Here is a 114,370-nt window from a genome sequence, read left to right on the forward strand (position 1 = left end):
CCTAATCCTAATCCTAATCCTAATCCTAATCCTAATCCTAATCCTAATCCTAATCCTAATCCTAATCCTAATCCTAATCCTAATCCTAATCCTAATCCTAATCCTAATCCTAATCCTAATCCTAATCCTAATCCTAATCCTAATCCTAATCCTAATCCTAATCCTAATCCTAATCCTAATCCTAATCCTAATCCTAATCCTAATCCTAATCCTAATCCTAATCCTAATCCTAATCCTAATCCTAATCCTAATCCTAATCCTAATCCTAATCCTAATCCTAATCCTAATCCTAATCCTAATCCTAATCCTAATCCTAATCCTAATCCTAATCCTAATCCTAATCCTAATCCTAATCCTAATCCTAAATCCGAAATGCATGCACCAAAATGAACATCGGATATTTCGGATCGAGTCCGACGGGTCACATGCACCATTACGTTATGATTTACGAAAGGCCCCGCATCCCCGCATCCCCCCGCAAACTCGCTACATCTCCTGTTCCATGTGTATATAAAGGCGAGTATTTAATACAGTACGGATACCAGTCGAAAGACAACCTTATGATCTATAATGTCAGCTTCTAACAAATCTTCCACGTTTCAACCCAGTAGGGCTCTCGCTGAAGGGAACAGCCTCATCGTTGGCGACAGACCATTCCCTGCCTTGGTCAATGACAATCAAATCAATGCCCATCTCAGAGTTTTGGCAGCATTTCGTAAATTGAAGGACCATGCCGAAAATCCTGAAGCACAAAGTACCGAGCCACTGCCTGCTTATCAGGAGAGTAGCTTGCCTTCTTATGCTGAAACGGTCGATAAAGCACCTGCTCCGGCACCCGCTAATCAATCAGGAGAAAGAGATCCTTACAAATCATGGACTATCTTCCTTACAAAGGCGCTAAGGCGCTTTGAAATATACATTCAAAAGATTGTCACCTCGGAAAGTACAGGTGCTCGTCCAGATCAGCAAACTGTTACCCTTGACGTCCCTCCATTGTTCACTCGAGAAGAGGCTGATCAGTACCGGACAGACCCTGTTATACTCAGGCCCCATCTACTTCCCCCTCTTGATGTATTGATGGTTTGGCACTCATACTTGCTGAACCCTTCGAGATACTACGAAGACCTAAAGTACAATACAACGAGAGCAAACCTGGCTGGAATTCAATTTCCGCTGGAAGACGTTGTATCACGGATTGACCCAGTCGATCTCCAATACCACGCTCCTGAAGCCGTACAGCATTGGGAAATGTCAACTGGAGAGCCTTTTGATCCATTCCGGTCTGGAAATACAGCTTGCCCGGTATCTTGCCACAACTGTAATGAGGTCAAGTTCATGCCGTGGGATGAAATGGTGACAGATTCCTGGAGTTTTAAATGCGAGAAATGTTCCTTTGTAACGACTAAATCAAGGCTCCTTGGTCGCCGATGGCTTGTTGCTGTCAAGCAATGGATGCAAGGCGATTCCAACACAAATTCATATCGCCTCCCAGGCGCTGCGATCTCCTCTGTAACAGGCTGTTACTTCTTGAGTGACCCGTATTCCCCTTTTCTTGCGAGGTTGTTTGACTCTCGTCGGACAGGGACTGGGTTGATGTTGAATCTAAGGGGTGATGTTCGATCCTCAACAGACGTTGATATTCATGGAAAGATTCACAAAGCTCACATCACACCTGAAGAGATTTATGAGTCGGCTTATCATGACATCGAACAGATTGGACAACTAGTCCATTCGAAGGTCAAGAATCTAACCAATGACAAATTTGCAAACTTAAATCACCTTTCTCAAGAGAATTTGTATCGTCGAGTGAGCCTTATGATGAGCTTTTTCTTGGAACAGAATGTGATCAGTACTGCAAGTTTAGATCTGGTCGCTGCCGTACAGCGTCAGTTCCGTTTCATTGAAAATATTGGAGATCTTGGATGGTTGCGTCCCAAAGAACCTTTGGATCATCATGTTACTATTGTACGGTATCATGCATGGTTGAATATTGTGTCCAAGCACACCAAAATGTTGTGCCCAACACTTGACATTGATTTAGCCTGGCACACTCACCAGTTGAGCCACGCATATTACATTGACTGTTTCTGGTCAGTGTTGCGTTTTCTCGACCACAATGACAAGGTTGAAAAAACCTTTTTGCGAGGCGCATTTGACGATACCGGTTCTCTATGGAAACAGGAATATAATCAACCCTATTCGGTATGCGCTTGCAAAGAACATTCTTCTCCTTTCAAGATAGCCAAGGAGAAGCTGAAGGAGTTGAAGGGCAAAAACAAGCAAACGTCGGACGATGTCAAGGTGACTGAGCCTCATCATACAAACCCAAGTACGCACAATGCGATAATCCGCCCGGAATCCAAAGAGAAACACAAGGACATTTTTGAGTGAGTCGATCGACTTTGTAAAAAAGAAACTAACCTTTCAGTGAACCAAAGGGCTATGAAGATTTGGAGCCATTCTACTTCACAGCCAAGCAGGACCGCAATTTACCTGGAAAAGGACCTGACAGTGCCTCGCGCAAGAACAAAGTGGGAAATGGAAGCGCCGCATGTGTATTGGGCATTCATACATACGGACCGCTGGACTTAAAGTCGCAAGTTACTCTTCGAGAAAGTGGCCAAAAGCCACCTGTCCACCCTACATTTGCGAGAAGCGAATGCTTGGGTAATGTGGGCCCAGCATATTCTTTTGGAGGATGTCCATTTACAGTTACACATGGCTACGGCTCAATCCCAAGAGGCCGGAGAGTGGCGGGCCCTGCACTCGCCTATGGCGCAATCGGTGGTATGGGAATCGGGTTTATGGGTTCTGGTGGCTGTGCTGGCGCTGGTTGTGGTGGTGGAGGTGGCTGTGGTGGTGGCGGTTGCGGCGGTGGCGGTGGCTGTTAGCTATGCTCGCCTTGGTGTATTAATTAGCGAGGCCTGTGCATGTCGCAGTTCGGGAGTGGCACTTGCGTAGACTACCATTTTAAATTCTTAAATGCGGACCCTGGCGCTGATCTAAGCGGACCTTTGCTTGTGCTACGATTGTGGAGGACGGATCCCTGTGGGAGCCTGGCTGCACAACAGTTCCTAGTTGGGAATTTCCTGCAGGGTGACAAAATGCGCGACCACTAGTACACTACCGCACGATAAACTTGGGGAACTGTGTATGACTCTGTACACATAGGCAGGAATGCACGACTTTGTCACATCGCGTTCCCTAACACCATGACCAAGGTTAACCTCACGTCGGAGCCCGAAGCACCTCGACAGTACAATGGTGAGCGTCCGTACCTTACCGAGGGTAATACGCTCTCGGACCTGAAGCCGATCAAGGTTACCACTGAACTCGGTGACGACTTTGGTGAGCAGCTGGACCTTGGCTCGTTGCTGGACGGTACGCCTGAGGCAGACGCAAAGTTGCGCGATCTGGCTATCCGCATCTCAGTGCGCGGCGTTGCCTTTTTCCGTAACCAGCAGAACCTGACCTATGACCAACAGAAAGACCTGGTTGTGAAGATGGCACATTTGACTGGTTCGCCGAAGGAGTCTGGCCTGCATGTCCATCCCGGCTCAAAGGCCGATGGCGGCAAGAAGATCGAATTTAAGGCCAAGGAGGTTGAGGCTGCGGGTAAGTATATCTTCCCCAACCTTTTTGCCAACCAATACTGGCATGTAGATTCCACCTTTGAGGTGGTGGGCCCGGCCTACTCATGTCTGAAGCTCGAGCGCGTGCCTGAAAATGGTGGAGGTGACACGCTGTGGTGCAGCCTCTTTGACTGCTGCGACAAGCTGTCGCCTTCGTTCCTGAGGTATCTCGAAACGCTAACAGCTACCCACGACTCTGGCTGGCTGAAGGCCTTTGGTACGCTCAGCAACATGGTGGAGAACCGCGGCCACCCCGACAACTCGACCCAGGATCTGGTCGCGGTCCACCCCGTCATTGCCACTCATCCGGTTACTGGGTGGAAGGTGCTCTACGTGAACCGCTCCTATACCAAGCACATCAATGGCGTGACCCAGGAAGAATCGGCGCACCTGCTCGAATACCTCTATCGCATTATCAGCGACAACCATGACGTCCAGGCGCGTTACCGCTGGGATCCTAATGGAGTTGCGATTTGGGACAACCGCAGCACGGCTCATTGTGCCACGAACGACTACAGTGGTAAGGACCGGTACGGAGTGCGCACGATGAGCATTGGTGAGAGGCTAGAGACGAACCCGAAGGGTCAGACTAAAGGCGAGGCGTTGCGCGCTCAGCAGAGCGTGGCGTAGACAGCACTGGGTACATTCAAGGTAGTAGGAATGCGTGCAGCATCCACTTCTCTACTCTACCGTATATCGCCGGAGTTATCGTCGGTCATTTCCATGACGTTCAAGCCCAAGGCACTCTCCCATACCTCTAGCAAAGACAGGTCACGGACAATCATTATGGAGCTCAGCAGTTTCTTTAAATTCCCCTGGGCCATCGGTGCTGACGTTCTCCGCCCCTCTACATGCTTCGAGGGTCGATACAGACTGTACACAGCGCCTAGGGAAAATATAGACTGTGCATTGAATTCAAAGGTACCAAGAAACATGGCTCTCCATTCCGGAATCAATCCCTGGCTCGCACAATGTCAGGCACCAGTGGTCCGTGTCATACATTGTGTATTAGGTGCGCCAATCGGATCAAATCAGACTGAGATTGCACGGTAAAACTGGGCCGTGATGTAGCTTGACTGTCGTAGCCGTACGATAATTCCTTATCCGAGCCCTAGTTTGCATTATCACCCGCTATTTCCTTCCTTCAAAATTGTATCCGAAGCCTCCAGGTGCATAACAAAAATTGTGTGGTCACTGAAGGAGCAAGATGATCGATTAGAAGCTTGGTAGATTTTCTGACACGACCATGTGCATGATCACGGAAATTGGACCAATTTTTACTATCGCTGTATTTCCATTACGTAAGACAGGTTGAACTATGTCTTCGGACCGAAACGCCTATTTATTCGAAGCGTATGCTTCTGTAACCCGCTGGGAACCGCCACGAAGAGCTCCAAGCAGCCTCAACAATAAAGATTAGAGGCCATGAGACACCCAAGAGCGCCCATAATATATCGGGGTAAGGTTGGTCCGTCGGACTCGATCTTGAAGCGTCAAGGACCACTCGTAATGGGCATTTGTTCCGGCCCACCTGCATATTATAATAGAGAGGACTCGCGCCCGTCGCTATAAGAATTCGTTCGCCACTCTTCTATCGCCATAAGTCATCGTAGAATATAGATTTACTTCTTTTTCATAAATAGTGTCTATACGAATTGAATATCAAAGCCTTATCTTGGTTGTAGATTTGTACTAGTCTTTTCACCATCTATACTACCACATCACCTTAATCCAAGCTCTATTACAAGCCAAGTAAGTACCGTTTAAACAATTTCGTATTGCCGTTTCAATTGCATATATACTCGGTAAGACGAGTGTGGTCATCATGCAGCATCAACAGGATCCAGATCCTTGACAATTGAGGAATCGTCTGATGCATCTGCCTTATCATCTGGTTGTTCCAGGTATCCCGCCCGTCGCGATGCTGCGCGCAGTTTGGGACCATAATAGTAGAATGCAGCCGTTACAGGTATCAGCAACACTGCTAGACCACCCAGAAGGCTGCATCCTCCCTGAAGCGTCAAGCGCTTAAACATTGGCGTTGCAAACAACGGAAATGCGCCGCCCACTGCAGCGCGGAACAAACCGTTGCTGGCATATGCCGATGCCAAATACCTCGGGAAATTCTCTCCGACATATGCCAAAAATCCTTGGAAGAGAAGGAATGCACTTGCCAAAAAGACACCAAAGGCAATAACTGGTGAAATCCAGTGCACTGATGAGAATGTGGTCCATCCGAACCAGAACAGGGAAGCAGGGAAAAACAAGCCTCCAATGAAGGCAGGTTCCATGCGATATTCAGGACGCCATCTGCTTTGCTTGAATCTTGGGATAACAATCTTGATGTTGTAAATACAGAAGAACAGAAACGTTATGCCAACTCCGATATAACCACTGACGTATGCGACTCCGAGCGCACCGGTCGAAAAACCGTGGTTTCCTTGCAGAGCCAAAGGGAACGCTTCGAAAAAACAGTACAGGATACCATACAAATACGCAATGTAGATGTTTGTGCATAGCAATACTGGCTCCATCACGGTAAGTTCAACTGGGCGACAGAGCGTTTCGTACAAAAGAGCTGGCAGCGAAAATTGTCGGTCTTTAATTTCGCCACGAGATCGGTACATTTGATTTCCAGTCCTCTTTCGAAGTTGAAGTGCACGCCGCGTTAAGATCGTCTCGCCGCTAGTTTCGGGGAATGTGAAAAACAGCAAGATCCAAACAAGCCCATTCAGACACAGCAATGGCCAAATTGACCAGCGCCAGCCAAGATTCTGAACCGCATACCCAGAGATGAGTGGTCCAAGCGTAGGTCCACCACAGGCGCCGAAACCCCAGAAGGCCAGGCCGTTAGGAAAGCCACCTTCGAAGGACCAGATATCACCGACGCTCGCACCTCCTGTAGCGAGCACCGGACTTCCAGCAAATCCAGCAAGAAAGCGAATAATCATATAGCCGGCAACATTATCCACGAGAGCATTTGGTACCTGCAAGATCGTGAACAAACCCAGTCCCACAATGTATGGGCCGTTGCGGCCCACCCATGAAATCTCAGTGATAGGAGATAATACACACGGTCCGATTCCGTACCCCCATACAAACAGCGACATAGAAAGCACGCCCACCACCTCGGGCACACCAAAGTACGTTGCCATTTCTGGGATAGCGGGCGACACAATACTGCTGCCCATGTACACTGCCATCGTCATAATAAACAGCAGAAAGTTCACCCAAATTTTGTATGAAAATGCCCAGTTATGGGGGTTATCGGGGTCGTCATCTCCATACCAGCCAACAAGGATTTCCCCTGTCTTTTTGTCGACGGTGAAGTACTGTTCGGGGATGACGAAGTCATCCTGTAGTGTTCGAGGCTTGAAGAAGCGCCCATTGGACGCTAAGTATATGAACTCCGCAAAAGAACTATTGCGGATGATAGCACTCATGTGGCGCTTTGTTGGAGGTTAAGAGCGAAGATTGGTAACAGCATCGTTATATACACGCTGTGGCGCGCCTCGATGTCAAAAAATCTCCGCACAGACCGCTTCCGCGGATATGTTCGGCCGAGAATTGCACTATCATCTCCGTCCATGTCCGTGTATATCCTTTCATATCCGTCCTTATCCGTCGACTGGAACCCCGGCGCTCCGCCGCTTTAGTCATTCGGATGATGTGCTTTACCAACCATTACGGGCATATCCATAGGTTCATCACCGACCACACATTGTCATCTTACTGAACGTGAGGGATAAAGTTTGTAAAAAGACGATGGAGTGTATTTCTATGTCTAACGCATTTATAAATAGCATCGTTTATATGGCAATGCACATCTACAAATGATTTTACAAGCGAGCCTGTGCGATCGGCTTGCTCCTGCGAGCCTCAGCTTTAGCCTTTTCAATACGCTCACGCCACAACGAGATGCGACGCTGATGTCCAGCTTCAAATGCTTTAACCCATTTAGGCTCGAATTTTGGCAATTTCCGCCCAGGACCATCGTTTCCCGCCAAGTTCCGAACAGTTTCGAAATATTCTTCGAAATGAGGAAAAAGAGCCGTAAATTTAGCCCCATTTCCCCTAACCTTGACACGATCTTGTTCCCATTTCCTCTGCTCTGCAACTGAGGGGAGTTTGGCCCTTCCTGCAAAGACGCGGCTAGCTAGCACAGCCTGCCATTCGAAAGCCTTGAATGTTAGACCCGCGGCAATCTGGTTTTGGCGTTAGAATGCGCTCATTTCAAGATTGATCCACTTACAGCTCCAATGAATACCAAGCTTGGATCGTCCATGTTAAACACATGCAAGTACAGGCCATTGACACGGTTCCCATCCAGTCGCAACCCTTCAAGGAAAGGATAGCTGTACTTGTACCCCGTCCCCAGGATGATTTTGTCAATGTTTTCAACTTGAGTGCCATCCTTGAAAAACACAGTTTTGTCTTTTGGAGAGATATGGCTAATCTCTGGACGGCGACTGATATGTGGGTGGGAGAACACAATATCACTGAAGTAGGGATGCGGGGGGCTTCTAACAACAGCCACAATTGGAGTGTTAGCCACATCCACCAAGTCGATAGCGAGATCCATCGCTGATACAGATCCTCCCACAACAACCACATTCTAATTTAGTCAACATTCACTCGAAACATACCTTGCCACGGTAGTTCTCACGCCCACGGAAATTTTTCGTGTGTTCAACGATCCCAGGATATTCTTTTTCAATTTCGCGAAGACCCTTAATATCAGGAACGATGGGTACATTGTAATGACCAGTGCTCACTACAATCGCATCGAAATGTTCCTTCCACCAGTAATCTCGCTTATCCCCGGATCGCCTCAAAGTAAGAACCCATTCACCATTGTTCTTCACGGCCTTTTCCACCGTAGTCCTAAACTCAATATGGTCAGAGTATCCATCACGATTACAGAGGTCTTGCAAATACTTTTGCATGACTGTGTGGTGTCGGAACGGAGTGGTGGGGCCATACATCGAGACGGATGCGTCCGAGCGCACATCAGGAATAACCTCCTGGGAAAATTCCATAACGTGGGCATCAATATTGGTTTCAAGGTAAGAGTATGTAGCAGTTTGATCATAACGTTCCCTCGAGCATTTTGGAGTATAAGTAGGAAGTTGCTGTGGTGCTGGGAGTGGTGGATCGACTTCGGCGGGGCTGGTAACATTCACTGGGACCGACTCTTTAGATGGCTTGTCATCGTACAACCTGAGCATTGCGTGTTAGGACGTTTCCAAAGAAAGTATTAGATACATACCACACACCCCCAGCCCTGTCTCGGCGCTCAAATACACGAACCACATCAAAGTGTTGCTCACGAAGTAGAGCATCCAGTGTGATAGCTCCAGAGGCTCCTGCACCAATGACTGCAACACGTTTAATTTCGTTTCCTTCAAACGACATGCTTGTTAGAGTGTAAAGGCTCATCCACAAATCTTCCTCAATCGGCGCCACGCCCAATTCGCCGGTCCCCGGTCTAGTACGAGCAGATGAACCTGGGGTTGAATCACGCTATACCTCCACATACCGAGCTTATTTTGCGTGATGTTAAATTGAGGTGAGGTGACAAAGACGTACAGTGAGGTGCTCAGGGTTGCAATGATGTAACCGAAAGGAATCGCTGAGCAACTCAAACCTAAGAGTGATCTTATTTCGAAATATAGTAGACCGGTGTGTAGCTGGACCGGTACGGGGATACATTACACACCACTACGCATTGTTGACGATGAGTCAAAAATCGGCGGACGAAAAGTATGACTTTGTACCATCGGTCAACCAAACAGAGTCCATTCTGAGTGCTGAAAGCAACCTAGCACTTTGGAGCCCAAAAGAAGAGCAATGTGCTAGACGGAAGTAAGTCGTTAAAGCAAATGGATTAACTAACACGATAGAGTCGACGCTACAGTGCTACCACTACTAACTTTGGGCTTGCTGGTTTTCCAGCTAGACAGGATGAACATTGCAAGCGCACTTACTGGAGGACTCAAAGAAGATATTAGAATTGATCAGTCAACTGTCAATGTTGGGAACTTCCTCATGTTCTTGGGGATTATCATTTTGGAAATCCCTTCTAATATTACATTGATCCACGTTGGCCCTCGTATATTTCTTCCTGCTCAAATTCTAGTTTTCGGTCTTATTGCAACCTTGCAAGTCCTGATACATAATCGCGGAGGATTCTTGGCTACGCGGTTGATACTTGGAATTTGTGAATCTGGCTACATCCCCGGCTCATTATACGTCCTATCCACATGGTACAAAGAGGCTGAGCTTGCACGAAGGATATCTTTTTTTTTTTGCGGCATGTTTGGAGGCTTTGCACTTAGTCCAGTCCTGGCGGCAGGGATTTTGCGTCTTCATGAGACAAATGGACTCTCAGGCTGGCAATGGATTTTCTTGATTGAAGGCGTGTTTACCATGTTTACCAGCTTTATCATATTATTCTTTTTACCTGGTTCCCCAGAGAAGCCCCGGTCTCTCTTCAAATATCCCCTCATCAGACTCAGCGACCGAGACCTGTTCATTTTGCAAGAAAGGCTCAAAGTGGACGGATGTACGGAGAGTGTTCCTATTACGTTGAATTTGGTCGTGAAGACCATGTCCTATTGGAAGCGCTGGCCTCATTTTTTGGCTACAGCACTTGTTTTTGGAACTTGGAGTCCGGTTACTACCTACACTCCCAGTATCTTTGTTAGTTTGGGATTCAATCGAATTGCAGCTTCGGCCTTAACTGCTGTTGGAGGTGGTCTCACTCTTCTTGTGGTCAATATCTTTGGTTGGCTAAGTGATGCAACTGGGCGGCGTGGCTTCTCTGTCGCATTCCCAATTTTTGTCTACCTCATCACGCTGATTATCCTGAGAGAAGTGCAGCCACATGCTGGTCGCTGGGGAAAATTTGGTCTTTGGACTCTCGTCAACGCATTTGCAGTGGGGTACCATCCAGTTCAAAATGCCTGGCTGCAGTTGAATTGCCGCTCCCTGGAAGAGAGAAGCATTTCTATTTCGTACGTGAAGAACTAGTCGTGAACGGCTACTAACAAATGAAAGAATGTGGGTGATGTCGGCTATGGTCGGGCTTATGTGTGGCACACAAATTTTTCAAGCCGAAGATTCCAAGAAGTACGTATCACACAAATGTGGAAAAAATAAAAAATGCTAACTACTGCTTAGGTTTTACCCTACTGGTCTACTGGCCATGATCATCATGGTAGCCGTGGGCCTTGCTGTCACGGTCTTACAAGGAACGATTTATGCTTTTCATAATCGAAGTGTGCAGCGACAACACACGGACACAATCCCGAATAAGGAGCAAAGCACCACAAAAATTGATAAGCATAACCTTCACGTATTGTAATATAGAACAAACTGCGTTAGTATAGATGGTCAAACTTAGTCCGGGAGATACACGAAAATCGTTTTCGTGATACTAATGTATAACCGAAAGTGCATTGCAAACGAGTTTGTCACGGTAAAGTATTATGGGCTGAGTCATCTATGCTACATTGAGGCCATCAAATTCATCTTCCGTAGAAGAGGCTCCTGAGTCAATAACACCCATGATTCGTACAGGTTCTCTACCCGTACGCTTCGACATTGCACGTAGCTTATCGCCATACATGTAGAAAACAATCGTAATAGGAACCAATATGGCGGCAACCCCGCCTAGAAGACTGCATCCGTCAGGCAATCCAAGTCGATTGAACAAAGGAGTTGCAAAGAGTGGGAAGGCGCCGCCAAGTGCGGCACGAAACAACCCATTACTGGCATAAGCTGAAGCCAAATAGCGAGGAAAGTTCTCTCCGATGTAAGACAAAAACCCTTGAAAAAGAAGAAATGTTCCTGCTAGAAAGACAGAGAACGCAATGACAGGTATTATCCAGTGCGTAGATGGGTATGCTGTCCAGCCAAACCAGAACATGGAAGCAGGAAAGAACAAGCCGCCAATGAAGGCAGGTTCCATACGATATTCTGGCCGCCATTTACCTTGCTTGAACCTTGGAATAACACTTTTCATGTTATAAATACAAAACAACGCAAATGTAATGATAACTCCAACAAAGCCACTGATATAGGCAACGCCCATGAGGCCAGTTGAAAAGTGATGGTTAGCTTTAAATGCCAGAGGAAAGGCCTCAAAGAAACAATATAAAATACCGTATAAATATGCGATATAAATGTTTGAGCATAAAAGCACCGGTTCAGTGATTGTGAGCTCCATCGGGCGATATAGCGTTTCAACAAGCAGTTTTGACATGGAAAACTGGCGATCTTTGATTTCTCCTCGGGAACGATAGAGTTCATTCCCTGTGTGTTTGCGCAGTTGGCTCGCTCGCCTGCTCAGAATGGTCTCGCTGCTTGTTTCAGGGAATGTAAAAAACAATAGAGTCCATACAATACCATTCAAACAGAACAGTGGCCAAATGGTCCATCGCCATCCTAGGTTCTGCGCAGCAAACCCTGCAATAAGTGGTCCAAGTGTAGGTCCACCATACGCTCCCAATCCCCAGAAAGCTAAACCGTTCATAAAGCCACCCTCAATACGCCAAATATCTCCAACTGTAGCACCTCCTGTAGCAAGAACAGGGCTACCTAGGAATCCATTAATAAACCGAAGGATCATATAGCCAGCGACATTATCGACCAACGCATTGGGGATCTGCATGATCGTAAATAGGCCCAATCCGATAATATAGGGTCCATTGCGGCCAACCCAAGATATCTCGGTAATGGGAGACAAAATACAAGGACCAATGCCATAGCCCCATATGAAGAGAGACATCGAAAGTATGCCAACCGTTTCGGGCACGCCAAAATAGTTTGCAAGATCAGGGATGCCCGGCGAAACAATGCTGCTGCCCATATACACAGATAGCATCATCACAAAGAGGAGGGTATTCACCCAGAGCTTGTATGTGAATGACCAATTATATGGATTTTCGGGGTCATTGTCACCATACCAACCCACAATAATCACTCCCGTTTTTTCATCGACAGTGAAGTATTGCTCATATATTTTAAAGTTGGTTCCCACCACAGGATGTGGTTTAAAAAAGCGCCCTTGCGATACGAAGTGTAATAGTCCGGCGAAGGTACTATTGCGAACCAAGCTGGCCATCGCACTTCTGTGTATCTTGTACTCCCAGCTTCCTTATATTACGGCCAGGAGCACACAGAAGGCCTGACTATAACTCTTCTTGAGGCCGTTGACTGCAACAGTACAACTCACGCCACAATGTCACAGTTACTTTATTCGCTCCACAGTGGCACGCGTTCTGGACGGACTCACGGCGATGTCCACGTAATCGGAGAGATAAGGGACTAGCGCCTCGAGATAATCCGGTCCACTGGAGGACCTCCACATAACTGCAGCCTCCACACTTGGATACCTCGGCGATTTGTGCCAAGGCTCGAGACTTTTTGGCTTACAAATCAAACCGAATCGAGTATGATGTAGTCTAGGCGCATTTCAGCCAATCAATTTCTTTACACGTCCTTCAAAGTCAGGGGCTCCTCCTTTCTCCCCTGTGCAGCTGAGGTCCAATCAAATGGTCAGTGGCTCAGGGCTTTGAGCGCCACCCACACAGCCTTTGCTACCGTTCCACAATATGTACCTCAAGCCGATAGTGGTGGCCGCGTTGGTGTCAGTTATGTGTGTCATGGCTGAGCCTCGTCGGCATGTGCGTCGTGATTCAGCACCGCCACCCCTCTCGCCTACGCTAGACCCCTTTTACGTTGCTCCGCAAGGCTGGGAGAAGACCAAACCAGGCACCATTCTTGGTTCTCGCACGATTCGTGCCGGTTTTACGACTACGCAGAAAATCAGCCTCCAATCTGCGTATCAAATTATGTACAGGACGTCGGGCACTGCTGATAACATTCCTTCGTATACGATCACGACTGTATTGGTTCCGAAGAATGCACGCTCTAACAAGCTTGTCATGATAATGCCATACGAAGATTCCAACTTTGTTGAATGTGCACCGAGTTACAAGATCCAGCTTGGTGCACCCCCTGAGGTGAATCCACTTCAGTCTATGGAAGAGCTTATGTGGACTTCGGTTCTGAATGACGGATGGATTTTGACGATTCCCGACCATGAAGGCCCGCTTTCCGCATTTTCCTCTGGTATCCTGGAAGGACATGCTTCTTTGGATGCGCTTCGTGCTACCTTGGCATTCCCTCCGCTAAAGATGGATTCCCAATCTGACATTGTGGGTATGGGCTATTCTGGCGGTGCTATTGCTGGTGGCTGGGCGGCTTCTCTGCAGTCTGCATATGCCCCCGAGCTTAATGTCAAAGGCTGGGCAATTGGTGGCACGCCGTCCAACCTTTCTGCAACCTTTTACGGTCTCGATGCAGGCCTCTTTGCCGGATTTGCCGCTGCTGGTTTGGCTGGCGTCGTTGATTCGTACCCCGAAGCTAACGATTATGTTGGCTCTGTTATCACTGAGGAAGGCAACAAGGCTCTTCAGTTTACGCGTGAACAATGTATGGGCGACATTATTCTTGGCCTGCGGAACGTGAATATTCTTAACCAGTCCTTTGTGTCCAACACAAACAATTTCCTACACGCGGATGCTATTCAAGGTCTACTCCAGACGCTGACAATGGGCGCTGATCCTAAGCTCACGCCCAAAGCGCCGGTGTACATGTACCATTCTGTTCATGACGAAGTCATTCCCTTTGCCATGGCCAACCGCACGGCGAAGTTGTGGTGCGACAACGGCGCCAATCTACAATTCCAAAGCTTTACCGGCTTGGAAATGGGACATGTATCTACGGAGGTATTGAATTCGCCTTTCGTGCTTAAGTTTATCCGCGATCGGATGAATGACCAACCATTTGTGAAGGGGTGCCAATGGCAAACCACCAGCAACCCCCTCTGGCAACCCGATATTCTTGGCGCGAAATTAACCGAAGTCTTTAATGCCGTGTCCAATCTATTCGGGACAGATGTCGGCCGAGGCGATCAGATTCTGAAGGAACACATCCAGGGCGGCAAATTTTAGCTGCCAGCTCCTATGCGTGATCATGCGTGACCTGGTGTTGATTGCTCTCTGATTCCAATTAACACATTCATTGGGAATGTTGCATCACTCCCGTGACTTTTGCTGCACGAGTCATGCACATACCTGCATGAATGCATCGGAATGCATTTTTCGTGGCTATTGTGCCGTAGATACCCTCAATTTGTCATCGGTTTGTAGAATTTCTTGAAATATGAGTGGCCCATTTATATTAGGTTTGATGGTATTAATGCATATTTAGCGAACTGAGAATAGGCGCAAAATGCCAGTGGGTGGAACAGATGGAGGGTACTGGCTGCGCGCTAGAAGATGTCTAAACACCAAGAAGCCTGTCAGCATTGGCCAAGCCAGTTGGCCCATACAAAAGCACTCGCGCGCGTTTCCAACTAACCCGCGTCCACGGCTTCAAGACTCTAGCTAGCCGCACACGATGTTCTGCCATCGGCTGTTTTTCATTGTAGTTGCGGTGCTCGCGCTCGCGTCTAACGCGTTCGCGCGCATGTCTGTGGCTCGCCACCTTGGCGTCCGTGCTGTGCAGACGCCAGACGATGACAGCTTCTATACGCCGGATGGCAACTGGCAGAACGAGGCCCCTGGTACGATCCTGAAGACGCGTGAGGTTACTATTGGCCAGTCCGGTCTTCTCAAGTACGGCGTTACGGGCTACCAGCTCCTCTACCGCACCAACGGTGTTGACCAAAACACCCCCAGCTACACCGTGACCACGGTCCTCGTCCCTGATAACTACGACAAGGACAAGCTTGTTGCGGCTAATGTGTACGAGGACTCGGCCTCGTCTTCCTGCGCGCCGAGCTACTCGCTCCAGAAGGGCTCGAAGGTCTTTGGCAACGTTGCCATTGCTTACCAGTCGCTCTTCTTCACTACTCTCCTGCACCAGGGCTGGATCGTGACGGTCCCCGACCACGAGGGCCCGCAAAGTGCTTTCACTTCGGGCCGTTTCGAGGGCCACATGGTTCTTGACGGTATCCGCGCTACGCTGAACTTTGACAAGCTTGGTCTTGAGAAGAAAGCCAAGGTTGTCGGTTACGGCTACTCGGGCGGTGCCCTTGCCACTGGCTGGGCTGCCAGCCTCCAGTCCCAGTACGCTCACGAGATCAACGTTGTTGGTTGGTCGATGGGCGGCACGGTCGCGAACCTGAACCAGTGGCTGAACTACATTGACAACACGACCGGCGCGGGCTTTGCCCTGGCCAGCCTGTGGGGTCTTACCTCGAGCTACCCCCAGCTTGCTTGGGTCCAGCAAGCCCTGACCGACAAGGGTCGTAAGCTCATTAACGCAGCTAAGCGCCATTGCATGTATGTCAACCTTTGGAGCGTTGGCAAGCAGCGCATCTTTGACGACTCCGTCTTCTCGGGTGGATCGAGCTTCCTCTCGAACCCCGATGTGACCAAGGTTCTGAACAAGCTCCAACTTGGTCGCTACAGCAAGTTTGTTCCCATTGCCCCCGTCTTCATGTTCCACGCTGTGCATGACGAGGTGGTGCCGTTCGACATGGCCATCGGCACGGCTGATGCTTGGTGCCAGCAGGGTGCCAAGGTCAAGTTCCTGTCGAACACTGGCGCGGAGATGGCGCACACCAACACGGAGCTCTTTAACCTTCCGAATGTCGTCTTCTTCATGCGTGATCGCTTCCAAGGCAAGAACTTTGGCGATGACTGCCAGTACCCCTCGGTGTCGAACCCCGAGTGGGACATCAACGTCCTTGGTGGCACGGTCTCGAACTTCCTCCAGCAGGTCCTGGACTTGATTGGCGGCCGCATCGGTTCGGGTGACAGCATTCTCAACTCGAAGCTGAAGCAGAAGGAGACTCCTTGATTGCACTGCATTCAAGTGTGACAGAACATGTCTATTTCCTTATTTCCCATTCCACCAGATACTCGCGGGTCCCCAACTATCCATGGGGAGCAACAAGACACCCAGCTGGCCTGTTTTTGTAGAGATCGTTGCTCCATAGCGTCATTCTTTCGAACGTTCTACTAGTCGTGCTCCGCTACACGCCTGCGGATCTCGTCCCAGGTATCTTTGTCGGCATAAGGAGCATCCACCGCGTCACCATCAGGGGGATGCATCCAGTAGTTTAGCGCCATATGCGGTCCATCGTCCGTGGCAGCAGACGTCACTTCATGGAACCAGGATGCAGGTAAGTAGAGCATTTCACCTGGTCGTAAATCGACCACAAGAGGCTTGGGGCATGCTGCGCCAGGAACGAGCGCATCGTGTTCCACCTCGGTGGGCGGAGGAATCGGTGGCTCGACGCCAAAGTACTTGTGAAGGATATGAGGCCTGATTAAGGAGAAGCTGGGCGGCTCCTTTGCATCGTCCTTGGCTTCTGTATTGTCTGCGGCTTCCTCGTCGTCCTCTTTGTCTTCCTCGACTCCTTCGTCATCGTCGCCGCCATCATCGTCGTCCTCTTCGTCGTCCTCTTCACCGTCGAGCGCCAGCCCATCCACGTCGCCCTCATCACCCCAGTCGACAGCGTCTGCATTGTCCCAATCCACGTCGTCGTCCCCCATGGCATAAGATTCACGGAGGGCCAAGTACGCTTCCTTGGCATTGTCGTATTCCCGCTGAGGGCCTGAAGCCTTTGCTTTTTTAGACTTTTTTGGTGCGGGCGCCTCATGGAGCCGTCGCGCACATGCTGCAACACGCCAGTGGGCCGCGTCCAATGCGTCCAGCCCATCTGCTCGGATCCTACCAGGATCTTCGTATACGAGTAGTCCGTTGGCATGCACTTTTTGGACGCTGCCCCGGAGGTGCAAGTATTCGTTCGCCGACGGCGGAAACAAGACGAACCGTTTTCTCCCCGAAAGCAAAAGGTACAGGTTATCATGAAAGTCGTGGTGTAATCCAGAGCTCTTGCGCTGCCTGCCGTTACCCAGCCACAAGTTGCACTGCTGCAGCACTAAATTGCCCAGCACGCGCGGGTTGCGAGGAAAGTCGGACGCAAGCTTATTCGTCGGTGCAGGAAGCAGCGTATCGAGCGGTGGCCCCTCATCCAAGTCGTCTTCGTCTTCGTCCTCGTCTTCCTCGTCCAGCTCATATTGCGTAGTGAGGTAATATTTCCCGGCGGCGTCTGTGTCTTGGATCATGTCCAAATACTCGCCAAACGACATAGTCGTACGTGGGGTCGATGTTCCAAAGCAGTCTTCCTCCGGATGGACGGGCTCGACGCGTACGACAGCCCCCCCCGCTTTTTTGCGCAGGTAGGCCAAGTCTGTCCAGCGCGAGCCCTTCCAGTCTGCGTCGTCCAGCAGGCCGTTGAGGATGCACGGGCGCCGCGGATGGATATATTCTTGCCACATGCGCTCTGCGCTGATACTAGCCGGCTCTCTCTCCACGACGTCGCCCTCGGACGGCACGTAGCCCGTGTAACCCCCCTGCGCTCGGTGCACCATCGTGGAGGATTTTGGCCACGTGGCGTTTCGGAACGGGCGCGGTGCTTCGTAGGCGCGATGATGCACGAAGGGGACCAAAGCGGCGGCGGCGCTGCCTCGTTTGCGCCGCAGCAGCTATTCCAGCAGGCATCGATGCTGCATATGCGTGCGCAGCATCTCATTGATAGCACGGCGCCCTTTACGCTGCAGCGCTGGGGCGCGACGGGCGCGTTGCTTTTCCTGTTCATGCTGCGCATTGTCCTTGCCGAGGGGTGGTATATCGGTATGTGCTCCAACTGACGCAGTGTGTTATGCACTGTTCATCTACTTGTTGAACTTGTTCCTGGCGTTCCTTACGCCCAAGTTTGACCCTGCGTTTGAGTCGGATCTCGCTGCGCAAGATGTCGAGGAAGGTGAGCCGGGTCTCCCTACCTCGTCGCGCACCAGCTCTTCGGGCCTGATGAGCAGCGTGTTCCATCCCTCTCAACAAAGTGACCAGGACGAGTTCCGTCCGTTTATCCGGCGCCTGCCCGAGTTCAAGGTACGCCTCCTGACTGACACAGTTCTGGCTGAACGCGACGCAAGCCATCGTCATCTCCATTTTCGCGACGCTCTTTGAGGCCTTTGACATTCCCGTGTTCTGGCCTGTGCTTGTAATCTACTTCATGGTGCTGTTTGTACTCACCATGCGCCGCCAGATCCAGCACATGATCCAGTACAAGTACCTGCCCTTTGACATTGGGCGCAAAGCGCGTTACGGCTCGTCGTAGCGTACATAGTAATCTAGGAAGCACTACGTGCATTTTCAAGGAGCCCTTGCTCCTGGACGTCGCTGCGGACGTAGACAACCAGGTACGATGTTGCGCCGGTGGGACTGCGTTAGAAGAAGGACGTACTCGCGCTGGACTTCGCCGAAAGGGATGGTATTCACACGGGCGTCGTTGTACGAGATCCACCCGTCGCTTGCAAAGTCGCGCTGGTCCAAGAAATAGTGGCCATGGGATGCCTCGCCTGGGTGAGTATGGCGACGTACCTCGATGCATAAAGACGGCCGCGAGGCGATACGAGACGCTGCGCTCGTCCGCCCAGCGCTCCTGCAGCTCGCGCCGCTTGGCATGCAGCACGGTGCGAATCTGCTCCGCCTCGCCACGCAGCGTTTCTGCGGTTGTGCGCAGCGCCTCGAGCTTGTCTTCGCCGAGGAGCGCCGGCAGCGAAGCGTACGATTCGACCGGAATGGAGGTGAGCGCCTTTTCGAGCGTCTCCATGTGGCCCGGCAGCAACTGGTCGTCGCCGAGGACGTGTGTGAGGCGCGTGCGCAGTCGGGCGATTTCCTGGCGGTCACTGCGTGCTGCCGATTGCACAGTGGCAAGTCGCTTGGCCTCGTCGGGAGGGTACGCTGCCAGGTCCATGTACCGATCGAGGTAGAGATGCTCCTCTAGCTCGATCCCCGCCTGGTTCTTCACGGCGCGGTGGCGCGCACGGTCGTACTGCACGCGCTGCACCTGCATTTGAAGCAGCGGCGGCGCATGCACCAGACTGACCGAGCGGCGCACGGGTTTTCCGTCCTCGCCGACGAGCTCCTCGTCGTCAAAGAACGTATCGAGCGCGTCGTACATCGAATCGGCTTCGGGGAGGAGCGTCACAGGAATGCTCTGAAACTCTTCCTCTTTGACGTGCATGCTCGCAGTTGCCTGCTGCAGCTGCTGTGCGGTGCGGCCGACAAACAGGCGATGGACATCGGACCCCTGCTGTGCGGCCCACGTTGCATCGGGATAGCACGTCATGGCTGCCTGGATCTGAAAGATCATATTGTCGAGGCACTCGCTCACGTCCTGCTGCGTGCCAACGTGGTTCAGGAGCGTGTCCGGCGCATCCTCGCCGCTCGCACGGTACGCCTGCTCCCACGCCAGTGGCACCAGCGCAAGGTACGCAAGCTCTTTGGCCGGCGTCACGGCCGCGCTCGGCGAAGACTGCATCTCGGAAAAGAGCTCGGCAAGAAGTCGGACGACTGGGTCAGCCTACACACGTACATCGGCAGGAGCGTTCGAGCTCTTCGAGCGATACTTGGCGCCCTCCAATCGTCGGCAGCGGCTGCGACGCGTCCATCGACTGCGCCGTGCGCCCCATTTCCAGGACGGTGGTGCGCAGGAGCGAGATGCGGAAAAAGTACTGCAGCACCGAGTTGAGGTAGCACGTATTCCCAATGTTTTGGAGGCCGCGCGGCGCGCTGAACGGTGGCCCAGCCTCCTCTTCCGCATCGCCAGCGAGGTAGCGGCGCAAGTAGCTGCTGCCGCGGCTCTCGGCGATGCAGTACAGCGCCGCACGCAGCAGCTCCTGGCGCGTGGTCGTCTCGGCGACGTATACCTCGTACGCAACGACCACCAGCCCGTCGTCGATGTCGTCGCTGACCTGGATCAGGCGGTAGGCCTGCGCCACGTCCGCCACAGGGCTCTTGGCAAGACGCGCCGCCAGTGCAGGCGTGTTGTGGTAGCGCGAGAGGATCGTGAGAGCGAGCGTCGCATCGCGCAGGCCATCATCCGTGCCATGGTCCAATACATCGCGGACACGGCGGTCGTACGCGGCAATGATGGCCGCGTCGTCCGATGCCGGCATCGGCGCGTCGTCCCAGAGGGGAAGCGACTCTGGCGCAGCCAGGATCGGGACAGCGATGCCGAGGTGCTCGTAGCTTGCACGCACATCGGCGTGCGTGTAGAGTCCCTTGCTCTTTTCCATCGCAAGGAGCACACCGAGCGCCTCGGTCTGGGGCCGTGCGTCGTGGACAGCCTCTAGTGCCAAAAACAATTCCTGGAGGCGGTGCGGAAATGCAGCCGCGTTGACACGGTAACCTTGCACGGTCGCCTCTGGCGTCGCGTCAGAGGGCACACCGAGGCGCGCGTACGCGCGGCGAAGCCCTTGGTCGTGGGGCGGCGTAGGCGGCAGTGCGCACGAGCCAAACGGCGTCAACGCGCTATGCTGCGCGACGTGCAGCGCGATGCCGGTTTCCGGCACAGGCGGTGTGCCGCCGAAGTGGACGCACCACGCGGCAAGCTCAAGATACACGCGGATCAGGCGGAGGACGTCGGCAGAGGGCGCTTCGCTCGGAGCCGGTGCCTCTGCGCGCGCGTCGCTTCGAGAAGCATCATCAGGCGGCGTCTCACTCGTCGCCTCCGCCTCACCCAACGCGTCGTCGCCGGGTGCGTCTACGTGCAGGTAAGCAGGCACCTGCAGTGCCTCGCGGCCGTCCTCGAGCGGCGCAGTGTGCCACCCGACAAACGTGAAAATCGCCTGGGAGCTCTCGTCCCAGCGCAGCTGCTGCGAAAATGCCTTTCCTTGCACCGGAACGGCCCTAGCGGTGCCTGCGAGTGCATCGCCAAAGATGCGCACCAAGAGCGCTACCGCGCGCGCCACTTCGGTACGGGGCGTTATACCCGGTGCCGGCGTCTGCTCGCGCGCCGTACGGAACGCGTCCCAGACATCGCGTGGGAGCGTTGCGGGAACCTGTCCAGGGACCGAAGTGAGCACGCCCCAGTCCCTGCCTAGGTCCGAGTGCCGGAGCATGTCGTGAAACGGCACTGGGCCGTGCACGGCGTCGGTCACGTAGTGCTCCTCTGCGCGCACATCTTCCTCTGCAAGGAGCGTGCGCACAGCAGACGTGTCCTGCGGCGCGTTTTCACCGGTCGCCGGCATATGCAGCACCCACTCTGCACGGTCCGGCACGAACACGGCGTCGGGATGCGGCCGTGCACCGCCGAGATGCTCGCCGAGCGCACTTCCCGGCGCCGCGTCCACCTGTAGACTATACACAGGGCACTCTACACTACCCAACAGGCCACATTCACCGAGTGCACGCGGCGTACGCACGACTTCGCGCGCGCGCGCCGGCCACCTCGACCCCTCGCCGCCCTCGTCGTGCATGGGAGCGCCCGATCGATGACGTAAGCCGTCCGACGTCCCCACGACGATGGGCGAGGAGATGACAGTGCCGCCGGACGAGCCTGCGGGCTGGGGCGACGCTCCTGCGAGCGCGGAACCGCCTGTGCAGGCGAGTGTTGAAGCCGAAGTCCAGGCGAGTGTCGACGCCGAAGTCCAGGCGGTCGACGCCGAGGTGCAGGCGACAGACGTTTCGTCGGTGGCCGCCGAGGCGGAAGCGCCGCCGGCTGCCGCGCCAATGCCGCCGGCGAGTGCGCCTGCCGGCGAGGCGCCCGCTACGACTACTCCCTATATCCCTGCGACGGCGCTTGATGCGGCGGCGCTTGCCGAGGCCGTGCGCAGTGACCAGGCCAGCATGTTCTTGTTGCAGTGGCTTACGCATGCCGAGTCGATCCTCGCCGCGGACCGTACCGGAAGTGCGGCATTTGTCGAGGCCGCGCTGTGCCTTTGTGGTGCGCGGCGGCCCCATGTCGAGACGCACAACGGTGCGCCGTCGGCGCTGGATAGCATTCCGACTGGGCGCAGTGCGCGGCAGCTCCTGAGCCGCTGCCTTGTGCACATCTACCAGGACGAGGACGCGGAGAAGCCGCCTCTGTACGACGCGATTACCTCGCTCAGCGATGCGGTGAGCAAAGAGGCCGTGCGCCCCGATACGCTGTCGCGCCATGTCGCTGCGCTCGATGTAAGCGCTTCGCTCCTGAGCGCCTTTCCCAATGCCGCGGCCATGTCGCACGGGGCGCTCGTTCCGATCTGCCTAAAGCTCGCGCGCACGTCGAGCGCTCCGGTGCTCGCGCGCTACCACGCGCTGTGCCTGCTCGAGGTTTTGCTGACCCACCACAGCGTCGGCACGCTGTCGGCGAGCGGCGTGAAGGATTTGTACAAGGCGCTGCGTGCTGCGCTCCTCGACAAGGCCGGGCCGATGGTGCGCGCGGCATGCGGATGCCTGCGTGCGCTCGTGGCGCAGCACGATGCGCTGCGTGCCAAGAGCGAGATTGAGGGCGTGGCGCTGCAGTGCTCCAAGGTGATGCACACCTCGGACGTGGCGACGCGCACGTCGCTCGCCGAGCTTGTCGCTGCGCTCCTTACGCAGACCGAGCTGCACGGCGGCAGTGACGGCGAGAATGCCAAAGGCCCCGTCGCCACGCCGCTCTATACGCCGCAAGAGATGCTGCAGACGCTCCAAGTGTACGTCGCGCGCGCGACGACGTGGCAAGGGCGAACAGGCGCGCTGCAGATGTACGCTGCGCTCTTTGCCAAGCTGGGTGCATCGTTCATCGAGGGCCACTACGAGCTCTTGCTCATGCACCTCGTCAACACCCTTGGGCAGCACACGGCGGCGATGCTGACGCCGGCCGAGGCGCTGCATCTGCGCAGCGGCCTGCGCATCGTGCTGCAAACTTACCTCTGTGCGCAGCTTACCGAGCCCGCGCAGGAGCGCGCCGCCGTCGAGCTCGGCACGCATATCCTCGGCGTGTGGCCGCCACGCACGCCGAATAGTCCCCCTCCTGGCGACGCGGCGTTGGCGCTGAGCCTCGATGCGTGCACGTCACTCATCGCGAGCCTCGGCGGCCTTGCTCGGCCGCTGCACGATGCGCTGTACGAGCCGGTGCTGACGCTCCTCGCGCACCCCTCGCGCCCGGTGCAAGTGCGTGCAGCGTGGTGGCTGCGTGTCGCCTGCGACGTCCATCCCGTGCTCCTTGCGCCAACGTACACGCGTCTGCTGCAGTACGTGCGCCGCGATGTTGCGGCGCTCAGCACCGCGCAGCACGATCGCGGTGTCTCGCTGCGTGCACGCCTGGCGGGGCACAGCAGTGCGCTTGCGGCGCTCGTCCCGATCGCCGCCGCACAACCCCTGTACGCGCTGAACGAGGACGCAGAGGACGTGTTTGCTCTTGCCACTGACCTCCTGCAGCAGGTCGCCGAGCACGGGCTGGGCGAGGCTGCGGCGGCGATCAGCGCTGCATGGACGCTCCTCGGCTCGCTCTTTGCGCTGGGGCCGCTGTTTGCGCGCCCCCACATTGCGCGCCTCTTGCAGCTGTGGCGCAACGCACTCGCGGCGCCCCCGAACCCCACGTCGCTCGACGAAGGTGCGTGGATGTTTCTGTTTGGCGTGCGCGAAGGCGCGCTGAGTGCGCTCCTGTCCTTCTTCTTGCACGGCGGCGCAAGCGTGCTCACGCAAGAGAGCGCGCGCCGCGTCGTCGGCATGCTGAGCAACGTGCTCGTGTTTCTCAATGGCTTTAGCGTCTACCGCCGCACGGCTGATGCGGACGCCATTGTGCTGCTGACGCGCGAGCGCGAGCCGCGCGTGCGCGCGCTCTTGCTGCGCTGCTGCACCCAGCTCGCGGACCGCCCTGCGCTCGAGCCGCTGCAGCCCACGCTGATGCGCCTCGCACTGCTGCTTGCCGCGCAGCCCGAGCGCTTTGTCGGCAGCGCGGCACAGGCGGCCATCTCGCAGAGCAGCGGCGCGTTCCAGATGTGGTCCGCCGCCGACCAGTACGCGTACGGCGTGACGAGCATGGTCGAAAAAGAGGGCGCAGCGCTGCGTGCCTGGTCGCAGCCCTTCTGCCCCAAAGCGTACGTCCCGCCGCACCTCGCGATGGACATTGCTATGGACGGCGTGCACGCCACGCTCGACCGCCTCGCACACACGCCGGTCGTCGGTGCGCTGGAGCACGAGCCGTTTGCACTGTACGTCGCGCCCTATCCCCCGCTGGACGAGTACCGCGTCAAGGTGCCCGAGGCGCCCGCCCCCCCGCCTGCGCCCACCGCCGAGGTGGACGCGGCGCTGGAGTTTATCGCCGCGACGCTCCCCTTCCGGGAGCGCGATGCGCAGATTGTTGCTGTCGAGTACCTCGCGCAGGCGATCCGTGCCCCGAGTCTCGAAAAGAATGCGGGGTGCCGCATCGCTGTGCTGGCAAACAGCACCGTTGCGCTTCTCGGTGCGCTGCGCACTGCGATGGACGCACACAATGCCGCGCGGCGCCCGTCCGGCTTTGCGAACGACCGCGTGACGCATGCGGTGCGTGCCGTGGCCCAGACGACGCTCCTGCACGGCGATGCGGTGCTGCGAGCAAGTGCTGCAGAGCTGTACGGCCGCCTTGCTGCCGTCGCAGGCTCGCAGGCGCTTGCGAGCCAGGTGCAGTTTCTGATCGAGCAGATCGTCGACAATCGCCACGCCGACTCGCGCGCGGGCTGTGCGCTCGCGGCCGGCGAGGTGTATGCGCGTGTCGGCGGCCTGAACGCCTCGCCGCTGACCAAGACCGTGAGCCGACTGCTGCTGTCGCTGGCGCGCGATCCTCACCCCGCCGTGCACTGTGCGGCGCTCGCTGCGCTGCAGAGCGTCATTGACGCGGCAAGCCTCGGCTACCAGCCGTTTGTCAGCAGCACGCTTGCGGTGATGAGCGAAGTGTACGCCATGCCGACGCACGAGCCGGAAGGCGGCAGTGCGGGCTCGAGCAATCTGCGTGTCGCGCTCCCCGCCTACCGCGGCGTGGCGTGCGTCGTGGACGCCGTCGTCGGCGTGCTGGGCGCGGATCTGCGCGAGAGCACGACGCGCCGCTGGCAGATGTACGCGCTGCTGAATGCGCTTGCGCACGACCAGCGCGCCGGCATGTATGCCGAGGCCGAGGCCGTGCATGGACTGCAGCGCCTTGGCCTGATTGTTCCGGAAATGCTCGAGACGCGGCAGTGGGCGGCGCTGCTCTATGCGACGCTGCAGCGCGAGCCGCTGCGTCTGCAGCGTGCGGCCGCCGCGGCGTACTACCAGATGGCGCAGCGCGGCACGCGCTGGCTCGCGCAGTACGGCGGCAGTCCCTTGCTGCACGCGCTGCTCATGCAGCTCGACCGCGCCGCGTCCCTCGACGAGATCCGTGCGCTGCTACTGAGCTGGCTGCGGCAGTCGGCGCCGCAGCGGCCGTGTGCGTGGATCGACCTGTGCGGCACGCTGCTGCTTGCTCCCGAGACGCTCGCCACCACGCCGCACACGGCCGCGGCCGTGGGCGACAGCGAGGAAGAGGCGGCGGCGCTCGCGATCGACGTCCCTACTGCCCCCCGTGCGATTACCGGGTGGCGTACGCGTCTGTTTGTGCTGCACTGCCTGCACGCGGTCTTTGTCGCGGTGCAGTCGAGTGCGACGCACATCGAGCACCTCGGTGCGACGGCCGATGCAGCGAACCCTGCGAGCCTTGCGAGCCGTGTCGGGGAGCTGATCAAGATGGCGTTTAGCGCGAGCACTGCGACGAACCGTGCCGTGCGTTTGCACGGCCTCCAAGTCCTGCGCGACGTGATGGAGTCGTTTACCGCGACGCGCGACCCCGCGTTCCCCGAGGCGCGCCTCCTCGAGCAGTTCCAAGCGCCGCTCGCCGCCGCGCTGACGCCCGCCTTTTCGGCGGAGAGTTTCCCCGAGGTCCTTGCGTCGGCGATTGCGGTGTGTGCGGTGTACGTCGGCGCCGGTGTGACGCATGCGGCGCCGCAGTCGAACCGCATCGTCAAGCTCCTCGTCCAGTCGCTGAACCAGACGGATGCGCAGCCGATGACGACGCTCGGCGAGATGACCAATCTCGGCCCGAATGCGGCGGCCTACCTGCAGATTGCCGTGCTGCACGCGTGGGCGCGCCTGGCGATTGCGAGCCGCGAGCATGCGTCGCTGAGCAGTGTGCTCGAGCCGCACCTCTCGCTCCTGACGCAGCGCTGGGGCACGGCGCTCGCCGAGTACGCCGTCCTGCGCGAGGACGGCAGCGCGCAGCGCACCACGGCGTTTTTGCCGCCGATGCGTGCGGAAAGCGCTCTGGGCGAGCTGGTGCAGGAGCAGATGTTGGGCCACTTTGCGCACGCATGGCCCGCGATGCTCCAGGCGATCACGGCGACGCTGCAGCGCGGCGCGGCGCCGAAAGACGTGTCGTTCTTGTCGCTGTACGCGCTCGCCTTTGAGACGCTCTGCCGCGAGCTCGAGCGTGGCGACGGCGCGGACCGCGGCACGCTCGCGATTGTCCTTGCGTCGCTGCCGGTGCTTGCCCAGGGCCCGTACGTCGGCGAGTTTATTGTGCAGCCCGCGCTCTTTGACGAGCTGCTGCGTGTGGCGCAGCGTGCGTTCCTCACGCACGACGTGCCGATCGCACTCGGTGTCCTGCACGTCCTCTCGGCGCTGGCGCAGAGCCTGCGTGAGCGCCTGCTGGAAGACAGTGACGGGATGGTGGATGATACGCACTTTGCAGACACGCCGCTGGGCTACATGGTGCGCCTGCTCTATGGCTACGTCGAGCGGATTCCCACGATGCACGGCGTGCGTGCCGACAAGGCCGCGCTGCTCGCCGGCGCCTGGAGCACGCTCACCGAGCTGATCCACGTGTGCACAGCCGGCGTGCAGGCGCCGCTGCTCGCCTCGGCGCTGCACGTCTTTGCCGAGATGGCCAAGCGCGAGGACGACACGGCCCACGTGCTCGCACCTGCGCTGCCGGTGCTGCGTACGCTTGCGCACGCCGCGTGCAAGGTCGCCGACGCGCCGCTGCGCACGGCCGTGCACGGCTTCCTCTGCGCGCTGCTAGACACGGCGAACGCGATGCGCACGCGCTCCGGCGACGTCGCCGAGCTCAAGAGCCGCAATGCGCTGGTCGCTGTGAGCCTCGTCGTGGCGTCGGTCGACAGCCGCATCCCGGTGAGCAGCGAGGTGATTGACGACTTTACGCACCTCCTCGCCTACAAGCTGCAAGGCGACGCACGCGACGCACAGATCGCGCTGCAGTGCATTGCGCCAATGGTCCAGGCGCCGCAGCGGCGGCACGCGCTGCGCCTCGCAGTCGGCCGCCTCCTGCCGCACCTCGTCGCGTACGTCCTGGCGAGCGCCAAGGCGCCCGACGCACAGACGGTCCTCGCGCTCGACCAGCTCGTCGGCATCCTCGCGACACTCGACGACAAGGCAGCGGCCCTCTGCATCGTCCTCCCGGTGCTCGCCGCAGCGGTCGAGCGCCCGCCGGCCGAGGCGGCGCTCCGCGAGCAGGCGTGTGCACACCTCGTGCGCCTCGCGCAGAGCTACCCCACGCACCTCAAGACGGCGCTCGCCTCGCTCCCCGCCCACACACGCACCCTGCTCCACGACGCACTGCGGCAGGCGATGGGCCTCGCGCACGGCCCGCCCCGTGCCGCGCCGAAAAGCGAAGCGCGCATTGCGCTCAAGACCTTTGGTTCGTAGAGGAATTAAGCCTGTAGTCCACCACGACGAGCATGGCCGACGCGAGCGCGCATGCTGGGCGCGCGGACGTGGGGCCCAGCGGCAGGGAGCCGGACGGTGTCGACGCGCACGGCAGTGCGTCGCCGACGGCGGCGGCGCACGGCGCAAACGGCGCGTGCAAAGCGCCGCCGCTCGCCGCGTCGCGCACCCGCCAGCCCCCGGCGCGCGGCATTTTGCGAGCGCCGCCGCCGGGGAGCAGCAGTGCGCTGTGGCTCGGAAAGGAGCTTGTCTACAACCTCAACAGCCGCCTCGCGCAGCAGAATCTGCCGTCGCTCCCGGTCAAGGTGCCCAACACCGGCGCCGTGTCGATGCTCACCGGCGTCTTTCGGCGGTGGGGCAGCGCGGCCGGCGCCGCGGCGGAGGCACCGCACGAGGCACCGCCAGCAGACGCGCCAGCGCCGGCCCACGCCGGCCGCCGGCGGCACGTCCACTTTCGGGTCGAGGACCTCGCCCACACCTATCCGATTGCAACGGCGGATGCGCCCGGTGCCGAACGTGCGACGCGCGACCGGATCGAGGAGGAGTATGAGATGCGTATGAACCGCCTGCTTGGCCGTGCATGGACGCCGGGCGAGCTGCAGGGTCTGTACCGCATGTGCTGCCGCGCGCGCGAACAGGCGCCGTGCGGCCCCATCCTCCGGGCGCTCGACCAGGCGGCGTCGTGGCCGCGGGGCCAGCACACGCTCGACTTTACCTCGGTCGACTTGCGCGCGCACGCGCAGCCGCTCGCCGACATGCTCGGCGCGCCCATGGCGCTGCAGCGCCTCGTGCTCGAGGACTGCCACCTGACCGATGCCGGCGCCGCGGCGATCCTCGATGCGTTGCTGACCGCGTCGAGCGTGCGCTCGCTGAGCCTCGCCGGCAACGTGCACGTCCGCGCGCAGGGCTGGGACGCGCTGGGCGACCTCGTCGCCCAAGGCACGCTCGAGCACCTCGACGTGTCGGAAAACAGCCTGGCGAAAAGCGCGGTGCGTGCGCTGTTGGGAGGCGGCGCACACAAGCTGCAGACGCTGCGTATGGAGCAGTGCGATCTGCGTCCCGCGTCGCTCGACATTATCGCGCACGCCGTGCACCAGTCGCCGCTGCGCCACCTGTCGCTGCGCCGCAACCGCATCGGCGGCCACGGCGTCGAGGTCCTGGCCGCCGTACTGCGCGACGTCCCCGAGGACGCTGCCGCTGCGATCGAGGCGGCCGAGCATGCCTCGCCCCTCGCGAGCGGCACGGAGCTGTATCCCCCCCACGGCGATGCGCCCGTCGCGCGTGCGCTGCTCGAAGGCACGCCGGTCGGCCTTTCCGATGCGCACGAGCGCCTCCGTGCAGAGCTGATGCGCGGTGCGGCCGCCTTTCGGTCGGTGCTCGCGCCGCTGCCAGTGTGCAGCGCGCTTTTGACGCTCGATCTCAAGTCCAACATGGTGCGCGGCAATGTGGCGCCGCTCGCCGCAGCCTTGCGGCGCAACCGGACGCTGCGTGTGCTGAGCCTGAGCGACAATGAGCTGGACCCCCTTGGCCTGGCGCTCCTGGCCGACGCGCTGCGCTACAACACCACACTCGAGACGCTCGACGTGAGCCACAACCCCTGCTGCGCGGATATGGTCGGCGTGCTGCGCCTGCGCGAGGCGCTCGCGGTGCACCCCAAGCTGAAGCGTGTCTTTTTGGCCAACACGCAGCTCACGCCCGAAGGCGCCGTGGCGCTCGCCGAGTGCCTGCCGGATGCGCGCCATCTGCTGCACCTCGACCTTGCCGGTAATCCGCTGCGCCTCGTCGGCACGCTCGCGCTGCACACGGGCCTCACGGCGAACGCGTCGGTGCGGTGCCTGGACGTGTCGGTGGACACGTCGGACGCCGAGCAGCTCGCTGCGGCGCAGCGCATCTACGACGTGTGCCATGCCAATGCCGAGGCCGCACACGCGCGCGCGACGACCGGCACGGCGCGGCACCAGGCGCACCAGGCGCTGGAGCGCTCGGTGCTCGCCGCGGCGCTGCACAAAATCCAACCCCCGTCGACGGCGCACATTGATGCGCTGGACGCGGCGCGCCACGCGCTGCGCCCGGAGGCGGGTGAGAGCGAGCAGGCGTCGGCACGCGCGGCACTCGAGCACGCCGTGGAGCACTGGCCCAGCGCCGACGAAAAGATCCTACGTACGTCCCTTGACTCACCCAGCGGAGGCGCAGGCGGTTCTCCATCAGCTATGCGATACCAAAAATCCCCCTACTCTTTCGCTCGAGATGCCCAACACCTCGAGCGAACAGCCCAAGAGCCCGACCGCGCAGCGCGCCGAGGGGCTCTTGACGGAGGAAAGCAAGGTCTTCCGGCAGGCCAAGACCCTCGAGGTCAGCGACGAACACCACTCGCCTGTGCACACGTCGCCGACGCTCGACGACGAGGACAAGAGCGGCGACGAACTGCGCCAGGAGATCCTCGAAGCGACACGCACGGCCGTGAACTAAGTAGCGCGTGCATGTACCATATACCTGCATTAGTCGATCGACTTACCCTTGCTTGGCGACAATCCCGCGGTCGGGCACCAGCACCGTGTACCGCGCAACCCACTCGGGCTCGAGGCGCCGCGCGGGCGGCGCAAGCTGCGGCGCAAGCTCGTCGAGCTCGTCGGCAGCGAGCATGGCTGGGTGAGCAGACAGAGAGGGACGTACGCTGCGCGTCGTGGTGCACGACAAACGGCGCATCGTGCGCCGCGCACCACTGGTACAGCTCCGCATCCGGCGCGCACTCGCGGTGGTGCGCACCGGCAGAGACCAGCGCGGGGTATGCATAGACGGCGCGGTCGTCCGCCACGCCGCGCACGTCGGGTGCGACGGAGGAAAAGACGGCCTGGAGCGCAGGCAGCGCGAGATCCGCAATGCCGACACGCACACCGAGCGCGCCGGCCGCGTTCCACAGCCGCCGCAGCGCAGCGGCGGTCGCTTCGTCCGGCACCTGCGCCCGCGCATCGAGCTGGTCGGCGAGCGCGGGAAAGGCGAGCACGAGCATATCGACGTGTGCCACCTCGGTCAGCGCACGCACGCGCTCGAGCGCATCCGTGACGTACTGCGCATTGTACGCCGCGCCGTCGGAAGCAGGCGCGCCGAGGAAAAAGAGCTTGACAAGCACCTGCGTCCGGTCGTCGGCCGCGAGCACGTCGCCCGCCGCTGCGCGCACCGCCTCGAGCGGCGGCACCTCGTCGCCGCTCGAGACAAACGGCAGCGCGCTCGTGTACACGAGATCGGCAAGCAGGCCCGCCTCGGTCGTCGGCGCGCCGGTCGCGAGCGCCGACGTATACAGCTTCACGCACCGCGCGCTCATTCGTGTGGAGGTACTGGCTACGGAGCAGGAGCAGGGTCGTCCGCCCGCTGGGTGGCGTGAAAGTGGTCCAGGAGCTCGCTCACCTTTTCCCGGACCGACTTGGGGATCGTGTCGGTAGGCACGCCCGCGTCGGGTGCTTTTGTGACGCGCTGTTTTTCCTTGTCGGCGGTTGTCGATGCGGCCCGCAGCCGCTCGTACAGATCGTGTTTTTGGGCGTTGGAGAGGCCGCCGCGCAAGAGGCCCTCGCCGCCGCAGTACGCCTCGCCCTCGCACGGGGGCGGGGGTATCCATTTCTGGAGGCTCGCAGGAATGTCCCCTGCGCGTGCATATTTTCCCTTGCGGGGCGTAAGCAGGGGATGGGCCTCGGTAGTAAATACAAAGTCGTCGAGCGAGACCAGGTCCGGGGGAGAAAAGAGCAGGTAGTAGTATTTGAACGTCTCGGCGAGCGTGAAGCTTTCCATGCTGTCGGTGTGCAGGGCGGGAATACGGTGCACGTCGCCGAGCGCCGACACGCCGCCGGTGACGAGGCTGTGTGTCATCCACGAGGCAAACATCTGCCAGCCGCGCTCCTGCCACACGGGGTCGCCGGTGAGGCGCCACATGTAGAACACGCTCTCGATCGTCTCGGGGCGGTTGTAGTGCGGCCCGAATCCGTTGCGCACGCCCGTCTGGGGAAAACCCTCCGCCTCGCCGCGGTGGCGCGTGCCGTTCTCGCCCTGCTTGATCTGGTACCGGTCCGTGTCGCGGGGCCGAAAGAAGATGATTTCCTCCGGCCCCATACCGGTGCGCGAGCCGTTGTATGCCCAATAGCACGTCTCGGTGAGGCGCCGAGCGACATTCATATCGGTCGTGCGGTGCGGCAAGAGACGCGCGCCTAGGCCCATCATGCCGCCCGCAAAGCAGCCGAGGTGCTCGAGCTTGGGCTCGTACCGCGCGTTGGGGCCCCACGTCTCGGTGATGATCGCAAGCGACGGCGCGTTCGGCACGACTTCCACGTCCTTGATCAGGTACTCGATCGCCGAGTCGATCGCGTCGCTGTACATCCGCGGGTACTGCGCGAGGCGGCCGCCGAGCAGCTGGTGCTCCTTGATGAGGTACTCGTAGTACGAGTCCGCCTGCCCTCCGAACGTGTACTTGCCGCTGAGCGCGAGCGACTCCGGATAGACTCGCGTGGAGACCAGCGTGCCCATCCGGCTCTTTTTCGTAATGTTCCGGTCAAAGTAGTCGGTGACGCGCTGCACGCGGTCAAAGTAGGTACGATTGCCGGTCACCTGCCAGAGGCGCGTGAGCTCGAGGAGCATGCTGCCTGCCTCGGCCAGCACGATGCTCTCGTGGTGCCCCCGCGGCTTCTTGGCCGTGTAGTTGGCCGGGTCGTCGATCTTCATGCGCCCGACCGGGAGGCCACTCAGCGTATCAAACGCAGGCAAGATGAGCTGCGCGAGCTCCTCTGCGCGATCGAGCATCAGATTGTCGCCGGTGAGGTCGTACGCGGACAGCAGGCCGCCGAGGTACCGGATCGCCGTCTCAAATACCGGCACGCGCCCATCCGAATTTCCGTACGCACTGCGCTCTCCGCCGACATAGTGAAAGTTGACATCGTGGACGTGGTGCCGCGCGAGGTTGTACTCGTCGTGCAGGCCCATCACCAGCAGGGTATCAAGTGCATCGACAATCGTCGCGCCCCATCCATTAAAGTTGTTGTTCGGCCGCATCGACACGGGCCGCAGCTCGTCAGCGCCCCACGCGTGCTCCTTGTACCCCTGCCAAGCGCGCACAAACGCGTTGCGCACCATCGTCTGGCGCGACGCCAGCATCGCATCGCGCCCGTGGTCGTTCGCCTGCCCCGAGTGGCGGTGGGGGTGCGTAAAGGCGTACTGGACCCTGGGCACCGGCTCGGGCGTGCGCATCAGCTCGGAAAGCGGCGGCGACCACGCATCGTACGGCGCAGGGCGCCAGTCAGCCCCCAGCGGCTGCTTGTCCGGGCGCGCCGCATCCTCTGCCGAGGACCGCGAGCCGTTCTCCTTGCGCGTCCACGGAAAGATCTTCCAGGACTTGGGCGGCAGCGAGGGTGCCCTGATCGGCCGCGGCGGGGGTACGAGCGGGGGCACGTTCTCGAGCAGCAGCATCTGCTTGCTTGGTATTTCGCCGCGGTGGGGATCGCCTTTGGTGTACAGAGTCGACAGCGGGCGCCCGCGCATGCTCTCAGGGATGTGGGGGGGGAACGCGTCCTCCCCCAGCGTCACATTGCTCTGCGGATCGATGGCCGCGGCAGGGTAGTCCGACATGTCGAACGACGCAAAGGGGCTACGCCGCGGGGTCGGCAGACCGTCCGAGGCCATGTGCTCATGCACAAACAGCACGACACGCGCAAATAGAAATACAAGTATCAACAAGAGGCATATCCTCACAGCCTTTCGTCGGACCATGTGCCGTATGAGGGCACTCGTCGGCGACTCCATCGCAGAAAACGGTCAGGACGCCGCGCGCCAAGCTTCTCCACATCTACGAAAATACGCGGGGCCACACCGAGGGCAGTTGATGCATGGTGGAGACGGTGACGATGCCGTCGGGCTGCGTGTACGCCTCGTTGCTGGGATGTAGCTCGTCGTAATACACTGGGTCAGTAGTAAGACGTACCGCACGACTGCCAGCCGAGCGCATGGGCCGTGCGCACATTGTTCAGGCTATCGTCGACAAAGTAGTGGTGCGCGTCGCTCCGCGCGCCGACCGCCGCCTCGGCCGCCGAGTAGAATTCGCGCTCGGGCTTGCAGGAGCTGGTGAGTCATGCGACGTACAAATCAGTGATCGTATAGTCGCAGTACACGACGCCCTGCACGAGCTTATCGAGCTGGAGCAAGGAGAGAACACGCAGGGCGTGCTGCGTGAGCATCGCGACGTACCCGCTTGTACGCGTTCGTCAGTGCGTACACGCGCACTTTTTTGCGGTCGATGCGGCGCAGGAGCGCAATGAGCGCAGGGTCCGGGTGCAAGATCTCCTCGAGCGGGAGCGCGCCGTCGCACTTTTCGTCGTAGTCCATCGGGTCGATGGTGTGGTGCTTCACGAGGCCGCGGATCGCGAGGCCGTACTCTTTGTAGTAGTGCATGTGCAGCGCCTCGGCCTCGTCCTTATCCAGGCCCAGCGTCCGGAAGTAGTCGCGGATAAGCACCGCCATCTGGTCGGCAATCCTGCGTCAGCGCAGGCACGTACCGCGTCTCGACCTGGGAGTACAGCGTATTGTCTGGTGAGAGAAGCGACGTACCAATATCCAGCCAAAGGATAGTGTCTGCATCGCGCGCATCGACATACTCGGCCAACGGAAGGAAGCCCACGCACGCCGTCCACGGGCGTTCCAGCGCCCCGGCCATGATGGTGTGGAGGGAAAGCACGGGCCGCTTCCTGCCGCGATGGCCGCACGGGAGGAGCTTACCTTGCTAGTGACTGTCGGCAGCACGCGTTTCGACGCGCTGGTCGCGCGCGTGCAGGACGACGACGTGCTGCAGGCCATCGGCAGCCTGGCGCCCAACGCGCGCGTCCTGCTCCAGTACGGCAGGAGCGACGTGCGTCCTCCTGCGCACGCCAAGCCCACCATCGTGCACGGCGTCGAGGCGCTGGTATATACAATGGACAACGTGCACGTCTACCTATTTCGCTATGCGCCGAGTCTGCAGGCGTTCATGGACGCGTCCGACATGGTCGTCGCCCACGGCGGTGCGTAGCGTATTTTCTCTGACCCAGGCGCGGGCACGATCCTCGAGGCCCTGCGTACGCCGTCGCATCCCCGTGTGATGGTTGTCCCGAACGCGTCGCTGATGGACGACCACCAGCGCGAACTCGCGGACACAATGGCACCGGACTATTGCCTGCTCGGCGACCTGACGTACGCCGCTCTGCTTACCCAGGTCGCTTCCTACACAGCTCTCTACGCTAGCGACGCGCACTTTTGCGCGCTTCCCGAACCGTAGACAAGACGCGCTGCACGCCGTCGTCCTCGGCGCTTGGGGCGCCTGACTGTCCCCACACACCTGTACACACCTCCACTTCCCACCGTCTTGGGCACCAGCGGGATGGACGATAGCAAAAGCAGCGCCTCCAAGGCGTCGCTCTTTTTGCGCTCGTTTCGCTCGCGCACTGCGTCGTCCACGCAGCCGTCGGTCCCTGAGGCGGGAAACGATGTGCGCGTGCTGAATGGCACCATGCTTGCGGACATACATAGTGCGATCGATGCGCTGCTCCAGACCAAGCCGGATGCGCCGGAGCGCCCGCCGCAGCTCCGGTTTTTGATCGAGACGCTACGGAAACACACCGAGAATGAGGGGGTACTGCTTGACCCTGCGACGGCGACGCCGCTTGTCTCGTCGCTCACCGTACTCTGCTCGCGGCTGATGCGGCCCAAGTACGCGCTGGACGTGCGCTTGGGTACTTGCGAGCTGCTCACCGCCACACTCAAGTATGCAGAAGAGAGCACGGCGCGGTCAGGCATGCCGGCGCACGACGCCGCTGCGCTCACAGGTTGGAACGCGACGATGCCGGCGCATGTGCTCAGCGCGCTCGATCGCGCTTTGCTCTTTAAGCTTATCGTGGGGCTCCGTGACGATAAGGACTGGGAGGCCGCAGCGCTCGTGAGCGATCCAGGGCGCGCTATCTACACGCTCTCGTGCCAGCTCACTGCTTTGCAGGCACTCTCGCGCGACGGACGCGACATCCTCGCCTTTCGCGAGATCATTGTCGTGCTCACGCAGTGGATCGGGCCGGCGTGGGGGTGTATCATGCATCTGCGTTCGCTGGAGCACTCTCCGGAGCACCACAGCTTGCTCACGACGAGCGAGCAATGCGCCTACACGGTGCTGCACCTCATGGCGGCCGTGATCAAGTTCCACGCCTCGCGCCTGTCCTGCGACCAGCTCCAGGCGGCGCTGCTGAGTGTCACGCAGCTGATCCTCGAACCGTCGGTCCCGTCGTCGACGGCAGACGAGGGAGTGACTGCGGACGAGATCAGCCCTCCCGTCGGCGACTCGCTCACGCACGGCTTCTCCTACTACGGCCTCGAGGTAATGAGCCCATACTTTAGCACGCCGCGCCTCAAGGCGACCGCGCAGCCGCTTCCGGAAAAGCGGGCGCAGTCGCAGGAACGCGCCTCGGAGTGGGTCACGACCGTGAGCGACGCCAAGATGCCCGAGCTCAAAGAGAGCGATGTACGGGCGCTCGTCCGGGTGCCGGACGCGGCGATCTGCTTTGCGTTCCTCCCTCCTGCGTGCATCACGCCGATCGTGCACGCCATGTGCCGCGCACAGGGCCTGCCGGCGCTCCGCGTGGATGCCGATGCACTGCTTACCACGCTGCAGTTACGCCGCGACGGCATGCAGGGCGAAATGTGGGCCTTTCTCACAAATCTCTTGCGCAGCCACTGCGCCAACTCGGTGCTGCGGACCGTGTGCCAGCTCTTGTGGCCACGCAAGAACAAGGAGGCATGGATGGATCTGCCGTTTGCCTCGACGCAGCAGCGCGCCGAGCCGTCGGTGCTGGTCGGCGCGCTCCTCTTTCTGCACGCAGCGTTGATCTGGGCGGCGGAAGACCGCCTCGAGAACGGCATGCAAAAGTCACGCACCGGAAAGGACGACGGTGCCACGACGCTCCTGTCGCTCCCTGCGATTGCCGGTGCGGTCCAGGGCGCGCTCGAAAAGGATATCGCGGTGCTGGACCTCGCGACGGTCTTGTTCCTCGACGACTACCTGCCCGAGCGCCGCGTGGATATGGGTGCGCGTGTCGACCCGCTGCTCGAGCCGCGCGTGCGCCAGGCGCCGGTGCCGCTCTGCACGCTCTTTCGCGAGAACGACGTGCAGGCCGACTGGGACTTGCTGCTGGACCTGCAGGTCCTTGCGAAGCGCCACATGGCTGTGTGGAAGAGCGCCCAGGGCGCGCGGCCGACGCCCTCGTCGACGATCTCGATCATCATCATCCACATCCTCGTCGAGATCCTCTCTGGCACGCCGGTCGACTCGCGCGAGAGCGAGCAGGTGGCCGGCGTGCGCGACCGGACCGTGGCTGCGATGCCGCACCTGTCCTCGCTCTTCTGGTCGCTGGCGCCGCTGCTGCCCGACCATGTGATGGTGGACATGGTGCTCCAAAACCGGCAGCACCACGCCTACGTCCCCAGCTCGCCCGACTGGATCGAGAATACGGTGGAGCTTGTGAATACCTTTTATCCCCCGCAGCTGCACGCAAGCACGCCGGCGATCGCGCCCATGGCGCGATTCGAAGTCGTTCAGCTGATCAGCAACATGTACGACGCAGTGCAAGACATGCCGCAGTTCCGCAACGAAATGATCGAGCAGGTGGTCGTCCCGCTGCTCGAGCGTGCGCTGTGCCTCGAAAACAGCCCCGAGATCGAAGCGATGCTGCGCGCCATGCTGCGCCACGCGGCGACCGTCTCGGCGTTTGACGCGTCTGTCGGCCAGGGCCAGCCTTTTACGCGCCTACGCCACGTCCTGGTCGAGAGCATCCACCGCGCCCAAGGCCTCGACGCGACGACCGAGCGCAAGCAGGCACGGGCGCAGCATTCGCGGCAGCAGTCGCTGGGGCCGAGCAACATGAATGTCGCGCGCGAGACGCAGGCACGTATTCAGCGTGCGATCCGCTCGGTGCGCGACATGGTCACCATTTTCTACCAGTTGTCGTTTGCTTTGCCGAACGCGGCAGTGATGCTTCCGTACGACGTACACGACTCGGACGAGGTGCGCGACCGTGCGCAGGCGTGCAGTGTGTCGCTCTTCCGCGATCTGCTCGTGCTCGTGCAGTGCAACGACTCGTTCAACCTCACGAGCAGCGGCATCTCGATGAGCGGCACCGGCGACGTACGCGCGGAGCACACCTCGACCGATGCGCGCGCGCCCTACACGATGCACATCCCGACGCAAGTGCGCCTGGTCATCCTCCAGTGGCTGATGCGCCTGCGTGCGGACCGCCACCACCAAATTTATTTTGTGCACAATGTCGACAAGGACGTTGAACCGCTCGCCCAGCTCATCCAGCGCACCGACGAGCGCGAAGAGCGGGGGCGAGCGCGCGACGAGCGCCTGGCGCCCGAGACACGCGGCCGCTCGCGCGCACGCGAGCCGAGCGGCGAGCGTGGGTGCAGCGAACGGCGGGCGGAGCCGCGCGAACGCAGTGCGTCGCGCGCGCCAGACGCCCCGATGCTCTGGAGCGTCCCCGAGACGCTCCAGGTCGACCTGCCCGACGAGGGGTGGCCCAGCACCCTCTGGAAGGTGTATGCACACGAGCACGTCGACAATGAGCTGCCTGCTCACGAGCCTGGGGCCGGTGAGCCGCTCGTCATGCCCACGTCCGAGTATCTCGGCGTGTTGATTAACCTGTTGCAGAGTGAGGCGGACTGGGAGATGGTGTCGTATATTATTGCGCACCTGCCTGCGCAGCTGAGTAACAAGCCGTGCTTCTGCGGTCCCCACACACGCGAGCAGATCTCGGCGCTGAGCGACTTGCTTTGCACGTTGCTTCTCCAGCAGAAACAGTTCTCCAACCTGATCCTGCCCGAGGACGTGAAGCGCACCGACATGTACGCAGTCGTGTACGCGACGATGATGGTGCTTGTGAGCTACCGGCGCCTCCTCTCGCGTACGCAGCACGACGAGCTGCTCGAGGCGTTTATCGCCGGCTTGACCAAGTCGCAAAACACCGCGCAGCCCTGCGTGCGTGCCTTGGTCGTCGCGAGCTACGAGCTGCAAAAGTCCTTTACGCGCCTCGTCGCGGGTGTCCTCGTGAAGCTCTCGACAATCATGTCGTCGATGACGGTGAGCGTGCACATCCTCGAGCTGCTTGTCGAGATCAGTGGGTCGCCCGCGCTCTACGCCAACTTTACCGAGTCGGACTACAAGCGGGTGTTTGGTATCGCTCTCCAGTACATCCAGTACCACCAGAGCTCGGCAGCAAGTTCGCGCGAGGATATCCGCTCGAGTCCTGCCAAGTTCTCCTTGTCGCAGTACGTCATGATGCTGGCGTACAGCAACATTGCGCAGTGGTTTATCACGCTGCGCCTCAGCGACCGCGCCAAGCATGTGCCGTACATCACGCGCGGCCTGATGCTCGCGAACGAGGGCCGCGAGAAGCTGACCGACCAGACGTTTGTGTGCCTCGACTTCCTTGCGCGCTTTACATACAGCAACGCGCAGTCAAAGCCTACTCGCTCGCTGATTCGCTTCCTCGTCACTAGCTCGGATCCGACGCAGAAAAAGGCGCCCAACGCGGACTCGAATGCGTCGCAGACATGGGTCATGGGCAAGGGGCTCGTGACCATCACCTCGCTTCGCCGTGCTGGGTGGCTCGAGCTCGTGGTGCGCCGCCCATCGGGCACGACGTCTATGGTCGCCAAGCTCGAAAACGAGCCGTCGGCGACCCTCGTCGACGAAGAGCGCATGGCCGAGGCGCTGCCCAAGACGCTCGCGCGGACGCGCGCACTGAGTGCCTTGTCGCTCCCGTCGCGTACCGCCCCTTCTCCGCTGACGCACTCGGAGTTCTACAAGGACAAGGACAGCGAGGTGCGACGCAAGTTTCCGGGCGCCTTGGCCAAGGAGCGCCCAGCGCAAGAAAAGCCAGCCGAGACGCCCGCGCCCGCGCCCGAAGCCGAGGCACCCGCGTCCGCAGCGCAGGATACGAGTTCGTCGACGGCCAGTGCCGCGCGCAACCGTGAGAATGCCATGAACCCAGCGTATTTCGCGCTGCAGCTGAGCGCTTTTCCGGATATGGTGGTGGACAAAGCTCCGATTCGTCTGCCGGCAGAGCCGGCGACCGACCGCCTGCTTCGCGCGATCGACTTGACGCCCGTGTACGACTTCCACAAAATCGGTGTGCTCTACGCTGGCTTCCAACAGACCACCGAGAAGGAGATCCTGAGCAACACGCATGGATCGTCGGCGTACATGAAGTTTTTGTCGCGTCTCGGCGACCTGGTCCCGCTGCGTGGGCAGGAGGATGTGTACACAGGTGGCTTGGACCGCCAGGAGGACGAGCACGGAAAGTACGCGTACGTGTGGAAGGACAATATCAAGCAAATCGTGTATCACACTGCGACGCTGATGCCGAACCGCCCCACGGACCCGAATCACTCAGCCAAAAAGGCACTGATCGGTAACGATTGGGTGCACATTATCTTTAACGAAGCGAACCAGCCCTACGAATTTGGAACGATTGCAAGTCAATTCAACTTTGTGAATATCGTGATTTCTCCTCACTCGAAGCTCAAGAATGGCGTCGAGGCGTACGAGGTGAATGACGACATGTTCTGTACGTCTTCTTTTTTTTGCTTACCCAGTCTTCGTGGAACTCCAGCGCCGCCCCGGCCTCCCAGACTTCTCACCGGTGGGCAACGGCAAACTGGTCTCGTTCGGTGCTCTGCCGCGCTTTGTGCGCAACCTTGCGATGCACTGCGACCTGATGAGCCAGATTTACCTTGACACGGGAGAGTCCATGGTGCCGTACACCAGCAACTGGGTCACCAGGTTGCACCATGTCGAGCGCTACCGTGCCAAGCTCGAGGCGGGTCGCCTGGAGGCAGATCAAACGGACATGGATCCGGCTGTGGACCAGCGCGACTATACCCGGTTGTTTGACAACTATTAATAGCTGAACGCACATATCTTCAGTCTGTTTAGGATAAAAAAACATTCTACAACTTGCTGAGCACAGCGTCGGCGGCCGACTGCGACAGCTCGCCCTTGTCCTCAGCAAAGTATTCAATCTTGAGGTCGTTAATGACCAGCGCGTAGCGTGCGGTACGAGTACCAAAGCCCTTGTCGCTCAGGTCGAGCGTCGCACCAAGACCGTGCGAGAAGGCGGCGTTCACATCCGAGGCAAAGATGGGCTCCTCCTTGCCACCCTCACGGACACCCCAGGCGCTCATCACAAAGGGGTCGTTCGCGGCAATGACGGCGACCTCGTCGACGCCCTTCGCCTTGAACTCCTTCAGCTTCTCCACGTAGGGAGGAATGTGGTTCACATGGCAGGTGGGAGTGAAGGCACCGGGCACCGACACAATCACCACCTTCTTGCCCTTCCAGCGGTCGTGCGACTGGAAGGTAGTGGGGACACCGCAGGCCTTGCCCGAGTCGAGCTCAGGGGCCCAGGGCACGTATGAGAAGGTCGTGTTGGGGACAGTAGAACCTTGGGTAGCAGACTACGTTAGTACTCGCGGCGCACGTACCATTGTGGCAAGTGGGCAGGAGTCCAACGCCGTCGGGCGCCCTTTATCCCCACCGTCCGTGCGCGTCCCCGCCTCCATAATGATGACTAAACATGGAATCTTCTCCGCGGTTCACTCCACGATCGGCGCACGGGTGGCGTGCCCGACGTGTGACCGGGGCAGTGTGCGCCCGGGCCAAGCGTCATTGCCCATGTACCCGAAAGCCACGGATCCCATACTAGTTCTGAGTCCCTCTCCCCTAGTAGAACAAAAAAGTATTATAGTTGAGGCTTGTTGATGCTATAGAACAAACAGCCTATTGAACCTCGCGACTCTTCCTTTAGACCTTGGTCAGGATAGTGTCGATCGAGGCGTTCTGCAGAGCGCCAGTGTCGCCCTCGTCCGACTGCAAGTATGTTAGTATTTCGTCCCACCGCCGCGAGATACATACAGCAAAGTCGACCACCTTGAGGTCATCAACTGCAATGTGTTAGCACGATGCATAGAAAACAAAATACGTACTGATCAGAGCGTAGCGGGCAGTGCGCTCGCCCATCTTCTTGAAGCTCAGGTCGATGGTGGCACCGAGCTGATCGGTCAGTATTAACAAATACGTACAGCCTTCGAGAAGTCAAGGTCGATGTCGGTAGCAAACACGACCTTGTCCTGGGCATGGTTGAAGGTGCCCCAGGCGCTCATGACGTAGGGGTCGTTCGAGGCGATCACGTAGACACCGTCGACACCCTTGGCCTTGAGCTCATCCGAGCGCTTGACCAGCGGGGGGATGTGCTGCTGGTGGCAGATCGGGGTGTAAGCACCGGGGATGGACACAACCACGATCTTCTTGCCCTTCCACTCCTTGTGAGTCTCAAAGGTGGTGGGGATACCGCAGACGGCACCAGAGTCAAGCTCCGGAGTCCAGGGAATGTAACCGAAGGTGGTGTTAGGAATCTCAGCGCCCTTAGCAGTAGCCTGAGTGTTAGCTCTCATTTTTGTCTGTAGGGACACCCACCATTGTTAGTGATAGGAAGGTAAACCGGGATCCGGTTCACCGGCCTTTTATAAGCCCAACCGCATGTGCGCACACGCCACGCATCGATTACGGTGACCTGATTATCGACTGACCTCCACATAGATCACGTGGTGGATGCTTGGTAATTCGGGACAGTTCGGGGGCCCATTCTCGTGGGTGTGCAGTGAAATCCAAGCGCACCGTTTAGCGACAGCGTCCGCGACTGCACTTCTAGAAAATGTCTCTGCTGTCTGCCCTGAGCAACTTTGGCATGTCTTCCTCTGCGGTTGCCGAGGAGACCGCTGCTCCCAGCTGGTTCGCCTCTGTCTTCCCTGTCGCGCACAGCGAGGTATGTTTTCGCGAAGGATGAATGTGGAACGGATGCTAACGCGTTGCAGGAGGAGGAGAAGGAGGAGGCTGACGAGGAGAAGGCCGACGATGAGGCTGAGAAGAGCGAGGAGGCTGACGAGGAGGCCGACGAAAAGGAGGAGGACGAGGACGAGGACGAGGACGAGGACGATGACGATGACGTATGTTTGTTCGAAAAAAGTAGAATACTAACGAGCAGGAGCCTGAGGACGTACGTTATTTCGAGCGACCAAGAGCAGGATACTTACCATGAAATGCCACATTTGGCACTGTTGACATATTGTACAGACCATGCCTGCCATCTACGAGGAGTGCGAAAAGTCGTCGGCCTGCGGCAGTGTCCGGCATCACTTTGAGGAGTGCCAGGAACGTGTTACTGGTGGCAAGGGCTTCCCCCACGAGGACTGCACTGAGGAATTGTATGTTATCATGCGAGGTGTCAGACTAACCAACAGCTGTACGTACCGGCGCGCTTTGCAGAACAATATACTAACACGACCTAGTCCACCTCGCTCACTGTGCCCTGGAGTGCACCGCGCCGTATGTATGCGCTGAGGAGAGAGTACTAACCATTCAGGAAGCTGTTCGCCTCGCTCAAGTAAGCTTCTGTGTTACCCTGAACTGCTTGTTTGTTTCGATATGCTTCGTAGAAATGCGCTATCGTATGCGCGATGCGATGAAACATGACAGGACCATTCTTTCGCTTTGCCAGTGGTCTCAGACAGCGGAATGCGACATATGCGCTTGCAAGCCATTTGCGCGCCGTTTGGTATGTACGTTGTTCTTTTCTACATCATCTCGATAGTCAAGCACCTCGTACCGGGGCTGCTGGTTTATCCATCCAGGGCGGTGATATAAAGAACTGAGTGGTTAGCAAACTGCCTCTTGAGAATGTGCTTACCGTTGTTTCCACGGATGAAAGCATCGCCCAGGTGATTCTTCAGCTGGCCATCGACATGTTCCGTCGTCTCTTCCATGGCAATGTTCATGTAGCCGTCCAGGCAGGAGAGTGTTCCTTTTGGTAAGCGTATCCAGTATCAAAACGTACCAAGGTAGTCAATACCCGAGTTGAGACGCACAGCAACGCGCTTGCCAGTCACACCTAAAAGTCGTTAGCATACGTTCTGGTGTTTAAAACGCGCGGTTTTACGTACCTTTGAGGAAGTCATTGGGGCTTCCGGACTTCACGTTAGCTTCAACGTTTGCAACATCGCCCGTAGGCTCGCTTCCAGCAGAAGCAGGCGTCAAGTCTGCCATGTCGTTGGAAAGGTGGAGACGACGACGGCGAACGTCTTGGGCTCTAGGAAATATTTCCTAAATTGCCCACTTCCTAGTGGTTCATGCGAAGGCACTGCGGCTCGCTGTAGCAGGAGCTGTGGCTATATGATCCGTAGTGTGGTGTGAAATGGGCTCGGGAATCTGCTCTATTCCATTAATGGATCCTCCTACTTGAAAAATGTGCTTTCATAGTTTGTGGTAGCGTTCGCTCGGGCTCTCGCGCCATGCCCATACCCAAACGCTCGGCACATTGCCATAGTATATAGAACACCATATGCCAGGATCATACTGTGTTTCCTTACTGCAAAGCCTTTTGCAAATTGTGACCTTGTTCTCAACAGGTTCTCGCCGGCTCCTACTATTCGCGCACGTTCCCTAATGTGACCAATTCGAACAATTCCGACGCTTCTCCACATCGTTAGCCACTCGAGCCATTAGCCCTCCTTGGGATGTCGGCTGCCATGGACGCCGATGCGAGTCCTTATGGTACGTATACGTGTCACAACATGTGCTAACCACGAAGGATTCACCAACTCTTCGCGAGTTCCTGATGGAGAGGAGCCCTTGTTCGGTGGCACGCCTTTCCGGGATACGCACGGCGAGGACCAAACAACGCACGATGACGACTCCCGCGTATTCTATTCGCTCCTGAATGTCGACAAAGATGCGACCGAGGAGCAGATACGTGATGCATACAAGACGCTGGCTGGTAAGTTACTTGGACAATGCTGATACCAGTGGCCTTCCATCCCGACAAACATCCTGACCCGAAGCATAAGGAAATGGCCGAAAACACTTTCCGGGATATCCAGAAGGCATACGAAGTGCTGAGTGACCCTGAGCGCCGTGCAGTGTATGACCACTTTGGTGAAGAGGGTCTGCAATCTTCTTGGTCTGTGGCCGTTCGCGGGCAGTCGCCTGCCGAAATGCGTGCTGAATTTGAGCGCCAGTCGCGCCTGCGCCAGGCCGCCGATGCCGAGAGCCTCGTCAAGTCGCGCGGCGAATTCAGCGCGACTATCAATGCCTCTTCGCTCTTCGCACCCAACCCCACTGTGGTGAATCCGCTGCGCCCACGCCGCGCACCGCTGACCTTCTCGGACCGCCTTGAGCGCGTGGATTGCACGCAGCTTATGGGCAAGCACGGATTCGACATGCAGACATCGAGCAGCACCGTCGTATCTGTCTCGGGACAGATGCTCAGCCGTGGCAACATGGGCGGTGGAAACCTTATTGGCACAGTAAAGACTCAATGGAGTCCCCACTTCTTCTCCGAGATTAGCGCTACGATGCTAAAGCCCCATGTTCTCACCTCCAAAGGACAGTATACCGTGGACGACAACCTGTTCTTTACGTACGCCATCGTATCGCAAACCATGGCAGCACCGCCTTCGGTGACTATGACATGGGGACAACGTCTATCCAGCAAGTCGTCGCTGACCGGATTCTCGTCATACAAGACGGGAGCATATACCATTGGAGACTGGGGTATGGGCAAGGACGGAAACCCCGTGGTTGATGATACGGGTGCGCTCATTGTGGGTGTGACCAAGCAAGAGCCCACGGGTCCGGGATGGACGTTCCAAACGACCATGTCTGAGGTGGACCTGTCCTTTGGATACGACTGGAACATGCGCGTATTGGGAGGCGTCATGGTGCGCAGCGGTATTGTACTTGGAACGGGCAACGGCTTCTCCGTTTTCACGAATGGCGAGCGCCGTATTACGGAGAACATCCGTTTGATGCTCGGAATGGAGTGCGGCCTGCTCACCGGTGTGATGTTCAAGGTGCGTGTATCGCGCCTTGGCCAGCGCATTGTGGTTCCCATTCTTCTGTCGCCCAATTTCCGCACGGATCTTGCGGGTGCGGCGACCCTACTCCCGGCCGCTGCAATCGCCTTGTCGCACTACTTCTATTTCGTTCCGAAGAAGCAGCGCATGATTGCGGAGCGCGTGGCAAAGCTGCGCAAGGAGAACATGGGCGTTATTGAGCAGCGCCGTGCGTCCGCCGAGCAGACGCGTGAACTCTTGCGTGGCCAGGCGCTGAAGCGCGCCGAGTCCGAATTTTCTAAGAGCGGTGTGGTCATCATTCAAAGCTACTACGGCAACAAGGCCAAGTTCCCAGCGCCGATGGATCTTGCTGCCAGTGTCCTTACCAACAAAGAAGATCTCATGAAGATCGTCAGCCGAGACCCCGAGATGCCCCTCGATACCTTGTCGGAGAACCAGCCCATGTGGTGGGACGTGCGCGTCGCGCTCCAGATGCTTGTGAACCAGAGCCAGCTTGTCATTCCCGCTGGGCGATCCAAGGTATGTTTTTTATGCTCACAGTACAGTCCAAGCTCGTTGGTTTCTTTGACCCTTGCATCGGTGAAAAGAAGTCTCTATTTATCCGCTACGTCTTCCGTGGTCACCTACACGAGGTTGTGGTGGCCGACCTCGATGCTGTCGCGCTTCCCATGCGCAGCCAGCAATTGTGATAGGAGGACATTCATTAGTTCTCGCTATATAGGATCGTTGCTAGAGCGAACCACTCACGAGACGTCCTTGCACAAATACCGAGCTGATGTTGCGGTCGTCACCGCAAAAGACCCACTTTTCAAAAGCGGAGGAGAGGGTATCATCTTCGTGAACGTACAATCCAGGATTAACAGGCGCCTGGCGTGCAGTGGCTGGATAGGTGTTGATAAGCAGAGCGTCAAACTCGTAACCTCCTTCGAGTTTACCAACCCTGTTCTCCAGGCCACAGACATGGGCGCCGCCTAGTGTTGCCAGGTAAAAGAGTGCTTCCAGCGACACGGAGCGCCCGTGTAATGAAGGTTGTTGGAGAGCAAGACCACGAGAGACTGTGCTGGCTTCGCGAATGACCGACAGCATCCCAACTGCATATCCTCCCGAGATGTCCGATCCCAAGCCAATCTTTAGACCGCGCTCAGCGAGCTCGACAAGGCGGAATAGTCCACTGCTCAAATTCAAATTGCTGACAGGGCAGTGCGACAATCCGCATTTGCGCTCCAAAAGGAGCTCGATCTCTTCTTCACTGAGGTGGATGGCGTGGGCCAAAATGGTACGGTCATTCAAGAGATGGTAATGGTCATATACGCCCGCATACGATTTGGATTCAGGGAACAACTCCAGCGTCTTGGCGATCTCGGCCTTGTTCTCACTCATATGCGTCTGAATACGAACTGCCAGTCAGTCTAATGGGAACGTACTGTCTGGGTTCTCCTGTGCGAGGTGGCCGATTCCATTAAGAAGCTCATCCGTACAGCAGATGGCAAAGCGAGGGGTGAGAATGGGCTGGACCAATGCGTCGGGCATGGGACCACACAGGTCTTTGGCATATTGAATCAGATCCAAGGAGTGGTTGCAAGATTCTGACGCGCTGGATTCCACGTAGGTGGGCGATGCATTTCGGTCCATTTGACACCGGCCAACAAAGGCACGGAGTCCTTTCTCGTGGCAGACCCTTACCAGGGCCTTTGAAGCTAAACGTCAGCAGAACAACGTACCTTCTAAGTGAAGTGTTGCATACAAGCATGCAGTTGTAGTACCGGAACGGAGGTATCGTTCCACGGCAGAGCCGTACGTAGCCTCCGCGTACGAAACGTCATGAAATTTCGATTCTTCCGGAAACGTGAGTTTCTGTAGCCAGTCCAGTAGCTGGAACTGCATACCAAGCCCGGAATTGGCCTGAAAAGTATTAGTATTCATTTTCTTTGTACCTCTAGACGTACGATTTGAGCTGCATGCTGTAATGTTAGCATCCAAACATGGCGTCAATACATACCGTATGCGTATCAATGAATCCAGGGCACAAAAAGCTTCCCTTCGCTAGGTAGATCACTTCGGGGGACTTGCACCATCCTTTCCTCTCTAGAAACGAAGCAGCCTTGCTCTTGTTGCCTTGGGCGGTAACTCCCTCCGTGCTAACCGGACATGCGTCAAGGTCATCCACGAACTGAATAATACCTTGCGCATCCACCCCCAAGATACCATTTTCGATAATCTTGGTCTCTGTAATACTCACAGGGGTTACGATTCCGCCGACAAATACTCTTCCAGACATGGTGCGCTAGAGCGATCTAGGCAACGCCTCACCCTATCGGTGTGCCAAGCTGATCCGTGCTCGTCTTATCAGCACGATTACGTAACGCGTGAATTTTCGTACATGAATGACTGGGCAAAGTCGTGTGCAGTATCCCGCTCATAAGCCGGTGACTTTTGGTGTGTGCTATAGTACAATGGTAGTCTAATTAAATTAAGCCCGGGCATCATCGCGACGGCTGAGCTCAGCCTCGCGCATCTTCTTCTCAGCCAGAACCTTGAACTTGAAGTAGTCCTTGTGCAGACCGCACTCAGTCTTGCCGGCCTTGTCGGCCCAGCGACCCGAGCGCTCGCCCGCGTTCTTGTCCGAGGGCAGGGCCGTCGAGTGCCAGTCACCAATGGACTTGTATCCAAGGTCGAGCAGCTCGTTGTAGGGCACCGCGTGCTCCTTGACGTACTTGTTGACGTCCTCGAACGACCAGTTCAGGAGTGGGTTCACCTTAATGAGGCCCGTCTCGTCCACCTCGACCGCAGGAAGGGCGGCGCGGTCAGCACCCTGCGAGCGACGGCGGCCCGTGAAAACTGCACAGACCTTGAGCTCGTCGTAAGCGCGACGCGCAGGCTCCACCTTGACAAGGTAGTCGTAGGTGTCCTCGTCACGCTCCCAAAGCTGCGGGCCCCAGCGCTCCTCAAACTCGCTCACAGTTGCGCTTCCCACCGGGGTGTACACATGCATAGGAGCGTTGTAGTGCTCCGACGATCGCTTCGCAAGCTCCGTAGTCTGGGGAAAGTGGTAGAGGGTGTCAATGAAGATGAGCGGCACGAGGTGCTGAGCAGGCACACCCTTGCTTTGCGCAAGCTCGGTGCTGATGCGCGAGACAAGGTCCAGCGTGACACAGCCCGTCAGGCCGAACGCGGTGGTCTGGTATAGATTCGGCAGGTTGTTCATCGACCAAGCCAGAATTTCTTCAGGGCGAGCATTCTGGAGCTTCTCGTTGATGTTCGGGAGGTCTTCAATGATGCGTTGCACCTGGGTGTTGACGTCTGCACCGTCTGCAGCGTACACAGATGCGGACAAAGTAGTCGGCGCCGCTTGCGAGGACATGCTCGTCGTTATTTTTTTTTGCGGGACATCAGAACATCGCTGCCCGTTCTTTATACTCCGCACGCAACACCAGCGCGCCACTGGCCGTGCATTTCCGTAGGCCCCTTCCTCCGTGTCCGAAGCAATTCCCTACCGCCGATGCAAATATGGCGTGCTCGCTCCGAAGGCGACCACGTGGCCCCATGCGGATCCACATGGCTCCGCAGTCTACGACAAAACTGAAAATGGTCACGTGTGCGTGAGAACTAGGAAGTTCTGTAGTTGTGCGCCGGGCATTCCTAGTCGAGTGCGCTCGTGTTCACGTTTTCCTCAACCTACACTCAGGTCATCCTCAAGTTTGTAGAATGGCTGCTCGTCCTACTGTGAACGTTCGAGGAGTCGACGGTGCGGCTACGGGCTCGCTGCCTCTTCCGGCGGTGTTCACTGCCCCGATCCGCCCGGATGTCGTCGCGGCTATTCACTGTGAGTAACTTTTACCAGAGACGAAATATGGCGATGGCATCTTTTTTGTCGAAAGTCCATATTGCAACGTCGCGTATCGCGCTTGCAAGCAAACACTCGACACTTTTAGATGCCTTGCTGTGTTTTCTCTCTCTTTCCCGAACGCGAATACTAACACTTTTTAGCCAACATTGCCAAGAACAAGCGTCAGCCTTACGCCGTTGCTTCCAACGCCGGTCACCAGACCTCGGCTGAGTCGTGGGGTACTGGTCGCGCTGTCGCCCGTATCCCCCGTGTTGGCGGTGGTGGTACCCACCGTTCGGGCCAGGCTGCCTTTGGTAACATGGCTCGCGGCGGTCACATGTTCGCCCCCACCAAGGTCTGGCGCCGCTGGTTCATCAAGACTAACCAGGCCCAGCGCCGCTACGCTACTGCCTCGGCTCTTGCTGCCACTGCTCTCCCCTCGCTGGTGCTCGCTCGCGGCCACCGTGTTGAGGAGATCGAGGAGGTTCCTCTGATCGTCTCGAGCGAGGTTGAGTCGTACACCAAGACCAAGGAGGCTGTTGCCGTGCTCAAGGCCCTCAACGCCTACAACGACGTTGTCAAGGTCTCGAACTCGCGCAAGATCCGCGCCGGTGTTGGTAAGCTGCGCAACCGCCGTCACACCCAGCGCCGCGGCCCTCTTGTCATCTACAACGAGGACAAGGGTCTCGTCAAGGCTTTCCGCAACCTGCCCGGTGTGGAGCTCGTCAGCGTGCACAGCCTCAACCTCCTCCAGCTCGCCCCCGGTGGCCACCTTGGCCGCTTTGTGATCTGGACCGAGGACGCTTTCAAGCAGCTTGACAGCATCTTCGGCACCTACGAGTCCGCCTCGGAGGTCAAGTCTGGCTTCCGCCTCCCCGCTGCCAAGATCTCCATGCCCGATGTCACTCGTCTCATCAACTCGGATGAGATCCAGAGCGTCGTTCGCCCGGCTGGCCCGAAGCAGACCAAGCGCCCTTTCACGCAGAAGAAGAACCCTCTGCGCAACCGCGCTGTTCTCTTCCGCCTCAACCCTTACGCCCAGGCTTCGATCCGCAACGAACTCCGCGAGCAGGCCCAGCGCCAGGCTGGCAAGCTCAAGAAGAACACCAAGACTCCCCGTACCACCACGAGCCCGGAGTTCTTCGAGCAGCTCCTTGCCCCGTAAATGGGTTAGCCAGTTGCTCACGGGATGTTCACGCGTTTCTCTGCTGGATTGTACGAAGTAGCCCATTCACTAGCGAGCCATCCCGTGGCTTTCTGTGTTTTGGTGCAGATGTCTTCTTTCGTCTCAAAACTGCTTGCTAGCTTTCTAATCTGGATATAGTCAGCGTTAGATCCTAGTGACTAGAAACCGCAATGCTACAGATTTGCTCTCTATAAGTTGGTGCCCGTCAGAAGGGAAAAAATGCATGCGAAACCAGGAACGGCTGGAAAGAAAAAAATCGTACACAGGCCATTATCGGCGATCATTGTTCCCTAGAGGAAAAACACTAACGAGAGTTTAGCTACGGACATAGGAGGTTTGCGCGCCGTAGCCAGACGGCAAAGAGCGAAACAAACAAGAAAGTAAGCCAATGAGGCATTGCGGAGTAGACTCCGCTTAGACAAGGTACGAGCGGACCCTGTCGAAGCCGGGCTTGTATTTCATGTTGTTTTGGTTAACCTGCGCGTTGGTCAAACCACAGAGCAAGTCCGTGTCCCAGCTGCTAGCGAGCTGGAAGGGGTGGTGCGGGTCGTTGTTGCGGCCAAAGTCACCAATGCTCTTGGAGCCCTTGGTGTACTCGGGCCATCCGCCGCGGAAGTGGCGCAGACCGTTCTGGGGGTCCTTGACGAACTCGACGTTCGCCTCGCGGTAGGCCTGAGCAACCTTACCACGGATGTAGTTGTTGTCCGTCGTCGGCGGCAGGTTGGCGATGGGACCAGGGTCGCTCGCCGAGGCACCCGACTCGATAAAGTGCAGCTGCTTCCAGGTGCCCCACGCGTACGGCGTGTCGCTACCGTGGTAGGTGAGCAGCTCCTTGTACTTGTCCGGCGTGTCAGGGATATAGAACGACGGGCCGAAGCGGTAGCGCCAAGTCGGAGCCACACCGTGGCGGAGGTCGGCCTGGACACCGGCCGGGCACACCCACACCTCAGCGGTGATAATGGGGCCCACGAACGGCGCAAGGTTGGCAGTGTGGATCAGGAAAGCATTACCCTCATCCTTGTTATTGCCGATGAGCATGGGGATATCGACGAACTGCTTGTTCTCCAGACGTTCGTAGTAGTTGTCAAAGGTCGTCACATGGTCAACAGCCAACGTGAACTTGGCGTTCTTCGTGAAAGAGGCCTGCATCAGGGCACTCCAAGGCTTCTGTTGCATGCAGCGGAACTGCTTGTGGTCATTCGAGGTACCACAGCCGACCTCCTGGGCAACTAGGTTCCAGGAGCTGTTGTGTCCCTGGAAGGTGTCGCTGCTGTTCGCCAGGAAATAGCGACCGAGCGACGTCATCGAACCACTCTGAAGGATCAGACCGTTGACCAGCTTGGCCGAAGGCTTGTTGTGGTGTGCGAAAGCCCAGTTGTCCACCGAGCAGGCACCGGTGCTCGTACCACCGATCGTGATCTTATCCGGGTCACCACCAAAGTGCGCAATGTTCTTGTGTACCCACTCGATGGCGTAGTCGATGTCCTTCAGACCGGGGTTACCACCGGTGTACTCGCCCTTACCGTCGTGCTGGTCGGGATGCAGTTGGGGCGACAGGGGGTAACCAAAGATCCAGTTACGGAAGTTGGCGCTGACGGAAATCACATCGTCCTTGCTGACGAGCGTGTCACCGCGGTACATCTCGATACGGTTCGAACCCCACTCATAGGAGCCACCATAGAAGTTCAGCCAGACAGGAGCCTTGTGCGTGCCGTTCGACTTCTTGTAGTTCTCCCAGAAGTTCTTACCCACGTAAATGTTCATGTTCAAGCAGTCCTCGCTCTGCGTGTCGTTCTTGAACACGTCGGGGCTAAGACCAAAGATCTGCACAGCGGTCACCGACTCAGGGCTACCGTGCTGAGGGCAGCTCCAGCCGTAGTGCGTAGCGTCACGGATACCATCCCACTTGGGCGCGGGCTGCGGAGGACGGAAACGGTTGGAGCCGGCCGTGTCGGCACCAAAAGGCACACCGAGCCACTGGTAGGCGCCCGAGGTCTCGTTCAGACGACCGCGGACCTGACCCTCGTTAGTGCGCACGACAAGGAACTCGTCGCTGCCGCTGCCCGAACCGCCAGTCTGGCTAGCGCTCGCGCTAGAGCTCGAACTCTTCGACTTGGAGCCGGACTTGGAGCCAGACTTGGAGCCGGACTTCGACGCGCTCTTTGACGCGCTGTCCGACGCGTGCGACGCGTGCGGAGAGCTCTTCGACGCGTGCGAGGAGCTGCTCTTGTGGCCAGACGACGAGCTCGACGGGTGGTTCCACTTCTCAGCCAGGCTCGTGTGGTTGATGCGACGCGCCATGTTCTGGTGGTGATGCACTGCGAGGTTGTGCGCAACGTGGTGCTCGCGCGCAGCAACATTGTTAACGTTGACAATGAGGCCAGCAAGCACCACAAAGGCGAAGAGAGCCTTCATCTTGAAGAGGCTAGCAATCGCCATGGTGTTCGACAAGGGGAGGACCGGGTGCGACGCGTCTCGCGCGAAGCGAGCTATTATTTGCCGGGTGCTGAGCTCGGCACGTGCATGAGATTTGTCGCGTAAATCTTGCAGCAGGCTGGCGTACCCTGCGCCGGCAAGGGCTCGGCATGTGGAGGCTTGGGCAACGACCAAGGGCTGCAGCAAGGATCCTCCCTTTTGACAGACCATATCACACAGTCCAGGGCTGCCCGGATTCCCATGAACGATGATCCGTAAATCTCTCTTGATTGGTTCATCATTTCCTATTTGCTAAGAAATGCTTTGATAATGAGATGGGTGTGTTAATCTCGAGAGCATCCCGTTTGGCAGTTGGATTCGCCCTCACGTCCCATAGTCGCCTAGAAGACGTGCTCCCCATGATTCATACTTTCCATGCTTTCCGCTCAGCAGCGTTTTGCCATAGCTGAGCACCGCACGCCATTAGAAAAACGCCTGCCAAAAATATTTTCTAATACCCTTTCGATGGCGTGATTTTTTGAACGCATCGTTTCATTATGCGCAGGGACAGACTCCTAAGAGGCTAGAATTTGGCCTGGGGCAGGTGTTGCGTCTTCTCTCCTGCGAAGCTTTTCCTTGCTTAAAAGCTACGCAGTAGCCCTAAGGACGCCTCTTTAAACCTTATTCCTCATGTCGAACGGCGTCGACATGACAGGGGGGAATTCCCCCTTGTCTACGGATCATAAAGGCAAGATGGGAGAGCATGAAGACATTCTCCCTGAGCTTCTACCCGACTGCGGCGACGACGTCGAGGCGGCGGTGAACAGCGAAGTCCCTCAAGGTCGTCAGGTTGGTGTCATCTCGGCCATCTTCCTAATGGTGAACCGTATGCTTGGTACGGGTGCCTTTTCCACAACCTCGACGATTCTGCAACAAAGCAACAGTGTTGGTATGAGCATTATTTACTGGGCCATCGGTGGTGTCATCGCAGGCGCTGGCTTTGCGGTGTACGCTGAGTTTGCTACCGCAATTCCCCGCAATGGTGGTGAGCTAAACTATCTACAGTACGCGTTCCGCAAGCCGTACTTCATGGTGGCCTCGATGTACGCCGCGCAGGCGCTTCTTCTGGGTCAGGCTGCTGGTAATGCCAACGCTGCAGGCCAGTACTTCATCCGTGCGGGCGGAGGTGAGACGACCGAGTGGAACTCGAAGGGTATCGGTGTTGGTATCCTGGTCGCTGCACTGATTATGCACGGCGGCTTCCTCAGGTATGGATTGTGGTTCCAAAACATCCTCGGTATCTTCAAAGTGGTCATTCTCCTTCTGATCGTCTTTGCTGGCTTTGCTGCGCTGGCGGGACGTACGATCGGCGAGGCACCGCACAACTTTGCGAATGCCTTCTCGGGCGCCAGTCAGACGCTAAATGATGGCCATATTCGGAGTGACATTTCTGGTGTGTCAGCATGCTTGTATAACGTACGTTCGACTTCCTTCTGGGACAAATACTAACACATGACAGGCGATTTGGAGTTACGTTGGTTACTCTAACCTCTTCTATGCACTAGGTGAGGTCCATAACCCGGCGCGCACCATGAAGATCGCTGGTCCGCTCGCATTGATCGTCCTTACCATTCTCTACGTACTTGCACAGGTGGCCTACTTTGCCGCGGTGCCAATTCCCGAGATTCTGGAGAGCAAGCAAATTATTGCTGCCTCCTTCTTTAAGCATATGTTTGGTGAACGTTCGGCGCGCGCCCTGTCTGTCTTCGTGGCTCTTTCGGCGGTTGCAAATGTATTCTCGGTGCTCTTCTCCCAGGGCCGTCTGAACCAGGCTCTGGGTCGTGACAACCTTATTCCCTTCTCCAAAATGTTTGCTTCCAACCGTCCTTTCAATACCCCGCTCGCCGGCCTTACTTGGCACATGATTGTCACACTGATTCTCATGCTTGCACCCCCGCAAGGTGATGCTTACAACTTTGTCCTGAACCTTTCCTCCTATCCGCTCAATGTGGTCAATTTGGCCGTCGGCTTGGGTCTTTGCTTGTCGTACCTTCCGCGGTCAAGTGGTCTGAAACCCAGCTGGTTCTACGACTGGAACCCACAATTCCGTGCGACGATCCCCATCACCATTTTCTTCACGTTAGTGTCCGCTTTCTTGGTTATCGTGCCCTGGATTCCACCCACCGAAAAGGTCGATGCACAGTACACCCATATCTGGTACGCGCTCCACGCTGGTGTGGCTCTTGCCTTCTTCGCAGGCGGTGCCCTGTACTGGTGCTGGTGGTACGTCCTCCTTCCTAGGGTTGGTCTATACTGGCCGAACTGGTACACGCTCCGCCCCACGATGGGCCGCTACTGGCTTGAGCCTGTCGAGACCGTCATGGACGACGGTACTATCCGCACCGTTTTCGAGCGTCGCCTTCTCGATGCCAAGCAAAACGCAGACTCCGAAGCGACTGCGGAGCCTGAACCTACCCTCAGGTCTGAATCGGCGAACTAACTCTTACTTCGCTCTTTCGCCTGACCACCGTCATCATATGAAAATAGGGAAATAACTGGTATACCATGGCTATCGCAATGTCAAAATCAGACTCCATTTGTGGGCATCAAAACTCCGCCTTCATTTAGCTCCGCGAGTGCAATGTCCGACCGCAGCCCCGAACCGACTTGGCGCGGACTTTACGCGCCTGGCACGCCATGCTCCGTGCACGGCCAGTTATTTAGTAAAACAAGTGCACGCCTCGAACCGACTGGCAAGGAATCAGATAGATAAATTGCAGATAGCCCGCCACTGAACCACGCCATTCTTCAACTTCAGTGCCACAGTGCATGTTCCCTTCGTACTTGAGTCATTTAAGGCCGACACGACTTTCTCTGACTCTTACCAAGTGCACTACTACCAGAAAGCTCTCTTCATCGCTTTTCCATAGTCGACCCTATTCGTTGACTAACCGCGCTTATTCTTCTTCACGTACTCACACGAAGAACCAACGTCCAGCGCTAGGACCACTTTTTACTGGCGTACCAGCATCCTTTTTGTACAGCACAATGGCACCTATTAACACGGAGAACAACGACGCTCCTGCGCAGAAGATCCACAACGTGGTACGTACGAATCGCCAAGCGTCATACTGACTGCAGGTGATCATCGGCTCCGGCCCTGCTGGTCACACGGCCGCCATCTACCTGGGGCGTGCCAACCTGGAGCCCCTCATGTTCGAGGTACGTTACATCACGGGCCGGCTCCCGTCCCTAGAGAAGGACAGTCGTACTAACACATAATAGGGTATGCTTGCCAACGGCGTTGCTGCCGGTGGTCAGCTCACGACCACGACCGATGTGGAAAACTATCCCGGCTTCCCGGATGGCATCGGTGGTTCTGAACTCATGGAGAAGCTGCGCGCTCAGTCGCAGCGCTTCGGCACCGACATCAAGACGGAGACCATCTCGAAGGTCGACCTCTCGAGCCGTCCCTTCAAGATCTGGCGCGAATGGGCCGAGGACGAGGGTCCGATCCTTACGCAGACTCTGATCCTGGCCACGGGTGCGCTTGCCAAGCGCATGCACCTGCCCGGTGAGGAGACCTACTGGCAGAACGGTATCAGTGCGTGCGCCGTCTGTGACGGTGCTGTCCCCATTTTCCGCAACAAGCCGCTGGTCGTGATTGGTGGTGGTGACTCTGCCTGTGAGGAGGCCACCTACCTGACCAAGTACGGCAGCCACGTCTACGTGCTGGTCCGTCGTGACGAGCTCCGTGCGAGCAGGATTATGGCCAAGCGTCTCCTGTCGCACCCCAAGGTGACTGTGCTGTTCAACACGGTGGCCACCGAGGCGAAGGGTGACGGTGAACTCCTGACTGCTGTGCGCACGAAGAGCACCACGACCGGCGAGGAGAAGGACCTCGAGGCCAACGGTCTGTTCTACGCGATTGGCCACATCCCTGCTACCTCGGTGGTCAAGGGCCTGGTTGACCTTGACGAGGACGGCTACGTGATCACTAAGCCCGGTACTTCGCAGACTTCTGTGCACGGTGTCTTTGCCGCTGGTGATGTTCAGGACAAGAAGTACAGGCAGGCGGTTACCTCCGCCGGCACGGGCTGCATTGCTGCTCTCGAGGCGGAGAGGCTCCTTGCTGAGGAGGAGGCCGAGTAAAGTAGATAGTCGTACTATTGTTATGCCGCCATGGGTCTATGAGCCGCTCTTCGAAATGCGGGGTAGGCGCTTTGCTCGCGCCACACCTTTCCAGGCGCCGCGTGGATTGGCGCGCGTGGCAGTGCCCGATCCCACGCGTCACAGCCCTTCTGCTCGGCGCCGAGCTTACGCGGGGTAGATATGTGCCGGAAGCCGGTGGCAAATCAGGGACGGTTGCCGGCTTTTGTCACGTGGTACATATTCAAGAGGGTCTGCCAGCCGAAGCGACCCGTAAAGTTATCCAATCATTAAGCTCTAATTCAAAATCGAGCAGTAACCAACGGTGATGACGATATTCCTCGACCGTCATAGGCTGGGAAAATTGCCAATCGCCTCTTCCGATTAGTGCCGCGGGTGCTTGCAGGCTGAGACTGCGCCTGCATTTTCCCGGCAGAAGAGCTACCTATCCCTCTTATAAACTCTCTCCAGCACCTGGAGGTTTTCTCTTGACCAACATGCTGTCGACCCGCGCGATGCGCTCCCCCGCCCTCCGCACGGCTGCCCTCAGGGTGAATCGTGCGGCGGCCACCCGTGGTTTCGCCACTGTTGCTGAAGATGCTCCTAACCTGAACGTCGAGGACCTCAAGAAGAAGGTCGAGATGAGCGTCATCGAGTCCGGCAAGGGCTACTACCTCCCTTACGAGAAGCTCGAGAAGAACCTCGAGGTCGTCCGCGAGCGCCTCAAGCGCCCCATGACCATGTCGGAAAAGATCGTCTACGGTCATCTGGACGACCCGCACACCCAGGACATTGAGCGTGGCGTTTCGTACCTGCGCCTTCGCCCTGACCGTGTTGCCTGCCAGGACGCCACCGCCCAGATGGCCCTGCTCCAGTTCATGTCGGCTGGTCTGCCCCACGTCGCTGTGCCCACCACTGTGCACTGTGACCACCTTATCGCTGCCAGCACCGGTGGTGTTGAGGACCTGGCTCGCGCCAAGGACGTGAACAAGGAGGTGTACGACTTCCTTGCCACCTGCACTGCCAAGTACGGTATTGGCTTCTGGAAGCCCGGCTCGGGTATCATTCACCAGATCATCATTGAGAACTACGCCTTCCCCGGTGGTCTGATGATCGGTACTGACTCGCACACCCCCAACGCTGGTGGTCTTAACATGATTGCCTGCGGTGTTGGTGGTGCCGATGCTGTCGATGTTATGGCTGACATTCCCTGGGAGCTCAAGTGCCCCAAGGTCATTGGTGTTGAGCTCAAGGGTAAGCTCTCGGGCTGGACTTCGCCCAAGGACGTTATCCTGAGGGTCGCTGGTGAGCTCACCGTGAAGGGTGGTACCGGTGCCATTGTCGAGTACAAGGGCCCTGGTGTCTCTTCGCTCTCCGCCACTGGTATGGGTACTATCTGCAACATGGGTGCTGAGATTGGTGCCACCACCTCGGTTTTCCCCTTCAACGACCGCCAGGCCAAGTACCTCGAGGCCACTGGCCGTAAGTCGATTGCCGACCAGGCTGCCAAGTACCAGGCCAACCTGCTGCCCGACCGTGACGCTGAGTACGACCGCCACCTCGAGATCGACCTTGACGAGCTCGAGCCCTACATCAACGGTCCCTTCACCCCCGACCTTGCCACTCCCCTGTCCAAGTTCAAGGAGGCTGTCAAGGAGAACGGCTGGCCCGAGGAGCTGCGCGTTGCCCTTATCGGCTCGTGCACCAACTCGTCGTACGAGGACATGTCGCGTTCGGCTTCGATCGCCCAGGAGGCCCTTGACCACGGTGTGAAGGCCAAGTCGGGCTTCACCGTTACCCCCGGTTCGGAGCAGATCCGTGCCACCATCGAGCGTGACGGCCAGATGGAGACCCTCACTGAGGCCGGCGGTATGGTTCTTGCCAACGCCTGCGGTCCCTGCATTGGTCAGTGGCACCGTACCGACGTGAAGAAGGGTGAGAAGAACTCGATTATCACGTCGTACAACCGTAACTTCAGCGGCCGTAACGACGCCAACTTTGCCACCCACGCCTTTGTTGCCTCGCCCGACCTGGTTACTGCCATGGCCTTTGCTGGTGACCTGACCTTCAACCCCGTTACCGACTCGCTCACTGGCGCTGACGGCAAGGAGTTCAAGTTCAGCGACCCGAGCGGCCACGAGATCCCTGCCACGGGCTACGACCCCGGTGAGAACACCTTCCAGGCTCCTCCGGAGGATGGCTCGAATGTCGAGGTCATTGTCAGGCCCGACTCGGAGCGTCTCCAGTTCCTGGAGCCTTTCAAGAAGTGGGACGGCAAGAACCCCACTGATATGCCTGTTCTGATCAAGGTGAAGGGCAAGTGCACCACGGACCACATCTCGGCCGGTGGTCCCTGGCTCAAGTACCGTGGCCACCTGCAGAACATCTCGAACAACTGTCTGATTGGTGCCACCAACATTGCCAACGACGAGACCAACAACGTCCAGAACTACTACACCGGCGAGTGGGGTGCGGTTCCCGCCACTGCCATCTCGTACCGTGACGACGGCCACCCCTGGGTTGTGATTGGTGATGACAACTACGGTGAGGGTTCGTCGCGTGAGCACGCTGCCCTGGAGCCCCGCTACCTCGGTGGCTACGCCATCATCACCCGCTCGTTCGCCCGTATCCACGAGACCAACTGCAAGAAGCAGGGTCTGCTGCCCCTGACCTTCCAGGAGTCCAAGGACTACGACCTGGTTCGCCCCGACGACCTCGTCGACCTTGAGGGTGTGACTGAGCTTGCCCCTGGCAGCGTCGTCACCCTGGTTGCTAAGCACAAGGACGGCTCTGTGGACAAGATTCCCCTGGTTCACTCGTTCAACGAGAACCAGATCGAGTGGTTCAAGGCCGGCAGTGCCCTCAACCTGATGGCTGCCAAGGCTGCCGCCAAGCGCGCTTAAAGGTTCCGTGTACACGCATACCGCAAGACGCTTGTCGTACTATAGATTGCAGTTTCTTCGGAATCGCTTGACTCCTATGTTTGGCATAGCGGACTCGCCACACCGCCCACGGGACCGCCGCAGGGCGGCTGGGGCGCGACTAGTTTGCCTCCACTTCACAGCCTCGTGTGGAGGAATTTCCGGCGTGGCAGACGCGTCGAGCCCTGCGCGATGTCCCTGGCCGTGGACCGAGAGTATGTGGCATGATTAACGTGTAGCGCGGCAATACAGCATTTACGTATAGAATACCTGCGCAGCTGCGATGATCCGATCGTCTCGCGGGTGATTACCAAAGGGATCCCTCCCTTGCACGCCCCCGGAGAGAGCGAAAATCTGTCGCACCCCACATCCAGCGAGAGTGGGGTCTATACCAAATTTGGATCACCAAGGGGTACAAACGTGCAGAAGTACGAGGGCACAGACGCCTACCAGGACGATGATGGAGTCGTGTTATCCTCGTCGCCGCTGCCCCCATTGGACATTGCCGCGGTCCAGCGGCTCTTTGAGGAGTACCTGCCCCAGGAGCGATGGCCGCTCGACGAGGAAGACGAAGCAAACCTTCCTGGCGTGAGCGCGCTGCATCCCTCGCCTATGGAATCGATCGGGACGCCAGGGCGCCACTCTCCTTTGGACGAAGTGCCGGCACCTTATCGCGTACAGCCGCGAAGACTGCAATACACACAGACAATCTACGGTCCACGGCAGTCGAGTATGCTTGGCATGCGTGTATCTGGAAAGAGGCGTGCCGATACAAGCACAAGCAGCTCAACCGAGCTGTTTGGCGCCTCAGAGAGCACAGCTGTGCCAGAGTCCAGCATGCGTGGCAGCCTGGCCCGCACGCTCTTCCAGAACTCGCTGCATTACAGCCAGGCGGACCAAGGAAGTATGGAAGCGGAAAGCGTCAAGACTGTGGTGAATCCGCGTGCAAGTGACATTCATTCGACCTATTCCAAGCCAGGTCCTGCTGGTATGATACACCCTTCGCCCGACCGTGCAGCTGGGGCGAATGTCTTGTCGGCACTTGCCGATTCGGGCGGGCAACGGCGGACGACCTCGCCGCTTGTTCCCCTGAACCCATCTCGTGCAGGAATGGAGCCTATTTCGTTCCATATCGAGGCCATTGGATTTTCGCAGCAGCCGGAAGGGCTCGGTGAAAGCCTTGTTTCAGACGAGCCATCGAGCCTTGAATCGGACAGTGACGAAACACTTGCGAGTGACACGCTGTGCCCTTACATTCCAGGCTCTTTCATTATCAACCCCGTTCCCGAGAGCTCGTCGCTGGCCCAGTCCAGCAAGCGGCCAAACCGGTCACGCAAAGGGTCGGCAGCGCGCCTCGGCGAGCGGCTTCCCGGCCAGACCAGCCGCTCGCCTGCACCCGAGGATCCAGGCCGACTGATATTCCAGCGCAATGCCATCCGTCCTGCGCCACCGAACGCCTCCTTGCTGAGCTCCAAGTTTGGGTTGAACGATACGAGTCAGTCGCAGGCGCAAATCCACCTCGCGCGGTACGGTCGCGCGGGTGCAGGCGAAAGCGACGCGAATGGCATCACTATCTCGCTCTACTTCCCAAACCAGACGAGTGTCGAGGCTACGTCGCCGCTCCCTGTGCGCATTCGGAAGGACGCCACGATGGAGGAGCTTATCGGCTACGGCCTCTTTTGCTATGTGGAAAGGCACGGCGAGCCGCCGCAACACCCCGATGCCGACGAGGAGGAGCTCGACATCTATCTCGAGACCACCGCATGGTCCCTGCACATGGTCGAGGACGGCGAGGTGGACGAGGACTACCCAGCCATTGACCGCTCCCTGGTCGTCGGCCGCTTTGGCGAAACGGAATTTGCGATTTGCCCAACGTCGCAGCCCCGACGTACGTATTTAATGCTCACCACAGATGCATGGCGGCGACCGGAAGAGCCGACATCGGCGGCCGATGTCCCCAACACGTTTGCCATGCAACCCTCACGCGACCGGCCTAGCGAGTCGGAACCTGATACCCTGTCGCTGCAGATCATGGTCGTCCCTACGGCCATGGGTATGACGACCATCCGAGTCCCTCCCCGTGCGACTGCAGCCCAAGTACTTGCGATTGCATGCCGTCACTGCCTTTTGAGCGATCCCAGTGGCTATGCGCTGCTTTACCGCGATGTCGACGAGGTGATTCCTTTGGACAGGTCCGTGCGTGACTTTTACGGCCGTACGGACCTGGTGCTCGTGGAGCGGACCACGCTCCCCCGTGCTGCGGAGGCGCCGGTGCCCTCTGCGCGACCCGCGTCGAGCATGCCCGAGCAGCCTAAGTACAAGACGGCGATGGACTTGATTTCTAACTACAAGGTACGTCATCTTACTGACGCAGGCCTATTCGGTCAGCCGGCGCCACCCCATCTCGGTTGGCCGCCATGAGCGTGTACTGACGATTGATGGCGACTGGATCCACATTATGTATGTTGCGCTGCTCATGACAGTCGTCCTGCCGAGAAGCGCATGTTCCACGCACGGTCCACGTCCTACCCCATTTCGGCCGTGCTGCAGTGCGAGCAGTATGTCCGGATGCCGAACCTATTCAAGATTGTTGCCTATCGTGAAAAAAACGCGCGATACGAAGCGCTACGACTTTGAGGCGGACAACCGCCAGAAAGCAGGTGCGTCGCTCGACTAACCACAGAGGAAATTGTGGCCGAGATCAATCAGCTGCGGCGTCCCTAGATCGTGAGAGTTGTATTTCTACATATCAGCTAGCCATCGGCCTGCATGCCAGCGGGAAGATATACAGACTGGCGGCGTATCGTAGAAAGGGGCATTTACTCGGCGTTGGCCTCCTCGGCCTCCTCCTCGCCTTCGTCGCCTTCGTCACCCTCACCCTGGAGAGCGCTCAAGTCCGGCATGCCACCGCCCATGCCACCGCCGCCCATCTGGGCCATGAGCTGCTGCATGTCGAGGCCGCCCATGCCACCGCCGCCCATGCCGCCGCCCATGCCGCCCATGTCCGGCATGCCGCCCATGCCGCCCATGTCCAGGTCGGGCTTCTCATCCTGCTCGTCCTGGTCGACCCACTTGTCAAAGTCGGTCTTGACGTTGTGCAGACGGACCTTGTCCTTGGTCAGACGAGGCCAGTACTCCTCATCGACCTTGGCCTTGCGCAGGACAAGGTAAATGCCCTTGGCCGTGTGCGACTTTTTGGTGTGCGCGGGCTCAATGTCCTCGAAAAAGTCGAGGTCAAAGAGGTACTTTTGGCCCTTGATACCCTTCGAGGCGTCGTCCTCGACGTCCGCCGAAAAGTGCAGGTGGCCCGGGTTAATTTCGAGCTTGGTCTTGTCACCCTCCTCGAGGTTGGGGACATTGATGGTCAACAGAACAACGTTCTGAGGTGTAAGCACATACTTCCAGCATTATACGTACCTTCTCAGCCTCAGTGGCAGAGCTGCGCTGCGCCCACCGGATTTCAGGAGCAGTAGGAGTCGACATGGTTGGAAATGAAGAGTGTCGGTTCTTGGGCCACGTCGGCTTAAAGAGGCCCCCGCACGCGCAGATCGAAGACTGTGGAACATGCGAGGATAGATCGCCTTAATTCCACGTGGGCCCATGCACCCACCACGTGCCGAGGAAATTTTCTGCCGCGTGCTGCAGCGTGCGGCTGAGTCTCCGCTATGGTGCGCGACGCAAGCATGAAGCGCAAGGCGACCCCTGCCGCTGCTACCCCGCCTGCGACTGCAACGGGAAAGAAGGTGCGTGTGGCCGCGCCTGTCAAGAAGGTCGTCAAGGCCGAAAAAGCGCCCGTCGCCGACAAGCCCAAGGCGGCCAAGGAGGCGCCGGCCAAGGCCAAGGAGGCGCCGGCCAAGGCCAAGGTCGCCAAGGCGCCTGCCACGACCAAGACCCCGATCAAGGCGCCGGTGAAGAAAGTGAAGGAGGTCGTCAAAGCTCCGAAGGCCGTTCCTGCGACCAAGTCGGCCAAGGCGACCCAGGCCGCGCAGCCCAAGGCCACCGAGGCCACGCAGCCCAAGGCTGCCACGGCCGCGCCCAAGCTCAAGAGCGCGCTGGCCAAGGGCGGTGCCAAGCCCAGCAAGGTACTGCGTATCCACGAGGTGCCCGCCTCGACGGACGCCGACATTGCCAAAAAGATGCGTGCGACCGCTGCCGACGAGGACGAGGACGAGGACGAGACGCTCGAGGGCTTCCCCGATGAGGACGACGAGATCGACTCAGAGGAGGAGGACGAGGAGGACGATGCTTTGGCGACGCGTGCGCTGCCCACGTCCGGTGAGGTGATGCGCCTCCCCAGCAGCCGTGATGATGCGGTGGTGCGCCAGCGCCTCGAGCAGGCCAAGCGCCGCCACGCGCAGAGCGCCGAGAAAGAGGACACCGGCATTGTGTACGTCGGCCGTCTCCCCCACGGCTTCTTTGAAGACCAGCTCAAGGCGTACTTTTCGCAGTTTGGCGATATCCGCCGCCTGCGTCTGTCGCGCAACAAAAAGACGGGCCACTCGAAGCACTATGGCTTTGTCGAGTTCCTGAGCAAGGAGGTTGCCGAGATTGTCGTCGAGACGATGAACAACTACTTGCTGGACGGCCACCTGCTGCAGATGGCCCTGATCCCCAACGACCAGGTCGACCCCAACCTGTGGATCGGCGCCAACCGCAAGTTCCGCAAGGTGCCGACGGACCGCGTGGAGCGTGTGCGCCGCTCGCGCCCCCGCACCGAGGAGGAGCGCCAGCGCGTGAATAGCAAGCTGCTCCAACGCCAGACCAAGCGGCGTGCACAGCTAAAGAGTGCGGGGATCGACTACGACTTCCCAGGATACCAAGCGTGACCGTAGATCCGGAAATGCGACTATGTACTGATGAGCAAGGAGGACCCCACCGCGCCCGAGTTCATCAGGGCCGACTGGCCCGTCTTGATGCGCGTGCGCGGCGGCAGCTCGGTATCGTGGGGCACGAACGACGTGTCCGGCTCGGACGACATACCGGTGTGCAGGCCGAGGCCCGAGGCGCTCTGGTCCGGCGGCGCGAGGAACGTCGAGCCAGAAGGCATCATGGGCGTGTGTGCGGCGTTGCTAAACGCCGCGCCCTGCATCACCGGCGCAGGCGCCAGCGACACGTCCGGCGCAGGCGACCGCTCCTTTGCGTCGAGGACCAAGAACGTCTCGGCGCTCCATTCGTACCACACGCGGCGCTCGTCCGTGAGGCGCCACAGGTGCACCTCGAGCTCGCTGTTTGCCGGGAGGTAGAGCGGCTCGCGGAACGGAAAGTACATCGGGAACCAGCTCACCATATCCGTGCTTGCGCGCTCCGGATCGGGGTAGATGCTCAGGACGACGTTTCCAAAGAGGTGCGCCTCAAAGTAGCCTGCGAGGCCGTGGCACACGCCGGCGTGGGGGACCGTAAAGGTGTGCACAGACGTGCGCATGTTGTGGTTGTTGGTCTCGGGCAGGCCGCTTGGCGTGAGGACGAGGCCACTGGCGCTCATCGGGCCGTGTTCAAAGCGCCAGCACGGCTGGATCTTTTTCTCCGAGCCGTCCTGGGCCAGCATGTTGATCGACTGCAGATGCACGACGTACGGCGAGTCAAACGTCGGCGCCGCGACGCTCGTGCCCATACCGATGCCAGAAGGAGAGTGTGCTTGGGCCAGCTGCGCACTTGCGATCGTCGCATGCAGCTTGGCCGCGGCGATCGGCGTAATGTACGGGACATAGGCGCTGGGAATCGAGATGCCGTTGGCTGTGTTAGCAAAAAAAGACGTACGTTTCAAAAAGCGCATCGCACCGTCGAGGCATTCCGGAGCGAGCTCATTATCGGCAAAGCTGCCCAGCAGCTCGCTCACGACGATATCCACACGCTCTGCCTCGCTGTCTGGCACCGGAAGCGTGCGCATGTCGCCCTGGACGACCGCAACACGGTCCGTGCCCCACTCGTTCAGCTGGCGGTCGCACAGCGAGATGCACGCGCCGGGGTTCTTTTCCAGCGCCGTGACGTGCACCGAGCGCGACGCCCGCTCGGCGGCAGCGAACGTGCGGCCGACCAGCGCGCCTTGGCCCGCGCCGACGACCCACACGCGCGTCACGGCGCCGGGCGCGCCGTGCTGCACGAGCGCCTGGAAGAGCGCCTCTTCGTACAGGGCATACTTGACCGGGTCACTCTCGAACACGTCATACGTCGACGCGCCGAGATCGTCGGCCATCGGCTGCAGCGGCGCCTGGAGATGGTCGCCGTAGCCGCGCGCGTAGCGCTCCATTGCATTCGGCGGCGGCGACGTGCGGACGAGGTGCCGGATGTACTGCAGATACGCCCCTGGCCCGCCGTTGGTGTGCTGCGGCGGGGGTGTGTGCGTCTCGCTGAGGACCACGAGCGGCGTGCGTGGCAGCAGCTGGCGCACAAGCCGCTGCGCCGACTTGGACAGCACTGGATAGCCTTTGGCATTCGCAAGGAACGACGTCGAAGGGAGCCACATGAGCGACACCGGCTCGGCGCTCCAGCGCACCATGGAAGTCGTCGGGGGCAGCGGCATCGACAGATCAAGCGCGACGTGCAGCCGGGGGTGGTACTGGCAGAGCGTCTGGATCGTCTCCCACGTCTCCCATGCCCAGTTGTCGTTGGTGCGCAGATAGGCCGCGGCGGGCATCGCCGGCGCGCCGCTCGGCGTGCGTGTCGCCTGGCGCATGAGCATCGTCGTGAGGATGTGCGGCGAGCTCACCGGGAGGCGCACCGACACGCGCATCGTCGCGCCGGCCGCCGGAACGTCGCCGGCAATGCCGCTCAAGCAGGTGCGGATCGCCCGCGCATAGTCGGCAAGGTACTTGCGGCGGGCCGGATCGCTGCTCGGCGCAGGGACCACGACGTGCGCTACACCGAGGTACGCCGCGTACGCCATCTCCTGGCGCAGCGCAAGCTCCGCATCGAGGCGCACGCCTTCGTCGGAGGAGTCGAGTTCGAGCCACTGGCTCAGGACCACGGTGAGGTCCTTGGTCTCGCTCGCCCTTGTCACGTTCAGCTCTGCACGCTGAAAGTGCGGGTGCGCGCGCCACTGGTCCGCCTCGCACCGCACGCGCGACTCGCTGCGCCGCAGCGCGGCTGGCGCGAGCGTCGCGCGGCTCGAGCTGCGGGGGAGCGTGTCTGTTGACGTGTCGGCGTCCTGCGGAATCAGGCACAGTCGGTCCCAGCGCTCGTGCCATTGCGCGTTGGCGAGCTCCATTACAATCCCGTCGTACCCGTCGCCAAGGGCCTGGGCACGGCACTTTTCCACCGGCGTGGACCGCGTCGTAGGCGGAGCTTCCTCTTCCTCTTCCTGGACCGTAGCTAGGGCCGGCGCAGGTACAGCCGGGCGCTGCAAGGCGCCTGTCGCAACAAACAACGCGACAGGGACGTGCGGCACATCAGCCGCGTCCGGCGCTCGCGCTTCGCTCGGCATGGAGAATGCAAACACGACGCGTGTATGTTGGCGGCAAGGCAACAGCCCCTCATAGGCCAACTCCACAACCATGAACCTGGATGAGCTGAAGCGCGCTGCGCAGGAGCGTGCGGCGGCGCAGCGCGAGGAGCTTGCGCGCAAGATGAAAGAGCGCGCTGACGAGCGCAGTGCTGCCGAGGCCGAGGCGCAGCGGCGGCAAAAAGAGCGGGCCGAGTGGCTCGCGCGCGAGCGTGCCAAGACGCAGGACAAGGCGGCCCAGGTGCGGAAGGATGCCGAGGCGCAGCGCCACGCCAAGCGTGCGGCCGCGGCGGCCGCGGCGCAAAAAGCGGCGGTTGACAAGGCAAAAGGGCGCGAGCAGCGGCCACGTACGCCGGCCTTTGAGAAAGCCAAGGCCGACGCGGCGCTCAAGCGCGCGCAGCTCGCGCGCCCTTCCGGCGATGCGGCGCTCACGCGCGAAGAAAAGCGGCAAAAGCGTCTCGCAAAAGAGCTCGGTGTGCCGTTCAAGCGGCAGAGCACTCCCAAGGCCGCGCCGAGCGCGTCTCGGGCGCCGAGCGCCGGCCCCAGCGAGCCGCCGCGCCGCAAGACGGCGCGTGAGGCGTTCCTCGAGCAAGAGGCGCGGCGCAAGCGCGCTGCGCCGAGCGACGACGAGTACGACACGGCGTCGGACGAGGAGAGCGACCAAGATACCTATTCCGCGATGCGGGACGAGATATGGACCCTCTTTGGCAAAAAGCGGCAGCAGTACCTGTCGCGTGATGTGGACAGCGACGACGATATGGAAGCTGGCGCATCGGACGTGCTCAACGAGGAACAGCGCAGCGCGCTGTACGCGCGCCGTGAGGACGAACGCGAAGAGCAGGCGCTGCTCGAGGCAAAGCGCCGCAAGTTGCAGAAGCAGCCTTAGCACTATGTACTATTCCTTCTTTTCGAGCACCCACGCGCTCGACTGCTCGAGCTTGTGGTAGTAGTTTTCTACCGTGCCGACCACGGCAAAGCCTGCCTTTTCGTAGAACGCGCGCGCGCTCTCATTGCCGACCTGCACATGCAGGTAGACGGCCTCGACGCGGCGCCCCGCAAACTGCATGCCCGGCGCGGCATGGTCGAGCACCTGCTGGAGGAGCGCCGAGGCGACGCCCAGGCGGCGGTACGGCGCGAGGACGCCAAGTGTCATGATGTACACCTTGCAGTGCGCGCTGTCCCTGCCGTCTTCTACACGGCAGCACACGTTGCCCACCGGGATATCGTTAAAGAGGCCGAGCTTGCACACCGGGCGCATGTCCTCCTCGAGCACCTGCTCGTAGACCTGGTTCGAGTAGGGAATTGGAAAGAGTTTTGTGTTGAGCATGCGCAGCTGCCCCACGTTGTTCGGCGTGAGGTCCGCCATAGCAATTGCGCTGCGCGACGCCACGGCGCGGCGCACAGGCGCTACGTCCGCGGGCTTCGCGCGCTCGGCGTACGCCGCCGGAGGAAGGGGATGGTCTGGCATCGTGATGGTCGCGCCCGATTCGCACGTGCGAATCGGGCCCGCCGTGGCCCGCTGGTTGCGACCATCTGTGGGGCAATGTCGCGCTCGAACGTGATTGTGCTGTACGTCTCCGTGCTGACCCAGTGACAATGGCACAGGATACACCAAGATGGGCTTTGCCGGTAACTCGGAGCCGTCGTTCGTATTTCCGACGGCGATCGCTACGCCTTCGTCGAGCGGAAAGAGCACCGGCGCACGTCCGGCGGTGCCGACCAAGCCCGGCGGCCTAACGAACTCGTCGCTGGCCTCGAAGCGCGGCATCGAGGATCTCGACTTCCACATCGGCTACGAAGCGTATGCCAACAGCAAGACGTACCAGGTCGACCAGCCGATCCGGCACGGCATCGTCGAGAACTGGGACCACATGGAGCGCTTCTGGGAGCAGTGCATCTTCAAGTACCTGCGCGCTGAGCCGGAGGACAACTACTTTATGCTCACTGAGCCCCCGCTGAATCCCCCGGAGAACCGTGAGGCGACGGCCGAGATCATGTTTGAGTCGTTCAACATCAAGGGTCTGTACATTGCGGTGCAGGCCGTGCTCGCCCTCGCCGCGAGCTGGACCAGCAACAAGGTGAACGATCGCACGCTCACAGGTACGGTGATCGACAGCGGTGATGGTGTCACACACGTCATTCCCGTGGCCGAAGGATACGTGATTGGCAGTGCGATCAAGCACATTCCTCTCGCCGGCCGCGACATCACCTACTTTGTGCAGCAGCTCCTGCGTGAGCGCGGCGAGTCGGCCAACATTCCGGCCGAGGACAGCCGCCGTGTCGCGGAAAAGATCAAGGAGGACTACAGCTACGTGTGCCAAGACATTGTGCGCGAGTTCCGCCGCTTTGACGAGGACCCGTACAAGTACTTTGCACGGTACGACGGCGAGCACTCGGTCACCGGCCGCAACTACTCGGTGGACATCGGCTACGAGCGCTTCCTCGCGCCAGAGATCTTTTTCAACCCGGAAATTGCCTCGTCGGACTTCCTCACGCCGCTCCCCGAAGTGGTCGACACGGTGATCCAACAGAGCCCGATCGATGTGCGCCGTGGGCTGTACAAAAACATTGTCCTGTCGGGTGGCTCGACCATGTTCCAGCACTTTGGCCAGCGCCTCAAAAAGGACCTCAACTCGATCGTGCAGGAGCGCCTGCACGCCTCGGAGGCGGCCGGCGGCAACCTCGCGCGCTCGTCGGGCCTCGATGTGAATGTCATCTCGCACAAGATGCAGCGCTATGCCGTCTGGTACGGTGGCTCGCTCCTCGGGTCGCTGCCCGACTTTTACTCGTTCTGCTATGACAAGAAGGATTACGAGGAGCATGGGCCGAGCATCGTTCGCAAGTTTAGCGTGTTTGGCGGCGTGTAGATACATAGCTATTCCCACACACGGATCGTTCCTGTGCGGTCGCCGGCGATAATGCACCGGAAGGGGTGCTCGATCAAAATCAGCGCGGTCACGGCGTCTTTGTGCGCTTTGACAAACGCGCTCAGTGCTTTCGTCGAGTGCAGCGCATGTAGGGGGGTACGGCTCGCCAGCGGCTTGTCCCGGGGGGACGGACGGCGGTGGCTGTACTCGCTGGGGGCGTTGGGCGTGTCCCCGACACTCACAAACTCGCCTTGGGCTTGCAGGCCGATCGCGACGCTCTTTTCGACGCGGCCCAGGTCCAAGTACCACACGATCGCATCGCTGCCGGCACACACGACGTACCCCGGCCGCGCACCCGATGACACGTATCCGTCTGCACCGGCGCACAGCGCATACACTGGCGGAGGCACGGGGGGGCGCGCACGGTGCGCCACGAGCGCAGCCAGCGCCGCGGAGGGACGCTGGGCGTCGGGATGGAGCACGCGATAGTGCTTGCGCGACTCGCTCTGCGTCGCCGCATCGCTCTGCGTCGCCGTGTACATGGCCAGCACACGATTCGCCTCCAGATCGAATACGTCAAAGAGCGGTGCAACGTCGCCAGACGTATACGCAACAAAGACGCACCGCGGCTGGGTGGGGTGCACGGCCAGTGCATAGACGTGCCCGGGCGTCACCTGGTCCGCATCGCCAACGGCCCAGCTGCGCAGCAGCAGCGCAAAGCGCAGGTCCCACAGCGACAACACGCCATTCGCACTGCCGGTGCACAGCCAGTGGCGCGCAGGATCCAGCGCAAGGCACTGCACTGCGCCGTGGGACACGGGGGTGGTCATGGCATGTATACACTGCATGCACCGCACGTCCCAAAAGAGCACACGCCCGTGGCTCGTGCCGAGCACCAAGGTCGGCGCGGCGCCGCCGGCGAGCTGCGCCATGCACACGACGTGCTCGCCATTCGGCAGCGTCTTGCGGCCGAGGGGGTGGGGGCGGCCGTACTTGGGTAGCGACGCGCCCCCCGACGCCGCGACGCCGTATGCATGCAGCGACCCGTCGCTCGCGGCACTGACAATGCAGTGGGTATTGTGCAGCACGAGAAGAGCCGTGATCGGCGCACTGTGCGCCGTATACGTCAGGCGCGAGCGTGCCGTGACATTCTTCTCGAGGCGCGACGTATCCCACACCTTGACCAGTCCGTCCTGTGCGCCACTCACGAAAAAGAGCTGGTCGCTTGCGAGGTCAAGTGCAGTGATCGGACCGCTGTGCTCGGTAAAGTATGCAATCAGTGTGCCTTCAGGCCGCACATTGCTGCTCACGCCCGGGACCTTGGCACGCGACCGCATATGCGGCGCAGGCCATGCGCGTGGCGTCTCGCTGGGGACGCTCGGCACGCCCAATGCACTGCGGCCATGCGCCATGCGGTCGTACACGGCCTCGAGATGCGCGTGGATAAAGGGATCGCTGCCGTCGTACGTCGACGTGTACGACGTTGCCTCGGCAGGCGGCGCCGAGCCGCTCTCTTGCAGCAATTGCAGCGACTCGTCGGCCTGCGTCTGGGCCGAAGGCGTGCGGGCACGCTGGGCGTGCGCGTGCACGACCGACGTCGAGGCCTCGGCCTTGGCTGGCGCTGTGACGAGCGGCTGCCGGGGCTTTTCAGGCGTGCTCGGCGGGTCCTTCTTGCGGAGCGGCGGTGGCTCGGCGTGCTGCGCGACCTGTGTGTCGAGCACGTCGTCGACACTCGCCTTGCGCTGGTTCACACGCTGGATGCGCTTCTTGGCAGTGCGAATGGCGGCCTCGGACGGAGGTGCTTGCGGCGAGGTGTGCGGCGTAAAAAATATGGTATGGGGCGGCGCGCCATCGAGCGAGGTGCTCGGCGGGCCTGCCTTGGCGCGTTTGCCATGCGATTGCGCGAGGCGTACAATGTACCACCAGAGCCCAATGAGCTTGGGGGTATCGTGCTTCCAGTCAAAGCCGAGCGCCGCGAGACGCGCCAGCATCGCCTTCTCGTCCGCGTTTGTCGGATGCATCGAGTCGGTATGCGACGCAAAGGAGGACGGGCGAACGATCTGGTCGATGCTCGCGCGCACCTGTGCATCGGCGTCGGCCGCATCTTTCCATGCTTTCTCCGCCCGCACCTTCCAGTAAGCAAGGAACACCTCGTTCTTCTTTGCCACGGCGTTGGTTGCTGCCGAAAGGACAGGGCGGGGCAGCGGCGGTGCGAGGTTTGCGTAGAGTGCTTCCGCCGTGAGGCTCGCAATGTCACAGCGCAAGCGGGGACGCAGCAGCACATAAAGCTTGGTCCACGCCTCGGCGGCCGTGCACTCGGATGCGGCCTGCGCAAAGAGGCCGACCGCTGCCTCGCGGATCCACAAGTTGGGATGGCACAGGAGCCCTGCGGCGTGGCGCAAAAGCTCGTAGCGCGTCGCAGGGCCAAACAGCCCCTCGGCAAGGAGGCGCCGGAAGCTGCGCAGGGCTTCGACGACGACCATTTCCTCCTCGTCGCCAAGTGCTTGGACGAGCAGTGGGTGGACGTACCGCCCCAGCGCCTTGGGCCCAAGCACCGGCACAAGCGCCTCGATTGCGTGGAAGAACGCGGCACGGAGCTCCCAGTCGGGATCATTAAAGTAGGTGAGCAAGTGGCTCAGCACCGAGTTCTCGAGACGTTCCGCGCCAAGGAGCGTGCACAGCAGCCCAAAGTCGCCCAGCAGCGCACGACGCACGCACGACGCAGGGTCTGTGAGGAGCAGGAGCGTTTGTTCCTGCGCCATGAGCCGCAGGTTTTCCATCTGCTCGTCGTAGCCACGCACGGATGCCGTGGCGTCGCTCGCGCTCGGCGCCTGCTCCATTTGCAGGAACCGGATCGCAGACTCAAAGAGACGCGTCAGGTGCGCGGCATAGACGGTGCGCACGCTGGCATTGGAGTCTTGCGTCATGCGGCGCAGGTGCGGCAGGATGTACTCGCTAAAGAGGCCGGTATTCCCTGGCGTCGTCGACTGCACGCACTCGAGCGTCGTAACGAGGTACCGCATCGCCAGCGCGCGGCACACTGCGCTGCGGTCGCTCAGGAGTGCGACAAAGTACGGGAGCACACGATCGAGGCACGCCTCGTCCGAAAGCCAGCCGTACACGAGGTGCATCATGATCTCCATGGCATGGCACCGCGCCGAGGCACGCTGGCAGTTGCGCACATTGGCAAGTACCACGGAGAGCACAAGCAGTGCTTCGCCGTCCTTCTCTGCGCGTGCGCGGCGGGGCGCAGGGTCAGGTACTGGGACGTGTGGAAGGCATACACCGAGCGGCAGCTCGCCCTCGTCACGCAGCCTCGCGCCGGGCTCGCCGAGGAACGGGAGCAGCGTCGCCCAGTCCTCGTACAAGCGCTCGATACGTTCGTCTGGCTCGACCATGCGCGCAAGGTGCGTCCTGCGAGTCTGCGCCTCGGCTTCGCTTTGGTCGGGGTGTGTCGGCGCGCCCTGGGCCGGCCGCTGCAGCTCGACGAGGTACAGGTGCAGGAAGCGCGAGAATGACAGAGGAAAGACGTGCTCGGACGACTCGGAGAGCAGCGTAGCAAACGTGGGCCGATGCTCGTGGTCGACATGGACCATGCGGCGCACCAAATCGCGGATGCCGTCGTGCGGAATCTCGGCGAGCATCGCCTCGACATCGAACTCTCCCTCGCGGTACCGAAAGAGCTGCGAGAGGGTAAAGAGTGGCGCACCGTCGCGCCAGAGCTCTGCGAGGACGCACCCCAAGGAAAACACGTCCATCGCCTCGGTGACGCTCCCCGACGGGCGCCCGAGGCCCAGGAGCTCAAGGTAGGGCTCGTGTGTCAAGAGATCCGACACGTTTTCGACGTCGGTCGCACTGCGGCTGTGCCCGCCCTCGCGCTCGACGCGCGTCGTGAGCTCGGCAAGCGAGTCGTAGAAGCGTTCCGGGGCAACGTAGCATGTCCGCCGGCGGGCCGTATCAAAAAACAGCGAAAAGTCTGCTGGATCGTCCAGCGGAAGGTAGGTCGGCTTGAACGACGAGGCAAAGTCGGTAATGTACACAGACAGCGATCCGCTCACGAGCACATTTTCGCACTTGAGGTCGCCGTGGCGCACGTTGCGCTGCGACGACGCTTGCATCGCGTACAGAAGCTGGTAACTCACCCACAGCTTCTCGATTTGCGTGAGGAATGGGCGCGTGCTGCGTCAGGTGCGCTACCTACCTGATCCGGTCGTAGAGGCTGCACATGAGCCACTGGCGCACGAGGTAGCCGGCCTCTTCGGTCTCGATCACCTCTTGGTAGGTCAGGACGTTTGGCACATCCTCCAGAGCCTCGCGTTCCACTGTATAAGCCATCACACGTACACCGCAAGCGCCGCACAAGGCCCCGGAGCCGCATCGAGGGGTCGGGCTTGATAAACGCCTTGACGACCAGCGGGCCGAGCGCGTGCTTCACCCGCGTCGCACGCAGGAAGCGTGACGAGCCAAGACTACATTAGTCGCACCACCCACCTGCACTCGTACTGCAGCTGGCTATCGAGCACCAGCTCGCCGGCGCCCGGCAGCCGGTGGCTCGAGCCGGACAGCGCATTCCCCATCCTCGACGGTCGCAGGTGGAGGCCCGCACGGCCATCCTCCACACTATGGTACAAGCCTACTACTCAATGCGTACGTTGTCGATGCCGCCTGCCTTGCGGAGTCTGGGTGAGTGCTAGGGACGTACGCGCGCCGGATTTCGCCTGCCGTCTTTTGCCAGATATTGAGGTGGCGGTCGCGCACCATGGCGTCGATATCGTCGCCGTGCTTATGCACGAGCTCGGCGAGCCACGCAAATTCGTTCGACGACGAGAAGCGCGACACGGGCCGGTCCTCCTCTGCGAGCTTGGCGAGGGCTGTGTGAGAAAGAAGACGTACCTTCGACCGACTCGCCGTCCTTTGCGTGGAGGCGCGGGGGGAGCATGACGAGGTTGGCGGGCTCGTCCTCATCCGCATTCATCGCGCTGCCCCACGGAGTCGCGTCCTCGTCCTTCTCGCCGTCCTCTTCGATAATATCCACGACCTCGCCTTGCTCGTTGCGCACGATCCGCGCCATACCCTTGCGCGCCTTCGGGGCGGCGGCTTGCGGCTCCGCGCGCTTCACATTCGCATAGGGATCCTTGCGGTCGAGACCGCCGGACTGGGGGACCAGCGACGGGGCCAGGCCGAGCTTGGCATAGCTGCGTTAGTCACGCAACGTACTTTTGGCGGGGGGTTAGCGACTTGTCCCACTGCTCGCGCATCACCTCGGGGCCCATGACGCTGGGGCCGCGGTGAATCCGTTTATTCTGTGCGCGCTTGGCGCTCTTGGTCGCGCCCGAGTACTTCGACGAGCGCGACTTGCGCCTCTGCCTCGGATTCGCCATCGCCGTTTGTGGTACCCTACGAACTTTTTTTATCACGTGCTGCCAAAAACCGCCGCCTGCAAGGAACGGAGGCGGCGCAGCACCGAGCCGTTGGCTGTGGAGGCGGGCGGAGGGGGAAGCGGCTCAGGCGCGCCATAGTCCAGCTCGGCGGGGGGGTCGTCCGACGCAGGGGCGGAAGGAATGGACTGCCGCTGAAGGTCTTGGTCGACGGCTTGCTCGGCCGGCCGGCCAAACGAGAGGGGGAGCGCGGCGCGCAGGGGGTCGAGCGTATCGTCGCCGACCGCCATACTCTCGTCGGCCTCGGCTTCACGCCGCTTTTCTTGCTCCAGCGCATGGCGCACCTGGCGCTGCATCTCGCTGTAGGCTTGCGTAGCTTCGTCGGTCTCGACGGATTCGCTTTCGTCCCATTGCGCATTGTACCACGCCTTGCAGTCGGTGCTGCTGATGGTCATTCCAGGAGGAATTTCGTGCTGGGGACGCATCGAAGGCGGGGGGACACGCCGCGTCGTGGAAGTCGTCTGCGCAACAGCAGTTGGAGCTGCAGCGGGCTGCACAAGTGCAGGGGCCGCCGTAGACTGGTTCCGGCGCTTGCGGTGACCGACGGTCGTGCGCGCCAGCATGCGCTCGGCAATCTGCTCGAGCTTTGCGTCCTGCGGCTCCGATGCAATAGGGTCGGGGATCGGAACAGGCTCGGGCGCAGGGAGAATGTCGAGCGCGCCCCCGCCGGGTGGAAGCGTAACTTCTTGCGTATAGGGAAGGTCGTGCGGAGGCGGAAGGAGTTGGTCGGCTCCTGCACGTTCGCGCTCACGCCGCTTTTGGTTCTTGCGCTTTGTGCGTGCCTTGCCTTGGCCAGGAGGTACGTATTGGGGAGAAGAAGGGCGGGGCGATGCAAGAATCGCGTGCACTTCTTCGACGCTCGGGGCGTCGGAGTCGTCCGACGCATCCTGGTCTTTGAAGTAGGTATGTGCGTCAGGAGAGTGCGCATCCGAGTCTGAGTCCGAGTCGGAGCTGGAGGAAGATTCAGAGCTCGCACTAGAGCCAGAGCCAGAGCCAGAGCCAGAGTCCGAGTCCGAGTCCGAGTCCGAGTCGGAATCGGAATCGGAACTGGAGCTCGCACTGGAGTCCGAGTCCGAGTCCGAATTGGAGTCCGAGTTAGAGCTAGAGTCCGAGTCCGAATTCGAACTAGAATCCGAGCTAGAGACTGCGTCCGAGTCAGAGCCCGAATTGTCTTTTCCATCGTCCTCGTCGCTGTCCTCGTCGTTGTCTTTTTCCTCTTCGTCGTCGTCCTCTCCGTCGCCGTTCTCTTCCTCTCTGCCATCAACCTCATCCTTTTCGTCGTCGTCCTCTTCGTCATCATCTTCATCTTCCTCGTCCTTATCGTCCTCATCTCCCAGCCCCACCGGCTGCCCAAACCAGCCCCCATCTGCTCCATCCATTTCCATCTCTCGCTTCTTCTCTTCAAAGGCACCCATAGCAGCCGCTATGCGGCCACTAGGCATCATTGGGAATGGAATATCAGGCACCACTCTCTCTTTCTTGCTTTCCTTCTTGCCTGGCGCACACTCTGTGCGGATGGCCAGCGCAATACGATTCGCCTCGGCCATGACATCATCCGACTCACGGCGCTGCCGCTTGCTCGGCCGCGTATCCTCGTCCGTGCGATAGGCAACTCTACATTAGCCATAATACGTACCTCACGGCCTCGCCGTCCTTGAGCAGCTCCGTGCCAAACTCGTCGAGCAGCTCGTACCCATCCAGATAGAGTGCCAAGCCGCTTTTTTCCACGTCGTCGAGCACCGGCGCCGGATAGTGGCGGCGTAGCGACGCTAGGATACGCCCCCGCACATCCTCGAGCGACTCGTCGCCCGCGCTCACCGGCACGACAAACTGCGCAGCCGGCAATGGCGCCTGCGTGCTCACGCGCACACGCACGGTACTCCGCACCATCGCTGTGACAAGTGGAGGGATCGGCCGAAGACCACTCACTCTTCTGGCCAGGGACCTTGAGCATGGCACGGGAGCCATCGGAGGCATGGATCTCCTCAATCGACGCGACGTATCGGCTGATTGAGGATGCTGATGTGCGCCGCAGCTACCCCCAGCTCGCAGCCAAGGTCGAGTCCGCGATCCGCGCGTGCGAATCGGCGCTCGACGACTACGGGTACGTGGACGAGCTGACGCAGCCTCGAGCGATGTGCGCTCAGCTTCAATGGCGGCAAGGACTGTAGGTCGCGCGACTAACCCAGGCACGGTTCTTGCGCATATACTCGCAGCAGTAATGCGGCGGCGCACAAAGCACGCCGGCCTACCCCGCATGGCGGCACTGTACGTCGCTTGCGCGTCGCCCTTCCGCGAGGTCGACGAGTTTATTGCGTACGCAGCCAGCCCTACCACTGGCTATCATATGGACCTGTATTCGGTGCATGCACCGATGAAAGAGGCGCTCGCACGCTATCTGTCCGGGGCGCCAAGCGAGGCGCTCGGGAGCGGCAGCGGCGACGCGATGTCGCCCGTATCCGACCCGCCGGCGCAGCGTGACGTGCAAGCCATGTTCATTGGCGTGCGCGAGTCGGACCCGCACGGCTCGAAGATCGGCGTGCGCTCGCCATGCGACCCGGGATGGCCACCGATTATGCGTGTGCACCCAATCCTCGACTGGGACTATGCAGAGGTGTGGGCGTTTTTGCGGTGCCCGGTGCTCGGTACGCCCGCGGCGGCACTGCCCCAGTTTGTCGGCGGCGGCGGCGCGGACGGTGTGCCGTACTGCTCGTTGTACGATCTCGGTTATACCTCGCTGGGAAGCACGCACAATACGCACCCCAACCCATACCTCCGAGTGCAGGGGACCGCGACGTATCGCCCTGCCTACTACCTCGAGGATGGCTCGTCGGAGCGCGCAGGTAGAGGGTGATTAGACGTACATAACCGCTGTTTTTTGCACTGTAGCACGTTTGCGCCCGCTGAACCTTGCCGCTAAACCTCTATGAAGACGCATTCGGCTTCGGCTTGCCCTGCCACGCCTGCTTGCGCGGCGCCTGTGGCTTGCCGAGCGAGAGCGTCTGCAGGTGCGCAGCGGCCGCATCAGCTTGCGATGTCGGCGCTTTGCCGTGTGCGCCCTTTGCCGGTCCCTTGAACATGGCCTGCTTCGTTCCCTTGGCGCTCGGCGCCTTCGGAGGAGCCGCATGGAAGAAGTTCTTGGGCATGTTGCCCTTTTGCGTGGGCTGGGCCGACTTCTTCGCGTCGCGCGCAAGGAGCGTGCGTGTCAGCGCGCTAGTCTCGTCGGTGAGCTCCGCCTCGACGCCCCACTTGGTCGCCATCTGCGGCGTGGACAGGTTGAGGACGTCGGCCAGGCCGACAATCGCGCCGCGGTAGTTAGTGCACAGTCCGTTGAGTGACGTGCCGCCGAGGAAGGGCACGTCAAACACAACGTCGATGCTGTTGGTCCCGAGACCGACCACCGTGCCCTTGGCGGCGGGCGGAACCGAGCCAAAGTCGAGCACGTTCACGACGCGGTCGCCGAGCTGGTACTGCTGCACCGGCACACGCATGCGCGCCTGGTCGGGTTTGAGCAGCGCGTAGCGCGGCAGGCTACGCAGAATCTGGCGCTTGATGCCCATCGAGCCCGATTCGGCACGCTTGCGCGCCATGATGCGCGTCGCAGCCTCGAGCGTAGCAATCACCGGCTGCTCGAGACGGTCGACGTACACCGGCACGTCCTCGAGCTCGCGCAGCTTGTGCTCCTTCTCAAATGCACGCAGCGCGGCGATGCGTTCGTCGGTGCGTTGCGGGAAGAGGTCCGTGTCCGAGTAAAAGTCTCCCTGCGGCGGGCGGCGCGCCACGTTCTTGATCAGCTCGGGGAAGGCCTTGGCAAAGGCAGCGATCAGCGCAATCGCCTTCTCGCTGTACTCCCAGCCGAGCGACGTGCGGCGCGTGTAGCCGAGGACCTTGCGGCTCTTGGCCTCAAACTTGAGGTTCAGACCGAGGTTCATCTTCTTCTTGCCGACGTGCACGAGCATCGAGCTGGTGATGCGCGACAGGACGATCGACGAGATCTTGAGGCGCTGCGACACCTGTGCCAGAGGGAAATAGGTTTCGGACGCACGCTCCTTGACGAGCTTGCGCATGAGCATGTTCTCCTGCGCAAGGTCCGCGAGGAACGCAAGCTCGATCGCGACCGTCGACGAGGTCGTGCCGATCACGCGGCCGGGGCACCCGAACCCTTTGTCGCCGAGGTAGAACACTTTGGTGCCGTCGGGGTACTCTTCGCTCACCGTCATGCCGGGACGCTCGAGGAAGCGGCTGTCTTCGTGCTTCACTGAGTTCACCATGAGCTGCAGCGGATACTCGATCTCGCCCTGGGCCGACGGCGCGTACTCCTTGGCGAGCGCCGCGTTGGACAGGTGGTGCAGACCTTGCAGCGGACGCACATGCAGGAGCATCGGCGTCTCGCCAATCACGACACCGTATCGTGTCGCATACTTGGTGCGGATCTTGTTTGCACGCTCGTACAGGCTGCTCGTCGAGTACTTGCTGAGCTGCACCTGGCCATTCTCGAGCTGCGCCTGGATCTCCTGCGTACGGTCCGAGACGCCCACCACAAGGCCCTCAAAGAGGAAGGGCCAGCCGGTAAAGGTACGCTGCCCAATGACGCTCTGCGATAGCGTCGCAAGGTCGGGCACCTCGGCAAGGGGGTTGATCGTCAAAATCATGGACGACTGGCTGCTCGCCGTGCCGTGCACATTGACACCCGCCTTGCGGAGCTGGTGCGTAAAAGGCAGCGTCTTGATGCTGGGGAAGCCGGGCATGGCGTCCACACCGAGCATCACGCCTTGCGGGAGCGTCTTGATGTACTCGCGGCCGTCCATCGACGGCAGCACGTACGACTCGACACGCACCTGCACATTTTGCATGTCGGGGAAAAAGCCAGGCAGGCTCGAGGGATAGGTGTAGTCCAGCGACGGGTCGAAGCGGAACGACTTGGGCGGCCCGTGCCGGTTGCGCACGCGCTCCTCCTGCGTGAGGCCATTCTCGCGCAGCTCCATCGCACTCAGCAGGCGCTTCTCGTCGATAAACGGAATCTTGACGACCGCCTCCCAGCTGTTCTTTTTGCCGTTCATGTCCGACTCAAAGTCGGCAGGGTAAAAGTCGAGGATCGGCGACGTGGGCTCGGTCATGAGCTCCTGCAGCGCCGGAGGAATGAGCTGCTTGCTCAGCGGCGGCAACACACCCATCAGCTGCTCAAACGGCAGGAAGGGTTTGCCGAGGTTAAAGTCAAACTTGTACTCGCCGATGTTGTTCAGGTCCGACACCTGCGGGGCGTAGTGGTACTTGTAGAACCAGCCCCACGACGCATTGCCTTCGTAGTAGTAGTGCAGCACCCACTGCATGCCTTCAATGTAGTTGTACGTCAGCTCGTGAATGGACTCGGGCGTGTAGTCCATGTTGAGCTTGGAGCGGTAATAGTGCACCTTCCACTGACGCAGGCGGTCGTCGATCTCGCGATTCTGCTGGGCGATCGCCGCCTGCTCCTCGGCGGCCGCGTCGCGCGGCTCGTCCTCCGGCGGCGGCGCCTCACCGTCGACACGCGCGTCGACATATGGCGTGAGCGCACGCTGTACGGCGAGCGCGTGCTCCTCCGGGAAGGCCTCGTCGGTGGCCTTGTCGGCGCGGTACTGCTCGACCTTGCTCTTGGGGATCGAAATGACGGTCGCGGTCGTGTCCTGCACCGGGTCGTACTCGTTCAGGGCAATGTGCAGTCCGAGGCGCTGCGAGAGTTTTGTCAAAAAGTCATTGTCGCTGCCCGGGCGCTTCGCCGGGAAGTACGTCTCGGTAGGCGCCGTGTCCGGGTGGGCGTCAAAGGCCATCACGAACTGGTGCAGCTGGGTCACCCAGTCGCGCTGCGTCGGCGTAATGACCATCTGGCCGCTCGGCGCGCTGCCCTTTTTCTTTTTCAGGATGGGCTTGTTGCGCGTCAGTTCCGGGTGTTCCTTGATAAAGTTGTTGCGCTCAAGAGAAAAGAGCTCGTTGATAATGAGCTGCAGACGCTCCGGGCGCAGCGTGCCCTGCTCGTTGAGGTAGCCGCCCGCATTCGGCAGGACCTTTTCGTAGATACGGAAAAGGAGCTCGATTGCGCCCTCGTTGATGTGCAGGCCGGGCAGGTGCGGCAGGAAATCGTTGCCGACAAAGAGGTGCAAAAGGATGTAGTCGTCAATGATCCGTTCCAGGTCGAATTGGAACGGGAGACAGTCGCGCAAGCCGTCAAACTCGAGCTCGAGGTACTCGCGCAGGAGCGAGAGGTGCAAAAGGTAAAAGGTCTGCGTCTCGAGCGTCGCCGTCTTTTTCCCGCGCTGGGGGCCGAAGACGACCTCTTCACGCAGTAGCGCAAAGTGCGGGTCGTGGCTGAGCAGGCCCAGCATGATCAGATCGGCGTCCAGACCGTAGAGGCAGTGGCGAGTGTTGGGGTTGTAGTCCGGCTGCGCCTTGAGCGTGCGGATAAACTCCATGATCTTGTGCTCGCCCTCGCCGACTGCGTCGTGGCCCGAGAGAATGACCTGCACCTTGCGCCAGTTGGAGTCCTCGGCGACCTTCTTTGCGATAAAGTACTCGAGCTGCAGCTGCAGCTTCTGCATAAAGATAGTGCCCGGCGTGATACAGTTCGAGTCGAACGGCGCCGAGTCGGGGATGTCCTCGCCACGCTGGCGCGCCTTGGCGACGTTTTCCTTCGCCTCTTGCGCCGTGCGGAAACGACGGCTGCGCTGCTGGTTCATTTTGGCACGCGGCGCCACACCGTCGATCGCCAGGAAGAAGACCTTCTGTGGCCGGATCTTGGAGAAGAGGTGCTCAATGTACGAAAATATCCCCAAAAAGATGTCCTCCTCGGAAATACGGAAGGTTGCTTCATCGTCGCGCGGATGCGAGCTGCGTCAGTGTGCACGCGTACCAGTTGTGGACAATGCCATTCATGTCTGCGTTAACCAAGCGACGTACCAAGGTATAGATTGTCAAACTCGGGTATCCTGTTCTCTTCCACGAGCTGCATGATCACTGGATTAGCCATACCACCTACTTGGGTACCGCTCGGAGAGCCATCTGAAATATTTGGGCACTCCTAAAAGAGTCAGTCGCGCTCTGCCACCTACCCATCGCGCTTGGTGGAAGCGGTGTGGCACCGCGCGCGGCTTTTCTTCGGTCGCGTGGCGCCACGTGGTCGATTGGACGTGCACGGGCGCAACCCCACAAGTCCCAGCATGGTCCCGGACAAGGGTGCGCTGCTGCGCGAGGATTTTGTGAACCCCGACGACGTTAAAGCATTTGCGCATGCTCTGCTGAGTGAGGGGGATGTTGGGCACGTTCTGCCGACCGGTGACCCCTCTTCAGCGCCTCCAATGCGCATTTCAGCCGCATCCGACTTTGCGCCGATCCACGAGAAAGTCAAGAAGCGTCCAGTGGACGAGGATGTGAAGCTTCGCTCGGTCGACCGTGGTGTCCCTGAGGGTTTCATGTACTCGGCGCTGCGCTGGCCTCTGCTGTGGCTCGTGGGCACCTTCATCGTGATCGACTTTTTATTGTACGTCTTTATCCGCCAGGTGGTGAATATGATCGAGACGCTCGTGGCGTGGCACGGCAAGAGCCGCGAACTTCGCCGCCGGATGCGCTCGGCGACCTCATACCCGGAGTGGAAGCGCGCGGCACTCGACCTTGACCGCCTGCGCGACTACGAGTCGTGGAAGGGACAGGATGCCAGTGCGTTTTACGACTGGCGCATTATCCAGCGAGTGATTGCGGCGCTGAAGGGTACGTCGTATAACTAATACAGTGACGCGCGAGCAGGAGGACACGAATGCGCTGATGGGTGTGCTGAATCTCTGCCTCAAGAACAACTTTGCCGGCGTCGAGAACTTTTCGCTGTACTCGCAGTCGTTCTACGGCACGAAGCACCTCATCGAGCAGTACTACCACGAGCTCGAGCGCGCGCTGCACTACCTCGAGGACTCGGCGCTGGACCCCAAGGTGAAGCGCACCTTTTACCGTGTCGCCTCCAAGAACTTTGGCAAGACGGCATTGTGCCTGAGCGGTGGCGCGAGCTTTGCCTACTACCACTTTGGCGTGGTCAAGGCACTGCTCGACGCCAATCTCCTGCCGAACATTGTGAGCGGTACGTCGGCCGGCGGTTTGGTCGCCGCGCTCGTGTGTACGCGCACCAACGAGGAGCTCAAGGCGCTACTTGTGCCTGAGCTTGCATCGCGCATCACTGGCTGTGACGAGCCGCTGTACGTGTGGATCATGCGCATGTACCGCACCGGCGCGCGCTTCGACGCGGTGCGCTGGGCGACCAAGGCCATGTTCTTTACGCGTGGCTCGCTCACGTTCCGCGAGGCGTTTGAGCGTACCGGCAAGACGCTCAACATTAGTGTCGTGCCGTTTGACCAGCACTCACCCGCGCAACTGCTGAACCACATTACCGCGCCCGACTGTCTTATCTGGAGCGCGCTGATTGCATCGGCGGCGGTGCCGGGCATTCTGAACCCCGTCTTTTTGATGCAAAAGCTCCCGGACGGCTCGCTGCACCCCTGGAGCTGGGGCTACAAGTACGTTTCTCCGCCTAACCCAGATTCCGCGACGGCAGTCTCCGTGTGGATATTCCGCTGCAGCAGCTGCACTCGCTGTTTAATGTGACCTATCCGATTGTTTCGCAAGTGAACCCCCATGTGCATCTCTTCCACTATGGCTCGAAAGGCGCGCCTGGGCGCCCGACGGCCTTCCGCAAAGGCAAGGGCTGGCGCGGCGGTTTTGTGCTGTCCGCTGCAGAGCACATTGTACGTCGACCTACTCACGCAGCTCAAGCTCAACCTGACGACCAACTTTAGTAGGTGCGCGAGCTAACGCAGAAATCCTCCGTGATCTCAACTTGCTGCCCAAGATGCTCGGTCAGGACTGGTCGTCGGTCTTTTTGCAGCCCTTCCACGGTGCAGCGACGATCTGGCCCAAGAGCCAGTTCTGGGACTGGCCGCGTCTGCTGACGGACCCCGACGCAAAGGAGCTGAGCCGCATGCTCTTTGTCGGCCAGAATGTCACCTTCCCCAAGATGGTACGTTCTCCGTCTCACGCAGCACATGATCAGCAACCGCATCCACATCGAGCGTGCCATTGCGCGTGGCCGCGAACTTGTGCGCAAAGAGACCGAGGAGCTCGGCGGCCCGTCGCGCACGCTGACCTATGCCTCGGACGACACGCAGCAGTACTCCCCTGCCGAGATCGAGCCCAGCGAGGCGAGCGAGACGGAGCCGACGGTCCCTTCGATCCCGATCCCGTCGGCAAACGGCCCGCCTCGCCCCAAGCGCAAGTTGCGCAGCAGCTCGCAGGAACTCCGCAAAGGCCTCGCACGCAGCCAGAGCAGTGTGCTCGAGACCTACTCCCCCGAGTGGTTCCGCTTCCTGCACGGCGTCGACTCGCCCGCAACCGGCGGCACGCCCGACGACTCGGGCGCCGAAGACGGCCCTGTCTCGAGCCACAGCACGCCCAAACGCGGCATTGTGCAGCGCTACCCCGTCGACGGGTCGAGCAACGGCTGGCGCCGCCGCGGCTCGATGGTTGCCGACGGCACGCTCTCGACCATGCCCGCCGACGATGCGTGGGCCGATCAGTCTATTTCCTTGACCGACGGCGACGAGACGCTCGCCGATACCACCGACGATCGCTCCGCGCACGAGCCTCGTCTTGCTGCATAGATTCGATTGGTTCTCCTGCACGCTTACCAAGCCAGGCACTGTCGCCGGCCGTGCGACGCCCTTGACCCCGTCGCGTAGCGTGGATGGAATCTGGACGGCAGGAGTATGCAGCGGGTGGGGCCGTGCCGCCTTACGGTGTAGACGGCCCTGGCCCTGCACGGAGTGCATCAGGAAGTAGTGCACGCAGTGATCCCCGCTCAATTGTCTCGCCGCCGCCCGGCGAGCGGCGCCGGAGTGCCCAGGCGCCGGGCGGCCCCTCGGCGAGCACCGTGAACCATATGGAGTCGTCGGTGACGCGCTTGCTCGTCGCGACCAAGATGCTGCTCGAGTCATTGACGCACTGGTCGCTTGGGCAGCAGACCGAGAGCCAGGTATCGGAGATTTACGTCCGCCTCGGCAACGACTTTAACGCGGCGCTCGCGGCGTTTGCAGGCTACGGAATCGACATGAGCGACATGTTCTCGGTGCCGTCGGACCTGCGCAGCTGCCTTGAGACGTGCCTATCCGAGCCCGCATCGCCCGCGGCGCTCGAGCAGCACCTGCCGCGCATCCGCGAGATCATCATCCGCCTCTTGCAAGGCCTCAAGGCGAAACAGGCGAGCTACAAACAGCTCCTCCTCGAACAGCGCTCGCACCCGGTGCAGGGCGTGACGGGGCCGCGCGCGCCTGCGCCGCGCCAGGAGAGCCGCGTCGAGGCAGTCCGCTCCCCGCCGGACGCGTCACGCATTGGGCCGCGGCCGATTGGCGCGCCGCTGCCGTTCCTCGGCAAGCGCGCCGCGCCGCAGGAGGCAGCGCAGTCGATGCGCGCACCGTCGCGCGACGTCCACGCCTCGGTTCCCCCGAGCTATGCTACAGAGCCCGAGCCGTACGTCCCTGCAGAAAAGACTGCCGCCCCCGAGCCCGTCGCCGCGGCGGAGCCCGAGGTGCTGCCCAAGCCGGCGGCCGACGCGCCGACTGCGCTTGCTGTACCCCCTGTTGCGTCCGACGCGCCCGACGCGCCGCCGATCGAAGCGCCGCAGTTTGCCTCGGCGCCGCTGCCCCGCGCCGACACCGGCGATCCGGACGACGTGAATTTGCGTGCGCTGCGGAGCCGCGATGCGCTCGAGCGCCGCGCGAGCAAGCGCTTTAGCGCCTACACCTTCAACAAGATGGGCGTCAGTTCCGGCCTGCTTTCTGGCGCCGGAACACAGCTGGGCTCGAGCCCACGCTCCTCGCTCGAGAACCGCACGTCGTTTGTACGCCACACGCCGCACGGTTCGCTATCGAATGCGAACGAGCTGCGGCCCGCGTCGATGATCTCGGACACGCCCGACGACTCGATCGCGTCAGCAGCCTCGGGGCCGCCGGAAGCCCTAGAGGCGCCCGCTGTACCCGTGCCCGTGCCCGAGCGCGCGCCTGCGCGTGCGCTGCCGACGATCGCCGCGAGTCCGCAAGAGCCCGTTTCGCCGGATTGGGGGCGCGTCGCCGATGCGCTGCCCGAAGGCGAGGCACCTGCGCCCCAAGAGACGAGTCTCGACCTCTTTTTGCAGCTCGGCCGCCAGACGCGCAAGGTGACGGTCGCCGTCGACCTCGGCGCGCCATCGCGTGGCCTGACGGTGGCGCGACTGCGTATGCTCTTTGTGGACCAGTTTGCGTACTCGCCCGGAATGGATGATTTCCCCGAGATCTACATCAAGGACCCCCAGAGCGGTGTGCAGTACCAGCTTGAGGACCTCGATGACGTCCAAGCGCGGAGCCTGCTCACGCTGAATATTGAGCCACTTGACCAGGTCAAGCAGCACCTCGACCTGTCCATGACGAGTGTCACGCGCGAGCTGCGCGAGCTGAAGCAGCTCCTGCGCGAGCAGCACGAGACGCAGGCGGAGGCCCCCCGTGCCGAGCACAAAGGCACGCCGATCGCCGATGCCGCCTTTCGTGCAGCCGGCCAGCGCATGTCAAGCTACGTCGCGACGCCGCACGCAGATACAGGGTCTTTCCCCGCGCGCGACGCGTCGAGTGCCGGCCAGCACTTTTCGGAGGAGCTCAAGACGCAGTACGAGGCGCTGCAGAAGCTGCGCGGCGACTTTGCAATCCTGCGCCAGGTCCACGGCGATGCCGAGCAGGACATGCGCACGCTTTTTGCCGACATCCGCGGCCAGGTCAAGGAGATGGAGCAGGTGACCTCCCTTGGCCCCTCGGCCGGCCGCAATTTGATCGAGTCGGGCAAGACCAAACTCGATGGGCACTCGCAAGAGGTCCTGACGACCGTGGAGGATTTGCAGGACCTCATCGAGGACCTCAAGCTCGACGTGAGCCACCGCGGCGTCAAGCCCAAGACCGGCGAGATGAACCGCCTCACGACCGAGATTGCCAATGCCACACAGAAGCTGGACGGGCTCGAGCAGTACATCCAGAGCGTCAAGCCCAGTTGGAAGAAGACCTGGGAGACCGAGCTGCAAAACATTGTCGACGAGCAAGAGTTTTTGAACTACCAGGAAGGGCTGCTGGTCGACTTGAAGCAGGACCACAAGGCGCTGCAGGACGTCTTTGCCAACATCCAGCAAGTCGTCAAGCTGCGCGACGTCGGCGGCGCCGACACGTCGGACCACAGCGTGCGCCTGCAGCGCTACGTCCCGCCGCCGCCGGACGAGGAGCACGAGGGGATCGGCACCGTGATGATCGAAGTGCGCGGCCAGACGATCGACCACGAGCGCCGCCTGCGCGCGGTGCAGGCCGCGGAGCGCTCGCGCAAGGCCAAGGCGGGACAGAAGGACGAGTTCGCCTCGGAGCTCGCAGGATTCGTCGACGGCAAGGCGCTGCGCAAGACCGGAGGACATCGCGAGGTCGAGCGCATTCGTCAGAAGCGCGACCAGACTACGCTGCGCACCATGCTCTCCAACACCAACCTCGTCGAGACAGAGGCGCAACCGGCCGAGCCCAATGCATCATAGCTACGAGACAGGAAGCATCGCCCAGAATGTATGTGTACGCTCGGAAACCGTCCACGCGACACGCACAGACGCCATGGGCCGGGTCGTACGCACGCCAAACACGGCAGTGTGCTGCGACACAACGACGCCTGCCGCAAAGAGGTCGGTATCGGCAGCAGGCGTCGCAGCCGGCTCCACGTCGTACGCCTCCGATCCGCCGGGGAGCGTGAGCGACGTGGCAGAGAGCGCCGCATCCGGCGCGTAGAGCTCGATGCGCATCGCGTCCATGAGGGGATTCGCGAGCGTGACATGCGTCACGCCGTCCACGGCACGTACGACACGCAGCGTCGGGAGAAACTCTTTGGCAAGCAGGCGCAGCTTGTAGTTGCTGGAGCTCGTGCGCAGATCTGGTCGCACGAGAATGTGCCGGCACTCGCGGCAGCGCTTGCACAGCTTGGCGAGCAGACGCACACGCTGGGGGCGCAGCGCACTTGCCTCATACGGCTGCTCGAGCGGCATCGCGTACCGCTGCGCCTCGTCGGTCAGACCCTGTATCCCATCGAGCGACGTGCACCCGGCGACAAACGCGGCACGCTGCGCCTCGCGAGCCGCCTGCCGCGCCTGTGCGCCGGCCGCGTCGACGGGCGGCGCAGGAAGCACGTCCGACTCGGGCGGCGGCGGCGCGACGTTTTTTCCTTGCCAGTACCGCGGCGGAAGCGCGAGGTCGGCGAGCGCTTTGGGCGGCGCAGCGCTTGGCTTGGGCGCACGCTGGAAGAGCGGCGCGAGGTGTGCGCGGACCTGGTCAAGCGCTGTCTGCTCAGGACCCGGCGCGTCTGCCGGTGGCATCGTGGCTGCGTAAGAAGATCGACGTACCGCTCAGTGTGCTTGCCTTTTCCGCTACGAGTCCTGCTCGTTTCGAGTCCCAGCGGCAGGCGGCGCACGAGAAAAAGTACGGCGGCACGCTCTGACTCGCCTCGGCGCTCGTCAGCGCCGCGTCGCGCGGCGGATCCGAGCCGTGGATAGAGAGAACGTGTGTGCACACGGGGCACGCAAAGCAGCTGCGCGCGCACTGTCCTTTTTGCGCCTGTACCGAAGTGCTCGGCACCTCGAACAAGCAGTGTGGGCAATAGCAGCTGCTGAGTTCCCATGCAATGCAGTCGTTGCAGCGCAGTTCGTAGCACTCCTCGCAAAAGTAGAGGCCGTCGAGCGATATTCCAGGCTGCGTCACCGCCGGCAACACGCTGGGGACGTGGCCGCGCGTGCGTGCGGTGCGCAGCTCGTCGTACGCACACGCGCACTGGTACGTGGTCATCGCCAGGATGGACCGTGCATGTATGGGGAAATACGCCGATTTTGCTTTCTCGCTGCGACGGCGATGTCGGCCAGTGCGGGGGACGATGCCCCCTTGTCGGGCCTGAATGCGGTCTCCTCGATCGTGCGCCGCGACTTTTCGCGCATGCCGCTCAAGATTGATCACAATAGCCGCCCCCTGTGGATCTCGCCGGACGATGGGCACATCATTCTCGAAGGATTCAATACGCTCGCCGAGCAGGCGCAAGACTTTCTCATTGCGATCGCAGAGCCTGTCAGCCGGTACGTGCCCCGTCTTACGCAGCCCGAGCTTTGTGCACGAGTACAAATTGACGCCTTACTCGCTCTATGCGGCGGTTTCGGTCGGCTTGGAGCCGAACGACATTATCGAGGTGCTGAACCGCCTGTCCAAGGTGCCCGTGCCCAAGTCCGTGCTCGATTTTATCCGCGAGTACACGGCGAGCTTTGGCAAGATCAAGCTGGTTTTGCGGCAAAACAAGTACTTTGTTGAGAGCTCGCACCCCGAGATTCTGCAGATGCTCCTACGCGACGAAGTCATTGCGGAAGCACGCATCAAGCCCGACGCCACCGCGGCGCCGGCACGGCCCGAAGCAGCGCCGAAAGCGCCAACCGCGACGTCTGCTGCCGCGCCGAGCCAAGGCGAGCAAGAGGGCACAGGCACGCCGGGCGCTCAGCCGGCCGGCGAGCAGGACCTCTTTAGCGCGGTGATTGGCGTGTACGATGCCGACGAGCTCGACGAGGACGACGCGGTGCACAGTTTCGAGATCCGCGAAGAGTTTATCGAGACGGTGAAGCGGCGCTGCAATGAGCTCGGTTTTCCTATGCTTGAGGAGTACGACTTCCGCAACGACCGGCTGAATCCCGACCTGGACATTGACCTAAAGCCTATCACGCATATCCGGCCGTACCAGGAAAAGAGTCTTGCCAAGATGTTTGGTAACAGTCGCGCACGCAGCGGCATTATTGTGCTGCCGTGTGGCGCCGGCAAGACCTTGGTCGGGATTACCGCTGCGTGCACGATCAAAAAGTCGTGCCTCGTGCTTTGCACCAGCAGCGTGAGTGTCATGCAATGGCGGCAGCAGTTCCTGCAGTGGAGCAACGTGCAAGACTCGCAGATCAGCGTATTCACTGCGGACGAGAAGCAAAAGTTCTCGGGTGCGTCGGGTATCGTCGTGTCGACCTACTCCATGGTAGCCAACACCGGCAAGCGCTCGCACACCTCGCAAAAAATGATGAACTTTTTGGAGAGCCGCGAATGGGGTTTCATCTTGCTGGACGAGGTGCACGTCGTGCCCGCTAGCATGTTCCGTCGCGTCCTGACCAAGATCAAGGCGCATGCCAAGCTCGGCCTTACTGCGACGCTCGTGCGTGAGGACGAAAAGATTGACGAACTGAATTTCCTGGTCGGTCCCAAGTTGTATGAAGCCAACTGGATGGACCTCGCCGCGAAAGGGCACATTGCGACGGTGCAGTGCGCCGAGGTATGGTGCTCCATGACCGCTGAGTTCTACCGCGAGTACCTCCGCGAAAAGAGCCGCAAAAAGATGCTACTGTACTGTATGAACCCTACCAAGTTCCAGGCGGCGCAGTACCTGATCCAGTACCACGAGAACCGGGGCGACAAGATCATTGTGTTTTCTGACAATGTGTACGCTTTGGAGGCGTACGCCATCAAGCTAGGCAAGCCCTACATCCACGGCGGCACGCCGCAGATTGAGCGCATGCGCATTCTGCAAAACTTCCAGCACAACCCGATCGTCAATACCATCTTCCTGTCCAAGGTCGGCGATACGTCGATCGATTTGCCGGAAGCGACGTGCCTCATCCAGATCTCGTCGCACTTTGGCTCGCGTCGTCAAGAGGCGCAGCGTCTCGGCCGCATTCTGCGTGCCAAGCGCCGCAATGACGAGGGCTTCAACGCTTTCTTTTACAGTCTCGTGAGCAAGGACACGGCCGAGATGTTCTACTCGACAAAGCGGCAGCAGTTCCTGATCGACCAGGGCTATGCGTTCCGCGTGATTATGAATTTGGTGGGCCAGCAAGAGATGCCAGGCCTCGTCTACTCTACCAAGTCGGAGCAGATTGAACTCTTGCAGAGCGTGCTGATCGCTTCGGAGAGCGCCGCCGACTTTGGCTCCGACGTGCACGCGGGCGAAATGGGCCTCGCGCCCGGCAGCGCGCCCAAGGCCAAGCGGATGACCGGCAGCCTCAACGCATTGAGCGGTGCACAGCACATGTCCTATGTGGTACGTATTTCTACTAACCCCAGGAACGCAACCGCTCCATGAACCGCTCTCTGGCCAACGACCAGCCGCGGCACAAGGCGTTCCAAAAGCGCCTCGCTGGCGCCAAGAAGCGTACATAGCACGTGGCACCACGTGGTCAGACAACCGCCGAATTTTGCTGGGGCAACATTGCAAATTGTATACCATCCCTGGGTCATCGCTCCTGGATTGCAATTTTTTTCCCTCCATACGCGTAGCGCGACTTCACGCGACAAGATTAACGTGATGGGCGATCCATCCATTTCATCGGCGATGCTGGACAGCGTCCCCATGGCCGGCGTACGTGATTCCGTGCTTACCCAGACTGTCCCGCCTCCGATCGAAACCGTGTCGATCAAGGTGGGGGATCTCTTTCCCAACATGAAGCAGTTCCGCGCAAAGCTCGGCCTGTATGGTATTACGCACAAGTGCCCGTACCGTGCGCGCCGCAGTGACAACAGCCGCTTTGTCGGCATCTGCCCCACGGTCATGAACGAGCTGAAAAAGGAGGACCATGGCCAGGAGTCGCCGGACACAAGCTTTGGGGGCGAGTCGAGCAAGGGCGCGATGCAGCGGGGTACTGGCAAGGCATCCTGCCCATTTAACGTCATCGCGCGGAGACGCAAGGAGGGTGGCGTCTGCGTGACACGCGCCATTCTCAACCACTCTCCAGACTGTACCGCGCCGGTTACGTTCTCGACCTCGGCGACGTCCGCGTACATGGCGCAGCTCATGGACGACAATGCGTCGACCATCGCGCCGCGCGAGATTGGAAAGTATGTTCACGAGGCCACGGGTACCAAACTGTCCTACTCGACCCTGTGGCGTACCTCGCATCTGCTGGCGACCAAAGAGCGCGAGCGACAGGACGCGACCTTTAAGAAGATTGTTCCTTTCTTGAACGCATTCCGCGAGGCGAATCCAGGGACACTGGCTGTGGTCGAGCAACGACCGGATGCGCGCTTCTACCGCGCGTTCCTTTGCCCCGGCGCGCTGGCGGGCGCGTTTGGCGACTGTCCTTTCTCGCTGCACGTGGAAGCCATGCCGATTACGTCGTTCCACGGCGGCTCTTTGCTGATTGCCTATGTCAAAGACGGCCTAGGCGCACTTGTCCCTCTTGCGCTCGGCATTACGCCGCAAGAGGACGAGGAAAATTGGCGCTTCTTTTTTCACCAGTTGCTCACCGCACTGCCGATCATCGGCTGCCCGGGCGTGACGGTGACGCACGCAAAAGACGCAGCGATTAACGACGCGCAACTCTCTGTGCTGCCGACGTCGCGGAGCAGCACAGCCTTTACCCGGTTAGACTGGACCGCGTCTGGAACGTTGCACGAGTACTACACGCAATTGTCGCAGTTGTGCTCGAACAGCTACTTTACCATCATGGTCGGTTGGATTACGCAGGTCGCCGTGCTCGTGTACGCGCGCTACGTTGAGCTCGAGACGGAGCACAGCGTCTTCCCCGGCGGCATCTTGGGCCGCTTGAATGTCGGCTCGAGCGGTTGGGAAGTGGCGTCGTTCGGCCCGTCCGACTATCTCGTGGTCAATGCACACGAGAAGCAACAGGTAAACCTCGCGCTACGCACCTGTAGCTGCGGTCAATGGATGGAGCACCCGTTCCCTTGTATCCACGCGACGCGCTGCTTGCCGCTCGAGCGGTTAGTCGGCCTCGGTCAATTTGTGCACCCCTCCTATTTCACGGAGAGTGTGCGACGATGCTACAGCCGCCGCATGGCCCTTATTGATGCGAATGCCGTGCCAGCGCAGGACGACCCTTCGATGAGTCGCGCAGAGCACGGGTTCGTGGGCGACGCAGCGACGAACCCCGATGCGGTGGTGATCCCGACCGAGATGCCATTGCTCCCGCCTTCTGCGGTTGAGACCGTGAAGCGTGGCCGTGGTCGCCCCCGTGTTGTTCGCTCGAACAACGGCGGGCGTGGCGCTGGGCTTGGCGCCATGTACCAGTGCGGCCACTGCCACGGAAAAGGGCACAATTCACGCACCTGCCCTCTGAACAACAAAAACGATAATGTGCCAGTGCACAACACCCCCCCGTCGGCAGGCTCGATGAACGCCGCGACGCAGTCACCGGCATCGGCCGTGTTTGGCGACGCTCCTGTCCCTTTTGCGATTGACGCCGCTCTTACGCATTCTACCGCAACTGTCTAGCAGGTATCTGCCCCCTTGTACCATTTCTGTAGATGCTATATTTCCTAGCTCCGCTTCTTCTCGTTGCGCTGCGCCTCGAGCTTGGCAATTTGCTCCAGGCGCACCTTTTCCTCGAGCTTGCGGTCCTGGCGGATGGCGTACCACTCACCGCCCTGCAGGAGTAGCACACCAAAGAGGAGCGCGGCGATGATCACGTTGGTCGCCGAGATGACCTGCACGAGCGAAATGCGCTCGGTCTGCGTGAGGGCCATGGTCGTGTTGCCGTCCTGGCGTGCCTTGCTGGCCTCGTACACACCGCGCGCGACGTAGTACTCGTCCTTGGGGTGCGCAAGCGCGCGCAAGTTGGGCAGCGTCACCGAGAGATACATGAGCAGCGAACCGAGATAGAGCACTGGGTAAGTAGTTGGGACGTACCAACGCTGCCCATGCCAAAGTAGCGGTCGTTCTCCGTCCAGCGGTGCAGCTTCGTGACAATACCAATCATGCCAAGACCAAGCACCGCGTGGAAGAACGCCGTGATGGTCAGGGGCGACGCAAACATGGACAGGTAGAACTCCTCCGCGCGGTCAATCGCGCGCTCCGTCGCGCGACCCTGGAACAGGATCGGGAAGTCAAACGTCGAGGTGACGAACAACACGCCTGTATCAGATACGCATGATCTACTTACCGTAAATGAACATGACGCTCCCAATCACAAAACCCGTGCGGAATCCCATCTTGGTAGCGATACGAAGAGACGCGAACGTGGATTGTCGGTGTTATCTGCCACGTGGCACTGCACTGGGGTGGCCCATGCTTTGTGCGGAGCGGGCGTCTGCTCTCTAAGAACTAGCTATTTCTCGAACGGATCAACAGCTGCTATGCAGGTCCGCTCCACCAGAGCCGTGCGCTCGCGGCATGCGTGCTCCGCACTGGTGCCTACGGTGATGCTTACGTTATCGCACCTAATATGGTGTCACCGCGCGCCTGCGCTCTGGCGAAGGAACAACCACGGAATTCGATCGAACGGCACACCTTCCCGCACGGACGCGCTTCTCGATCGGCACCGTGCAGTATTTAAATCCGCTTCCGGCCCCGGTCCTTTCGCATCCCACCAACATGTCTCTGAACAAGACGATCACTCTCAACGACGGCAACAAGATCCCCCAGATTGGCCTGGGCACCTGGCTCTCCGAGCCCGGCCAGGTTGAGGCGGCGGTTGAGCACGCTGTCAAGTCGGGCTACCGTCACCTGGACCTTGCCAAGATCTACCAGAACCAGCACGAGGTCGGTGCCGCGCTGAAGAAGGTGATTCCCTCGGTTGTGAAGCGCGAGGAGCTCTTCATCACCTCGAAGCTGTGGAACATCTCGCACAAGCCCGAGGCCGTTGAGCCTGCGCTGGACGACACGCTCAAGGAGCTCGGTCTCGAGTACCTTGACCTCTACCTGATCCACTGGCCTGTTGCCCTGGACGGTGGCCCCTCGGGTGAGCTCGTTCCCCAGGAGAATGGCAAAATCAAGCTGGACCTCCAGACTTCGCTGGTCGAGACCTGGAAGGCCGTGGTCGACCTCAAGAAGACCGGCAAGGTCAAGTCGGTTGGCGTCTCCAACTTTAGCCCCAAGCACATTGATGCCATCACCAAGGCCACGGGTGTGAAGCCGGCGGTGAACCAGATCGAGGCGCACCCGCTCCTGCCCCAGGACGACCTCGTGAAGTACCACGCCGACAACGATATCCACATCACTGCCTACTCGCCCCTCGGCAACAACCTCGCGGGCAAGACCAAGATTGTCGACTACCCCGAGGTGGCCGAGGTGGCAAAGAAGCGCAACGCCGACCCCGCGCAGGTGCTCGTCGCCTGGGGTGTGCACCGTGGCTACTCGGTCATTCCCAAGAGTGTCACTGCCACACGCATTGTGAGCAACTTTAACCAGATTGAGCTCTCGGACGACGACTACAAGGCGGTCTCGCACATTATCAAGACCGCCGGCGGTCACCAACGCTTCAACACCCCCATCACCTACACACCCACGTGGGACATCAACGTCTTTGACGAGGAGGTCGAGAAGAAGGCCACGCACCAGATTAAGATCGAGTAATCACATAGTAATGTAGCAGTACGATGGTGCTAGTACAGTACACGATGATCCCTCGAGAGTTTATCCGGTGAAGATCTCGTCACGTAATTGGGCGGCGGTGACCTAATCGGGTCGCACAGACGCAAGCTACAATCGGCCCCGCACGGCCTCCCAACTTCCTCCATGTCTTTCCAAAAGGTAAGTCTTCTTGCGCTCATAGCAGTACGCTACGCTGAATGACGGCAACAAAATTCCCCTCATTGGCCTGGGCACCTGGCAGTCCCAGCCGGGTGAGGTCGAGGCGGCTGTGAAGTACGCCGTCAAGATCGGCTACCGTCACTTGGACCTCGCCAAGGTCTATGGCAACCAGCACGAGGTCGGTGCTGCTCTTCAGCAACTCGTTCCGTCGGTTGTGAAGCGCGAGGATCTCTTCATTACCTCGAAGCTGTGGAACAATGCGCACAGGCCAGAGGACGTGGAGCCGACGCTGGACAATACGCTCATTGAGCTCGGCGTGGAGTACCTCGACCTCTACTTGATGCACTGGCCGGTGGGCTTTGACGCTCCTCCTGGCCAATTGCGCGCAGCCAAAGACGGCAGGGTCCAGCTCAACCTCGAGACTTCGGTGGTCGACACCTGGAAGGCGCTCATTGCGCTCAAGAAGACAGGCAAGGTCAAGTCGATCGGTGTCTCCAACTTCCGGACCGACGTCGTCGACGCGATCATCAAGGCGACAGGTGTCGCTCCTGCCGTGAACCAGATTGAGGCGCACCCTCTCCTTCCTCAGGACGATCTCGTGAAGCACCACAAGGAGCACAACATCCACATTACGGCCTACGCGCCGCTTGGCAACAACCCCAGCGGAAAGACCAAGGTTGTGGACTACCCCCAGGTGACCGAGATCGCAAAGAAGCGCAGTGCCGACCCCGGCCAGGTGCTTCTTGCCTGGGGCGTGCACCGCGGCTACTCGGTAATCCCCAAGAGCGTGACGCCTGTGCGCATCGAGAGCAACTTTAAGCAGATTGAGCTTACGGACGAAGAGTACAAGGCCATCTCTGACATCATTCAGTCGAGCGGTGGCCATGTGCGCTTTTTTACGCCGTACGGCACCTTCAACCCCCTGTGGGACATTAATGTCTTTAACGAGGAGGCGGAGAAGGCGGCTACGCACCAAATCAAGATTGAGTAGATAGAATGGTAGCGTGCGAGCTCTACATCGCTACATGCGTGCCTTTTCGAGCCAGCCATGTGCGTCCCATTCAGGAAAGACAAGCCCCAGCTCGCGGAGGGCGGACTCGTCCGAGTCCGAGCCATGGAATCCATTCCGGGTATCTCCCATACCGAGCTCTGCACGCAAGCACGAAGGCGCCTCCCATGCGGAGCGGTATGCTTTCGTCGGCCCAATTAACTTGCGCCACTCGGTAATGGCGCCGGGCCCGCTCAAGGCCAGGCCGATCGCACGGCCAGCCGTCATGCCGAGAATAAGGCGGTCGTAGTAAAACTTGCCTAGGTGCTCCGCGTAGAACTGCGCCGCATCCTCCTCCTCCCACGCGAACGACTTGGCGCGGAGGATTTGCAGGCTGGGATGCTCTCGCAGACGCCGAAGGGCATGGAGGATATTGGGCTCATATACACATACGGTCGGCTTGATGATGGCCAATGTAACATCCGGCACTTGCCTTGCGCTCGACGTCCAGCGCCGCTGGGGCCGGGCGAGGCTCGCTTGAGCGACCTGGCGTGCGGCGCCGACACGTGGTCCTAGCATGGCGGACGGCGTGTTGGGAGGTGGAGGTACCTTGATAGTGACTAAGCAATTTAAGCTTTTCTGCTCGGCAGGGGCAGTGACAAACAAGTAGCCCAGTGGTACCGAGTCGCTGCGAAAAAAAGGTACCGGTGCACAGGTCCGTAGTCTTGTTCCAATGGTCACCAATAACAAGCGCGCTAAGCAATACAGAATCAGGTCTTTTTCATCCTATAATAATACGATCAACGTCGGTCATACAAAGGGCATGAGAAGCTAGGACGATCGTGGTCCTAGGCAGCGCAGCTGCATTTGGCGTTTAATTGTCTTAGTTGAAACCAGCAACTATAACACGTGTTTCCTCACCAGGACCTATCCATAACTGGTCCTGGGTTTATAAGGTTTTCGGTTCATTCGTTCATGTCGTCATGGGTATTTCCTTGGATCGGTGTTGCGGGAACTTGTCCTTCCTCTGTTTAGAGGCCGCCACCACTGCGCTCCACGCTGACCGAGCGGTTACCGGCAGTGAAAGCGTGCAGCTGCGAATTGCGGCGGGAGTTGCCGGCACACGTAGCGGCGACAAAGGCGGCGGAGCTGTTGGTTAGTACTTGCTCTTCGAGAGGTGAGAAAAAAACGTACCCGACAAGAAGAGTGCTAGGACGAGAGAAGAAAGAGATCATGTTTGTACTGGTAGTCCGAGTGGGAGGAGATAGAGGTGGTACGCTCTTTTCCGTTCCATATGTACTCTCACTAAATCCGCCACTACCCAAAATTTATCAGCAGACTGACATCGTAAGGAACCAGATCGAGATCATACAGCCAATCATGTGTGGGCTTGTGCATGAGGTGATCTTGCCTCTGGTCAATTTTCTGCAGCGTGGCCAAGCCGCATGTCCTAGTTTGTTCTATCGGCCGAAAGAGCTACTGCGGCGCGCCGCGCCAGCCATCGATTGGGAGGATTATCGGTGTTTGTCACCCGGGCGACCGACGGTGCGTGTCGGTGCACCGCATACCTACAGTTGGGAGAGAACAAGCCAATACGGATCGAATGCCCAGTGTGGTCGGTGATACGAGTGCAAGGAGCTGGGGACAAGATACGCCCAGCTCGCTTCGCCGCTCGGCGCGGCTGAGCAGTTCGTCTCCACACCAAGGACGCACGGATCGCGTGCGCACACCGCGTTCCGAGACCATTTCGCGCGTGCGTTTGCAGGACAAAGGCAGGGCGAGCACCGGCGCGCCCGACGCGTCAGCATGGGGCTCGTCTTTGTACTCGGCGCAAACATCACGCGACGCATCGCTGGTGAGCAGCTACTACCTGCGCTCGCAGCCCGAGGCGCCTCTCGATGAAAGCACGTCGTTCGCCGACGAGTCCAACACGTCGGACGCGTGGAATGGCCTTGGGTCCCTTTTGCGGGGCTCGCAGCGTCCGCCGCAGACACCCAAGTCGTACGTGCGGAATGCCTCGATCTTGTCTGGGGAAGCGGACGACTATACCCAAGAGGACCAGTTTATGGCGCAGGTGGAAAACCAATGGCAGGATAACAACGCCGAGGCGGACGACCACCCGTTCGCATGCCAAGGACGCAATGGCATCCCGGCTACACCAGGGATGCCGACGCCGCATGTCCCTGGCGTCTTTCGCTCCGCACGGCGCGCACGACGCGTCGACCCGAACGAGTCGCAGGCGACCGAAGAGCCCTCGTTCCGCGCCGAGCCCGAGACAAAGCCGTCACGGGCCTCGATGTTTGAGAAGCCGCAGGAACCCGAGACAAAAGCACACGCCTCTCTTGGCGCGATACCCAAAGTGCTTTTGGCTCTGGGCATTCTTGCCATGGTGTACTATATTTTAATGGCGTCCCTGTCGGGTGTGTCAGTGCCCTGGCCGTCCAAGGAGACCACTGCGCCGCTCGTCGAAAAGCCGTGGCCCTCATCGTCAACGTCCGTGGACGAGCTCCGGAAACGGGTCGACACGCTGGAAAACGCAGTAAACAAAGTGTGGCGCTCGTTTGGCGACGTCGGTGCTGAGATGAAGCAGACGCACCATACCCTCAGCGAGCGTCTGCGTGCGCTCGAAGGGCGCACGGCCCTCAGCTCCACCGTCCAGGCGCTTGAGTCCGAGATGCGTGCGCTGCGCGCGGCGCACAGCGAAGGCGCGGCGCTGTGGGCCGAAGAAAAGAAGCAGACCGAGGCGCTTCTTGCGCGCCTCGCGGTCGTCGAGCAGCGTGGCGGCAGCGCATCCGGCACGCTTTCGAACGATGCAGCCGAGTCGATCCGTGCCAAGCTCGGCGAGCTCGAAGTGCGCATCGCTCGTGCGGCGCGCCAGGCGCAGCAGGCCGACCATGCCGCGAGCGAGGCCAAGAGTGCGGTCGATATGCTGCGTGCCGTCGTTCCCGAGCAGATGCCGGTCCGCTACGACCCCCAAACGAAGCAGCTCCGCGTGGACCCTGCGCTGTACCATGAGCTGCGCAAGGTGCTGGGCAGCGATGCACCCCGCACCTCGGCCAAGCCCGGCAGCTGGTCGTCGTTCCTTGAGGCGAACCGTGCCGAGCTCGAGACGCTCTTTGCAAGCACTGTCAAGGAGCACCTGAACGCACGCACCTCGTCCGGGGCGTTGTTGGACCGCGACGCGTTCCTCGCCCTGCTGCAAACCGAGCTCGCCCGCGCCAAGACGGAGCTCAGCACACGCTTTAACGAGAATGTGCACAGTCTCCAGAGCGAGATCCTCGGCAAGGTGCGGCAGCAGCAGGAGATGTACGAGCGCTCCGGCTCGTGGGAGGCGCCGTCGTTCCTGCACGAGTCCGTCCGTGCTAATAGCGAGGTCTCGTCGATGATCCACGCGGCGCTCGCGACGTTTGCCGCCGACCAGATCGCGCAGGCCGACTATGCGCAGTACTCGGCAGGCGGTCGCGTGATCCCTGCGCTGACCAGCCCGACGCACGAGCTGCGTCTCGGCGGCGAGAATGTGCAGAGCGTCCTGTCGATGCTCCAGTCGCTCTTGCCGATCCCCGCGTGGCCCGGCCAAAAGAGCGGCTCGTACGCGGTGCGTGGGCGTATGCCGGTCGTCGCTCTGCACCACGACAACTCGCCCGGAATGTGCTGGCCTTTCTCCGGCACGCATGGCCAGCTCGGCATCCAGCTTGTGCGCAAGGTGCGCGTCTCGTCGATCACCATCGACCACCTGCCTGCCGTGCTTGCGCTGGACGGCCTCACCTCTGCGCCGCGCGACATGGAGGCTTGGGGCATCCTCGAGACCGACGCCGAGCGCCGGCAGCTCGCGCAGTGGCGCGCGAAGCGTGCAAGGATGCACGCCGACGACGTCGAGCCCGCGCCCGTGCCCCCCTCGCCGTCACACGTGTACCTCGGTTCCTTCTCGTACGACCTGCAAGGCGCTGCGATCCAGACCTTCCCTGTATCGGCAGAAGGCGCCGCGCTTGATCTGCCTTTTCGCGTGGTGCAGCTGAGTGTGCTGAGCAACCACGGCCTGCGCGACTTTACGTGTTTGTACCGGGTGCGTGTGCATGGCGAGCCCGCCGAGTAGCTATAGTATCTACAGTACATGACGCATTAGTACCCCTCGAGGTCCAGTGCATCGAGGACCTGGCTGGGATCGTCGTCGTCATCCTCGTCGTCGTCATCCTCGTCGTCATCCTCGTCGTCCTCGTCGTCCTCGTCGTCCTCGTCTTCGCCTCCGTCTTGGTCGTGCTCCATCTCGTCGCCCTCTTCGCGGTCAATATCGAAAGGGGGGATCGACTCCTCGTTCGCGTCCTGCACGTCAAGAGAGCGCTCGCGCATCTGGTCCTTGGCCACCACGAGCGGCGTCCGCTCCGTGTCGGCCAGGTAACTCGTCGGCGGCAGCACGGCAGGGTCGGAATGCCCACTCGCCCTGATCCGGCCGTGCTCACTTGGGGTCAGCGGCGGAATTTCGTCCACGTCCATCACGGGCCGTGCACGGGGCGTACGGAGGTCCTGCTCGTCGCTCGGCGGCCTCCGCACCGCGGGTTTGTCCGCGATCGGCAGCAGCTCGGTGTCGTCGTGCGATGCGGCCCCCGACTCGGAGGTGTGGCGCAGGGTTGACGTGTGCGATGGGCGCCGCGATGAGCTGCGTTCGTCGCTCGACTCGTACGGCGGCGCCTCGGATATATCCGACATGGACAGGCTCGATGGCGTGCGCGAGCGCGGCCATGCAAACGCAGCCCATACCGCACCGAACCGCGCACGCTGCGACGCAATATAGTGCTCGCTGCGCTCAAAGTGGATGCGCAGCGAGGGGTGCTGCACCGTAGCGCTTTCGCTGAGCCACGCATCTTGGAGCGGTGGCCCCGAGCTCGGCCAGAGCCACGCAGGAATGCGGTCGCGCTGAGGGAGCAGCACGCCGTCCGGCTCGCCATAGTGGTCGACAAAGTGCGCGAGGTGCTTGGGCACCTCGGCCGGTGCGCCGGACAGGCGCTTGGCCGCGAGGTGCGAGCCACGGGCGAGCTCGTCGCGGATGCTCGCGTCGGTCCACCCCTGGATCTTGCGCAGGCATGCCACGAGCGTCGATGTCGCCTCGACGCCGTCCAGGCAATGTACATACAAAGGAAGGTTCTCGCGGTTGAGCAGCTCAAGAATAGCACGGGCCGCGCCTTCGCGCGTCAGTCCGCCGGTCTCTTCCTGTGGCTTCTCGGTGCGTACGTGCACGAGGCGCACGCCAGTACCACCATTCTGCTGCTGCGCCCACGCCGCAATCGCCTCGTCACTGTCGATGGGCTTGGGCGTGAGCGAGACGATCGTGCGCAGGTGCAGCGTCTCGAGGTAGGGCAGGTTGCGCTGCTTGGGGTATGCGCCTCGATACAGACACTCGGAAAATGTAGTGACGCGCGCAGGCTCGCCTGAGCTCGTCTCGGACTCTGTGTCATAGCCCAGCGGCGGGAAGGCCACCGTTCCAAAGCGGATCGGCGGCGCGAGCGGCACACGGCCCATCGTGGACGCTCTCAAGTCACGTGTGTGTTGTTGCTTTCCTACGATGGCCTACGTGCGGGGCACACAGGCGCCGATGGACGTGGAGCCCAATCGGCGTACGTAGCGCGGGCTAACGCAGCGTCGATCTTTGATAGCCCCGTGCAAGATGTGGGCGACGTCTCGCTGATGGATGTCGAAGAGAGCGCGCCAGCGACGCAGGCGCCCTCGTTTACCGAGCTGCGTCTCGAGGCGCAAGGGGCGGTGCCAGGCATGCGCCTTCCGCCGCGTGAAGAGAAAAAGCTGGAAGAAGTCCCGAAAGAGGTGCCGTCGCCGAAGGTCGAGGAGCCCGAGGCGCCCGAGGAGGCACCGGAAGAGCCGGAGGAGGAAAGCACGCTCGTGCTGCGCAAACAGCCTACGCTCCCGAGCTCGCGCAAGGCGTTGCAGCATCGCTCGTTCAGCGCGCGTGCGCGCGACTACCTGCAAGGACGGCGCGTCGACGGCGAGCCGCGGCCCAAGCTGCTCGAGCGCCCCGAGGTCCTCTTGACCTACGCGCAAGTGATCTTTAACGCAAGCATCCTCGTCGTTTTCCTCTACCTCTTGTTTTGCATGGTGTACACGATCCAGCGCGACGTGTCGCAAAAGGTGCACGAGTACGAAATTGGTACGTGGCCGCTCTTACGCAGAATATCTCGGCGAGATTGCCGCATGCAATGCAGCCTACCAGGCGAACCGCTGCGGGACAGACATGCAGGCCCCGGCCCTGACCGAGGCGTGCGCGACGTGGCAGCGGTGTGCGGCGCGCGACCCGACCGTCGTGGGGCGCGCGCGTGTCACGGCAGAGACCTTTGCCGAGATCCTGAATGGATTCGTGGATGCTGTGAGCTGGAAGACTATGGTAGGTCGCTTTTCTTACGCAGCTCTTTTCGCTGCTTACCTTGTCGATTGTTGTCGGAGCGACCAACTCGACGCTGTCCTTCTTCCGCGGCTCGGCGACAAAGAGCGAGCCCACGTACGCGCCAAACTACTCCGCGCCGTACTATGCACAATACGCGCTGCCGCCGGACTGGGAGGGCGGATCGCATGCTCCCCGTCTGCGGCCGCGGCGCGCAGACGATGAATGATACCCTTTACGGTCCGTAGCTCGACTTCTTGGCCTCCACATGGCTGGAACCCCTCGTCGAGGTCTGTGCGACGGCGATGTCGGTCCACGTTGATGTCCTGCAAACGGGAACGGTGCGCATCCACCCGTCGCACCGGACACAGTCTGCAACACGGAGTGTTCTTCTCCGGCGTTTCTTGTTCCTCACAGACAGGACATGGACGGAAAAGCTGCCGATTAACACGTACTTGATCTCGCATCCCGAGGGCTACATCCTCTTTGACACGGGCGAGTCGCCTAGGTGCAAAGAGCCTGGCTTTTTCCCGTGGTGGAATCCCGTATTTCACATCTCGGTGGATCTGGATGTACCCCAAGATGTCGGCATTGTAAGCCTACTTAAGCAGCGCAACCTCGAGCCGGCGGACGTCAAGACCGTGGTCCTCTCGCATCTGCACCACGATCACGCAGACGGCATCTCTGACCTCCCGCACTCGAACTTCTTTGTGAGCCCAGATCACTGGAACGCGTTCAAAAATCCGCTCCTGGCGACGCTGGAAGGCGCGCTGCCAAAGCAATGGCCCAAAGGATGGAAACCGAAACTGCTCTCCCAGACAGACAAGCCCGTCGGCCCGTGGAAAACTAGCTACCCCATCACTAGTGACGGACGTGTGGTGGCAGTCGATACGCCAGGACACGTTCCCGGCCATGTTTGCTTGGTCGTCTATGGCGACAATGCAACCTACGTGCTGGGCGGCGACGTCGCCATCGACCAAGAACTGCTAGATCGGGAATGGACGGACGGCATCAATGCAAACCCCCTGCAGGCCGCCGCATCGCTCCAAAAAATCAAGGCCTTTGCACACGAACAGCCCATTGTGCTCTTGCCTGCCCACGACCCCGACTCGGCCGCGCGCCTCGCCGGCAATGTGGTCTACACGCCTGGCTATAGCAGTGACATTACGCCCAAGGTGTATCCCGATGGGCACGCATGGCTGATCATGGTTTTTCTGGGACTCCTCGCCGTGCTCCTGTACCACCGCCGCCGGTCTGTTGCATAGTGTTCGTTACAGAAATAGTACACGGGAATCGCAGACTACTTGTCCGGCACGGGCTGCCGTGTCCTTGCGCTATTCTGCACACGCTTCGCGTGCTTTGCTGCTTTAGCACGGCGCAGCGTCTCGCGGTCAAATACCATACGCGCACGAGCATACTCGCGCTGAAACTGCGCTTGCATATCACGCTCGGCGTCCACAAGTGGCGCAGTCCATTCACCAGCGTTTCCAACAGGCTCGTGCCCACCGAGGGAAGCACATTCGTCCTTGGCAAGCTGCGCCATTTCCTGGACATTGCTCCACTGTTGCATGCGACGCTCGCGTCTCCTGCGCCGGTCACGAATCATCATTGTCATTGACTCGGGCTGGTCAGGCTTGTACCGCAGCATCGGCGGATTAAAGAGCGTAGGAGGCAGCAGCGCTCCAGTCAGGTGGTACTGCTTTGGCGCAGGCGCGGGAGGACGGCGCGATGCAAGGCGGTCTGCCAGCGCTTGCATCTTTTCCATACTGGCCTCAATAGCACGCTGCGAGGCAGGGTCCGCGCACGTCTGCAAATGCTCGAGCAACATCTTGCCACTGGCACACCAATGCCAAATCTGCGCACGCGACGTGATCCGCTTATTATGTCGCATTTGCGTACGGAGGAGCGGGAACAGCGACTCACGCACAGCAGGCTGGAGGCGGTACACGGCCCGAAGTAGTTTGCGGTACAAGTGCAAGACATAAGCGCGGTATTCGGGGTGTTTGTACATCGGCTGCCGAATGCGCACCGGACGAGGCGGCAGCATCGCGTAGTAGTCTGAGAAACGGGAGCAAGGCTTGGCAGAGGTATGCATACTTCGGCGTCCTTTCCGGGTCGGCCGGTTGGCCTGGTGCGCATGGAACGCCTCAGCGAGAGAGCCGGACAGCTTGGACGCATTCGGGCTCGTACGGCGAGCCAGTGCGCGCACCTCGTTAATGTCAGAGGCAGCCTGGGCTTGCAAAAACAAGAGACCATCACGACCATCACAGCGGTGTTGTTGGTCGGATGGGACGTATACAGGAACTCCCGGGTCCTCGGTGGCAAACATACCAGGTACAAGTCCGTCCTTTGGCATAGGACCTTGGTCTTTCAGAAGCGAGCCATTGTGGGTATGTTGCAAGATGTCTTGAATGGATAATGACTCGCCTGGAGCAATAGGCATGGGTTGGGACGGCGTGACGCAAGGATCACTGACCTCTTTCCGCAGAACATGGTCAATGTCCACCTCCGCAAACCACGCACAGGTTTCCGGAAGATCGCTCATGTTCAGCTTGTAGGCAAACATGGCACGCGTCCAGAGGTTGGCAATTTGTAATGCGAGTGCCGTACGGTGCTTGTCCTCCTCTTTAGCAAGGTATCGCACTTCATCATGGACGCTTAGCATAAACCGAGCACTGATCTGGTAGGTCGTGCACAGGTGATCCATGGCCGCGACAAGCATGTGTAGATAGTCGACGCCACTCGACTGGACGACCCAGTTGATACGACTCGGCATGTAGTCTTGATTCCCTCCGGCGGCATCCGGGAGATGCTTCTTGGACAACGCGGCTGTAATGCCACAGTCTAACGCCGGCGTGCGGGGCGTATCGCTCGTCGCAATCTCTTCGAGCTTGTTGAAAACGAATGACTCGGTACCACCGTACCAAAAACGGCGCCCAAAGAGGTTGGTCGACCGGACCGTGTTACCTTTGGTGGCCGCATACAACTGCTTGGCGCGATGAGTTGCTTCAGCAAGCGGCATACTGGGGTTTGCTTTGAGCAGTAGCTGCGTCGCATGCTTGATCCCTGCGCCGTAAATACGACTGTAGTTGAAGACTTTGGCTTGGTTGCGACTCGTACCGAGAATGCTCGCCGTCTTGCTGTGCAGATCCGTGCCCTGTGACTTGGATCCTTCAAGCGTCATCCAACCAATAGCTGTCGCGCCATGCACACCAAACTGTGCATCACCCATTACGCTGCAAATCCACAACTCTTCGCTGTCGACATCAGCGCCGACAATGCACCAGCCAGGCGGGGCACGGACCATGGCTTTAAGCTCCGAGCCAATGCGATTCGGCTTGGCATTGGAAGCCGTGAGCCATGTCTTTTCAATTGCACGACGTGTGACTGTGCCCATGGAAATAACATGAGGAAGAATCAGGCCGCGCTGGGTATCCGAGTCAAAGCCCATCGACGTCTTTGCCTTGCCGTCCCAAACAACCATCTGCTTCTCCACGCGGTCACGCACACTGATCCAGTAGGAGCACATGGCATTCATTTCCACTGCACCTTTCGCCGCTTGTTCACCAGATTCATTGGGGTGCAGACTCTTGAGGCGATTGCTCTCAAAGTAGGGTAAAAAGCTCTTACTGAAGGGGTTGCCGACATTGCTCCCATCTCCATTGGCGTGAGGAAGTTTGTGGAAAGCGTACATTGAATTCTGGCGCTCCACCTCGCATATGTGCGGATCACTCTCCTCCGTAAAGGTCAAGGGAATGCGTCCTTGTTCAGTGTCAGAGTGCCTAGTCTCGGTGCGGTAAACCCAGCCATGCTGTCGAGAGCGATACAGCGGACACTCGTCCCAGGCAAGCTTGAGGAGGAGAGGGGCAATCTTGGCACGGATTGAAACAGCGACATCCTGGTCTTTTGCAACGTACAGATCCCAGAACCATTTTGGCCACCAAACCGAGTCCTGGGAATCAGATGGAGCTGCAGGTGGTACCATAGTCCAATCAAGGGAAGCAAGCTGCTCGTCCTCGAGTGCCGCATTAGGGCCAGCACGGATGGCTTCCTCACCCACTTGGCGAAGTAGTGCATCAATCGTGTCTGCATCTTTTTTACCTTGAATCGCAACAAGGGCCGCCTCGCCAGACGGTCCTGCCCCGGAGGTAACGTTCCGCTTCAAAAGAACTGCCTGTGAGAGCGGCGACGAAGAAAGAGCCTCGGTCGTCCCGTCCGCGCGACGTACGACCCAACGGCGGTCATCCCGAAGTACAATGTCGCCGTCCACGCGTAGGCGGAGTAGAGGGATTACCATAGCGATGCGGCTGTTCAGCTTGGTCTTGGGGTCCTCATACTTTCCGCGCGTCCACTTTGGGACAAGTTGATCGACAGGCAGCGCCCCTTTTTTCGGCCGCTTCGGCGTCCAGTCCAACTGGGCATACCAAGGGTCAGTTTTCCACCACGGTTGTACGCGCTCTGGGTTCCCATTATAGGCATCGATATCGCATACGCCACTGTCCTTGAGCACATACGTAAGATTCTTTAGTGCGGCAACGACTGCCACGTTCATCTCATCAAACTTGGCATTCGCCTTAGCTTGGTAGTCTAGCCATGCCTCATCGACCGGCAAAAATGTGCTTCCGAGCGCCAACACACCTGCAATGGTAGCTGGGTGGGGACAGCGCTCGACGAATGCAGGCCACACCTTGCAAAAAACAGAGTGCGTTGTCGCAACGTCGTTGGCGCAATAAGCCAAGAGTGCCGCGCACTCCTCGCGGATCTGCTCACGCGGTGTACCATCGATGAACTTGTTGCGCGCTTCTTTGTCCATTTCGATGTTGCAATGCAATGCGGCGACTTCAGCCAGCGAGTTCCGCGAGGTGACATCCTGCCAAAGGACAGAGCTCTTCTCTTCGACTGAGTCCGAGGCAAGGCTGCTTTCGTCATGGACATCCAGCGAAGCTTCCATAAGTGCAAGATGGTCCTCCATGCTGCTCTTTACCTCATCCGCCCAGCCGTCCAGCTTATGTACGTCAAGGCGGGCCAGTGCATCCGCATCGAGCTCACCGTCATTAAGCAACGCGCGGATAAGCTCTTTTGCGTCGTCCTCGACCATCTCAGCAGCCAACAGCTTCTTGAGTTTTCGCTCTGCGCGTTTTCGCGAATGCATGACCCACTCGGCGCGCTGGGGAGACGAAATGCCACTCGTGGCGACGTGCAGGCTCATGGTGTCCAGCCAGCGGATGCTGGATGAGTGCAGCGTATACTCATCGAGCACAGCAGCTCGGTCAAAGCCAGCATTGTGGCTGATAATTAAGCGAGGGGGCGCACTGCCGTTGCGGGGCCCCATCGGGATCAAGTGCTCTGCCGTCTCGCTCCTCTCGCCTGTACCCGCAAGCCATGGCGAGACCCAGCTATACCATGCCTCACTGCTTACAGCAGTTGCCATCACGGGAAACTGGCTCTCGGTCATGAGTACCTCGACGTCGAATACGAGAGCAGATTCTTTCACGTCAGGGTACGGAACCGACTCGGGGTCGCCAAGCCCTGCAACATCGCCTTCAAGAGTACGTAGGAAGGGATACCGAGTCCACCCTGGTGCCGTAGAAAAGGCCGTCGGCTGCAAAGGCACTCCGGCACGTAATGAAGGATCCAGGTCGAGCCAGTTCTTGGCACTCCACCACACCGAGTCGTCGCCGAGGTCCTCGACGCGCGGGACAGGCGGGGAAGGCAGGCGCTTCGTTGCAAACGTCTCGGCGTATCCTAACCATGGCTGTGCGGCGCGGCGTCCAATGGTCCAAAAGTGCTCGCCAAGATCCTTCCCTTGGAGTGGCGGCAGCTGAAAGGCTGTCGAAGTTGGCTTTGACGCTTGTGAAGCCTGCAGTTCATGTTTGTCTAAGTGAGCAGAGCATATATCGAGGGCCATAGGATCGACTTTCGGCATCTCATCCGCATTGGGGAAAAGTTGTCTGTGTAGTGACCGCTCAAGCAATTGCACGCCGACAGGATTGCATGGCGCAACATCATCCTGTGTATGTGCTGACTGTGTCTCAACCTCGAGTGGTCGTTCCTGTGCACCGATGGTATGCGCACCAAGTGTGGGATATAGGTCGTGAAAAGAGCGCGCATACTCGCCTTGCTTTGAGGGACTAGCAAGCGGCCCTGTGCGACTCCGCGCGTCACTGCGTTTCTCTCCATATTGTATGTAGGTTTTGCTTAAGCTCCGGTTCCCTAAGGAGCGTAACCGCACGCTAGTCACGCGCTGCGCAGCACGGCACAACGACCGGCTCGCTGCGACGTGCATGTCACGATCTGGGGAAAAATGAAGCCCGATCGGATCGGGCTAAGGGTATCATTCTGGCTACATATGGCCGCGGGTGCGCTCGCGAGCGGCGAGCAGGCTGCCCTTTTGGAAGCGTACAGATAGCGAGTCGCTGGGTATCAGCGGTGCGCCAACTGGCGCATTAGACGTTTGCGCATGCTGTAAGTGCCGGTTAGAACGCACTCGCCGCGGCTGTGGTGGAGGCTCGTTGGGGGTGTGTCGACGCGCAGGCGGCGAAGGATCACGCGGAGGATGGAACGAGACAGGGGGAATAGCACGAATACCAACAAACAGATCTGGCGACTCTTGGCGCAAAATGTAGGTGTGTGCACCAACAATCGCCTTGACCCAATCGCGGTGTGCGGCCGCATCGGGTTGTGTAACATACGCAACGGTGCGATCCGTGTCCAGGCTAGTCCCCTGGCGGCGCAAGGCAAACCCATAGGGCTTGGAAATCGCAGATCGGGCATGGTCAACGAGGTAGAGATCGACGTCAACCATGGAACATAAGTGTGTGTCATGTTTTCCCTGCGTTAGCAAGGTCACGTACCGATTCAGAGCTCGCGGTGAACAGGGCGTGTTCACGCAGCTCGAGCCATTTTTTGGTCCATTTCCGTGGTTCGCTCTGAATAGAGACCCATCCCCCCAGTGTAGCCGAGTAGGATGGTGTGTGCTCGGGGCGCAAGAGGGTGGGCCACTCGGTCGTCTTGACCAGGAAAAAGCCTGCGTCATGGCCACGCGAGCTGATCACATCACGGACACGTTCATACTCACGGACAGGCCGTTCTGCGTTAAAAAAGAGACGTACCAATTCCCAGGTCAGGAAGCACATCAAATACGGCCCAGCCATTCACACGGTCTGCACACGGCGCAAGGTGCATCTGAGACACGGTCGCTTGCAGCATCTGGCGGATCATGGCCTCTTCTGGGAGACTCACGACTGTGTATCGCTGCACATTCAGCACAAACACTCGGTACGACTGAGCTTGGGTGCGAAGACCCATGCGACCCATGGCGTGCGTAGCATCATGGACACCTTGGTGGCTCGGAGGCAAGCCCATGCCGACGCTCGGACCAGCAGGGTCATGTGCCATGTACGGCGGTGGCTGTGCACGGGGTGCCGCAGTGGGAGAAACATGGGACCGGTACTCCGCGCCTGTAATGGGCGTAGGATTGTGATGGATCGTGCTCGGCAAAATGGCAGGGATCGTAGAAGGAAGAGGTTCGGCAGGATGTTTATCGGAACGCGCTCGGTGGTACTTGTTTGTGGCGGAGCGCAACAGCTGCTTGGGCGCCAGCATCACCGTGCCAGAGCGCCTAAGGGGAAATGATTCAGAGCTGCTGCGTTTGTGTGCACTCATCATTTGCTGTTCGCGCCGTACCGTTTTTTCACGCGCGATCGGAGGAACGCGTGCAGCATTTGGGGGTTCGGACGCGTCGGCGCGATTCTCTACAGCCATCGATCCGTTTGGGAGTTTTCCTTCCAGAATCAGAAGCGCTCTGTCATTCTGCGCCCGCTTCTCTGCCTGGATGATGCGTTCGTGAGCAGCCTTGATAGAGAGCGCTTGCGCGCCGAGCGGAGCATCGTCATCGTCTAAACGCGTCTTGTCAGGCGGTGGAGGGGCCGGCTGAGAGTACGCGTCGTGGCCATAATTGTCCTCTTCTTCACTGGATGGGTCACCGTACGCGTCTTCATCGCGTTCATCATCGCTCCCCGTGTATTCCATGTGGCCATGATCAGCTAGGAGGGGGGACGCCTGCACGCCAGCATGACCCTGTGTAGGTGGCACTGGTAATGCAGAGTGGGCATACATGGTACCCAATAAAAAAGCCTATGCTAACGCCCGTGGTGCCCCAGCGGCAGCTGTCAGAGCTGAATAGGGTTGAAGAGAGAGCAGGGTCGTGGCGCTGATCCTCGAGTTCCCCCGCAGCCTGGGATAAACACTTTGCGCGCCTTGCCAGGGCTCATTGATTATGTAATTACTCACGCCGCCTCGCGTTTCGGCCGGTATGCAGAGATCGTGGTATTTGAAACGCCAAGCTGCGTCTACAGATGATGCGGGAATTTTGCCTCGATTTCACGGCGTGCGGGGGCGTAAATGATGAACTGGGCCAAGACAATGAAGTCGAGGATGATCGTGCCTGAGGTAAGAGCGCACAGACATACCCAAGCTACCCATAATCCAGCTAGCATTTTCAATGAGGTAACCGCGCGAATGGTCCTTGAGTACGATAGACTGGGTTAGAAAAAATTCACGCACCAGAACGTAAGTGACGTTGCCCCCGACCGCGAAAACGAAGAGCGCGAGACTCAGGCCTGCACACTTGGTGTGGCAGTTTTTGAAAATCTGGGGGATGCGCGATGCAATGTACAACAAGGCGCTTAACCAGCCCAGCAGCTGAGCGTCCCAGCGCAGAACAACTGGGTTCTCTTCCGGAGACTTTTTCAAGATAAGCGCAGTGTGGTCTGCCAGAATGGAGGACTCGTCCACAGAGTACCACGCAATCACACCCGTAACAATGACAAAGCCAAGGGTGATCATATACTTGAACATAGCAAACTGGAGGGGGGTGAACTGGTCGAAGAAAACAGTCACTGACTCGCACACCTGCTCCCACGCCTTACGCAGGCGGCTCTGAGCAACTTCCACTTGACCGCCAACCAGTGGCGTAGTTTCAGTCGCAGTAGGGGCATCTCCAGTTGCGCCCGGCGAGATAAGAGCACCGCTTTGGTAGTACTTTCCATAGTACCACCACTGCCAGATAAGGAGTAGGTCGCAGACACAGTAATACGCGGCCAGGTTAATCTGCAGTGTCAGTATGCACCGAAATTAAAACAACCTACCATTGTCCAGAGGACTCCCTGCAAGAGACCTCCGACCAGGTTGAATGCATCACCGCCTAACCAAATTAGGATGAACCAAATGGACAATCCATCGGTGGACTTCAAGACGTAGTTCTCGTGAATTTGACTGAAAACGGGAAGGGCCTGCGTAAAATGAAATGAAGGTCAATAAACGATACAGTGAGTTTAAATGTCACAGCAAAGTCAAGAGAAGGAATCCAAGTGTTAGGAACAGTCGCGGCACAATAGCGTTAGAAGCGGTCCAAAACAGTCTCGGCGAACAAATCCGCCTGACAACATGGCCCTACTCACGGTGTGTAGACAATTACCCAGCAAGCAATACTTCATGTTACAATCGGTCAGAGGTGACAACCAATGGCGCGGTCAGCATCTAACGCAATTCGTCAGGAAATACGTACGAGACCCTAGATGATTAGCACCCGACTCAAATATATATATATATATATATAACGTACCATCCCATCACAAAGGAGAGCCGGTCTGTCACCGGAATAGCCGCAAGGGCTGCTGGCGTTTCCGCCAAAAATTCCAGTATAGCAGGCATGAAAGTCGAAACAGACAGATTTCTCCTGCAGGATCTCTGCGGGAGTGACCTTCGCAAAAAATTTGCGTTATGTGGCTTAGCGATAGGCTATACATTGGTTTATTTTCTTGACTACCCTATCTGGTAGGCCATCCCTGTCGTGGCATTTTTGTAATTCGCTGATTTACACAAGATACACTCATCTGACCCGAGCTTGCATAATAACTGCAACGCCCGCGTGCATTTGACTTGCTGGGGTGCGCGGGTGCCGAACTGCGCTTTGCTATTTCCTTGTGATAGTTC

The 114,370-nt window shown here is 59.7% G+C and overlaps 47 protein-coding genes across 47 annotated transcripts; 26 read left to right on the forward strand and 21 right to left on the reverse strand.

Annotated features, from left to right (window-relative positions):
* Positions 1-3,212: 3,212 nt before the first annotated feature.
* On the forward strand, positions 3,213-4,262 carry MJAP1_001868 (uncharacterized protein; the record flags this gene model as incomplete). The annotated part of the gene is made up of 1 exon (XM_060265816.1): positions 3,213-4,262. One exon carries the CDS (start codon positions 3,213-3,215, stop codon positions 4,260-4,262), a length of 1,050 nt encoding a protein of 349 aa, XP_060121799.1.
* A 9,572-nt stretch (positions 4,263-13,834) lies between these two features.
* Positions 13,835-14,653, forward strand: MJAP1_001869 (uncharacterized protein; the record flags this gene model as incomplete). The annotated part of the gene is made up of 2 exons (XM_060265817.1): positions 13,835-14,358; positions 14,518-14,653. 2 exons carry the CDS (start codon positions 13,835-13,837, stop codon positions 14,651-14,653), a joined length of 660 nt encoding a protein of 219 aa, XP_060121800.1.
* A 448-nt stretch (positions 14,654-15,101) lies between these two features.
* Positions 15,102-16,508, forward strand: MJAP1_001870 (uncharacterized protein; the record flags this gene model as incomplete). Its single annotated transcript, XM_060265818.1, has 1 exon — positions 15,102-16,508. The coding sequence occupies one exon, from the start codon at positions 15,102-15,104 to the stop codon at positions 16,506-16,508; it is 1,407 nt and encodes a 468-aa protein (XP_060121801.1).
* A 161-nt stretch (positions 16,509-16,669) lies between these two features.
* Positions 16,670-18,088, reverse strand: MJAP1_001871 (uncharacterized protein; the record flags this gene model as incomplete). The annotated part of the gene is made up of 1 exon (XM_060265819.1): positions 16,670-18,088. The coding sequence occupies one exon, from the start codon at positions 18,086-18,088 to the stop codon at positions 16,670-16,672; it is 1,419 nt and encodes a 472-aa protein (XP_060121802.1).
* Positions 18,089-18,145: 57 nt separating this feature from the next.
* On the forward strand, positions 18,146-18,837 carry MJAP1_001872 (uncharacterized protein; the record flags this gene model as incomplete). The annotated part of the gene is made up of 3 exons (XM_060265820.1): positions 18,146-18,350; positions 18,373-18,608; positions 18,631-18,837. 3 exons carry the CDS (start codon positions 18,146-18,148, stop codon positions 18,835-18,837), a joined length of 648 nt encoding a protein of 215 aa, XP_060121803.1.
* A 13-nt stretch (positions 18,838-18,850) lies between these two features.
* Positions 18,851-21,982, reverse strand: UBP2 (ubiquitinyl hydrolase 1; the record flags this gene model as incomplete). Its single annotated transcript, XM_060265821.1, has 4 exons — positions 18,851-18,941; positions 18,964-19,078; positions 19,101-20,055; positions 20,132-21,982. 4 exons carry the CDS (start codon positions 21,980-21,982, stop codon positions 18,851-18,853), a joined length of 3,012 nt encoding a protein of 1,003 aa, XP_060121804.1.
* Positions 21,983-22,028: 46 nt separating this feature from the next.
* Positions 22,029-28,184, forward strand: MJAP1_001874 (uncharacterized protein; the record flags this gene model as incomplete). The annotated part of the gene is made up of 1 exon (XM_060265822.1): positions 22,029-28,184. One exon carries the CDS (start codon positions 22,029-22,031, stop codon positions 28,182-28,184), a length of 6,156 nt encoding a protein of 2,051 aa, XP_060121805.1.
* Positions 28,185-28,216: 32 nt separating this feature from the next.
* MJAP1_001875 (uncharacterized protein) lies at positions 28,217-30,671 on the forward strand (the record flags this gene model as incomplete). Its single annotated transcript, XM_060265823.1, has 2 exons — positions 28,217-30,362; positions 30,385-30,671. The coding sequence occupies 2 exons, from the start codon at positions 28,217-28,219 to the stop codon at positions 30,669-30,671; spliced, it is 2,433 nt and encodes an 810-aa protein (XP_060121806.1).
* Positions 30,672-30,713: 42 nt separating this feature from the next.
* On the reverse strand, positions 30,714-31,524 carry MJAP1_001876 (uncharacterized protein; the record flags this gene model as incomplete). The annotated part of the gene is made up of 2 exons (XM_060265824.1): positions 30,714-30,847; positions 30,876-31,524. The coding sequence occupies 2 exons, from the start codon at positions 31,522-31,524 to the stop codon at positions 30,714-30,716; spliced, it is 783 nt and encodes a 260-aa protein (XP_060121807.1).
* A 17-nt stretch (positions 31,525-31,541) lies between these two features.
* Positions 31,542-34,890, reverse strand: MJAP1_001877 (mannosyl-oligosaccharide 1,2-alpha-mannosidase; the record flags this gene model as incomplete). The annotated part of the gene is made up of 6 exons (XM_060265825.1): positions 31,542-33,866; positions 34,078-34,139; positions 34,162-34,298; positions 34,320-34,402; positions 34,425-34,710; positions 34,733-34,890. The coding sequence occupies 6 exons, from the start codon at positions 34,888-34,890 to the stop codon at positions 31,542-31,544; spliced, it is 3,051 nt and encodes a 1,016-aa protein (XP_060121808.1).
* Positions 34,891-34,929: 39 nt separating this feature from the next.
* ALG13 (N-acetylglucosaminyldiphosphodolichol N-acetylglucosaminyltransferase) lies at positions 34,930-35,533 on the forward strand (the record flags this gene model as incomplete). Its single annotated transcript, XM_060265826.1, has 3 exons — positions 34,930-35,233; positions 35,261-35,402; positions 35,425-35,533. The coding sequence occupies 3 exons, from the start codon at positions 34,930-34,932 to the stop codon at positions 35,531-35,533; spliced, it is 555 nt and encodes a 184-aa protein (XP_060121809.1).
* Positions 35,534-35,589: 56 nt separating this feature from the next.
* Positions 35,590-41,155, forward strand: TSC2 (Tuberous sclerosis 2-like protein; the record flags this gene model as incomplete). Its single annotated transcript, XM_060265827.1, has 2 exons — positions 35,590-40,819; positions 40,848-41,155. 2 exons carry the CDS (start codon positions 35,590-35,592, stop codon positions 41,153-41,155), a joined length of 5,538 nt encoding a protein of 1,845 aa, XP_060121810.1.
* Positions 41,156-41,201: 46 nt separating this feature from the next.
* Positions 41,202-41,738, reverse strand: AHP1_1 (peroxiredoxin type-2; the record flags this gene model as incomplete). The annotated part of the gene is made up of 2 exons (XM_060265828.1): positions 41,202-41,708; positions 41,736-41,738. The coding sequence occupies 2 exons, from the start codon at positions 41,736-41,738 to the stop codon at positions 41,202-41,204; spliced, it is 510 nt and encodes a 169-aa protein (XP_060121811.1).
* A 316-nt stretch (positions 41,739-42,054) lies between these two features.
* AHP1_2 (peroxiredoxin type-2) lies at positions 42,055-42,704 on the reverse strand (the record flags this gene model as incomplete). The annotated part of the gene is made up of 4 exons (XM_060265829.1): positions 42,055-42,120; positions 42,166-42,194; positions 42,237-42,303; positions 42,333-42,704. The coding sequence occupies 4 exons, from the start codon at positions 42,702-42,704 to the stop codon at positions 42,055-42,057; spliced, it is 534 nt and encodes a 177-aa protein (XP_060121812.1).
* A 260-nt stretch (positions 42,705-42,964) lies between these two features.
* Positions 42,965-43,953, forward strand: QCR6 (ubiquinol--cytochrome-c reductase subunit 6; the record flags this gene model as incomplete). Its single annotated transcript, XM_060265830.1, has 4 exons — positions 42,965-43,075; positions 43,125-43,256; positions 43,384-43,514; positions 43,941-43,953. 4 exons carry the CDS (start codon positions 42,965-42,967, stop codon positions 43,951-43,953), a joined length of 387 nt encoding a protein of 128 aa, XP_060121813.1.
* An 869-nt stretch (positions 43,954-44,822) lies between these two features.
* MJAP1_001883 (uncharacterized protein) lies at positions 44,823-46,849 on the forward strand (the record flags this gene model as incomplete). The annotated part of the gene is made up of 5 exons (XM_060265831.1): positions 44,823-44,859; positions 44,930-45,082; positions 45,112-45,724; positions 45,797-46,679; positions 46,706-46,849. The coding sequence occupies 5 exons, from the start codon at positions 44,823-44,825 to the stop codon at positions 46,847-46,849; spliced, it is 1,830 nt and encodes a 609-aa protein (XP_060121814.1).
* Positions 46,850-47,290: 441 nt separating this feature from the next.
* MJAP1_001884 (uncharacterized protein) lies at positions 47,291-49,521 on the reverse strand (the record flags this gene model as incomplete). The annotated part of the gene is made up of 7 exons (XM_060265832.1): positions 47,291-47,309; positions 47,482-47,557; positions 47,844-47,857; positions 48,107-48,121; positions 48,332-48,341; positions 48,366-48,386; positions 48,654-49,521. 7 exons carry the CDS (start codon positions 49,519-49,521, stop codon positions 47,291-47,293), a joined length of 1,023 nt encoding a protein of 340 aa, XP_060121815.1.
* Positions 49,522-49,865: 344 nt separating this feature from the next.
* Positions 49,866-51,151, forward strand: MJAP1_001885 (uncharacterized protein; the record flags this gene model as incomplete). The annotated part of the gene is made up of 2 exons (XM_060265833.1): positions 49,866-49,983; positions 50,148-51,151. 2 exons carry the CDS (start codon positions 49,866-49,868, stop codon positions 51,149-51,151), a joined length of 1,122 nt encoding a protein of 373 aa, XP_060121816.1.
* Positions 51,152-51,586: 435 nt separating this feature from the next.
* On the reverse strand, positions 51,587-53,611 carry MJAP1_001886 (uncharacterized protein; the record flags this gene model as incomplete). The annotated part of the gene is made up of 1 exon (XM_060265834.1): positions 51,587-53,611. One exon carries the CDS (start codon positions 53,609-53,611, stop codon positions 51,587-51,589), a length of 2,025 nt encoding a protein of 674 aa, XP_060121817.1.
* Positions 53,612-54,277: 666 nt separating this feature from the next.
* On the forward strand, positions 54,278-56,087 carry MUP1 (methionine permease; the record flags this gene model as incomplete). The annotated part of the gene is made up of 2 exons (XM_060265835.1): positions 54,278-55,040; positions 55,153-56,087. The coding sequence occupies 2 exons, from the start codon at positions 54,278-54,280 to the stop codon at positions 56,085-56,087; spliced, it is 1,698 nt and encodes a 565-aa protein (XP_060121818.1).
* A 548-nt stretch (positions 56,088-56,635) lies between these two features.
* On the forward strand, positions 56,636-57,739 carry MJAP1_001888 (uncharacterized protein; the record flags this gene model as incomplete). The annotated part of the gene is made up of 3 exons (XM_060265836.1): positions 56,636-56,692; positions 56,729-56,809; positions 56,873-57,739. 3 exons carry the CDS (start codon positions 56,636-56,638, stop codon positions 57,737-57,739), a joined length of 1,005 nt encoding a protein of 334 aa, XP_060121819.1.
* Positions 57,740-58,233: 494 nt separating this feature from the next.
* Positions 58,234-60,639, forward strand: ACO1 (aconitate hydratase; the record flags this gene model as incomplete). The annotated part of the gene is made up of 1 exon (XM_060265837.1): positions 58,234-60,639. One exon carries the CDS (start codon positions 58,234-58,236, stop codon positions 60,637-60,639), a length of 2,406 nt encoding a protein of 801 aa, XP_060121820.1.
* An 855-nt stretch (positions 60,640-61,494) lies between these two features.
* AVO1 (Component of a membrane-bound complex containing the Tor2p kinase) lies at positions 61,495-63,334 on the forward strand (the record flags this gene model as incomplete). The annotated part of the gene is made up of 5 exons (XM_060265838.1): positions 61,495-62,545; positions 62,570-63,009; positions 63,032-63,117; positions 63,141-63,215; positions 63,244-63,334. The coding sequence occupies 5 exons, from the start codon at positions 61,495-61,497 to the stop codon at positions 63,332-63,334; spliced, it is 1,743 nt and encodes a 580-aa protein (XP_060121821.1).
* Positions 63,335-63,476: 142 nt separating this feature from the next.
* Positions 63,477-64,140, reverse strand: wos2 (p23 chaperone protein wos2; the record flags this gene model as incomplete). Its single annotated transcript, XM_060265839.1, is given in 2 exon segments — positions 63,477-64,055; positions 64,075-64,140. 2 exon segments carry the CDS (start codon positions 64,138-64,140, stop codon positions 63,477-63,479), a joined length of 645 nt encoding a protein of 214 aa, XP_060121822.1.
* Positions 64,141-64,322: 182 nt separating this feature from the next.
* On the forward strand, positions 64,323-65,483 carry NOP15 (nucleolar protein; the record flags this gene model as incomplete). Its single annotated transcript, XM_060265840.1, has 1 exon — positions 64,323-65,483. One exon carries the CDS (start codon positions 64,323-64,325, stop codon positions 65,481-65,483), a length of 1,161 nt encoding a protein of 386 aa, XP_060121823.1.
* A 20-nt stretch (positions 65,484-65,503) lies between these two features.
* MJAP1_001893 (type II protein arginine methyltransferase) lies at positions 65,504-68,077 on the reverse strand (the record flags this gene model as incomplete). Its single annotated transcript, XM_060265841.1, has 2 exons — positions 65,504-66,390; positions 66,415-68,077. 2 exons carry the CDS (start codon positions 68,075-68,077, stop codon positions 65,504-65,506), a joined length of 2,550 nt encoding a protein of 849 aa, XP_060121824.1.
* Positions 68,078-68,147: 70 nt separating this feature from the next.
* MJAP1_001894 (uncharacterized protein) lies at positions 68,148-68,981 on the forward strand (the record flags this gene model as incomplete). The annotated part of the gene is made up of 1 exon (XM_060265842.1): positions 68,148-68,981. The coding sequence occupies one exon, from the start codon at positions 68,148-68,150 to the stop codon at positions 68,979-68,981; it is 834 nt and encodes a 277-aa protein (XP_060121825.1).
* Positions 68,982-68,990: 9 nt separating this feature from the next.
* NAT5 (N-terminal methionine N(alpha)-acetyltransferase NatE) lies at positions 68,991-69,563 on the reverse strand (the record flags this gene model as incomplete). Its single annotated transcript, XM_060265843.1, has 1 exon — positions 68,991-69,563. The coding sequence occupies one exon, from the start codon at positions 69,561-69,563 to the stop codon at positions 68,991-68,993; it is 573 nt and encodes a 190-aa protein (XP_060121826.1).
* A 75-nt stretch (positions 69,564-69,638) lies between these two features.
* Positions 69,639-70,962, forward strand: ARP3 (Arp2/3 complex subunit, actin nucleation center; the record flags this gene model as incomplete). The annotated part of the gene is made up of 2 exons (XM_060265844.1): positions 69,639-69,664; positions 69,687-70,962. 2 exons carry the CDS (start codon positions 69,639-69,641, stop codon positions 70,960-70,962), a joined length of 1,302 nt encoding a protein of 433 aa, XP_060121827.1.
* An 8-nt stretch (positions 70,963-70,970) lies between these two features.
* VPS15 (non-specific serine/threonine protein kinase) lies at positions 70,971-75,539 on the reverse strand (the record flags this gene model as incomplete). The annotated part of the gene is made up of 4 exons (XM_060265845.1): positions 70,971-75,141; positions 75,164-75,284; positions 75,307-75,431; positions 75,454-75,539. The coding sequence occupies 4 exons, from the start codon at positions 75,537-75,539 to the stop codon at positions 70,971-70,973; spliced, it is 4,503 nt and encodes a 1,500-aa protein (XP_060121828.1).
* A 59-nt stretch (positions 75,540-75,598) lies between these two features.
* Positions 75,599-76,343, reverse strand: NOP16 (Nucleolar protein 16; the record flags this gene model as incomplete). The annotated part of the gene is made up of 4 exons (XM_060265846.1): positions 75,599-75,641; positions 75,665-75,833; positions 75,856-76,157; positions 76,180-76,343. 4 exons carry the CDS (start codon positions 76,341-76,343, stop codon positions 75,599-75,601), a joined length of 678 nt encoding a protein of 225 aa, XP_060121829.1.
* A 32-nt stretch (positions 76,344-76,375) lies between these two features.
* MJAP1_001899 (uncharacterized protein) lies at positions 76,376-78,290 on the reverse strand (the record flags this gene model as incomplete). Its single annotated transcript, XM_060265847.1, has 2 exons — positions 76,376-78,014; positions 78,037-78,290. The coding sequence occupies 2 exons, from the start codon at positions 78,288-78,290 to the stop codon at positions 76,376-76,378; spliced, it is 1,893 nt and encodes a 630-aa protein (XP_060121830.1).
* Positions 78,291-78,352: 62 nt separating this feature from the next.
* FAD1 (FAD synthase) lies at positions 78,353-79,254 on the forward strand (the record flags this gene model as incomplete). The annotated part of the gene is made up of 3 exons (XM_060265848.1): positions 78,353-78,504; positions 78,527-78,567; positions 78,590-79,254. 3 exons carry the CDS (start codon positions 78,353-78,355, stop codon positions 79,252-79,254), a joined length of 858 nt encoding a protein of 285 aa, XP_060121831.1.
* A 70-nt stretch (positions 79,255-79,324) lies between these two features.
* Positions 79,325-83,486, reverse strand: exo2 (exonuclease II Exo2; the record flags this gene model as incomplete). Its single annotated transcript, XM_060265849.1, has 4 exons — positions 79,325-83,261; positions 83,284-83,308; positions 83,331-83,387; positions 83,483-83,486. 4 exons carry the CDS (start codon positions 83,484-83,486, stop codon positions 79,325-79,327), a joined length of 4,023 nt encoding a protein of 1,340 aa, XP_060121832.1.
* A 104-nt stretch (positions 83,487-83,590) lies between these two features.
* Positions 83,591-86,071, forward strand: MJAP1_001902 (uncharacterized protein; the record flags this gene model as incomplete). The annotated part of the gene is made up of 6 exons (XM_060265850.1): positions 83,591-84,137; positions 84,160-84,931; positions 84,955-85,159; positions 85,182-85,209; positions 85,232-85,431; positions 85,454-86,071. 6 exons carry the CDS (start codon positions 83,591-83,593, stop codon positions 86,069-86,071), a joined length of 2,370 nt encoding a protein of 789 aa, XP_060121833.1.
* An 83-nt stretch (positions 86,072-86,154) lies between these two features.
* BUD6 (Bud site selection protein 6) lies at positions 86,155-89,001 on the forward strand (the record flags this gene model as incomplete). Its single annotated transcript, XM_060265851.1, has 1 exon — positions 86,155-89,001. One exon carries the CDS (start codon positions 86,155-86,157, stop codon positions 88,999-89,001), a length of 2,847 nt encoding a protein of 948 aa, XP_060121834.1.
* Positions 89,002-90,292, reverse strand: MJAP1_001904 (uncharacterized protein; the record flags this gene model as incomplete). The annotated part of the gene is made up of 2 exons (XM_060265852.1): positions 89,002-89,831; positions 89,854-90,292. 2 exons carry the CDS (start codon positions 90,290-90,292, stop codon positions 89,002-89,004), a joined length of 1,269 nt encoding a protein of 422 aa, XP_060121835.1.
* A 63-nt stretch (positions 90,293-90,355) lies between these two features.
* Positions 90,356-92,677, forward strand: SSL2 (DNA helicase; the record flags this gene model as incomplete). The annotated part of the gene is made up of 3 exons (XM_060265853.1): positions 90,356-90,573; positions 90,596-92,558; positions 92,582-92,677. The coding sequence occupies 3 exons, from the start codon at positions 90,356-90,358 to the stop codon at positions 92,675-92,677; spliced, it is 2,277 nt and encodes a 758-aa protein (XP_060121836.1).
* A 2,112-nt stretch (positions 92,678-94,789) lies between these two features.
* CSH3 lies at positions 94,790-95,461 on the reverse strand (the record flags this gene model as incomplete). Its single annotated transcript, XM_060265854.1, has 3 exons — positions 94,790-95,136; positions 95,160-95,384; positions 95,446-95,461. The coding sequence occupies 3 exons, from the start codon at positions 95,459-95,461 to the stop codon at positions 94,790-94,792; spliced, it is 588 nt and encodes a 195-aa protein (XP_060121837.1).
* Positions 95,462-95,843: 382 nt separating this feature from the next.
* On the forward strand, positions 95,844-96,824 carry MJAP1_001907 (D/L-glyceraldehyde reductase; the record flags this gene model as incomplete). The annotated part of the gene is made up of 1 exon (XM_060265855.1): positions 95,844-96,824. The coding sequence occupies one exon, from the start codon at positions 95,844-95,846 to the stop codon at positions 96,822-96,824; it is 981 nt and encodes a 326-aa protein (XP_060121838.1).
* A 162-nt stretch (positions 96,825-96,986) lies between these two features.
* On the forward strand, positions 96,987-97,992 carry MJAP1_001908 (D/L-glyceraldehyde reductase; the record flags this gene model as incomplete). Its single annotated transcript, XM_060265856.1, has 2 exons — positions 96,987-97,001; positions 97,024-97,992. The coding sequence occupies 2 exons, from the start codon at positions 96,987-96,989 to the stop codon at positions 97,990-97,992; spliced, it is 984 nt and encodes a 327-aa protein (XP_060121839.1).
* A 30-nt stretch (positions 97,993-98,022) lies between these two features.
* Positions 98,023-98,568, reverse strand: MJAP1_001909 (nucleoside-diphosphate kinase; the record flags this gene model as incomplete). Its single annotated transcript, XM_060265857.1, has 1 exon — positions 98,023-98,568. The coding sequence occupies one exon, from the start codon at positions 98,566-98,568 to the stop codon at positions 98,023-98,025; it is 546 nt and encodes a 181-aa protein (XP_060121840.1).
* A 1,024-nt stretch (positions 98,569-99,592) lies between these two features.
* On the forward strand, positions 99,593-102,082 carry MJAP1_001910 (uncharacterized protein; the record flags this gene model as incomplete). The annotated part of the gene is made up of 1 exon (XM_060265858.1): positions 99,593-102,082. One exon carries the CDS (start codon positions 99,593-99,595, stop codon positions 102,080-102,082), a length of 2,490 nt encoding a protein of 829 aa, XP_060121841.1.
* Positions 102,083-102,108: 26 nt separating this feature from the next.
* MJAP1_001911 (uncharacterized protein) lies at positions 102,109-103,503 on the reverse strand (the record flags this gene model as incomplete). The annotated part of the gene is made up of 1 exon (XM_060265859.1): positions 102,109-103,503. One exon carries the CDS (start codon positions 103,501-103,503, stop codon positions 102,109-102,111), a length of 1,395 nt encoding a protein of 464 aa, XP_060121842.1.
* Positions 103,504-103,546: 43 nt separating this feature from the next.
* On the forward strand, positions 103,547-105,639 carry MJAP1_001912 (uncharacterized protein; the record flags this gene model as incomplete). Its single annotated transcript, XM_060265860.1, has 5 exons — positions 103,547-103,598; positions 103,622-104,143; positions 104,166-104,377; positions 104,400-104,571; positions 104,792-105,639. The coding sequence occupies 5 exons, from the start codon at positions 103,547-103,549 to the stop codon at positions 105,637-105,639; spliced, it is 1,806 nt and encodes a 601-aa protein (XP_060121843.1).
* Positions 105,640-105,674: 35 nt separating this feature from the next.
* Positions 105,675-111,691, reverse strand: MIP1 (DNA-directed DNA polymerase; the record flags this gene model as incomplete). Its single annotated transcript, XM_060265861.1, has 9 exons — positions 105,675-106,604; positions 106,851-107,999; positions 108,603-109,736; positions 109,794-109,903; positions 109,997-110,203; positions 110,488-110,495; positions 110,722-111,125; positions 111,229-111,401; positions 111,487-111,691. The coding sequence occupies 9 exons, from the start codon at positions 111,689-111,691 to the stop codon at positions 105,675-105,677; spliced, it is 4,320 nt and encodes a 1,439-aa protein (XP_060121844.1).
* Positions 111,692-112,038: 347 nt separating this feature from the next.
* Positions 112,039-113,526, reverse strand: MJAP1_001914 (uncharacterized protein; the record flags this gene model as incomplete). Its single annotated transcript, XM_060265862.1, has 3 exons — positions 112,039-112,128; positions 112,940-113,434; positions 113,524-113,526. The coding sequence occupies 3 exons, from the start codon at positions 113,524-113,526 to the stop codon at positions 112,039-112,041; spliced, it is 588 nt and encodes a 195-aa protein (XP_060121845.1).
* Positions 113,527-114,370: the final 844 nt, after the last annotated feature.

The sequence above is a fragment of the Malassezia japonica genome, chromosome 3 (assembly GCF_029542785.1).
Source record: "Malassezia japonica chromosome 3, complete sequence".
In the NCBI taxonomy this organism is placed as follows: Eukaryota; Fungi; Basidiomycota; class Malasseziomycetes; order Malasseziales; family Malasseziaceae; genus Malassezia; species Malassezia japonica.